Genomic DNA, 133,963 nt, shown 5'->3' with positions numbered 1-133,963 from the left:
TAGTTTTTAGTTTTCTATGTTGTGTCTTCTGTACTAATATTTGTCTGTTTGTCTTTTTATTTTTAGCCATGGCTTTGTCAGTTTATTTTCTATCTATGAGTTTGACTCCTACTCTGGATTCTTTCGTCCCTCTTTTTTAATATTGAAAAATCTGTTTCGATATTTGTAGTGATAATCATACACAAATCTTAAATCCCATTTCTGGTTTGACCATCATCTTGTAATTATTTTTTTTTCAATTCATAGTTTCAGAATGCCTTCTTGACATAAATATTCAAATGGTATATACTTTTGTCTAGCACGAACATTCTTAAAAGAAATCAGTTTCCAAAAATATTTCATCTGATATTAATTGTGAAGACAAAGCTTCATTCTTTATTTGATCATGCCAAACCGAAATAGACTCAATAATTCTTATCGACTGACGAACCCATGTAATACCAACATTTGCATAGTACCGATAATTGTCAATTACTTTAAAGTATATTGACCTCTAGTCAGACAAAAAACACGGACGTGTACTTATGACTACACAAAGTAATGTTGGTAATAAGGATATGAAACTGAAATAACGTCAATGTAATATAATCGTGAGCTTGTTCATTATACTTTAATATTTAAACAGGTATAATGTAAACAGATGATGTTTGAACGTTGAAATCATAGTATTGCCTGTACTTATAGAAAATAACACTACAAAATGTGGTAATGCAGTGAAAATAATTGAAAATTACTATGAATTGAATGGTGTTATTCCTAAGATCTTTGTAGACATTTCATTTCAAGCAGCCATCGGCAGTTAGTATTTTCTAAATGCATGTTTTCAAAATATTTTAGTTAGTTTTTAATTAATACAGTTTCAAATCCAGGGATCCATATCATTTATAGCAATTGCTTTTGTTAAAACTGATATCTTCAGTAATATACCGTATCAAAACATGTCAAAACAATTTCCGATGAAAGTAAAAATGATACATGAAAGTTATGGGATATCTTATAGTAATCATAAGCGCAAAACACGCTAAACATACACAATGTAATAATCCATTTATGTGCCATATGTTGAACACGATCCGCTAATCTATCTGGGGAACTACAACAATTTTATTTTGTCTTTGTTAGCTTTATTTGTGTGTTTGTTTGAACTTGTTATTCATCTGTGTTGTATAAAGAAAGGCATCAATAGTGTACCGCTGTTCAAAAGTTATAAATCGATTGAGAGAGAAAAAAATCCGGGTTACAAACTAAAACCGAGGATAACAAGAAACAAAATAAATTAGGAATCGTTAACTGCAACAAAAACAAACGATAATGCAACATACAAAGAAAAGAACTATTAGATCACCACAAACAAATTTCTGACTTGGTACGGGATATTTTAAGATAAATATATGTTAGGCTTCTTAAGGTGGTACCCAACACTTTCACTAAAATTAATTTGGCTCGTTTAATTTTCATAAAATTTTGACAAAGTATTTACTTTGACCCTTTTACAAAAATATAAAAAATTTAAAAAATTTGAACCAAGCGTTTTATCAGAAAAATTACACTGGTTATATAGCAGTTTGACAAACACTAATTTGGATCATTGAGAAGCTTTATATTGCCTTCACAACGCAACGTAATTAAAACGTTTAGCTGATATTACAGAGTTATCTCCCTGTAGTGTTAGGAACCACCTTAATACCAAGTCTTTCACATTAACTTATTATGAATATTTGGGTTGCTTACATAATTTATATCACAATACTATTTTGGCCTTATGGATGGCGTTGTCAGTTCATTTTCGACTCAGAAGTTTTAATGTCCCTTTAGTATCTTTCGCTTCTCTTTTTAGTTTGTCAATATTAAATAAAAAGAAAATTAAAATCGTGTCGTTTATTCTTTTTTTAATGTTTATAAATCCTATCTTCCATTGTGTTATTTCTGTAATTTGTGCAAAGTTTGACGTGACATAGTGTTTATTCAATTGTGATCCATTTAAAGCAGTGTTTGTTTAGTACAACATTAAACAGAATTTTTGAATAAGCTTACATCGTCGATATTGCAAAGGAATTTGGAAATGAATTCAACTGTCATTTAACTAATTAAATATTACGCCAAATGATTAAATATATGACCAAACATGCACATAACATGTTTTCAAAAATTTGTGTGCATCATTTCAGTAGAAATATTAACCATACGTAGAACTATCAAATGAAGATAATCAAGATAATTAAAAACATATTTGTACAAATAGACAGTTGAAAACCTTTCTATAATAACCCACATTTCAATCAGTGCTTGCATCTCATATATTCCAGAGAAATTGACAGTATTATTGTCTATATTGTTTGATGCAGACATTTTTCTACAAGCTGATACGACTTACTTTCGAATATTAGAGCATTTGCATTATTCGCGTACCAGGATACGGATACGTGCACGGATCGACGTATTCGTAGCGGAAAGCTTTGTATAGATTAACGATTTAGCCCTTATCTGAGTGAAAACTAAATCAAAATTAAATGCATTGTAAAATGTCTTCATCGAAACCGACTTGACTTAATTTATCTTTTCCTCGTATACGTGCTATATGATACGTCGATACGAGAATAATGCAAATGCTCTAACTCAGATCCTTGACCAACATAATGATTTTCGTTTTTCATTGTCAACTTCCCACTTCTCAGTAAGTCCATACTCTGTTTACCATTGTTTGCGTTTTACGTGTCTCAGTAGATACGTGGAGAGCATACTTATATTAAAAGGATTTCATATTTTTATAGTGGTGAGTTCCTAATGCATGAGGGCGATCGTTTTATATCGGCTCTTCACAAGTTTCACGGACACTTTTCGAAGTATGTTGACTCATGCCACGTTAACGTATCTCCCCTTAAGCTAAACATAATTCCACGTTTTACGTTTTTCCATTTCTATGGTATATACTCGCATGGTGAATGGTGCATGAATATCAATAGACATGTGTTTCTGATGTTGAAACATACAGATTATATCCTTCTTTTAATTGATGCATTGTTATTCTGTCTTGAATCTCTGGGTAGATGATTCATGCATAGAACTGACACTACCCTTTTTTCACTTAAATGTCATTTTTTTTTATTGTTGGTATATTCAAAATTAATCTACGAAGCTTACCATTGCCTTTTAAGTAGTCAAGCTTGTGGTAAGCTGTTTCTTTTTATTTAAATATAATTGTATTGATACCTTATTTCAAGCTATATAAACTAAATGATTTTTTTTCGCTGAAAGGGACGTGCGTAACATCATACATAAAAGCTAAAACGTGTCCAGTTCAGAAGACAATTATTATTCATTCATTTCTTTCAATGTTTAAACACCTAATATGTTGACGTATGATCCTAAAATATTTACTCAACATTTGACAGAAAGTGTAGGTGGCACAAAAACTAGACTTAAACCATTCCGGTAACAGGTGCATGATGAAAGATCATACAAGCTATTTTCAAATATTTTGTACGATAAAAACTCTTTTTCACAACACTATCAACCTCACTTTAATGACAGCTAATGAACAACATTATTAATATCTTAATTGAAAGCCGAATTCGGTTTAGTTTAAACAGTACTTATTAAAAACAAATTATAACAATGAATTAGTACGTTGTTACATGAAATTGTAATATGCAATTCGGAAATAAGTTTGTAAATCCGTTTACATAACTGCGATTTATGTTATTCGCAGGGTACTTATGTTTGTTGATTTCGTGGGTAAAGGTAAACCACGGATTAAAATAATCACCGAAATACATATTTGCATGGGCTTGGTATGTAGTATTCAAACTACCAAAATCTATTATCAACGAAAATACCATGTTTCCTTAATCCACTAATATTGCGTCAAAATGATTGAATCGAGCATATATAATTCAGTATACGACTGGCATACAAGTGAGAGGTTAAGCTAGGTATAAAACCAGGATTTATTCACCTTTTTCTACATTAGAAAATGTCTGTAAGGAATTCGAATATGACAGTTGTTATTCATTTGGTTGATGTTTTTCAGCTTTTGAATTTGCCATTTAATTAAGGACTTTCCGCTGTACATTTCCTTCAGAGTTCGGTATTTGCCAATATAGACTTAAACCTTAACATCTGATATCAGTCTTCATTTTTAATGAAAATGTAAAATCTAAACAAATTAATACGAAAAGCGAACATTATCAAACCTTTTTATTTACTCTTTGAAAGGCATTTTTTAATTATTGTTAATATTAATAGTATTTCGTGGGCATATGACGAATAGACATGACTGCATCTCAAAAGAAAAAGATTTCCATATTTGAGAAATGAGATAACATCATGCATGTCATGAGTGTCGGAGTAATAGTCATCTTAAAGACAGGTTCATACAGAAATAAATAAATACTTTGCCCATACTGATATAGGTATCAGACCTAGATATACTGTTCTATGCATGACCTATTTCGCGTGCTCGGAATAGGCCTTTAAAGAAGGATTCTATAGAAGTCAAGACCGAAATTGTAAATGTTTATTTAATCGTGCAGAACAGTATGTATATATAAGACACAGTCAGCGAAGAACGCCTCTATGTAATGTTTCTTACAAAATTGTTGTATTCATCCACTTTCAATTGCTTTTGATTTAAGAGGCAATTTATGTAAACTTTGTATATATAAATGGAAATTGGTATCTTTTAAATATATGAAAACCATTTGAAGTTTTAAATAACTTTTAAATGGTATCACGCGTTTGTTATCATGAAAGAGTTATTAAGATCCAGTTTGTTGAGTAAGTTTTGGCTTTGTTTATTTTTGTCCTTTCATCATTAGTTATCTAAAAAAAAAGTGCTTAATGATCGACATGGGTATATTGTTGACAGTTGAAAATCGACCATTCAGGGTTTTGAAAACTTTTTTTCGTTACGAAAGAATTAAATATGTGTTATAGCTATACCGATGGGGATAAAAAAAATTAATACATGAAAGGAATTCTATGAAAAGAATGAAAGGAGGAGTTTGGTAGTGGATCAAATTGGGCGAATCGAGTTCAATTTTGGACGAAGTTTGATGTAACACAAATTACTAGTGATGACAAAAGTCACAAAATGTAGCTAATGTAAGATTCGGAACGCCTAGAAATATGTACAAAATCGTTTAAAATACCCGAGAGCCAGTGGTTGTAACGTGATTGTGATTTACAAAATTATAAACATGTAAATATTGAAAAGTTTATACAAGGTTCGGTGCCGCTGTATAAAAATGTGTTGTCACCATAGTATCGCCAGTCCGTTGACATGAAAACTCAATGATTGATACGGTCAAATATGTTTAAATTGATAATTTGAACTATTTGAAACACCTGGTTTTCTTTAACCACAATCATCGAGCACCACTTGGGGAGATTTAAAGGGTTTTCGATGCTCTTTAAACTCATTTAAATAAAGCCGAAACGCGCATTTTGTGTCCACATTATTAGCCTGAAATCTTTATAAATAAGCTAGCCGCATTCGGCACAACTTCTTTTGAAATTCTTACTTCTTTCGTTCATTTTTTGCCTTCCAAATGATTTCATTCGATTGCCATTGATGAGTTTAATTATGCAGACGAAACTCACGTCAAGTGTACTATATTATAAGCCTGGTATCATTTACGAATTTCTACATGTTACAATCTTGTACATAGTTTGTCTTTGATCAACGCGTTTTTCTTTGAAATTTTCATATTTAGTTAAAGAATTAGGATTGAAGAACTTACAAAAAGCGACGGTTCCTGAATTTGTGCTGTCATAAAATAATCCTTTAGTCAACGATATACAGAGTCAACTTACATGAATTATCAAAGATATTTAGCTGGGGAAACATGGCGGGGTCACAAAAGAACCGAAGTACCTTAGGTCACCCCGGTCTTACAGTAGGGTTCATTTTGAAAAATCGTCTGTTTTCTGTTATGTGATTGGAAGACTTGTTTTTTCTTCGTCTTGTTACTTTGTATAAATATGTTGTCTATTTTTGTTATACATTTTAAAAGTTGAAATATTCGCTTTCTGTTAACTTTTTTTAATCACTTAAGTACAAACTGGTTATGATTTTGTGAGTAGTATATTTACTTTTGTTTGACTTCTCAATTTCCTAATGGTCACAGTACTATGTCATGGTTCAGATAAGGACAATTATACCCTTCTTTGTATCCATTTATCAAGGTTTTACTTGGTATTAAGAATGATATGATGAATATGAAATAAGTGCATTCTGAATCATTTCTTTAAGTTGATGGTCGATATTTATGTTAATCTATTTTCATTTTTGCCTCAATGAATAAGTGGCAAGAAATAAATTAAAAATAAAATTTCATTAAAAGCAACACCAAAAATCAACTTCCGCAGAAAATTAGAAATATTCCATCTTTCACATTCAAAACCGACAATTTAATACCGACAATTTAATACTCAGTTTTGTAAATATATTTCCATAAAACGTAAAATTTATGTTTTTTTTTGTTAATTTATTTTAATATCAACACTATAATGTCGTAATGTGTCGCAAAAGAATCTAACGTTTTGTCTTTTGGTATGTATGATGTGGAAGGTTAATGTTTGTTCTATTGTCATATTGGTGGCTCGGGATAATTTTTTCCAGCATTTCCAGCATAGACAATTTGTATGTTTGTGGTTGTGTTCTTCTTTCGTCAGAGTGTGACTGAAAACATTATTGTATGCAGTATGTAGCTGATGCTTTTTTGCCAGTGTGTTAATACGAATATGTTTGGTTATTTTTCGAAGTTTGTGGTTGTTTTAATGTGCTGCAGGTTATTGGTTATATGTTATAGGTGTTTGGTTGCCTATGTCAATTTCAATCGTAATGTTTTTCAATTCCCCTGTTTTATGTTCATAGATATTTAAGATTCTACAGATTTTATTGCTTTACGTGGTTTCGTTTCTAATGTGGATGCAATATTCTCCATTCGATGTTTTAAAATCAATTATTAATCACTAGTGTAGTTAAGTTATAGTACAACAATGAAAGACTTATGGTTAGTTTAACAATAAGAAGTGGAATAAAAAATTATGAGTTAATGATGTAAACTTGCTAATGTAACTGTGCATAATGAAATGTGGTATGCTATGAACTGCATATCTTTTGTGGCTTCTTTGAAATCTGTGAAGACAAGTTTCACTTGTTATTCATACAACAGGAAATGTATACCCTTTTAATCCTCATCCTCGTGAAGTATTGTCAAAAGTTGACGTTTTTCTCGGGGCACTCTAGCTTCTTTCACCAAAACAATACAGGTTGCAATGCCTAGGACAATGGGGCTGCAAAAAGCGGTTAACACAAACATTGAAATATCAATCATTGTGAACTTCAAGTAAACCCGAACGTCGTTTCTTCATGTTTGAATTGAAAAAAAAGACACTAAAAAAATGTTTTGAGTTCAAAGCACTTTTTCTGGATTTACCTTCACCAGGAACGCTCAAAACCAAATGTTTGAAAGCAAATGATGTTAAAGAACCGAAACATGTGAAAGGTACAGTACTAAAAAAAGACATGAAAGTAATAAAAAAAATCACTAGAAACTGAAATACTAAACTTTCAGTTTGACGCACGAATAATACGTAAATATAAGGAATATGGTTTTTTTTTAATTTTTAGTTATAGCTATTTTTTGTTTGTTTATTTTTTTAATAGAAATTTTGAATAAGACCAGTCTAGTATCATAAAACAACAATTTGAAAGTACCATAAAAATTCATAATATTCAGTAAGAGCTCTATGCATAATAAAAAGTTAAACCCCTACCCTACAAATCTACCACGACAAAAATAAAACTAATGAAATGTATTGCTGAAAGTGATCATACAAATAAGAACTAGAGTTTAGTTCATTCATTCAATGAGTATGTTCCATTTTTGTAACTTATCTTGATAACTAAACTACAAACATAAATTGTTGAATATTCCATGAGAGCCAAGACTCTGTGTTGAAGGCCGTACTTTGTCCTACAAGTGTTAACTTTATACACATTGTGACTTGAATGGAGAGTTGTCTCATTCGCACTCATACCACATTTTCATATTTTTATCTATCAACATTAATTATTTAATATATATTTCTATAAAGTGTTCAGTCCTTTATTCTATCAAAAGTTAAGTTTTTGGCATTGCATTAGACTTGGTTTTTTTTCTCTCATGGCAGTTTATGGCGTATTTACTAAATCCATTTGATTTGTACTGATTTACATTGAAGCTTTTTGTACATTTGAAGGCAAACCTTTTAAAACTAATTTGTACAGTTCAGTTTATTATCGTTGCGTCGCAAAAAGAGTGTTGTTAGATGAATAATATGTTCTACCCGCCATATGCTGTATAAGAGTCGGTTCCGAATAAGAAGCCTGTAATTCAGTGGTTTTCGATTATTTCTATCCGTCTGATTTGTTTTTCTTTTATTGTTATCAAATCTGTGGACTTCACCCGTCCGGCAGTAAAAAATTTCCTAAGTGGAGCTACCATCAAAGAGGGGCGGAAGATAGCAGAGGAATAGTCAAACTCATAGATCGAAAATACACTGACAACGCCATGGCAACATACCTTCATTTTCCAGTGGCGTTTAATTTTTTGATATCATGTCCTTCATCGCTCCTGGTCGATCTCTTTTCCAGAACCGGGTTGGTGTTTTAATTGTTAATATGCTCTACTTTTAATTTGTAGTCATCTGTTCGTTCCCTATTTACAGTGAAAGTGAGCTGGGTTGTATTGAAATCAAATTTTCAGTTCAAAGTAATCAAAGATAACCTGTTTAGTCTTGGCGAGTATTCTCAGCACAATATATTATCACATTTTAAGCCCAGTCAACTCTGTTGTATTAGATGAAGACATCAACGTATTAAGACAAACCAAATTAAAGGGATAAATTGTATAAAGGGAAGTGTGACTGCCACTGAAAAATGAAGTTACTGTTATTTTGCCGACGCTACCTGTTTGCATTTTTGAAGTACATGCAATATGCATTATATAAGTCATCTTATAAAGGATGAATTAACGATATTTGGTGCATTAAAAAGGAATAAAATAGAAGTTTCTTCATAAACAAAGTTTAACAAAGAAAACTACATTCTGGAAAAATATTTCAAATGAAACAAATATAACAGTATTTGTTCTTCCTTACAGAAAAAGGTTATGATACATCTGTTCCAACAGGAACACATGTTATGGCATTGTTTATAACATAGTTTCATTTGAACTTCTATTAGGCGTTACAAATATAAGTTGACATATGTAATACGGGTTATCATAGGTCACCTCTTCCGGAAGTGCATTATAATAAAAATTGTCCATGTCATAATTGTCAGCAGTATTTTAATGACGTGTTTATGCCTTTTTAACTTCCACATTAAAGGTAATGGAAACCGCAAGCATCAAAATGGACGTATTGTTTGGGGTAGGTCTCTATTGGCACAATAAGGTGTCTGTCGTATATAAGATTATAAAAGTGCATCTTTATGAATTCCGTTGACAATTATTTAACTCATTATATATTTTACATTATTGTATATTGTATTATCTAGTGTAGGCAGATAGTTATGACTATTTAAATACCTTTATTAATCAGTTTTGAGATTTAGATTTAAACGTATACCCACATATAACACCCTCTTAAAGTATTCCATTTAAAAACAAATTAGAATGCCTATAAAAAGCATAGTACCCTTGAGGTGAGTGGTACCAAACTTTCATTTAGAACGCTTATCATTGATGAATAATACGTTTGCCCGACCATCAAATAGACAAAGGAAGGTACAACACGAATTAAAATCCAAGCCACATTTACCATTAGTCTCGCGCAGTATTATTGAACTCATGAGGGTATCATTTTAAAATGAATATAAAACCCGCAATGACTAGAAGCAGGTACAGTAACCAAATTCAATATATATTAAACGTCATTCACCGTGAATTGAACGCAATCTATTGCAGCCGTCCATGCTTGTACATCATACATTGACGCAATCTATTGCAGCAGTCCATGCTTGTACATTATACATTGACGCAATCTATTGCAGCCGTCCATGCTTGTACATTATACATTGACGCAATCTATTGCAGCCGTCCATGCTTGTACATTATACATTGACGCAATCTATTGCAGCCGTTCATGCTTTTACATTATACATTGACGCAATCTATTGCAGCAGTCTATGCTTGTACATTATACATTGACGCAATCTATTGCAGCAGTCCATGCTTGTACATTATACATTGACGCAATCTATTGCAGCAGTCCATGCTTGTACATTATACATTGACGCAATCTATTGCAGCCGTCCATGCTTGTACATTATACATTGACGCAATCTATTGCAGCCGTCCATGCTTGTACATTATACATTGACGCAATCTATTGCAGCCGTCCATGCTTGTACATTATACATTGACGCAATCTATTGCAGCCGTCCATGCTTGTACATTATACATTGACGCAATCTATTGCAGCCGTCCATGCTTGTACATTTTACATTGACGCAATCTATTGCAGCCGTCCATGCTTTTACATTATACATTGACGCAATCTATTGTAGCCGTCCATGCTTGTACATTATACATTGACGCAATGTAGCTAGTGTCTGCCAAAATGGCATTTCCTTCATTTTTCAGTGGCAGTCACAATTTCATTTATCCGATTTGTCCTTTGCATTGGTTTTGCGTTATATGTTAATGTCTTCAACTGATAAACCAGAGTTGACTTGGTATAAAATATGAACATTACTTTTTTGTATTTCTACGTTCCGAGAGTACGATGAATGCTACACTAGTTAAGACAATTAGGAATAAAAAAACGTCCAATGAAAGTCTATCATGAACAACCACAGATTAAATGTACAAGGGGTTAAGCTCTGTATGACGTATTGCACTGTCACAATTAAGTTTAAACAGATTTGATTAAAAGTAATAGTAATACTATCTTCTACGAACGTCAAACAGAGTGCATTTTCTAAAGAAGTGCATAACGATATGCTTTCCTTAATTTGTGTGGTTAATTTGTTTATCAACTTCTGCACTTTAAATATATTGAAACTTCAATTTACAAAATAATTATATTATTTAAGGGGGGTCTCATTCACACCACAAAAGTGCATATTTGTTGATAGAAGGACAGTTTTTAACATTGTTTGTAACTCTATATATGTTTTATCATTATTGATATGGTTCAGCGTGGGCGGAAAGTTATTAAATCTAATTTCAAAGGCCTTTATGAATATGTTTTAAATTTAAATCTAGACTTCTACCCACACAAAACACCCTCTTATAGCATTCCATTAAAAACAAAATTTGATTTAGAGTGGATATAAAAGCATAGTACATTAGTACCGACCAATAGCGTAACGTTCATTGAACTTGAAAATACTTGACAGCAAACCCAGATGCAACTGTCAACACCCAAGTTAAAAAAGTATAAAACACCAAGCTTGTAAGCTTGTAACTAAATTCAACAAGAGGTTTATGGAGAAAACCAATCGACAATCTTCAAATATCAAATGGAAACCTGTTGAAAATATTTTGAAACTACAGTATTCTTAGTGGATATGCATCTCAAAGAGAAAACATTTCGTTAAAGGTTTAGCTTTAACATTGTCTGGCCTCGAAAACTAAGAAGAAAGTGGAATTGAGAGTATTTTTTTGCCATTCGCGGCAATTGCGTCGTCAACAGCAGTATTATTTCGTTTGTGATTATAAGGTTTATTTAACGGTGACCACTAATTGTTTGTCGTTGGTGTCTGGTAAACATTTGTATTACCATGGGAACATTCCATTCCAAACATGACTCAACCCTCATTTGTGGTCCCTTGATACTGAAACTGTTTCATATGTTAAGTGCTACAATGGAGAGCTGTGTCGACCAACAGTTTATGATATGTAGCCATCGTTCGAAACATCTTTTTTCTACGCCTTGCTCCGTGTTTATGTTTCCGTTTTGAACACTGTCGCGTTCATATTCTAAAAAAATCCAAACGTTGGCTGGGTAAGATTTTGTCGTCGGAAAGCCAGTACAAAGTTCTCATACGGAACGTTTAAGGTCAGTATTTTTTTTCAGCGTAACCGATGACTGAATTTGACATGAACTGTCATCTCAGTTCTAGAATCTATGGCAAACGAGACCATTTTAATTTTGAAATTATAAGTTTCTCCAACCTGAGCAGCAAGACAACAACTTCACCTTCATATGTGATATACATTTTCAAACTCATTCGGTATGCAAGAGCTTGCAGTTGCTACTCATTATAGACCGTCATCAGTGTCTGAGTAGAAAGTTGATGAACCAGGCTATAAACGGCTCGTTCTTTTTCGAAACCAAGGGGAGATACCAAAACCTTGCTGATAAATATTCTATTTAAACTTGACATATATAACATAAAAGTCTTGAATTATAGATTTTAGGTACTAACGTTGTTAATCGTCATCTGTATAACTAGTTAAAATGTGTTTGTGTGGGTTTTTTTTAACATTTACTGTTTAGTCCATTATTTGTAATATCCTTTGGCGTTGCGCGGTATTGATTCATACCCTCATTGGGTGATTATGCTATGGTCATTTCCTACATTCTTGTCATGCATTTTTGCTCATGTGCTTTTTATAGAGTGCCTTTATGTCATTTTCTTTTTCTTTCTTGACATAATTGTTTGTTTCCAGGTGAATAAGATTATAACACAATGTTGACTACTGTACCTCGATTTTAAACATGTTTACCTATTTCTTTGGTGGTTTTGCTTGCGCTTTGCTGTCAATATAATGGAATTATGTGCAACTGTCGAGCAAGTCCGAGGTATATTTAGCAACAAAACCTTGTTTAATCCCCCATTTTCTACATAAGGAAATGCCTGTATCAAGTCAGGAATATGACAGTTGTTATTCATTGGTTTGATGTGTTTGAGGTTTTGCCATGCATTTGATAAGGTACTTTTCGTGTTAAATTATCCTTAGAGTTTGGTATTTTTGTTATTTCACTTTTTTCACAAATTGAGTTGAACCAAAGTCCGCGTTAATACTGTTATTTAATTATTTACACTAATCGTAAAATCCGTGATCAATTATAAATACTGTTGTTAAATGTATTCATTTTCATGTAAATATCCATGAAGTATATGCCACTGGACGTTTAATCAATGGAAATCAATCATATATTGAAGTGCATTTTATTTAAGGCTTCACAATGAGTAACACAAAATGCAAGGCTTTTTTATGTATTGGTTCAGTAATAGTTATTTATCAGTATAACATGACTTGTATCTCAGAAATGTACATGGTTCCAACCTATATGTACAAGCACCTTATACATGTCAGACCTCATATACACAAATAAAAAAATCCTCACTCAATACAAACAACACAGGCTACCCCAGGCAAAAACACATGACTCTTGAAATCAATCAAAACATAAACCTCAAGTATTCTGTATTAAATTCAAAGAACTAAGCTTGTCCTTATAAATAACCATATTAAAAGTACGAGTAGCTTTATATGTGTGGTGAAAATGATACGTCTAGACATAACACAATGGAGAACATTTCCTTCTTGTTTATGGTGTTAAAAGTATCTATATAAGCAATAATTGGAAAATAAATATTCCTAACCAAAAAATTAATCAAAATTTAAACAGTAATATGAGCTACAACCGCTTTTAAAGGGTAACAATCACTATTCACTACGACTTGATTGTATGACGAATAATTTAAAGTTCCTCGTGTTAGCAAGGTCTCACCAAATGGAAGTACAAATTAAAAATAAAAATATTTGCGCATGACCTAAAAAAAAACCGATGGTATCGCACAAAAAAATTTAAAATGCAAATGCAGTGCTTTGCATGTGTCACGCGAAATTGTAAAACATTAAACAGAAAAAAAAATTGAAAAGTCGGAGACATTAAACCTACATTGTAATATGTTTAACTCTACTTTTCATAACCTCACATATACAAGCAACTAGTTTTTGTTGTTTGTATTCATTTGTAACAATGATGATGGAATATTTGTATAGCATAATGTCCAGTTGCACATATTTTATGATATTAAGGGGGTTCGCGGGTCTAAATCATTTATATAGGATTTCTCTATATTTTTCTATAAATGAACTTTATCTTATAGTTAATAGAAAAATAAAATAAAAAAGTGAGGTCACTGTTCATTTGCGCTCACAATCTGCCTTCGAAAGAAGCATACATTTTTGTAAAGGTGGTTTTTTTCTGTTGAAGTAATAGGAGAAATAAAGGTAATATCGAAATAAAAAAAGAAATTTATTTCAGAAATCGCTCAAATTTTACAATAATTTAGTTTAAGTACAGCTTATATGGAAATTATATTAAAAAATATAGGTCACCGATGAGTTAAACAAGATATTTCAATTTTAAAGCCAAAAAATGGCATTTTTACACCAAAGGGAGATAATTTGGAACTTTTTCAATGATGTATACATTTTAAAAGTCAACTGGGGCCAACACGAATTGATTGTTTTGAATGATTTTTGTACCATATGATAAAGTAACAACTACAAAAGGTAACAAATAAAATTTGTAATAAAAAACAAATGTTTAATTTTTTTCTGAAATTTTTATACCCTCGAGCCTCCTTAAATTAATGATAATGCAAATACTACTACTATAGAAATATAGTGAATAATATTAGATGATGAGAAAAGAATAACATTGTCAGCTGAACCAAACTCTCTGATCCCGAATTCAATAACAGCAAAGTGGTGTAGACTTATCAGATTTATTGCAAGCAGCTCCTTTTTCTGAATAGATTTGTACGTTACGCTATTTACACCAATAATAAACAGTTTAGTAGATATAAATAGTGATATGGTCATTTCAACTGCGCCAGAAGGTTAATTAAACGTCCCCCTCCCCAGTCGGAAAACACATCAGTGACTTGTACACCCAAAGAGTTGAAGGACAGTAAGGTCCGTGCTAAAGCGTCTGTTAGACTATGCTGGATGTAACATATGCAGCACGGGATTCGGCCGGTAAGTCTAATTCCATACAATGTAAATTAAACTCTCTGCGATCTACTGAATCTATAAAATAACTCCTGAAGGTGACAAGGTGATCTTTTAATCATTCTCATTCTTGTCTATACAAGTATTCGATTGTCGCTGTTCAATATAAAAGATGTTCACTTCTTAATTGGAAGGCATTACTTAAAACCATTCAGGTCATTTACCTTGAAAATTATTGAACAGTTAATTTTAAAGAAATTAGCCCGTTATTACATTAATTTTTTTAACATGTTCATAATATATTAACTATAACAATCAGTATTTAAATATGGATTCTAATAGATGTTAAATTTAAATGAAAAGGGTCCTTTACAATTCATTCTTTTTTTTATATAAATATCGTCTAACAATTATGGTGTTATATTTCAAACGATTAATCTTTTTGATTATAAAGATAAAAAGTATATTAAGTTATTTAAAGACCATATCAAAGTGGCCATCACACACAGTCTCAAGTGAAATGAACATACCAGAAATTGCAGCTTTATAATATCTGTGTTCCTCTATATTGAAAGAAACTGTACACCTTTATTTTAACTCTGCTTGTAGCCCACAAGGCTCAATAGATACCTAGATATATAACTTAAAGCAATTCACATGTGTTTTCCTGATTTCTTATAAAAATGAAGAAATGTGGTATGATTACCAACAACCATGGTTCAACTGAAGTGATATATATATAGCAATTACTGACCACAATACGACCAAGCTTCAACAACGAAATAAATACATACTGAAAAGTGTGAAAAATTAATACGGGATAACTAAAGGCTTATTTTCATCAAAACAATTTACGACAAACAAATATGACATACATATGATAACAGATTTAGAAAAAGTGAACTTGTTAAATATGTAACCCCTGATATCAAATCAAATGTTGCTTACACTTGACCAACATTCTTTATTAGACTACATACTATCGAAATAACTATACATGTTAAAACTCACTATCCATGTGACATACCAAGGAAAGGTAGAAAACACACATATGTGCTAATTTGCCTATCAAAGGTCATTCTAGATTGTATCTCACTGGAATTGTTTGAATAGTGAATATATGCTTTCTCTGCACGACTAAATCTTTAGTTATATAACCTACTTATAAAGCTTTGATGTCATTAAGATTAATATATTTAGCTTTAACTAGTGATTTAATGACTTAATTACTCTTTTCTGTAAGGAAAAAATGCTGTAATATTTTTTAGTGAAAATATTATTCCAAAATATTTCTTCCATTTGGAACTAATTTTACAAAGACGCGTATTTTGTTCTAATATTGTAATACCATTAGTTTTCATAGGACAACAACAATGACCAACGAGGCTTTTGAAGAATATTAAATTAATATCCTGCTTCTGATTTACTTCAACGAATATTTGAACACTTTCACAGTTCAGTGAGTGGTCAAGGCTAACTTGTAAAGAAAACTTTTCATTGAACGCATTAATGGTTTTATCACCCACTTTAAAAATGTGTTCCTAATTTTGAACTTAATGCACTTCGATAAATGACCATTATTTCCCCTCTGTAATGGCTTAAACTCTAATTTCCTTTACCCATCACACAATTCTTAATAACACTATTTGTAAAAAAAAAAAGTATTACCAAAGCAACTATACAACGCATCTCTGAATGTTATTGATAAAAATTAATCACTGCACCATATTCCCTTTGAAATTCTCAGTCAAATCAATATTATCAGATAGCCCACATTGTAAAGATGACCGTGTATTTGGTTTAGTTACTTTAGGTTCATACAATAAATATAAGTAATGTTTCCAGCTTCAGTTGTCTTTATTAAGCGAAGTATACACATTTTGAAGCATTTGTTGTTTTTGTCTAGATAACTTGATTAAGGTTTTTGTTGTACCCTTTAGGTTTTGACACTATTTATAATGTACATTCTTTGGTTTTGATCACGACTGATTGTTAAGAAATAATTAAAAAGGTAAGATATTTTAGTTTCCCTTGTTTCGCCAATAGGTCAAAAACTTTTATGTCGTCAAATCATACTGGAAATTGAAGATTTAAGGTTAAAAGATGCTTTAACATAACTTTAAAATATTGTTTTACAATTGAACACATCTTTATAAATTTTTTTTTTTTTTACATTTCAAATTTTACATTATTTAGGGGCGCTGCGTTCTTAAACGAATCATTTTGTACTAAAAGGACAACATATTTTACTTCCAATCGAATTTTGTATTACACGATGGTCTTCGTATACATGTGTAAGATGAAAACTCAGAATTTGCCAATATCTTTTAAATATTTGTTTTTACTATTTTCAGGCATTTATCATTTTGAGACCTGTTAGCAAAAACGTAAATCACAAAAATACCGAACCCTGAGAAAGATTCAAAATGGATAGCCCCTAATCACATGTGAAAATCGAATGTTCAAACACATCAAACAACTGGTATATTTCTGACCTGGTACAGACATAATAGATAAATATGTCACAAATATCCTATTACATATTTACATAAATATTAATAAATGAAATTTGATAAATACTGTAAAAATGTCAAAAAAGGGATACAACAGTCAACATTAAGTAAGCCATAATTTTGTTCAACCATGAAATTGATCCTACATGAATCTCTGTTATAATAGCACATAATACAAACTGTTTTTGGTATTTTAAAATTCTGTTTCAAGCGAATATTACAAGTCCAGTGTTACAAATTCTATTACGCTAACTTTTTGTTTAAGAACAAACACAACTCGCTGACACTCTATCTAATTTACGCTCTAAAACCTATAAAACTGACACATTTTTGTCCCAATACCTGCGATCATTTACCAAACATATTGATAACGATCAGTAACATGTCACGAACATATAGTTACGACAACTATTTAGTGTTTTGTAACAACTTTAGTTAAACAGGTCAATTAAAATTATAGAATTATTTTCAAATCAAGAATAAACTTTCGTTGATATGGTTTTTTTAACTTAAAAAGAACATAACAGGGAATAAAAAAACGGCCGAATGTATAAGACAGTAAAACAGACAACACCAAACACCAACTCTTCCTAGACAGAAAAAGACGTGCAAAATCAAATCAAGTCAAATATTTTATTGAATACAGCACATGTATAGGATGAATATGATATTGTGTAATCCAATTATGAAACAAACAAAATATATTTAGCATGACAAATATTGTTGATAATTCACAATGCATAACAAGTTGATAATATACTATAACTAAACATCTATATTTGATACAGTACATACTATAAAAAGAAGAAAAACAAAAATACCGAACTCAATCGAAAATTCAAAACAGAAAGACCTATATCAAAAGCTTAACACATTAAACGAATATAAAACGACTGTCATGTTCTGATTTGATACATGCGTTTCTTTGTGTAGAAAATGGTGGAATAAGCCTGGTGTTATAGCTAGCTACACCTTTCATTTATGTGTATTTAACGTGTGTAACTTAAAGAAGACCAACAGACACTAGATAAAGGAAACAGTAGTATACCGATATTCAAAGTCATAAATCGATTGATAGAAAACAAATCTGGTTTTCAAAAGTAAAACCGAGGGAATCACATCATGCAACTATAAAAGGAATACAAAGGAACAACAGGAACACTGAAGTGCAACAAAAACAAACGTCAACATCTATAAAAACGAACTATTTGATAACAACTGTCATATTGCCGTTTTGGTACAGGGAAAAGACAAAATGGTGGGGTTAACCTGGTTTATGGCTAGCCCAACCTCCCGCTTATATTGCAATAATCAAACGTTATTATGAACTTCAAACGCTTGACTCAGATAATTGCATATTTGTGTGGCATTAACCACATTATTTGGAATCAGTAAATATGTTACTGATATACTTCTCTCGTAGGCTTTTATAGAGGAAACAATATAAAACTAAGTGTAAATCCTCGACTACTCTGTCCAAGGATTAAATCCTTGCTTTGTCTCCAAAATTTCTCAGTTACTCAATTATTTAGTCTTCTGTATCTCACCGTGTGAATTGCCACTGAGTGTGTGTGCACTAACTCTAAATTTTGTGAGAAGTGATCTCTATAGCAAAAACAAGTTAGATTACTTACTGATATGTGTATAGTTGTAGTATAGCAAATTTACAATTCATATTTCCATAATATTAAAAATTAAAACATATGCATCAATATGACGATAATCATTATCTTTAAGACAAAATGGTGATTTATACTATATTTTTTCTCCATTTCTGTGGCCTTTGTGGGGTAACGGCTTATATATACTGATATTTTCACCACACCCTTATATAATAAGAATAAATGATTCTTTGTTTTATTAATAAAAAAGTAGATTGAAGGCTTTCAGAATATATCTTTTACAATTTTCTTAAATTACATCTATTGGATGTTTTATTTATTATACATTCCACGTCATAAATTGAATGTAGAAATTATGGATGCAGAATGATTACAAATGAGGCAAATCTCAACCAGAGACCAAATTACGTAGAAGAGATTTTACCAACTATAAGGAATCGTACGGCCTTCAACAACGAGCAAACTCAGCACAGCATAGCAACTTTAAAAGGCCCCGAAATGAAAAGTGCAGAAACATTCAAACGAGAAAACTAGCGGTCCGATGTGTACATAAAACAATATAGAATACAGCAATAAACGACCATCACTGATAGGACTTTGGACAGGAACATACTTACAAATTAAACGTAATCTAAAGGAGTTGAAAATGTCTGTTGGCTCCCTTCTATCCCATATCCTTAGCATTGAAGTAACAGAACAACTTAAGAATAAACTATGATAATAAGTTGATAAGGGCTAAATCATCTGAGCAATGCAAAGCACTAAAACAACCAATGCAAACACTAAATAAGCTTATTCTAAACGAATTTCTTAGCAATTTATAGGGAACCCAGTCTGACATGTATGTGCTGTCAGTTGACTCTCTCAATATTCAGATAATGATTAAATATGTTATTCTAATTGTGTAATGATAACAATTCTAGTAAAAAGATATTTATATGTCACCATCATATCATATTCGTACATAAGTGGTGAAGCCACTATTGTTCTCTAAGATGGATAGATATGTGTTGCTATTCATTTGGCAGACATAAGAAACTGTTTAAAGCGATGTAATGAAAGTATAATAGTCTTTTAACGACAAGAATGTATATGCAATTTAAACATAATAAGATTTTTTGTATTCCACTAAAATGAAATAAGCAAATTTAAAAAAGTGCTTTCATGCAGTTATTCGTGTCACATTGCACATGATTTATGATTTATAACACTTAGTAAAAAAGTCTGGCGTCGTTTCACTTTTTTCTTGTATTTTCAGGCATAGTAATGAATACCCTTCGACACGATTACTTTTCGTTTTTACACAAGTATTTCCCATTACAAACTTATAGATAAATTAAAAGAGTTGTTCTTGCTTTGTTTCACATAAAATAATACCCAACGTAGACACAAGCTTAAGTGTCTTGACTTTGGGAGGTATAAATCCTATTTTGTAATATAAAAATACTCTGATTCAAACAAATTTTCTCCGAAACTGACCTTGATTATCAAGCTTCTGATTTATTGATTGGTAACATATTTGTTACGTTTGTAGGACGTGTTTCATGTTTTCAACAAACAATCAGCATTCCAAACTCTTTTTTGCCCACTTGTAGCTTCATTAATATGAGGCTGGCTTCATACAGGAACTTCTTAGGAGGAAAGAAAGAAATTATCAATATCCTTTAACTCTACTTTCTACTATAAAGATGATGTTTTGTCGCCACATAATTCAAAATCTGATGACTTTGTTGAACACATCTATCCCTTCGAAATTGTGCTAAAGGATACAGAAAAGGCAACAGATGTATACCGCTGTTAAACAGTGATAAATCGATTGAGAAATCCGGGTTGCAAAATAAATCTGAGGTAAACACATCAACTATAAGAGGAAATCAACGGAACAGCAAAAACACTGAAGTGCAACTAAATTTTTATATGAATAAGGCCGTTAGTTTTCTCGTTTGAATTGTTTTACAGTGTCAATTTGGGGCCTTTTATAGCTGATTATACGGTTTAGGCTTTGCTCATTGTTGAAGGCCGTACGGTGACCTATAGTTCTCAATGTCTGTGTCATTTTGGTCTCTTGTGGATAGTTGTATCATTGGCAAGCATACCATATCTTCTTTTTTATAAAATCAAAAACCAACATACATATAAACGGACTATTCGATAACAACTGCCATATTCCTAGACATTTTAAGATAAAAAAAAATCCTTTCGCTTATATGGTTATGTAAAAAAAATATGCTGTTATGACAACACTTCATGACAGGAATACAGTACAAACAAACGCAGGAAAACTCAGCAGAGAGAAATACATAATATATAAAAGTTCATTCCAACTTATAAACCGCAGAATTACAACGGAAATCTTCCGTTAACGACAGCTCGGACACTTCAAACAGTAACGTATTTTTGTGACATATATTAAATCTTTAAATTCATACAATTAAATGGGACGCGATCCTAAATTTCACAATTATTTTCTCAATACTAGTCCAAAAACAGGAGATACAGTTAAATTCGTCTCATATCTTGACTAACATCTAGAAATGGACTATGAGGGTCATTGAAAACAAATATCGACATGAAAAGATGATTTCAGCTTCCCATTTGTGACAATTTCGTTAATTTCTATGTAGCGACATTACAGCAGTGCCATCAAATGAAATATACGATATTGTATGGCTTTTGTGTCCTATTATTATTTCCTTGATAGAGGGTTGCTTATCACACAAGGAAGGTAATAAATAAAGGAATCCAATTGGTGAAGTTGAACTCAACCCTGTACAATGTTCAAGGTTGACATGGGCGTTAAGGAATATCTGTTTCACAGATGATAGCGGATATATTCATAATGTCGTAACAACAATCCCATCCCCTTTTTTTCCAAAATGTGAGCTATAGAATTAGACTTTATTAGAATTAACCGAGCAACACAACGGGTGCAACATGTGTATCAGGAAAAGGTTATCCTTCCGGAGCACCTGATCTGAGATTACCCCCAGTATTTAGTTTTCAATGTTGTGTTTTGTATACTGTTATCTGTTTGTTAGTTTTTGATTTGGAATTTCGTAGTCAGATTGTTTTCTACTTATGAGTTTGAATGTCCCTCTGGTATCTTTCGCTTCCTTTTTAAAGATTATTCTTTGTTTAGAATTATGGTTAATACATATTCTTTTTAGTCCATATCCTAACGTTATCTTTTTTGTGCCTGCCCCTTCCAAAATCCTTGATCGGCATCTCTCTCTTTTTTTGTAAGGTTTTTATTTATTAGTTCAATATGTTTTAAGGTTTTTAAAATTATATAGTTTGGCTTTACGTTTGATTCTAAATGGATTTATCCGCTCAACTTTGTTATTTATCCGTTTTGAATTTATATATATTTTGACCTTGTGCATCACTGAAGAAACATTAATCACAACGCGCATTCGGTGCAGTAAAATAGTAACCTTTATTGGAATTATAATCTTACATTATTTATTAGCAAAATATTCAGATTTGGACAATTGAACGAGATTTTTTTTTATGGTAGAGCGATCCATATTGCCTTACTAAAACAGTGATAGAGTATCAATTTTATGACCAAAAAATGACGCAATAAGATATAACTAAAAACTATCCTAAAGTGTAACTGCTCCTGGGCAATTTGAGATAAGGACACTGTTCCTATTTTATCAAAACTATTTGATTTTTTTAACAAGAGAAAGATACAATATGTATTTTACTTTGTAAATCAGATATAATAGTCTCATATCTATGATGCGGACGTTTGAAAAACTACCATGTATAAGTAATTCAAAACATTTGTAAGGTCTACATGTCTATATTATATTAAGATGGGCCATGAGCGATTGAAACGCATGTCCATACATCAGTGCGGATTCACATTGTACGTTAGATTCAGTACATGTACATGTAATATATTTATAATAGTGTTCAATTCACACAAAAAGTAAATAAACAAAACACCCGAACTTCAAGAAAAATTCAAATTGAAAGGACCCTTATAAAAAGCAAAAGCTCAAACAACAAATCAAACGAAAGGTAAACAACTGTCATAATCCTGGCTTGGTCATATTCCAAGTCAGTAGTAGTGCAGTTACTATCAAATAGTCCTTTTATGGGTATGCTTGTGTTTGTTTTGTTTGCACTTCAGTATTTCTGTTGTTCTGTTGTTTTATTTTTATTGTTCATGTGTTTCCCTCGGTTTAAGTTTGTTGCCCGGTTTCGTTTCCTGTCAATCTATTTATGACTTTTGAACAGCGGTATAAATTAGTGTGTCCTCTTTTGTAGAAAATAGTGGATTATTGATTAGTAATAAACAGTGTTTACAGCTGGATAAACCTCTCACTTTGTTGTTTTCTTGTCTTTCATTTTAGCTGATGTGATTTGTCTATATGTCTTTTTATGTTTATTTGATACATATGACGTGGCTCTGTACTTATACATCACGTCATTGTTTTATTTTACTATGGTTAATGTTTGTATTCTTGACCTTTATTGTTTCTAATGTGCGTGTCTATAGACATTTTAGTGTTTCCTTGCTATATATGAAAAACTCTGTACTTGTTACATATCGCAGTCGCATAAAATTCAATTATATTGACAACAAAGCGTGATCAAGGTAAGCAAATATAAAAGTTAGAAATGTAAAAAATCTGGGTATAGCAATCAACAATTGTGGTATTATCTTGATCACTTCAAAAAATATGTCAACAAATAAAACTAAAATGACATAAATACAAATCACATACTCAAAAATGAAAGAGAATAATAAAATAATGAACATAGCACAACAGAATGGCGGGATGTATACAAACCGCACCATGTCAAAAGGATATTACAAAAATAGACTAAACCGTGAAGGCTGATAATTTATACAGACAAATAATAGAACCCTAACTTGTAATTAAAATGTTAAAAACGTCAGTAACTAGATTCTGTAATTCAAGACCATCATGTATAAAATGTGAAGTTGGTACGAAATGTTAATCTGTAAAGTCTTGTCATCTGCCGATGAACTTCTTTTTTTTAGAAAATTGAATAGACGTTCTTTGACATAACCCTGGTTCATCAAGTTGTTGTCCAGGCACTAGGGACGCAAAAAAGCAGTAGAATAAGAGAAGAATGTCTATGAGATGAATAGATCTGTGAAACGGTCTATGACGACCGACGTCAAATTATGACAAAGCTCACATTGCTCATTTGACGCCAGGTCGATTGAGATTAACAAATCAAGTTTACAATTGTAATGCAATGAACCTGAGTGTCATTCAAAGAAGGAAAATAGCAATAGTCAAATTGTAGTTATTGAGATATATCATGCATCTTTCCGGATATATCATTCTGTCAGCAGTTGTAAAGTTCCAAATTAGGCAGGACTTTAGATTTAATTTTATGAATATTGTAGAAAAAAAGTTCAAATTGATGTAGGTGACAACTATGTGTATATGTCCCAGTAGTAGGTTTTATGATCATGAATATCATCGAGCAACGAACCGTGGTCGTTCATATCATATGTTCACGTCTTTGCTGAGGGTTTAAAGATTTATTGTTTCGGAAGGTCACAGGTTACGACCTCTACGGAAGGAGTATCAGAAAGTAAGCTATTTCCGCCTATAAATCGCAATCTCATTTAAACTTGAAATGCGATATTTTCCCCTCATTCAGGTGAAATCAAAATGACTGAAGGCAGTCAACAACAACACACCTAGGTGTTCTTTGAAGAATATGCTTATTCAAAATTGAACATTTTCACAAGTATATTTTCAAAATAAAGACAACATTTTCATATTTCTGCTACAAAAGGGATTTCACAAATGACCTTTTTTATACCCCGTGAAGCTTTAGAAACTTGAGATTTATTTATTTCCGATTTAAAGTCATTTCCACTCCAGTGCAATTTCTAATATATTATCTTCAGAAGTCTAAATACCAACCAGGTGTGACGGCCATTATTTAGATCCCATTTTGACCCTGAGAAATAATTCGTTATTTGATACGCTGTTGTACTGAAATTCAATTCTTTTGTAAAGTTGTAAAACTATGATATTTAAAAGTTCACATTACTATTTAACCAATGTCATATATTATATTCAATTATTTGGATCCTTAATTTTCTGCAGACATAAAATATTTTCACTAAAAAAACATGCTTTCAAATGTTCAAAGTGAATTACATTCTTTATACAGTTATTAATTAGGAATAGCTGTTACAGCATTATAACAATCGGAATACAGTAGGAAAAATAAAATTACTGAATCATGTACTCTAAACGGTTTGAGACCAAATGTGTCGACATGGTGTGTGGTCATTTTCACTCATATTCTTCCAGCCATCTTTCATTCGAAATCGACATCAACGATAAAAATTGAAATATAAGTGCATGTTTTATGTGACCATTAAAATATTTCTGTAGTAGCTATAATTCATTTTCAAATGAATACATATGCCGGCGATTAACTCGTACCCTAGTATAATTTGTTCCGCTCCTGGCCAAGCAGATATTATTTTAAATAATACAGAATTTTATCAGTTACCCAAATTGAATTACACAGCAAGTTGTACCTTTACGAAACAAGTCTAATCTATATTCGATGATAACATACCACTGAACCCCAAAAGATGTCTTGGTGTTAGAATTTGTAACTTTGTCCCATCCGTTTAACAGTAAGATTGGTGATAGTTAAAACGTAAAATCACAAAAATACTGAACTCCGAGGAAAATTCAAGAGGGAAAGTCCCTAATCAAATGGCAAAATCAAAAGCTCAAACACATCAAACGAATGGATCTAACAACAAATGGATACCTAATAATAATAATGGTTTTAATTGCAATTGGTATTACGCTAATAGGACTTAAAGTGATGGTAAATGATTCTTAGTGATAGATTGATGTATAAATACTATAAAAGTACCTCAGTCGGACGGAATGTGACGTTACATCTGTTTTCCTGGGTTGGTATTGTGCTATTTTTGCAGACAACCATTTCCGTCCCTTTCAAAAACTCTTTCCTGGTTATAAAATTGATGTTTTACATTAAAGATTTCCATCCGTAACTAAAATAAAGAATGTATAGTAGTACCATCAAATAAGTCGAAAGTGGGAGAGAATATACCAAGGGCAAACATCATAAATCCACTTAAAAACAGACCGTCATCATGGCCGGCCAAAAGGTAAAACTAAGAAAAGACGGACAACAATAACAAAACATTCATCAGAAAACTAAAGGCTGAGCAGCAAAAAACCTCAAACAACTGTGGATAAACTCAGGTGTTCCGTAAGGGTAAGCAGTTCCTGCCAGTGTGGACTAGACCAGACAACGTCATGGTTAGATTTTGAGATGATAATAAAATTATATAGATAATCAAGAGTACAAAAAAGATTGAACAAAAACTAAAACCAGATGTTCCAAGAAGGTAAGGAGTGTTTGCATGCTAAACATATTCATGATACCTTTTCGTCCGTAATGGTTGTCCAGGTCATAGTTTTGGCATCACCTCCGAGAAGTAAACTTAAGTATCATCATTAAAAGGTCAGCTGGTCCTATTAGAATTTTAAATTGCACCTCTCTTTCTGGTCAAGTCATTTTGCTGGACCATCTTATTCGCTTTGTAATATTATTGTCATGATATGCTTGAAATGTTTGCAATTGAATGTTTAAGAAGCCGAAATGAATTGATGGTACTAGGTTTTATTGATACAGCTGAAAAATTGACCACTTGACATGTGTTCACGCATGACCTGTTAAAGTGTCAGTTTTATATTCTTTTCCTTCACGCTTTTTATGTTAATTTGACTGCGGTAGGTTGAACAAACAAGTTTTTTCTTGTCTTCTGTAATTTTTTCCTCCTTCAACGCTGACACGTTAAAAAAAAACACCACTGCATTAACTAACAATAATGGTTTTAATTACAATTGGTATTTAACAATTACGATTTAAAAAACTGGACAGGTAGAGTAAATGCAATTTGATTATGTTTGTATGTCTTTTTTGCTTATATTTCCACTTCAGTTGTTATGACAAAAGGACTTGGCGTCGCTGAAATCTCAACTAGGTGTGTCACGCTCATTTGCCACCATTTCAAGCCTGAGAAATTCAGATATTTGTATGACATCGTTTTATTAAATACCATTAGTTCCACCAGACTATTCTACTCCTATGATCTTTACTTGTTATTTCCAAATAAGCTCCTTTACCTAAAATATAAGGGAATTTATCAATATTACATACCAGTAGATCTATAAATTGAAAGGCAAAAGAAAATGCATAAATAATATTTAAAATTGATTCAAGATTTCTAGACTTTCGTTAATTACTTAACTGACTGCCCTTTTGATCTGGATTTAAGCTGACAGAACCACCAGGATAACAGCGTACTGCGTTGTGGTTTCATAAAGTTTTAGAACAGTTACTGGCGTTAAAAATGTGTTCCTTTTCTATGGCTTTCTTGGAAATACTCTTTATAATATATGTGCCATCGTATCACGATAACATACGTTGAACCACAAACGTCAAAATCATTCAATCGCGTAGTGGAATTAACTATTTTGGATTCTTATAAATTCTATATATAACTTTTGGACTAGTTGAAATCTCGGTCTATTTCTGAAATTTATTCTTACATACTTTTGATTTTTTAACCCTGTATGCTAACATTCCTATGTAAATTTTATAATTGTTTGTATGCACATTGAACGACAAATTTATGTGACGTATAGAATTTTCTGACGTCAGACACTCAAATCAATGAATGTGTTCGTAGATAGTAGATGTGTTTTGTTAGATTGTTCCTTTTAAAATTGTCATATGATTGATGACTGATGTACCCATAGTTTGACTATTATATTTATTGCATCTGTTTATTTAACGCATCAATGTAAATATGTCGTAAATTGATGATACTGTCATTAAAGTGAGAGGGTTAGCGCTATAGAACCAGGTTTAATCCACCATTTTCTACATTTGAAAATGCCTGTACCAAGTCAGGAATATGACCGTTCTTGTCCATTCGTTTTTGATGCGTTTTGTTGTTTGATTTTGCCATGTGATTATGGACTTTCCGAATTGATTTTCCTCTAAGTTCAGTATTTTTTGTGATTTTACTTTTTATACATAATTGAATGGTTGCACTTTAGCTTGTATTTGGTCATTACTCATTGTTGATAGAGACAGTTCTATGACCATATCATTATATGTTTATTGTGTCTTTTGTTTTCTTTGACTCATAGTAAGTCCACCGGCTTTGTGATCTTTTTTGACCGATAGTAAGTCGGTCTTCATTTATAACATCTTTGACTCTTGGTAAACACTTCTATGGGATATGTTTGAAAGGTAACTTTTGTAAAGTAACTTTGAACACCGGTATACTACTGTTGCCTTAAATTACGAAAAGGAAAACCTATTTCATGTTAGGTTTTTGTCATTCATTCAAAGTAATATTTTTTTAAAGTGGCAAGTGGAATAAGGCTATTAATTTTAATGTGCGTATTGTTATGCGTTTACTTTTCTACATTGGTTAGAGGTATAGGGGGAGGGTTGAGATCTCACAAACATGTTTAACCCCGCCAGCATTTTTGCGCCTGTCCCAAGTCAGAAGCCTCTAGCCTTTGTTAGTCTTGTATTATTTTAATTTTAGTTTCTTGTGTACAATTTGGAAATTAGTATGGCGTTCATTATCACTGGACTAGTATATATTTGTTTAGGGGCCAGCTGAGGGACGCCTCCGGGTGCGGGAGTTTCTCGCTACATTGAAGACCTGTTGGTGACCCTCTGCTGTTGTTTTTTATTTGGTCGGGTTGTTGTCTCTTTGACACATTCCCCATTTCCATTCTCAATTTTATTTCATTAATAGTGATTGTAGAAGCAGCACCATGTACACTAGTAGACAAATATCAAATAAAACATCTTGTAGCAACGAGTTTGGTCATCTGGTTGTGTCCGACTAAAACAAATAGTGAAAATATATTTCAACGTAAAGATTTATTTATTTTTTTTAAAGTTTAACTAATTCTGCAACTTTTAACACCAGTTTTTGATACCGTGATTTCTGTCTGCATGCTAGTACTCATACTTGTATTAGTTAATGTGTTTAATATTGTTTTCTATAAATGTACAATATTTTGTCCAATTTATTTAATTTAAGATATTAAACGGCCTTCATCAAGATTATTGAAAGGCGACACGCTACCTTAAGCTATCTATACCAATCTTGCATAACAACGATGAATGAGATTCTTAGAAGTTTGTTGTTTGTCCAGATGTTGTGTGGGTAATATCAATCTCAATAAATATTTGCACATAAAGTAAAATGCATAACAATGCTGCGTGACTTGCATTGCTGTTTAAAGTTATTTTATTAGTTGGACAATATGCATAACTATAAATATCTCAAGCAGACAAAATTCGTTTAAAAAAACTTGAATGTCTTATGCTATAAATCTAAACAAAACCAACAGTGTACATGTTGTACTGCATCACTTCCATACAAAAGGAAATGTCATGGACTCGCATAAATGTATATTAAATTTGTAGAAAGTTTTGTCTGAAAAGTTAAAAAGGGTCGCATATTTATCCCTGTCATGTATCGGGTTCTTATAGATTTCTTAATAGTTGACTTATCCTTTATGAGCAGTATACATAACTGTATAGTTACTGTCAGTGCATTCGTATTGTCTTAAAAATTTGCAGGAAAAAAAACTACAGTAATATAACAATGTAGTTCTATAAAAACAGTTAAGCCTTGATAAATAATATAAGTCTTTTATTAAGGATAAGCATTACCTTAAACTTTTACTGAACTTTAATTCATAATAACAAATGTATGTAATAGGATTAAAGGTATGGTATATCAAAGCTCATACTATTGTTTTTATATTGCCTAATAGTTAGTATACAAGTTAACCATATTTAAAGCCTCTTTGGACCTTTAGTCACTGAAGCACCTGTTTACAAAGAACAATTTATCAGATCAATTCAAACCAATAGGTTAAATGTCTCTATTATATGATGTGTGTGCATTTATGATTTATAAAAGAATGTAATCAAATAAACCTGTTTTATTAGTGCAAATATTTCTGTTAGGATTCCATGCGATTAAGCGACGGCTAAATCGTCCCTATGTTTTGGATCGTTTCCACGCCTTAACAATTAGTTCTTTATTTGCACTCTATTGAACACACCTATATCGATTCATGTTTTTGTTCATACAGCAATTTTCAAAAAGCAATCAAGTGTGCATTTTTTTCGTGGTACATTGTAGTAGGAGTTAATAAATGATCTCAGGGAAAACGTTTTTTAAAGGTAGGTTTGTAGTAGATACGAAATTATTCCTCCTAGCAACTATTCATAAAAGATTCGTTTTTTTAAAACATTAGTTTAAATTTAGTTTTAATTATGCAACTGATAGATTTTGCCTATGATATATCATTCATTGAGTTTGAACGGTTGCCTAGACTTTTTGAAGAATATCCTTCGGGAAGATTTGATATTTCAATACAATACACATTTACATAATAAGTAACTCATCTGTACTTTATCAGGCAATAAGGTTGAACACTTGCCTCAACTATCAAATATCCTTTGGAAGATGGAATATTAAAATCAAAATGTTGGTACTTAGAAATCAGTCTGTACTATATCTAGCTAGAAGGTTGATAACTTGTCTTAACTTAGTATCACATCCTTCAGAAAATTGAGCATTAAAATATGGGTACTTGTTAAGATGTAGGAAAAAAACTAACTAAAATACCGAACTCCATGGAAACTTCAAAATGGGAAAGGATAACTCGTCTGTTCTATTTCAAGCAATCGGCTAAACACTTCCCCTTATCTTCGTTTTTATTCTAAGAATACTCTAAGGGAAGCTTGAATATCCAAATACAGACACTTAAAGAGGTTACTCTTCTATACTAAATAAATTATTCAGTTTGAACAATTACCTGGACGTGTTATTGAGTATCCTAAAGATGGGTTATACACATAGACACTTAATTATAGGAGAAAACGATAAGATTGTCCTGTAAATTTAAAATTCCGATGGCATATTTATCTGTAAAATGAGAGTTAAAAAGAGACAACAGCCACCATTGTAGTGAACGTTAATATAGTAATACAAGTAGTTACGTCTCTAGATAACTTGTACCTTAGCTATGCAACTGGTAAAAGTTAATCTTGGTTGAATTTGACTACTCTGCTTCAGCCTTTTTGGTTATATGACTTCTAATGGGTTATATTTACACATCTCTTGCATCTACATGTTTAGGTCACAAGTTGAGAAATCCTGATGATAATAAATCCAGAAAATGTTTTCGGACCCACTTAATTTATGAAGTGTGTATTTCATTTAATGAATAACTTGAAGCGAATTATAGTTACTGGTATGTTATTCACAAAGTTTTTCTTGAAGCTCCAAAATATGCCTTCTTAGAATTTCTAAAGGGTAATTGAATTTAAAAGCTCATTATATTGATTATGATTGATGATTTCAGTGTGTAGGAGGGTATTTTCAGTTTTATTTTTAAATCTATATGTAAATCTATATCCAAATACAGCCACTTTAAAGAGGTTACTCTTCTATACTAAATGAATTATTCAGTTTGAACAATTACCTGGACGTGTTATTGAGTATCATAAAGATGGGTTATACACATACAGACACTTAATTATAGGAGAAAACGATTTGTCCTGTAAATGTAAAATTCCGATGGCATATTTATCTGTAAAATGAGAGTTAAAAAGAGACAATATGGTAATACAAGTAGTTACGTCTCTAGATAACTTGTACCTTAGCTATGAACTGGTAAAAGTTAATCTTGGTTGAATTTGACTACTCTGCTTCAGTCTTTTTGGTTATATGACTTCTAATGGGTTATATTTACACATATCTTGCATCTACATGTTTAGGTCACAAGTTGAGAAATCCTGATGATAATAAATCCAGAAAATGTTTTCGGACCCACTAAATTTATGAAGTGTGTATTTCATTTAATGAATAACTTGAAGCGAATTATAGTTACTGGTATGTTATTCACAAAGTTTTTCTTGAAGCTCCAAATATGCCTTCTTAGAATTTCTAAAGGGTAATTGAATTTAAAAGCTCATTATATTGATTATGATTGATGGTTTCAGTGTGTAGGAGGGGGTCTTCAGTTTTATTTTTAAATCTATATGTAAATCTATATCCAAATACAGCCACTTTAAAGAGGTTACTCTTCTATACTAAATGAATTATTCAGTTTGAACAATTACCTGGACGTGTTATTGAGTATCCTAAAGATGGGTTATACACATACAGACACTTAATTATGGGAGAAAACGATAAGATTGTCCTGTAAATGTAAAATTCCGATGGCATATTTATCTGTAAAATGAGAGTTAAAAAGAGACAACAGCCACCATTGTAGTGAACGTTAATATAGTAATACAAGTAGTTACGTCTCTAGATAACTTGTACCTTAGCTATGCAACTAGTAAAAGTTAATCTTGGTTGAATTTGACTACTCTGCTTCAGTCTTTTTGGTAATATGACTTCTAATGGGTTATATTTACACATCTCTTGCATCTACATGTTTAGGTCACAAGTTGAGAAATCCTGATGATAATAAATCCTGAAAATGTTTTCGGACCCACGAAATTTATGAAGTGTGTATTTCATTTAATGAATAACTTGAAGCGAATTATAGTTACTGGTATGTTATTCACAAAGTTTTTCTTGAAGCTCCAAAATATGCCTTCTTAGAATTTCTAAAGGGTAATTGAATTTAAAAGCTCATTATATTGATTATGATTGATGGTTTCAGTGTGTAGGAGGGGGTCTTCAGTTTTATTTTTAAATCTATATGTTCATTTTCTCTTTTTACTATATAATCTTGACATATTTATCCACCATTACATTCTATTCTGTATTTTAGCCTATTTTTTTTTATTTCATTCAGTTTTCCCCATTAATCTCTTTTCTGTAAACCTCATTCAGATCCTCAATAATTGTAAGACCAAAATATTTATTGATCAATACTACATGTAGAAATAAATTATTCAAAGTCCGGAATAATTAATTGTTTTGTTGTTTTAATCAATGGATGATACTGTATGGACACAAAAGTACCGGTATATGCTTGTAATGTTAGTTAGTTAGTTACTACAATACATGATTCCCTTTGATTAAATGATTGTTGTTTGTTTAAAATCCAATACCCTTTACGATGACACATTTCATAGAGCAGTCTGTCAGTTTGGTTCAGACTTGAAATGTGCGACACGGTAGATACTCAATTTTTTCGGTTTTTCTATGTAGATTTTTGAAAATTTGTGTTACTGATATATTGGTTGTCTTTTTCGATGGTGTTTTATATCTGTTTTTGGCTTTCGTTTTTGGATTGATTTTAAAAATTTCGTATCTTCACCCCTTTTTACAATCAATACAACAATGTATAAACTTTCAAATGGTGCTATGCAAAAATGTACTCGTTGCATAGAAACAAGATTAATCATAAGAAGTCCCAAATATAGTAAATGCATGCTTAAACATTTGTTTTGACAAATATATAGTAAATGCATTCTTACACATTTTGTTTTGACAAATCTAATCAATAAAGTACTCAAAGTGAACTTTATTGTACTTTTACCTTGTGATATATATCTTTGTATCTATTGTTAAATTGTCCATGAAGACTAACAACTCTTTGTTATATTGTTGCTCGTAGAAAATTACTTAATCAATATCTATACGTTTCCAATATTATTATTGTTTCAAGTGGTTACGATGTACATGTATTTATAATTATTGTATTCATTCAAGTCGTATGTAGATGGAAACCATAAATATGATAAAAATCGAAATTAATCAAATAAGTTGATGCATATTTCATTGAATCGATTCTCATATAGGCAATACCCGTGATCGAAAGGTACAATCTACAAAATATACCTGTAAAATAATGATATGAAAACAATACAATTGTTTTCAATAAATAGTTTGAGAAGATACAATGAGGCATTAAAAAACCAAAGTTTGAGGAAACAGACAACACTCTTTCGTTTAATTTGATGTGTCCTAAAAGTTAAAAGTTTTGTTTTTGGGTCATATCATGCGTTTGTTGTTTAAAAATTATATTATCATGTTGTTTCAAACTCAGCATCTTGGACCCTCTGTACTCTACCTATGGTAGGTAGTTCATGTATAACAGCAATACATAAAGATATGCTTTAAAAAAAAAAATACACTCATGTAAACTGTCGACTTTCTCAATATCGTTGTCTGTGGTCATCTTGACCTCCCAAGGCGAGTGAGAGTGAGGGTTTGTGTAACTTTCCGGGATGTATAACTACGTAGCCACAAGGTCGGTCGGAATGAGAATGTTTAATCTGTAGCCTCGTGTTGATCACGACCGACCCACTTACAGAACCCTACCTATTGTGTTTATTTCTGTTATAGTCCCGTTCTGTTCTGTTGTAGTACATCTAATATTATACTGACCCTTAAACAAACAAAAATCAATCAACTATTCTCTTCCTGAATACACAAAAAATATTTTACGTTAAACAGACAACATTTAATCAATAGTATAAGTTTTGGACCTCAATTGGTACACAATTACATAATGTCGGATTGTGCTATGTGATGCCATTTTTTAACTTTGAGGTTAGGGTACATGGTTGTTATATTTCGCTGGACGAAGAAACGCATAACAAGCATATGATAAGGCGAAGAAGGCATACAATACAATTTTGGAAAAAAAATAATTTGCATCTATAAATTAAAACGGGATTAAAAACTCCGATAAAAGCTTAACTTGAACACATATTGGACACAATTTGTCCATGAAATCGAATTTAAATGTATGTATCGCTTGCAATATTGTTCTCTTACTAGTATTCAAGCATAAGCATATACAGCTTGAAGGCATGAAATTCAGAAACCAGTCCCCATCTTTTTGGTACATTAAAATAAATATATATATATAGCAATTATTCATTTATAATTTAAAAAGTCAATAAATTTAAATTGATCGAATCATTCATTAAGGTCACGTTTAAAAAACTAACCAACAACCCCGCCCTATCTTACATGACTAATGGACAATCACTTTGATAATGAACTGCTTCATTGTGTATATGTATTTGTAGGCGTACTTTCATCTATATTTGCTACTGTACGTAGTCTTTATATTTTCCTTCAGGTGAAAATACCTACACTTATAATCCCATTTGTTAGGCTATTAAAATGTTAACATTGATGGCAGTTTGTGATTACACTTCGTACTAACTGGAGGTTAACACATAAATGTCGTCTATAGAGTTTTACATGCATTGGTGTGTGCTCAGATAATATCATATAAGAGAAAGTTAAAGTGACTTCATTATTTTATTTATGGATGTCATTTAAGGAATATTATGGCCATATTTCATATGTATCTAACAACATGTCCGATTATCCCATGTGAATTACTTCCTACCATTCCAGAACTATTCGTTTTAGGTCGATGGTCGTATCTCTTTTTATGAAGCTATTTTTTTTTAAATGGCCAAATTGAAAGCAATTATTTAGGGGGATAAATTATATACTTCATGCATCAGTGCATAGTGTCAACGTTACTACCAGGAATAAATTATGGCTGTGTTAATATTTGCAAGCAATTATGGGGATAGTGACCGAACTTTCAAAAAAATGTGATTAAGTTCTGAACTTGAAGGTGAAATTAACGGCCGTGAAAATGCTTTAGATCTAATATCTTGAAACATGATTTAAGAAACAGAGTATAATTGTGAGAATTACTTCTAAGTAATCAAGGGTATAAAATTTGGTTATCCAGAAAATTACCTCCCGGAATTTAACCTATGGCCATTTGGTAAGGATGCGTAATTACAAAACTGCGTTCGATGCTAAATTCAATGCTCCATGTTTGCAGAGCGCAGCACTTCCTGTACGATAACCAATTCTGACAGTTTTATTTGCATTTCATATTTCCCGTATGCATCATTTTAGTGTATGTTCAACAGGACTTTTTCACTTAAGTCTGTGACTATATTATACTAACAATAGTCCCAGCTCAAGTGTATCACTTTCTGTTGACTTTAAATCTCGCTGCCCAGGTCTCAATTTATAAGGATTTAAACACTAAAGCTCGACCTTCTATCCTATTATTATAAAAATAAATATAAATAAAGATTAACAAATATACAGAGGGTTTATAGAGTCAATCACCAGTCTCCATTGGATTTATAATATGCTTGTGTAATTCAAAAAGTAAACACCTATATTAAATGTTTCGGTCAAGCGTATTAAACTTGACACGACTGGACAAACAAACATAAAATTGTCAATGATAGGGATATATGCATTGTGTGTAATCCTAAATAAAAAAGTAAATCGTATGTAATTGTCAATAAGACCCCAACCAAACGACAGATAAAAACAAAAAGATATCTATAGGTCAACAGATTGTCTTCAAATTTCAGACTAGGACTTAAATAAAGATCTGTCATTCAATAACAATAAAGACTTGGAACAGACACATACATATAGAATGTGGCGGGGTTAAACATGTTAGCGGGTTCACAACCCCGCCCCCCCCCCTAACCTGGGACAGTGGTGTAACAGTACAACATAAGAACGAACTATAAAAATCCGTTGCAAAAGGATTAAATATTCAAATGGATACAAACAGAAATACTACACAGAGTGGACGTGGCCGGGTACTTTTATATCCCAAAACAAAAAGACACTAAGTACAGATCTGAGAGTACTCGCAGTTACTGACATCTAGTTCAAAGCCACTATCAACTTATTAAAAAAAAAATCCTGCATGTATTCATTGTATGTACTATAGGCATGTTCAAATAAATCAAGGAGGGAAATTCGTTCAAATAAAAAAAAATGTTTTAATTTGGTGAAGCTTGACCACAAATAAGTCATATTCAAACCAAAAACCCTTTTCTTTTATTGAAACTCAATGTTAACAATGTTCTGAAATTGTTGAGTAAGGGAAGTAAGAGACCATAAACTCTTAAGACTAGCACGATGTCATTATGCTTGTGAAGTATATCACTGAACGGTACCTGCATTTTACCTACGATTCTTTCTATCTTGTGACTAGGAAATAGGTGTGTGTATATTACATTGCGAAAAGTAAATTCATCATTCGGTTCAACAATGTTTGATCATACAAATATACTTTTAAAATACTTGTCAAACAGGTTTTCTTTAACTTATTATATATGCAAATCGTAGTAGAGTCACGTTAAAAGTCACTGTCGATTACTATAAAATCTCAGCTATGATACATCATTATAATTGACTATTAGACTGTTTCATAAGGAGTAATATAATATATTTTTAAGAATGTTGAAAAATTTTAAAGAATAAAAGCATGTAAATTTGTAGGCGAGATATAACTTTCACGTTGTAATTATTTTCAAACGTGAATTAGACTAGTCAATTACAGCACTTTTATGATTTCGAGTTAATTATCTCCTTGTGTATTAGGTATCGCAGTTCGTAATGTTATTCTCATGGTAACTGCCTATGAAATGTTTTGGCAATTTTACCCTGATAATTACCGAACTCCGAGGAAAGTCTCTAAGCAAATGACAAAATCAAAAGCCCAAACACATCAAACGAATGGATAACAACTGTCATATTCCAGTCTTGGTACTACGTGCATTTTATAATATTTAGGAGAAAGCTTGCTATAATCAGAATAATATTTCCAATATCGATGACTGCCAATGTTTTCGAAAAGATTGAATCGGGATAGTTCCAATATGTATAACGTGCGATAACAATGACATCGGATTCAGCTTCCTCTTTTCAATTGGGTATCCTCCACCCTGGCCAGTAATGTACATTGTGTTACTGTTAACTGTTAAATCTGGAAGGAGGCAACTTATAGTTTGAAGGTCAAAGCTACTGTTTGAGTCAAACTTTAATATGCCCAAAAACACTGTCCTTGGCATTTTCCCCTCAGATATTTCACTCGCAAATCGTGGAATTTAATTAAATGTTCGACAATATGTATGTAATAATCCTGTTTTTTTCTCTGTGACTTGAGGTTCCTGCTGATAGAGTTTATATTTTTATATATTTAAGTTTCATTACTTTTGTAATAACAATGCCTACTTAATATAAATTATTTATTCGATATTTTCAGGTTGCCGAAGGTATCTTATTTCATTACAAAATCTTGTTGGTAGCCACATTTTCAAGTTCAATGACCAAAGTATCAATTTGAGGATACGCAAAGTCTATTATTATAATTCCATTTAAATACATGAAGCTTTAACCCATTCATTATTTTGTCGTGTCTCCGTCTATTAAATCATTTATTGAAAACCCTTACACACAAAAGAAGCTTCTGAATAAATGTCCAATAACACTGATAATATGATATCCTTATAAAAAATTGAGAATGGAAATGGGGAATATGTCAAAGAGACAACAACCCGACCGAACAGCAGAAAATAGTGGAAGGCCACCAATGGGTCTTCAACACAACGAGAAAATCCTGCACCCGGAGGTGTGCTTCAGGTGGCCCTTAAACACATATGTTAGTATAGTATACATGGAAATGACATAAAGTAAATGTTCAACTGCACATGTTTTAATTATTCCGTTCTATCCTCCTAGTGTCCTTTTCAGTCCAATACTTACGTTTTCGCTTTTTTTATATATAGCCGGACTTTCAATTTGACAAATGTTTTGGTTTGAGCGTTCCTGGTAAGATCAATTTAGGAAAGGGCTTCGGACGCACGAAATTAATAAAGTGTAACACTTTTTTTCATTTACAACTGTTTAGAAACTAGTCATAAAATAATGCAACAAATTAAGCCTTGTTATGAAATACGGTGTGACAAAGTTATGTCAATAACCTAATTCTTCTGGAATGTGATTACCATTTTTAGAAATTTCGGACAGACTAGGATTTTTTTCAGGTCAGTTTCCTTCTGTTGACAGTTATGTTAAATCTATTCCCTTTATACACAATTTTACATGCAAATAATTAGTAAAATCATTGCTTGTTTACTTGATAATATCTATGTTCGTCAAAATTTTTAGACATGTTTGTTCACTATTTTTGTCTGTATAGTTTGTTAGGGGTATTGAACTATAACGTGTTTTTCTGTACTGTTTGTGACATCGTAACGTAAAATCCTTTTGGAAGTACAGCTACTGATATAATGTGCAGAACGGTATTATATCTTATTAGCAACTAGAATTTTGAAAAAAAGGAGGGTTGAAATATAAAGCTGGTTTTATTGGGTATGTTCCATGCCTGAAACCTCATCTGTCTTGTGTCTTATCTTAATGTTTTGTTTAATTGGAGAATACTGTTTTAATGGCAGATCTTTCATGTAGCCCGCTTAATTCCTACGCAACTTATATGGATTCGGGACGATTCAGAGTATAGACACCAATTGTACAAGAGTGGATGTATGTATGTCTATAATAGATATATTTTGGTTACTTTTGTCGTTGGATTTCTGTTTACTGTATACCCCACATTCCCTTGAACTCATATCTATGTTTATATTATAATAACTGGAATACTTAAAGCAGAGACATATAATACAATTATTGTATTATATGTCTCTGCTTAAAGTAACATTTACAATATTCAGAAACTTTTTAATTTATGAATTTCTTTAAATTTATGGTGTAATATGACTATCAATGTAAATTTCATTGCTCCGAAATTTGCTTTTAATATATTTTAAGTGTTATCCCAGTAACATTCAAAGTATAGATTTCTCCTTGGTGTCAATGAATCTATATATATAATATACAAAGCAAACAAAATGCCGCAGTAGATTTAAGGTGGTTAGCAAATTCAAATATAATAATAAAACAAGAATGTGTCCAAAGTACACGAATGCCCCACTCGCACTATCATTTTCCATGTTCAATAGACGTGAAATTGGATAAAAAATATAATTAGGCACTAAAATTAGAAAGATAATATCATAGGGAACATGTGTACTTAGTTTCAAGTTGATTGGACTTCAACTTCATCAAAAACTACCTTGACCAAAAACTTTAACCTGAAACATGCACTTTCATTTTCTATGTTCAGTGGACCGTGAAATTGGGGTCAAAAGTTTAATTTGGCTTTAAAATTAGAAAGATCATATCATAAGGAACATGTGTACTAAGTTTCAAGTTGATTGGACTTCAACTTCATCAAAAACTACCTTGACCAAAAACTTTAACCTGAAGCGGGACAGACGGACGAACAGACGGACGAACGAACGGACGGAACGACAGACAGACGGACGAACAGATCAGAAAACATAATGCCCCTCTACTATTGTAGATGGGGCATAAAAATAACAATATGGAGTCATTGTAAAAATTGAAAAAAGGGATTTGTCATACAATTTCAAGGCATTTATAAAACAACATTTCAGTATTCCTGTTTTATGTAACGAAATATATCGATATCGCTATATTGACCATGTTAACATGCTACGAGCAGTACATGTGTCATTGATAACGTGTTGTTAATGTCACTGATAAAAGTTAAGAAGATATCCTGAAGGCCATTCAAACCATTGCACTCTTGGTCGCATTGCCTGTAAAAAGTGAAATCCAAAATATCCAAACAAAAACAAAAAAAGAATTATTAACACACAAAAAAAGAAGAAATTTATAAGATTTCCTTCCGAAAAAGCATCTTATAATTATGGGACGAAAATATTTCCACTTGTTCTTGGAGAGATATTCGGCCGGTAGCGCTCTAATGGTGCATACATAGTCTTTTTATATGAAGCGGTTGGTACACATACATCACATTGGTCACATGATTATTTTGAATGGTTGGTCGATAAACACAAGTTGTGGACTTACCATACCCCCTTTTTCATAGACTTAGTTTCCAATTCAAAATGTAAATGGCATAAGAATAAGAATTAATTTGTGTTAGTGTTAAAAGTTTCGGTGATAATACCAACTACTATGATTCGAATTCTGTACGTTAAAGAACTACTGAACACCTCTTTGTCAAACAAACTCTCATTTTTTGTGGAAGTCTGCATTTCAGTAAGTTCCACCCGACATCCCAGTCTTCATTCGTCTCAACTCGGTCGATTCCGTACCCTCATCTAGAAGGGGAGTAGTGTATTCTACCGAGGATTGCCGAATGCCCAGTCTTTCAATTTTGGTTTAACTTGCCTTGTGGATTATTTGTTTTGACTTATTCTCATTCTTAATAAACATGAAATATTTGCCACTAGACATTAAACAATATAATGTTTATGGATGTTTACACTCAGCAGCATGTCCAAAAAATGAAATAGTTATGCGTCATTGTTTACTTTAAGAAATGCCAACATGCCATTATGAACCAGTTCTTCAACATTCATACACAATGTATGCATTGTTTTGTGAAACATTTGATATAAAGATAATGTAGTGATTATATAAATGATATCATTTGACTTGATTCATGAACTTACCATTGAAATTTCGTAAAATTGACGGCAAATTTATGATGCAATATGAACATTTATTAGTTGGATTTTTATGCATTTAACATGCAACTCGTTTAACCTTCTTTGTTACTTTATTGTTCATTACATTTTATAATAAAAACGTCAAGTGAAATACCCTAGTTTTAAATAGTATGATACATGTTGATATACGTAACAATGCATCAAAGTAGTAGGTAATGATTTCACTGTCGCGTGCTTTACGGTGTTTGTAATTTGACTCTCTGGGATATTCAGAATCTTAATTACATATTAAACGAATCATTATGTAATTGTAAAGCAAAAAGAGAGGCGAGAGATATCAAAAATTGAATGGACATTCAAACTCAAAAGTCAAAAAGAAACTGACAACGCTATGACAAAAAAAAACTAACAACATTGGCAAATCACAACATAGACTGAGCAACACGAACACTAGCTTCAAGACTAGTACACGAACCCCACCTAAAACCTGGTTGATCAAAGGTGCTCCGGAAGGGTAAGCGGCTGCGTCAGGCATTGAACAGAGACTTTCTACACAAAATTTTAGATTTGTCAACAGGTAGAAGGAAGGCCTATCGCAAAATATTGTTACAAACAGAACTCCAGTCACTCTAAACACTTCGAAAGAACTTCTCGTAAATTTGTACTTTGCAATATAAATGAAATGATAAAGATGAAATAGTCCAAGATTCGTAAATACTCCGCTGCTTACCAATTTTAAAAAAACTTGTCGTTGTTTCTTTTAGGAATCTGAATAATTATTGTTTCGATTGGTGGAAATATTTTTTTTTAAAATGATAAAAATCAACCACGCAAATTCGTATTGACTGTAAACTGGTTTGCATGTTTATAGATTCGTTACGGTTGAATAAATCCCAAACTACATTGAATTATTCAGATTTTTGTAGTATATTGACTTTCTTTAAATGGTCACACTGTCTAGTTTTTCTTCTATACGTGAATTGTTTGGATTCAATATACTTTTACTGTTACCTGTATTTACCTGACATCCTAACTTTGTATAAGATATTCATGTTGATCTTTCTTTATAACTAAACCATACATTTATAGTCCATGGTTATATCATTTCCATTACAACTATCCACATGCAACTAATTCAAATCATTTACTTACATGCACATAAAAAAAGGGGGGACTGTGAATGATCTATAAATACTCATGCACGTCTGGCACGATTTGACAAGTAAAAGCGACGGCTGGGGGGCAAGACTGATTCGACACACTGTGTAAGTTACCACCCCCCTTTTTCCAATGTTCCGCTCACACCCCAAATCTACGTAATTACCACCAGAAGACTTTCGTATTCTAGTTGTTGATATATTGGTCATTTCTTCACCCGAAAATGAGTATGGAACATCATCAATCGGATGTTAAAATCAGCAACAAACTATGACATAACACAAATATTTGCTTTATATATATACATGAATATTAAAATAAGGATATAATTGAAAATAAACAAACTGTCATAAACCTTTCCCTCTTTTGAAATTAGATTTTAACATTTTTAAGACTGCCTCCAGGATACACATCACTGATAAATCAATTTGTTTTTATCCTGTTCATCTACCTGTTCCATCAGTTAAAGATGTTTCCATGTTATACCCCAAGGAAAAGTAACTTGTTATGGTTTACAATTAAAAATGATAAAAGAACTACTTGTGGCTGAGGAATTTGTCAGATAACTTAGTTCGTTTTATTTAACACTGTCACAGCTTTGTATGGCGTCACAAGGCAAATATTTCCTTATGTTTTGAAATTCAATGGAAAACAAACATGAATATAATTTTGTTTGTTGTCATTTTCTTATTTATGTTACAGAAAGCATGATATAATATACAATATGAAAAAAACAATATAATATACAAAACATTTGAAAAATATTCTTCGCCCAAAACTTTATTGAAACAATTTTTATTTTTCAAATGATATATTTTATATGTTTTAATTCAACTACATAAAATAAACAACTAGAAAAATAAATAACCTAGTGAAATATTAACTCAATGTAAACAGAAAGTTTAAAAAAATAAATATTTAAATTACTAATGATATCACCAAGAACTTTAATTTACAAACATCTTAGTGTCTTACAAAAATATTTTATTTTGCTAAATACATATTTATAGTATTTCATTCCACTCCAATAAATAAATACAGCTAATTTATGAAGCAGCCAATTCATAATTATAATTGTTCATAACCATAAACTTCAAAATCAGACAAATCAGATAATATCTACAACTCAAATTGTGTATTTTTGACGATGTTTTAACTTCAATACACACATTAGGGTCTAGCCTAACACATTATCAATTTGATCAAATACTTCTTTTAATTCAAAAGTCAATTGAACCGGTTTTGCAAATAAATCTATTCATAGAAGCAATTTTCATTCGGGTATAGCGGCGGATGGTTCGATCCATTTGTAAAAACGGGTAGAATCAAGATCAAAATCGATTTTATGTTTAACTTATAGAAATGTTGTTCGTCAACTTCCACCCTTTCAGTTAATGTGGGAGGACCTTGTTAGGGTGGATAATTATATAATTTGCTTAAAGATAGTTTGAGTTCTATGAGGTGTGTCATTCAAAAACTGACAGTAGTAAGAGCAAGGATTAACTCCTAAAAGATCACGGTAAGAAAAATGCACAAGGATAAACTGCTTTATCTCAAATTATAACTCATTTGCTTTAAATTTATATAATAAATTTCTACGACAATCTTGAAATGTAAATCCCCCAAAATATATATACATATAAAACGCCGGTATGAAAAATGATTATATGCATCAATGTTTTCAGTAGCAACTTAGGTATATGGCAAAATTAAAGACAAATAAAACTTTATTGATCGTATTGATTAGCATCACCAAGGTATAAGTAATAAATACAATAAAAAGCAGGAGAAATTCATAAGAAAAACTATATAGTTCATGCTTTAAAAATTTTGGAAAACAAAAATATATATATATACTTAAACAAAAGAAAAAAACTTCCAGGAGGAAACAAAAGTGATCCAAGTTTTCACTGCTAAAAAGAATAGTGTGATTATTTAGTGTTTTCCGTTTCTTTCTCTGAGGAATATTGTGTTTTACCATCAATGTGTGCGTCTTGTTGATTACTATCCTGGGACGTTTATCTTTTTCCTTTAAAGGATTCAGCTGCTGTTTATTATTTTAAATTTGTGCAACTTTTGTCCAGCATCTTATCTGATTCTTTATATATTTCAATTTTTTACAATTTTCGACTTTTTCCGGTATCGAAGTTGAATTGGGTGTTGGTGATATGCTTGGCTAACCACTTAGTACGATCATCCTCCGCTATCATGTGAGGTCATAGATTATGTATGTGCTTGTTAAATCTAATTTACATATTTACCATACATGTTATGGAAGTATTGATCGTGCTTAAAATACTCGAGTACAAACAAACCAAAACAGAAACGGTGCCATTTATGTAAATGTTGATTCAGTGTAGTTACACCTGCATGGGAAGGATTATCTTTTCTTGGTCTGTTAAGTAATATGCAGCAAGCATAATAATTGTTAGTTATACGTCCTTGTATGCAGTTAGTCTTTTTTACCATCAAACTAAATATTTTCGTGGAGATAAATGAAATACAGATAAATTCCATATATACAAATGTGATTTGAAACGTGGAATGTCTCAAAGAGACAACAACCCGACCAAAGAGTAGAAAACAGACTATGTCTACCAATGGATCTTCAACACAACGAGAACATCCAGCACAATGAGGCAGGTTCTTAGGAAAAAATACACTTTAAAACGAAAACAGAACTGGAAGAAATTTTAATTAACTTGATGTCTTTTTCAGTTTTCGGCAGTCAAAACTAGGTTCATTTTTTTTGGTGTATCAACTCATCGAAGCAAGGGAGTTAAACACAATCTTCCAATGATTCACTGTTTCCTTCTTCTTCTATTTATACAGCCGATCGTGCAAGACCCTCATGGCCGGTATTCATGGTCGTTAAAAAACACACTGACTCGCATTATTCATGATCATTCATATGTCAGTGTATGATAAGAAAGATACTGATAATTTATACAAAAGGGAAATCCAAATCTAATAAGTCTTAGAAAAACTGACAACGCCAATGGGAAAAAAACAAAAAACGAGGAAAACACGGAGTAGTCCACAAAACACAACATAAAAGAGCTATCGTGACACCCTTTATTTTTTTTCTTCTTCTCACAAAAAGTAACAAGAATTACTGAAGCGGCCCTCAATGATAGACAAGTGGTATATTGATATTGGCACCACGATTCTGGACAAGTTATGGACGATTTACAATGCTCTACTTAAAAGTCCTGTCATGGGCAATGATTTCATGCAATTTCGAGAAGAATTTGTAAATCAATGAAGCAAAACAGTAGCGTATTCACTCCAACATGTCCCGAATACATATGATTATTTGATAGGATCCGCACCCTCCCACATTGTCATTTTGAATAAATAGTTCTTTTTTTTTAATTCAGGGAAAGTTAATCGTGAGACTAAAAGCTGCCTCCTCAGTTGCAGCAGAGGCTGCAGTATCATCCAGTTTTGTAGACCTATTAAAAGGTCCTAAATATTCATATTAAAGTACTATAAATTCGACTATTTAGAAAAGGTTGAATGGGATGACGTGGTGATTCTTTAAAAACTTTATTCGGTATCTGTCAGGGACTCAGTTGAACAATACTGAATTCTTTCTAAGAAATATTTTTTCTTGGTATCGGCGGTATTCATATTTCGGAATTTCCGCGCCAATTTTATCGATATGAACATCTCCATATCTTTCCCCTGATCATATGGTCGCTTTTAGTAAAATCCAAATCTTTCACAGTGTGCTTGTTTCTTCTGTCTTGAATACCACTAGTAACCACTGAGAATGTTTAAAAAGAGGTCAAGAAAAATATGGTGATTTGAATATGGAAATAATATTAGTTCGGCCCATATAATTTGAATGCCCACATAGTTTTTGCCGTTTTTACACAAAACTCAAAAGTCACACAAGTATACTTGACTCTTGTTTTGAGGCTGATTACGACACAAACAAAAATGTGCAACTTGACTCTTGAGAAGTTTTAATTTGTTCAGACTAAGATTTTAAAAAGTTCAAATTTTATTTTTGGTGTGAATGAATTAAAACCTCTATATGATTTGAATGTTATTGAATGTGATATGTTCTTTGCTAACAGAATTTGACAAAACATTATTGTTGTGGCATACACCCAGGACTAATAATGTCATTAATACTAAAGTATAATCAAGTCCCAGAATACACCAATATTGTGTTGTTTTTATGAATAAGCATGATAAGTACGCACTGAGGGGGGGGGGGGGGGGGGAGGGGGGGGGGGGGGGTAGGACCTTTATCAGGACTCCAGGAAGGATCGGGTGTTTTTATATATAATTAAACTCGGGATTTCAGGATTGACCCTTTCGTGATCCTGGAATTCTTTTTTCGAATCTTGAGACGTCAGGATTTAAATTTATTTTAAATTGGGACCTCAGGATTTCGTGTCTTTAAGCCCAGGTTTCGGGATCAGGATCACCTATAAAAAAAATTGAAAAGTATGTGCCTAATTCAGTAAAAGCACATGTACAGACCATTCATCTTTTGCAAGAGCATATATAGACTTTTTTTTACCCTGGGACATAAGTGATCTTTTCTATCCTTTACAAAGTGTTATTTTTAAGGAAAAAAATCAAATGTGTGATCAAGACAAAATCTTAAACAAACAGAAATATGATAGTCCTAATAAAACAGCTTATTGTTGACTAAAATGGTCTGAAATGTATTTTGTTTAATTTTAGCAACTTGTTTGCATTTCTGCACAAAATGCACAATGAGTCATTGATTTGGTTGTTAAAGCAATACCAATCAAAACATATTGTCATATATATATTCTTTTCAAAAGAAATACAAACTACATGGTTTTAACTACAGGATTTGAGTTAATTTGAAAGGAACCAGATTGGAGTCAAAATAAAAGTGTTTGCATGATGTGTATTTATTAGTATTTTTATTCAGGGTCATAGCTATGATAATGTACTAGTTAGTTTTTCAATATAATGACATAATATGTATATATTTTTCTTTTAGGAAATACACCAAACATCTAGGTCCTTGTAAAAATAATACCTGCCTGAAGTGCCACCTTGACCTCAAGGATGGGTTGGTCAAAAGCCACCAAACCACCATCAGGGATCTCCTACTTTTTCGTTCTAGTTTTTGTAATTGTACCTGTATTATCTCAGAGTAAGTTATTTGATGTATAATATTCATGTCTTTTCCAAAATACTTCATGTACTTAGTAATAAATTTGAAAAATGTTGTTTTTTCCCTAAGAATTCAAATTAACTCTCCATCATCATCATTACTTAATTGTTGTTTCTTTTGAAAACGTTTAGATAAAATACTACACCTCACAGCTATCCTTTTACATTTATACATTAAAAGAAAAAAAATTGTTTACATTATTTGTAGATACATATATATATATATATATAAGAAGTGAAAATTGCTGCCTTATTTAGTTTATATAAAAAATCTAAAAAAGTAAATTGAAATGAAAGAAATAAAATGTTAAAACTCATTTAAATGGATTCCACCCCCCACCCCCGCTAAAAGGTTTAATCAGAGTTTGTCAATTTTGAAATACCAAGATGGAGATAATGGAAACAAGCTCATTGGAGCTTTGAGTTGTTCTAAGCAGTCAAATAGTGACACATGTTATCCAACTTACAGGAAAAATATTCACTTTCACATTTTTTCTCTTTTATCAGTTCCTCCTGGATCACCAGTCATCGACGGACCTCAAGTCATAGTTCTAAATAACCAGATAACATTAACATGTACTTCCTCACGTGGTAATCCAGCACCAACAGTCAAATGGTTCAAAGATGACACAGAAATAACAAATGGTATTTCTACAACAACTGCTGGTACAGCAGTGACATCATCTTTAACATTTACTGCTACTTTAGATGATCATTTGGAGGTGTATGAGTGCCAGGCAGAAAATGGCGTACTACAAAACCCTCTAACTACAACTAAATATATTGAAGTTCACTGTAAGTAGAAAACACAGATATGTTAATTGATTTGCAGCGTTATAGTTTAACTTATCATATTCCCTCTATGTAAAAATTTGACAGCACCATCTTTTAAACAATATTTTATTGAAAAAAATTGAATTTGATAAGAAGCTATTGTTTGGTTTGAAATGCCACAGTATTAGTTCAGCATGTTCAGCAATAACCATGTTGATTAAAAACTCGCATTTTAAATTCTGACCTGAAGATTTGTATACATAATTTATTTAAATTGTGTTAATCAAACTTGTATGTATTCCAACAACCTCAATAATACAAGTATACAATTTATTAATATACAGAATTTACAAAAGGACAAGATAGGTTTTGAGCATCTATTTGAGTATTTTATAGGGTAGATTCAGTGTTCATTTGTATCATAGTAAATCTTGATTTAATAATTTTGTCTTATAGTTTCACCAGTAGCACCAGTTTTGACGGGACCAACTACTTTGACACCTGGTCAACAAGGCATATGGACATGTGTTTCGGCCAATGGTTATCCAGCTGGTGTTATGTCCATGAGAAATCAAAATAAAAATACTCAGTTTACTACTGAATTTACATCTAACAGTGTGTTGGATCAAAAATCCTATGATGTTACTGGTACCCTTACCTGGAGCCCAGTGATTGTTAACAATGGGGATAACATTTGCTGTGATGTTACACATACAACCACACTTGGTAGTACCCCACAGACAGTCTGCAGACAAATTACAGTTGCTCGTGAGTAATTTTCAATTTGAAAATTTTACAGCTTGTGTATTTGAGAACCATGAATTTAACAATTCAACCATGTACAAATTTTCCATAGGCATGATAGCCAACAGCAGGCATAGGATGTAAAACAGCAAAATAAAATATTTATGAAAATACTAATTTTCCCTAATCCATGAAAATTTCTTTCCACTAAAATAAAGGATTCTATAGAAATTGAACAAGTAACAAATTAAACAGATACAGAAACTCTGACTGGAGTCTAGGTTAAACAGTTCTTTATTATAGATTTTTATCTTCTTTAATTATTTAATTTATATTTCAATTTGAGAATAACACAGGATATAATTTGGTTTGAAAGAATAACATGGTTGAATTTAATGTTTATTATTGTAGAACCTATTGCAATTAATGCTCCTGTGACCCAGTACAATCCAATTCTACAGTCAACAGTTACTCTTGTGTGTGATGTTACTCAAGGAACTGCAAATCAAATCATATGGATTAAAGATGACGCTCAACTGAATATAAACACTAATTCTCGACTTTCTGGTGGCACTGTCGCTACAGAATCTCTTACAATTGCCAATGTACAACAGTCTGATGGTGGAAACTATGTCTGTCGGGGCATTGATGCTGTCACAGGAAACATAGTTAATACAGATACCATTAATGTTGCCCCTGTGGGTAAGTATATACATAACATATGTATCATTTCATTTGTTCAAACTTAATGGAAAAGCTTATCAGATACGGTTCAAGGATTTCAAAAAAATACTTATAAAAGTTTGCATTATTTTCAAAGCGAAAAAAAAAACAAACAAAAAAACAGAATTTTTAAAATTTTAATTTATTCTTTTTTAAGGAACTCCACCTGTTACAAGTATTCCACAGCCATCATACACTCAAATTACGGGACAACAAATTATTCTGGGGTGTACAGTCCAATCGCCAAACAGTGCTCTACAGGAAGTTCAGTGGACCTTTACCAATAATCAAGGACAAACAACAGACCCTATCTCTGTTTCAACCTCAAATGGAAAGTATTCAGGCTCATCAGTTAATAGTCCATCTTTGACCATCAACACTGTGGCATCAACTGACCAAGGAACATACAGCTGTAAGGCCCGAAATCTGGTCGGGACCAGCACAAATAATCCAACAACAACTCTAACTGTAACAGGAAGTAGGTTTATTCTATATTTTTTTAGTGTTAATTGTTAATATAAAAATAAGAAGATGTGTTATGATTACGAATGATAAAAATATTCATTAAATAGTTACGTACAAGGTGGGAAGCACTGCTGTTAAAGTTCTGACATCAAATTAAATCCATGCTGTAAAATATAATTCAGCTTAAAAACAAAATCGGGATGACTAAGGGAAAATCTTTGAAAGAGTTTAACTACTCATGTTAGTACTAAGCACAAACAAAAGACATAATGTACAGATGTAAGAGTATTCAAAGGAATTTTTCTTGATGACCAATTTAAGTAATTTAAATGGACCATATGCAATTCTGAAGTTAAAAAAGGGAAGGATTTTGTAAAATCTGTGTTTATTGGATACTGTTATTTTTTACATTTCACATTTTTTATTCAAGGTTTGCCTGTAGTCCAGATTAGTCCTTCAACCTACACAGCAACCTATGGTAGTCAAGTGGTAATTAATTGTAATATCGTATCTGCTAGTCCTGCAGCAACTCAGGTCTACTGGCAGAGAAGTTCAAATAATCAAATTCTACGAATTGACAATGGAGACCAGGGATATCAAGGCAGTACAACATCTACACCTTCATTAACCATTAATTTTGCTACAACAGCTAATGCTGGAGTATACACATGTTTTGCTACCAATGCTGTAGGCACTGGTACCAGTAATCAAGGAACAGTCACAATTACTGGAGGTAAGTACTTATATCTTAACACTACATGGAGATAACTGTGTAAAAATCAGCTTAATGTTTTAATCAGGTTGCTTTGTTAAGGAAATATTAAGCTTCTCGATGATCAGATAAGTGTTTGCCAAACTGCTGTTTATCCATTGAAAATTTTCTGTTTCAAGTTCTTTGAAATTTTTATATTTTTGTCAAAGGTTGAAAGTAAATATTTAGTCAAAGTTTTATGAAATTTAAATGAGCAAAATTAATTTAAGTTGAAGTGTTTGGTGCCACCTTAAGAAGAATTTTCAGTTCCGATACAAAGTAAAATAAATTCTTATCTAAGTTGAATGAGACAGTTGTAAAACTCTTTGTTTCCAAATTACAGTATGTGTGTGCAAAAAAAAAGATAGGAGAGTCTGATAATGTGCACTAATAAAAACATTACATGACTCATAGTTTGTTCATTGTAGTATACTAACCAATATTATCATTATTTTTTTTAGGACTTCTGTCTGTTTTTGTCACTCCACAAAATCAAAATGTTGTCCAAGGTGCTCAGCAGAGAATTACATGCACTGTGAGTGGAACTCCTTCTGCTCAAAACATTGCCTGGCTGTTTACAGCAGCTGGTAGCAATCAGCAAACTCAACTCAATACAGGAAACAGTCAGAAATATTCACTTGGTACAACCCAGGACCCATTTTTGACTGTCCTTAACTTCCAACCAAGTGATGCTGGTACTTACGTATGTAGAGCAACAAACGCTGCTGGATCAACATCTAGCAACCCTGGGGCAACTTTAACCTATATCAGTAAGTACATTAATAACATTTATTTGGCACACCATACTTTTGTTTGTCAATAATGCTTTTCTGTTTATGTTAATCCTATGTTTATACATTGAATCTGAATAGCTGGTGTAGATTTAAAACCCCTACTTCAAGGGAGGGGCTTACAAAGGAATACTTTGCCTCTCCCTTCGTATGCGTCCATTAATCTGTCCTATAAACTTTGTCACTTTTTTACAAGATTTAAAAGTCAGATCTTCCTGAAATTTGGTAGCAAGCTTTATGTAAGCATATATTACTGTGTAATATGTTTTCAGATTCATTGATCACCAACTGCCAGTTAACCTAATACTTGTATATATCCTTGTACATATAATGCCCAAATAAATTAATAATTACTATTTATGAAATTTTTGTCAGGTTTTTCTTGGGAAACTGCACTCAGAGCTTCCTGAAATTTATAATCAAGCTTCATCATGTTTTCTTGTGAGAAAATGTATCCATGTAGGACGAAATGTCCTTTTGAACACATTAAAAACCTGGCTCAGTGTGTAAATCTAGTACAAAGCAGAGATTTTTTTCATATCATTTTATCATGATCTCGTCCTCAATATGCATTTATGATTTGATTTGCCACAGGACATTAAACAGCAATTTATCTATTATCTTTATCATATTTCAGCTGTACCTACTACAAATGTTGAACCAAGACAATATACAGCAACAGTAGGTGATGCTAGTTTCCAGATTCAGTGTCTGGTCACTGCAACACCAGGAGCAACATCTTGGTACTGGACATTCCAACCTGTAGGTGGCAGTCAACAGACCATAGCCCAAGGAACAAATAACAATCAGTATACTGTTGATAATTCTGGCACAAACCCTCACTTGACCATAAAAAGTATTGCTTTGGATGAGGCTGGAATCTACACTTGCTATGCCACTAATGCTGCTGGTACCAGTGACAGTTCCAATAATCCTAGTTCTAGACACACTTTGACAGTCACAGGAGGTTTGTTCTTAAATACTGCTCATTAAGTTTTATATAAACAAGGAAATTCTACCGAAGGAGAATAAAGCTTTTATAAATTTCTTGTTAGGAGTTCATGTTTAAAAGTGGTTTCGTTTAGACATTTGAAAATGTTGCAATATTCCTAAAGAATAGCAGTGTCCCATAGTAAAACTGCTTATTTCATGTCATCTTGGAGTAGATTAAACATATCAATCCTTCAAGATCTTTTTGATTGCTTCATCAAAATCATTGTTTATTTGAATGACAAAAAGTGAAAACATGTAGTCAAAAAAGTGTTGAAACAATTTGCATGTCTATCATATTTTTGATATGAATGGTTATTACTTTATATTTCTTTGTATTTATAGATTGAATAACAAGTACAAGTACCACACAACCAATATACTCTCTTTCTTTTTTCAATCAGAGGTTATAAAATATATGATTATATTTTACAGCAATTTTGACTGTGACTATTTCTCCTGCAACTGCTAATGTTATCAGAGGAAACACCCAAACAATAGATTGTAATCCCCAGGGAAACCCAGCCGCTACACAAATCACCTGGTATTTTACACCATCGGGTAGTAATGCTCAGCAGTTGCTAAATATAGTCAATAGTGGTGGGAAATACAATGGTGGAACCCCAGGAAACCCTGATCTAACCATTACAGACTTCCAGACAAATAATGCTGGTTCTTATCGCTGTGCAGCAACCAATGCTGCTGGTACTGGAACTAGTAGTAATTCAGTATTGACATATGTTGGTATGTATTTACATATGTTACATGCGGTCCCAAAAATGAATGGTCATGTTACATGTACATATTTTAATAATGCATATTTTCAGGCATGAAGGTATGTACCGGTAATTAAAACTTAAATTTTTACGATTTTTTCTGTCTTCCACGATCAGGTTGATTATTATGTCTACCTAATTCGTTCAGGATGTTGATGAAATCGCCATTGTTTTTTCATCGATTGGGGTCTTCAGATGTTCATCCGAATGAGATTCATCTTGCAGGATATGATTTGAAGACATATTGAATTCATGTGTTTTGATTCAATATAAACTGAAGTAAAGGTTCATTGTAGTTGTTATAAATGTGCAGAATATGAAATAGTGTGTTTGTGCATTTTCCACCTTGTTTCCAACGGAACAAATTTTTTTTACGATTCCAATGGAAATTTTGTTAATTTCAATGAACGACATTGTTCATTATTTTAAATCAATATTTTTAACAATTTTGATATATCATTATCATATCAAAGATCTTTATTATAACTAAGCTTAAAACTTTTTATTGAGCTTATAGTTTTATAAGCATCATTTGCACTAAACTTTCAGATATATGCGTTAACATTTTGAATTTTCTCTGCTTTTCGTCAATTTGTCGTTGTTCACTAATGCATACGTTTCTTGTTTTGAACTGTTATGTATGATAAGTAATGAGGTATTGTAGGCCAGGCGTAAGTAAAAACTCTGTAAATGTTACTAATTGCATGTAATATCGTAGGTATATCCAATGTGGTACATGTATTAATTCTGTAAACAGAGAGAGAAAAACGCATGTGAACTAGATTAGCAGTATTTTGTAGCTTTCTCAAAGTATATCATCTGATTTAAAGATGAGGACTTTTTCATAGAATAAATGTTTTAGAAATAGAGGGATTAGGAAAGGTTTTAAACATAGCATAAAAATTTATACATTGCATAAAAGTAATACAGATAAGTACTCAAAACCATGAGACACAGATACAAATTTCTAAATTAAAAAACAATTATTTAAAAATTCTTTTGAGTAATTTCATATTTGTTAAAAAGGATACAAAGTCAAGCATTCCAGCAGGAATTAAATCAATGTGAATTGCTAGAAACAGAAAGGGAGTTACTTACCAATAAAAAAAACTTGTTTAGATGATTAGTTGTAGTAGGAGCCTGCTGCTAATTCACAATTGTTGCACTTAATTGTTTTCTCCACAAAATTGTTTCAGTGTTCACATTGTGAAGTTTAAATAGACAAAATATTGTAATTTTAGTTAAAGATTTTCCAATTAAAGAGTCTTGAATAAAATTTTATATCTTATCAGATATATAAAGTATACAGTAAAATAAATTAAGTAAAAAAAAAGAGAAAATTGCCATCAGTATCTTATCTGTTTGTTTGTTAAACAACTGTAACATGAAAAAGGTTTGAAATAAAAGATTTTAAGTTTAGTGTGAGACTGGCATAAATGGATCGTGTTCATAATAATGGAAGAAATTTGAACGTCATGTAAGGTAAGTATAGTTAATATTTGTATATATATATAATGATGTTTCTAGTGTTTTGTGTAAAATCCCTGGATTTCATTTTTGGAAGGAAATAAATGGCTAATTCAAAAAGCTTTATAGATAATTGTGCTGGCTTTCCATGAATGTCATAGACCAACCCTTTAATGATAAAAAAAGATCAATTACTAGTTTAAGTTTACTGTTAAGCAGGCATCTAGATATTTTTCTGAAGTTTTTAAATGGATAATTTTCTGCGCATTAAAGTACAAATGTATCTTATCATCCCGTTATTATATTGTTTTAATTCCGAGACCATGAATGGTTATTCTGTATATATCGTAGGAATTAAAGACATCATAAATGAATCTTACATCACAAACTTGAACGAGATTAAATGTAAACTTGGTTTTCAGATCCACTATCAATTTCTGTGACTCCTGCTGACGGCACTGCTATATATGGAGATGCCTCATACACCATTCAGTGTACCATAACTGGAACTACACCAACCTCATCCTCTTGGTCAAAAAGACCAGTATCTGGTGGTGTAGTATCGCCAATATCTGCTGGCGGCAAATATCTCATTGCTAACTCTGCAAATGCTCCACATTTAACTATTAACAATGTCGTGGAGGATGATGAGCAAGATTATTTCTGTCAAGCAACAAACGCAGCTGGAACAGTAACCAGTTCACGTGCAAGGCTGATCGTCAATGGAGGTTAGTTCACTTGTCAATACATTCTGATTCATTTCATGAAAATTTTTCTAGTTTTAAACCACAGGTTAACATCTTCTATATAAACAAATTATGTTGAATCGATTAGCTTTTGCTGAGGATTATTACATTGTTATAGTTTGTTTTGTAAAGCTGTATTCAAACATACTTATAAAATGTTAATTAAACATGAAAAGTAAACATTTTAAAAGGGGCATGCGAGTATACAGTCTCTAGTGTGTAATCAAAACAATAAAATTTCTCCATTTTAAGTTTTGTTTGAAAAATGAAGCAAATTTGTCTCAACAAACCTGGAATTCACTCAAACTTCACCAAGTTACCGATGTTGAACAGTGAATTTTACACCTGAAAATGTATAACATCCAATAAAAAAATCACTGTGACCAACATTTTGCCTTAACATTTTCTTGATGGTGTGTTGAAAGTCGTATTTTTTATGTGTGTGCAACATTCAAATTATTGAATTGCAAAAACTTGTCATAAAACTTCCAAATTATTTACCTCAAACCAAATAAGAGAGTATTAACCCTGTGAGTCCCTCAGATGGTCCCATATCATGGCTATTTAATTTCGTGATTATCTGATTTACTTGATGTAGTTTAATAAGGAAAAATCCCAGTTTTACATATTCACGTTATTTTTCTACTCGGAAAAGTTGCCAAAAATATATCTCTCTCGAAAAAAAGTTGGTTTACAGTAGTTTTACTATAGTTTCCACATAAAAAAATATGTTCAATATATTTTCAGGTCTACTAAGTGTTGCTATTTCACCATCTAATGCTGATGTCCTCCAGGGACAATCACAGTTGATCTCATGCACTGTAACAGGAACACCATCTGCAACAGCCATTTCATGGCGTTTCACACCAAGTGGATCTAGTCAACAACAAACAATAAGCTTAGGCAATACTGCCAAATATTCTGGTGGTACTACCCAGAATCCTTCATTAACAGTACTGAACTTCCAGTCATCTGATGGTGGTTCCTACGTATGTTCTGCTACAAATGCTGTTGGGACCAGTTCGAGTACAACTTCTGTACTAAGATATATCCGTAAGTTATTTAAACACAAATATTTGGTTGGATCTTGTAATGCTTCACCATAGAAATGTACCAACTTTAAGATTCTATTCATAACTAAAGAATGTATGCCTTACAAGAAGGGGCTCAAACAAAACAGCCAAAACTGAATATTACCTTCACCTTTGACAGTTGATACCAAAGATTAATCATAATACTGTAGTTTTAAGAAGACATAATTTATCTCTTGAATCTTCAAATCATTATTTTCCAATACGAAGATTTGCATTTAATAAAGTGCCATAGCAGAACTTTGTTAGGAAGTTGACATTGTTTTTTTATGAATTAAATGAAAAATTAAGATTTCAATCCTCTGTTTTATGGTGAACTGCTCATACAATTATGATTATGCAAACAAATTATCAGAAAACCTTATTTAATTGAAGCTGGAGTAATTTTTGATTTTATGATATATTTCAAGAAAATGTTTTATCTTTCAGAACAACTTACAATATCTGTGAGTCCCTCAGATGGAACTGCTATTTATGGAGATTCCTCTTACACCATACAGTGTTCTATAACAGGAACACCCCAGGCTACATCATGGTCTTGGGTAAGGATGCCCATCTCTGGAGGTGGAGAAACACCAATATCTGCTGGAACCAAATACTCCATTGTTAATTCAGCCACTGCTCCACATTTAACTATTAACAATGTTGTTGAGGACGATGAACAAGATTATTACTGTCGAGCCACAAATGTAGCAGGAACACAAACCAGTACACGTGCAAGGCTTATTGTCAATGGAGGTGAGCTCTTTGTTATTTAGTTACTGTATTCAGCCATGTATAGTATGCATTTATGTCATTTATGTAAAGTACATATTTTGGGTTAAAAAGTGCAGACTATACGCAACCAGATACAGTAATAAAAAAAAAACTATGTAGTAAATTATAAGAACTGTTTTGTGGTGACATTTAATATAATTTAACTGATATAATAAAACATTAAATATTTGCCTAATCAACTATTCACACAATGAAAAGTTTCCTTTCCTTTTCAGGGCTTTTAAGTGTAACTATTTCACCAGCTAATGCGGATGTTCTCCAAGGACAATCACAGTTGATCTCATGCACTGTAACAGGAACACCATCTGCAACAGCCATTTCATGGCGTTTCACACCAAGTGGATCTAACCAACAACAAACATTAAGCTTAGGCAATACTGCCAAATATTCTGGTGGTACTACCCAGAATCCTTCATTAACAGTACTGAACTTCCAGTCATCTGATGGTGGTTCCTATGTATGTTCTGCTACAAATGCTGTTGGGACCAGTACAAGCTCAACTTCTGTACTAAGATATATCCGTAAGTATATAAAACATATATTTTTCCTGATTTTTTTTCTAATGCTTTATCCTCAATTTATTTATAATTTTATACAATTTTTTTCATGATTATCTAGTAAAAGCAGTTACCTTGGCCTAGTGAAAAAGATTTCCATATAGTCTCTGTTCTAAACTTTTAAAGATATATTTTAAATAAATGATATGCACATTTGCTGTCACTTTGTCTATATTAAACTGATTATGAATATGGATTTTAGCAACAATTACTGCCTATTGTAAGTTTGACATTTTAATGTGACCATAGATGATGTATTTCAAGTAGATGTTTTATCTTTCAGAGCAACTAACAATATCTGTGAGCCCTTCAGATGGTACTGCTGTATATGGAACAGCATCTTACACTATACAGTGTTCCATAACAGGGACACCTCAGGCTACGTCTTGGACTTGGCAAAGGAGACCACAGGCTGGTGGATCATTGACGACAATATCTTCAGGAAACAAATACTCCATTGTTAATTCTGCCACTGCTCCACATTTAACTATCAACAATATTGTGGAAGACGATGAGCAAGATTATTTCTGTGGTGCCACAAATGTGGCAGGATCACAAACCAGTTCACGAGCTAGACTCACTGTCACAGGAGGTAAGGCATTATAGTTTTAGCAAAATAAGTGAACAAGACTAGAGTATTTACATATGATGAATAACTGATTATTCTTTGAAGTTAATTGTAAACTATATATTACAACACTTATCAATATGACACATCATTTATGATTTTGTAAGCCTTTAGTTACAAAAATTTATTTCATCCTATGTAATTTTTTATCACTGACATTTTAGCTAGACTCGAAAGAGCCTTTTGTGCCAGGCACTTTTTAATGGTCCTGCATTGACTATCTGCCAGAATTTCTGCATAGCTATGCTGTAAGCCCTGACATTACCATAAAGACACTGTTTTTATTAGGACTGTTATAAGATTTTATCATGTTTGAGGAATTGAAGGCACTAAAATTAATTATTGGTTGATAATTTTCTCTGAAAATTTTATATGATGGATGCTTGGGGTCTAAAAAAGTGCATCCACTTCCCTCATGCATGAGCCTTATTTACACTATCCCCAGGCAGGGATTGCCATAGCCGTATTTGACACAACCTTTCCAAATTTTTGGTTATAAAAGCTCTTCAACCTCATATACAAACTAATGAGTTTTATGTATAAGAAACATTGATCTGGCCTACCATATTAAAAGCCTGGGAAATGATGAGTTTTTAATCCATTTCTATTGAGTAAAATTGAAACATTGAATTATACATTGTATTTTTATTTTTTCAGATCTTCTTAGTGTATCTATTTCACCAGCCAATGCTGATGTACTCCAGGGACAATCTCAGTTAGTTACATGTATTGTTAGTGGAAATCCAGCAGCCACATCCATATCATGGCGTTTCACACCAAGTGGATCTAACCAACAACAAACATTAAGCTTAGGCAATACTGCTAAATATTCTGGTGGCAATACCCAGAATCCTTCATTAACAGTACTTAACTTCCAGTCATCTGATGGTGGTACCTATGTATGTTCTGCTACAAATGCTGTTGGAACACAATCCAGTACAACTTCTGTACTAAGATATATCCGTAAGTATATAAATATGTTTTGATTTCATGCCATGTATGAAATTCCCACTTGAAACATGAAATAGGAAATTTTTATAAAATATTACAATTAACATCCTTATAGGATATTCTGATAAAATATTACAATAAACATCCCATAGGATATTCCAATTAAATAATACAATAAAAAAATCTTCTTTACTTGATATGAGAATTCAAAGATTCAAAGATTATTTTAACTTTGATATCAGAAATACATTATAATCATTTTATCTTGCAGAGCAACTAACAATATCCGTGAGTCCCTCAGATGGTACTGCTATTTATGGAGATTCGTCTTACACCATACAGTGTTCTATAACAGGAACACCCCAGGCTACATCATGGTCTTGGGTAAGGATGCCCATCTCTGGAGGTGGAGAAACACCAATATCTGCTGGAACCAAATACTCCATTGTTAATTCAGCCACTGCTCCACATTTAACTATTAACAATGTTGTGGAGGCCGATGAACAAGATTATTACTGTCGAGCCACAAACGTAGCAGGAACACAAACCAGTACCCGTGCAAGACTTATCGTCAACGGAGGTAAGTTTTTCATGTTTTAGCTGATTCTATTTTGTAGTGACATCTAATGTTAAAACCTCAGCACTTGTTCATCAAACTTTAATTGGTACTTACAGTACAAATATATGCTCAAAACATCAAATCTCCTTTGGATTAGCTGATTTCTGAGTCTTGAGTATGCTAATCATGCTCCTAATTTGTATGACCACAATGGCCGATCTCATTATTCTCACTATTTAACTTTTGGTTCCATTTTTATAAAAAGCTTTTGAATATTGACCAATATATATTATTGTATGTAGAGTTCTGTAATTAGTGACTCAGATCATCAATTGTGAAATTAACTGCAAATAGCATCCAATCAAAAGTATTGTGTTATTTCATTGCTTCAAAAATTTAATTGATTTCAGATGATAATTACAATTGCTGGAGCCTAATTAAAGTAAAAAATCTGAAGAAAAAGCTGTTAAAAATAATTTGTATTTTTGTTATCTTTCCAGACCTTCTTAGTGTATCTATTTCACCAGCTAATGCTGATGTTCTCCAGGGACAATCTCAATTAATTACATGCACTGTGAGTGGAAATCCAGCAGCCACAGTCATTACATGGTTTTTCACACCAAGTTCATCTAATCAACAACAAACATTAAGCTTAGGCAATACTGCCAAATATTCTGGAGGTACTACCCAAAATCCTTCATTAACAGTACTGAACTTCCAGTCATCTGATGGTGGTACCTATGTATGTTCTGCTACAAATGCTGTTGGATCACAATCTAGTACAACTTCTATTCTTAGATTCATTCGTAAGTATATAAATATATTTTGTTCAAATATTATATTCATACAATTTAGATTTAGATTATATAGGGAAAGTGGGATCTTTGAGAAATTCTGGGAAGATTAGTTTAAGCAAAATTACACACTATTAAAAATATTTGATTTGATTGATTATATTGAGGAAATCATGTGCACCATAATTAGGGCTATTCCATTAAAATGTATGTGGCAGGGTAGGAAAGGACTTTCAAAATATCCATGTTTTAGATAATTTTGCATAATGATAATAGAAACATACTGTAAAAAGACCAATAACCCACCTTCAATAATTTACTTCCCTTGCTACTCTCCCACATTCATTTTAATTTTTTATAAAGGGCACCAAAAATGACTAGTGTAAAACTATTCAGACGGGATTCCAACTGTCTATTCTATATAAAAAATAAGAAACAAGAACCACTTATGAACCACATTGACAAACAACAACTTCTGAACAACAGATTCCTTATGTCTTTATTTTTTTCTCTCTTACAGAGCAACTGACTATAGCAGTGAGTCCTTCAGATGGTACAGCAGTATATGGAACAGCATCATACACCATACAGTGTTCCATAACAGGGACACCTCAGGCTACGTCTTGGACTTGGCAAATGAGACCACAGGCTGGAGGATCATTGACAACTATATCTTCAGGAAACAAATACTCCATTGTTAATTCTGCCACTGCTCCACATTTAACTATTAATAACATCGTGGAGGACGATGAACAGGATTATTTCTGCGGTGCTACAAATGTGGCAGGATCACAAACGAGTTCACGTGCTAGACTGACTGTCACTGGTGGTAAGGCTTATTGTAGTATTAAAAACAGTAAATAAGAACTGTTGTATTTACAAATAATGAATAACTTATGGTATGTTACCATTATTATACTATACTTATGAATGTGACATGTCATCTAAAATTTTGTAACTCTTTAGTTACAAATATATATATTAATTAACCAATCTCATTTTAATCATTGCCATATATATATTAACTCTCCTGACTCAAAGAGGGCACTTTTTAATGGTTGAGTATTTTTTTTTTTATCTTTTCAGATCTTCTTAGTGTATCTATTTCACCAGCCAATGCTGATGTACTCCAGGGACAATCTCAGTTAATTACATGTATTGTTAGTGGAAATCCAGCAGCCACATCCATATCATGGCGCTTCACACCAAGTGGATCTAACCAACAACAAACATTAAGCTTAGGCAATACTGCTAAATATTCTGGTGGTAATACCCAGAATCCTTCATTAACAGTACTAAACTTCCAGTCATCTGATGGTGGTTCTTATGTATGTTCTGCTACAAATGCTGTTGGAACACGTTCTAGCACAACTAGTGTTCTTAGATATATTCGTAAGTATATTGAACAATCGGGTTTTTTTTTGCATTCAAAAGAAACATATATCGGGACCTTTAAAGCTCATTTTATGTTTGGGTTTTTTCTCATTGTTGATGACCTCACTGTGCCCTATAGATCCTTACAGCTAGGTCATTTAGTCTCTGGTTGGTTGCTGTCTTATTGGCAATCATACCACGTCTTCTTATTTTTATAGATATATAATGATTATATGATTTTAAAAAATTAGATTAAGTTAGCTAGGGTGTCTACCTACGTCTTGGATTTTGAAAAAGCAGGTAACAATCTGTCTATATCTTTAATGAAATGTTCAAATTTCTAGAGTAGTATGTAATTCATGTGAAAGACTTCTCATATTGATATAGAAAATAATGTGTTTTATCATATTTACCTATGTATTTTTTGTTTGATTCACTGTTTGTAAATTTTGCTACATAAGGGTAGGTAACTCAAATAAAAGGGGAGATTAATCAGAGATCACAAATCGCTTTTGAATTCTTTTTTACACTATATTTTAAAGTTTGAGATAATTTGATCAATTGCAGTTAGTAAGATAATTTTCTTTTTCTTTTTGCAGAGCAATTATCAGTAACTGTGAGTCCCTCGGATGGAACTGCTGTTTACGGAGATTCGTCTTACACAATACAGTGTTCCATAACTGGCACTCCTCAGGCCACATCATGGACTTGGACAAGGAGACCAACTGCTGGTGGTTCAGAAACAACAATATCTTCTGGAACCAAATACACCATTGTTAATTCTGCCACTGCTCCACATTTAACTATTAACAGTATTGTGGAGGCTGACGAACAAGACTATTTCTGTGCAGCCACAAATGTGGCAGGAACACAAACCAGTACACGTGCAAGGCTAACTGTCACTGGTGGTGAGTTCTCTACACTTTTATCTTCTACTTCAATAGACTTAAGATTAGCAAATACTGTATTATAGTGTGCTGATAGGGGTGGGGAAAGATGGTACATTATTTGTTTTCAACTTCTATAGCTTTCAAGCTAGACCCCTTTAACCTTACCAGAAGATTAATGCACATATAATGAAGTTTTGAATCTGCTATTACGGAATTGTGTGAAGAATCTTTTTCACATTTTCCAGAGTTGGGACTTTATTTAATTTCCAGCAAATGTAACTGAAACTACATTGTAAACAATTTACATTGATTAGTCACAAATATTTAAAACTTTGACCCATTTTCTTTTTAGAATTGTTGACTGTTTCCATTTCTCCAGCCAATGCTGAGGTCATCAGAGGAAACAGCCAAATAATTACATGTACTGTAAGTGGAAATCCATCGGTCACCAACGTAGCATGGACAAAAGATGGTCAATCTGTTAACGTGGCCGGAAACCCAACAAAATATTCTGGCGGTACTCCAGGGAACCCATCACTGACTGTTACCAATTTCGAGACAACTGATGCTGGTTCCTATATCTGTATTGCTACTAATGCTGTGGGAAGCCAGTCTAGCTCGACGTCTGTGTTGACCTATATCGGTAGGTACTACCTATCTACCATGCCTGCAGTAGTGTCCATCCGGCCGATAGAAATATCTGACTTTAGTAACCTACCATTATGGTCAATGATTATTTATTGTTATACCTTTATATATACCACCTTATTCCCTACCAAAGCTAAACATTTAAAATGAGGATTATTTGGAATATTTTCTTTATATTTTTGTGAAGAAATGAAAATTGCACATAAAAACAAATTTTGTTTGTTTATTTTGCATTCCTCCTTTATGTTTGGTTGGAAAATATGCTCACATGCACAAATGCTGTTTTTCTTTAGTTAAAAGGTATAACAAAACAGTTATAGAATGTGTTTTTGACAACACTTTTTTTTGGGTTAAAACCATTAACTTTTACTTACAGTCTTTAGGCTTTAGACAAGAGCATGGTCTTAAGGTTCAAATAAAACAGCTGTTGGCTTTTAACACATTCAATAACTGGTTATTGGTGTCACCAAATACGTTACTGACCTGATTAAATTTGATAGAAGTAGGTTGTATGTGTTATGTTCTTTTGGCGGGGAAGTTAACATAAGATATAAAAAACATTGTTATGACAAGAATAAGTTATGATTTAATACATTATACAGTCAGATTTGGATCAAAAAGTTTCCTAATTATCCAAATGATGATTCCGTCAATGATTCTGAAGAAACAATTTTGACTGTATTTTTTTTTAATCAAAATTCCTTTTAGTAATTATATATAATTAGTAACTGCTGAAACGAGCTTAGATACATTGTTTTATATTTAAGAACAAGCTTTCATGATAGCTGAACAATTCAGCTTACTGCAGCTTGCACAGAACAATGTATTGAACTTTTTACATTAAAAAAATATTATTTTTCTCTCTTCCAGTTGAATCAAAACACATGTGACTTACTACAACAAAATTTCTATATTTGTTTTAAACCAATAATATTTTGATTTTACTAATTTTATGATATATTGTCGTACTTTCTTCCATATTATCTCCATGTCCAAAGTGGACATTATATATATAATTACGGGTTATATTAACTGAATTTGTGACACTAATACACATGTGTTTGTACTGATACTGTTATATACATTACCACTGTAGAAGGTAGTTGCACATATGTATGCAAACATCAAATGTAGTGAAAATTGTAAAAACAGCTTATATCTGACATTCTGCACTTTCAAACATGTATTTCACATTACAGGACATTCCTTTAAAACGCATGATTATTTTGTCTCTTTCAATTAGATAATTCTCCCTAAAAATTAGTATTTTGGGAGGAATTTCTTTTCATACAGTTATTTAGAAACAACAATGTCACATATTCTGTAAAAAACAGTACCTGCATGACAAGTTTGAGGACTCAGTACCGTAGTTTAATATCAGCAAGATGTACCAAAAACACACTTACGGTCATAAAGGGAAAATGGAGGTATCGCCTCACTGGGTCCACCCTTGAATGTGTTATGTATTAATTCACTATCAGTTCATTTGTGAATATCATAAGATACAGTATTTTACAAAGACTGAAGTTGATTTAGAAAATGTCCTTGTGTTATGTCAAGGGGAGATAATTTCCTTTCAGAGTATATTGAGTTGGACATGTTTGTCATGAGAAAAAGCACAGTGTGTCAGATATACTGTTTAATGTAGAAGGTATCTTTTTAAACAAAATAACTTCTCAAAGGGGAAAAGTTTCAATTATTTTATGTAGATGGTTTTCAGTGTTGTAAATGCTTTATATTGCTGTATTAAAGCATACATTTGTGTACAAGAAATAAAACTCCTGGTAAACAAAGACATAAAATAAAATAAAAATTACATTAATACTCTACTAGTGACAGAACTTCACATTAATTGGAGAATGAGTGTAGGGCATAATAATAATAATAATAATAAATTCTTTATTTAAAGAGGGTAAACTCAGTTAGTTACAATAAACTAATCTTCCCTGAGGCCATGATTTAATTATCACTGTTGTTACGTCAACAGTTGAATAACTTTTAAATTCTTGGATTTGCTAGGCTTATTCCTATATGTAACATTTAATAACAATTTAATTTTATCAAATAACTGGACTGGACGGAATATCTCCTAGGATAAATAATATGTGAAAATTTGTAATTAGTGCCTTGTTAAATAGTTGTTGCTAAAATTGAAAAAGAAAAATTTGTTTTTGATCCAAAGTAACAACAAATAGAAAACAATATTTTAGAAAAATTTAACTAAAAACTGGTGAAACTTTTACAATTTTACAATTTTGTTTTGGTCAATTATAAAAGTGATTAATAAAAGCTTTGCTGATGATGCACACCCTGCTACACACTTTATTATATCAGCCTGTCACCGTAATAAAATAGGGAATCACTGCTTTGCTAATAATTGTCTAATTTTAAAATAAATAGTTTCAGCATAATACATTAGAAACTCAATGACTCTTAATGCCACTAAGCTAAATTATATTGACTGTTATTTGAAAATTCTAGAAAAAAAAATAATGATTAGCACTGTTTCATTATAGTTGTTATTCAAATGATGGTCCAAGGAAAAAAGGCTATATAAAATTCTAATCTTTTCAAATTTCCAAATGATAAATGTAAATACAGAAATATAAAACAAAAATTGTCTTCATTAAACAAAATTTCTTTCATCAAGTCTGTCATTCACAATGTTTAATAGTTTTTAATTCGTACTGTAGTTGCAGACATATTTCGGATTACTTAATTTAAATGCAATAGCACATCTAAAAGAGTTATTTTAATTTTTTAAGATCCTTGTAGGCAAAAATTTGACGCAGCAAAACAAAATCAAAGATTTCTGCTACCACCAAAACTAAAAATGATTCTTAGTAACCTTGGTTGTATTTTCCTATAGTGTGTATTTGAAAAAGGTCAACACCTGAAATCATGGTAAAAATATATCAGCTTAAAATGCTATATTTTTTGTGTCAAATATTTTTGTTCTTTTGTAATTTATGTTTCAGGGACTCCATTTTGTCATCAGATCGTGTGTGTATATGCATGATGAAGGTTTTACATTCCTAGTGTTGTAGCAAGCATGTTTTGTAAAGGTTTTTAATTATTGCTTTACTGGTATTCAATGGTTAAAGAATTTTTACAAAGAAAATTTTAGGAACAGATCAAACTAGAGGAGTTTCACACTGTGTGTTAAGTTTGAACACTTGTGTACACCTTTGTTGTAAAGCTTTTCACACCTCTGTTCCAAATCAAGAATAAGTTGCAAAATTCTTACTAGAGAGAGAAATGAATGCCAATAAGAATTTTATGTTAGGACAAGATATTTTCAATCAGCCTCCAAGCTATGTTGCTTACTTGTTTTTTTTTAATTAAAGTAATGACATTTAGCCTTTGGGCCCCTTATGATAAAATCAGTAGAAATTTTTTACATTGCCAAAAGCTTTCTCTGCCAATGTCAATTTTTTGATAGACTTGGTATTTTTACAGTTTTGAGAAAAATCTTTGTTATTTTGAGTGAATCATTAAGGATAATAGGAGACTTGTTGGTATATATGGCAATGAAACAGCAACCCAATAAGACAAAAAAAAATTAAAAAACAACACTTTGCATGCAGCATGTTGAACATTGTATATTACGTTGAAATATAGACGGAAAATCAGGATTTTTCTTGCATTGATTATTTGTATAGATTAACATTTCTGTGTTTGTATGGTATATGTAGTAATAAAATTTCATTTGTATATAATTATATATTTTCCTGAGTATATATATGCTTTCGTGTGCCTCTGTACATATATATTTATTCCTGAACATATATGTTTATTAATTGTCAGCTGAGTTAATACTATATATATTGTAATCACTGTGAATGCTTATAAATGTCTCAGTTTTTAGAGGTTGTGTACTAGAATTGTTGAGAAATGTTGACATCGAAGAAATAAACAAACAGATAAGTTGTCCACTGTCATTCATTAGTAGAACTAGTTAGAGTAGTCACAAACAAAAGCGAATAACAATTTTTGGAAATTTTTATCTTCAAGTTAACATTTAGAAGAATAGGAGTTATTAGATTTAACATTTTTTTTTTTTCAATTTATTCTTCTTTTACAAAACCATTTATAAAAAAAAACCAAAAACATTAAATTTTTTAATTTATTATTGAAATAGGAAATCTCTTCAATTAGCCTTGAAGAACTTTTAGTGGACATACATCACTGCAATGGCCCTACTAATATCACACTACAATGATCCTATGCTTCAGTTTAAGTACTGCAGAATGAATACTTTGTGTATATCTGCAATGATATGTTGTATACTATATATATTACAACAGGATACTTATTGTTTACATGTATTTATTCGAAAAGGATAACGTCATTATTCAAATGAGTTATGCATGAAGTGATTTTAACAGTTGAATTCTTATAACTAAAGCAAAAATTATAAGGCCATATGGAATACAGATGGTTCATTACTGGCTTGAAAACTTTATTTCATCAAACTAGATTTTTTAGTGTTTAGTGATGGTATTATGATTAAAACCATGCTTATAAAAGAAATGGTCAACAAAATCTCGAGTTAACAATTTAATAATAAGGACAAGTTGGATTACCAGAACCACAATTAAAATTTTATTTGACTTGATCATTTTGAGATAATTGGTAAAATTGAGATTTTCAAATCTTGTTTTTAATCAAATAAAGCCATTAATATTTCTAACAATATTAAAAATCAAAAAATGAATTTTCTTATTAAATTGAATTTTTATTTGAGATGATTTATATGTAGTTGAAGAAATATTAAGGGGTGTGTTTGATTCTTTTTTTACAGAATTTTTGTCGCTTACTGTCAGCCCATCATCTGGCAGTGCTGTTCTCGGTGCCCAATCGTATGTGATAGCATGCCAGATTACTGGTAACCCAACAGCCACTAACTGGTATTGGACCAAGACCCCATCCAGTGGTGGACAATCGGAGAACATCAACCGTAACACCAACAATAATAAATATACAGTTCAGGAAAACGCACAGAACCCACAATTGACAATAAAGAATATTCAGCAATCTGATGATGCTAATTATGTGTGTAATGCACAAAATACTGCAGGGCTACGAACAAGTTCAGCTGCAAGACTTATTGTTACTGGACGTATGTATTATTACAATTATCTTGGTTTTTTTTATTACTCAAAAACACTTTAGAAGCTTTTCAGTCATCTTTTATTGACCTTAGATGCAACTGGTAACTGTATGTAAAGTAAATCCATGTAAGGACATCAGAATCCCCTTTGGAAGCCTCTAATTTTGCTGAAAGATGTTCAAAAAATAACTAGAGATCTTGTTCTTTGCTGCAACATTTAGACAGCCTATACCAATTACAAAAAAAATTCAGATAACTTTTTCTGTTGCGTGGATATTTTCATAAATCGTGTTTTGTTCATTTTGTGGCATTAAAATTCATATTCAAATGTATTTGAAAAAATTGTCGTTAACCTGGATTAAGAGTGCTATGAATAATTTTCTTAAACACAGATATTGTGTTACCAATGGACTCAATATATTACCCAATATTGTTTTTGTTTTCAGAATTAGCAAGTATTACAGCAAGTCCATCAACACAGTTTGCCAATTATGGTGCTAATTCAGTAACAATCCAGTGTAGTGTGTCTGCATCACCTGCAGCTACAGCTGTTGGGTGGAGAAAAGTTTCATTAAATGGTCAGACATCTACAGAAATAGATGGACAAAATAGCAATAATAAATATTCTATTGTCAATTCATTGACCGCACCACATTTGACCATCAACAATGTCGACTTCAATGACGATTCTAATTATGTATGTTTTGCTACCAATGCTGTGGGTACAGGCACCAGTAATAATGCTAGAGTTGATGTTATTGGCAGTAAGTATTATTTTCTGATATTTTTATTTTAATATTTTCCTATATTTGTTAACTTAATATTAAAATCTTATTATATTGACATTAACCCTTAGAGAAATAAAAAAAAGTTATTAGCATTTAAAAATTAGAAAAAAAGAAAAAGGGGGAGGAGAAAGATTATAAGAGAATTAGGAAAGAGAAAATAAATATTTATTTTCCTTTTGATCAGTAAAGACAAGTTGTAACATAAGACTTATTGTGGATTCATTAATTTTTCGCTGGATACCAATTTTTGTGGATTTCGGCAGGTTATGGAGAACCAATTTTAATGTTCAACAAATTACAAATTATTTTAAGGAATGTATGCAGACTTTGCCAAAACAACAAAATGAAATATCCACCAAAAAACAAAATTATTCTTACCATGAAAAAAATGAATCCACAGTATCTATTTTCTACTTTTCATCTTATGCAATTTTGTTATCACAGTTGTACAATGTATGTTTTTGATCAAAATGATTTTTTTTTGCAGCTGAATTAAATGATTAATTTATGACCTTTATTATCATGTAAAAAGATTTATTAAAAAAATTCATGAAAATATATTCCTCTGTTTTAGGTGCACCACAAGTCTCAATACCACAGAGTGCTTACAGTGTTATATATGGAAGTGATATAACAATCCCTTGTACCATTCTTAATGCTAACCCAGCTCATTTCAGAGTCACATGGTATTATACCGGCAGTAACAACCAGCAGACTACAATCAATACTGGAGATCCTTCCCAGTACAGTGGTGGTGTCTTAGGAAACCCAGGTCTCACCATTCTCAATGCTAACAACCAAGATGCTGGATTTTATAAATGTGAAGCCGAGAATCAAGTCAACAGTGGTCAGAGTAGTAATACACAGTTGAATGTCATCGGAGGTAAGTTGGTTTATACTTATTTGTCATTCCATATTTTTTTTACCTTCAAGCATACTAATTAGAAGACGTTGTATAATATACATGCAGAAAATATGTTTTATGTAACAAAGTTAAAATACTTGTATGTCAGTATTCTTTTTTCAAACGGGAAGTATGAGATGAAAAAATAGATAAAAGGTAGTCGTTTCTAAAGGTCTTAGCTGAGAAAAATTCTTTACGAAGTAACATTAGGCTTTAAAGCATTGTGTTTCAGATTTTTTAGAAAATAATTTTTCGTAAATATTTGTTTGATTTTACCATTTAATGTTGTTTTTTTTTTTTTATTTTTTTTTTTTTTATAAATAATTGCTTTGACTTCAGTTACATTTTATCCATAGATTTATTAAGAATTATCTTGTTGGGATATTTTCATCAAATTTGGTGTAATTCTTGTTGATTGAGGTATAAATAACTAGGAAAATGAGTGACATAAGAAATATCATAAATTTAAGATAAATTTAAGTTATTGAGCTTTAGGCTCCTGAAGTATCCGCTTTTTGCATTTTTCTTTGAGATTTACCAGCAAACATTGACAATTATGTAGAGTTTAAAGGGTTAACAGTTATAAAAACTGGACGCATGTTTAAAAAATAATGTTTCAGGGGAAATCTTTGCTATTTGAAACATAACAATCTCATTCCAGCTTATTGCTATGTTCATAACATGCTTATTTAAAGACCATAATAATTCATTTTTTGTGTCCAATTTTGATTTTGATTTTCATTTATAGCAATTTTTATTGAAGAGTTGCATGCAGATCTCTCTGAAGTTTTCTTCTTATTTTCCCATAATTTTAGATTAAAGTATAATTTACTGATTTTGAATACTTGTTCAAAACACATATACATGAAGAGTATATTGTTCTTAAAAATAGATATACCAGTTGTACAACTGAGCAAGACTACAGAAGTTGTTGTTTTTGATGCATCTGTTACCCTAGTCTGTTCAATCAGGTCACAAAATCCTGTTGTGACTGAAATCGTTTGGCAGTTTACAAACAGCAATCAGATTACTACACAAATAGTCATTTCCACCAGTGCCGGGAAATACAGTGGTTCCACTGTAAATAACCCATCTTTGACAATAAACAATGCCGTATTCCAAGATGCTGGAACGTATCAATGTTTTGCCCGAAACGCAGTTGGTACCGGACAAAGTTCCACCCTTGCTTTGGGTATCGCTGGCGGTAGGTGACGAGGTGAAAGTGGCGTTGCTTTGTTAACACTAACACGGTCATTTAAATCAAAAAAATATAAACATCTTTCTAAAATGATACATAAGAACTAAGTCTGGCTTTTAACAGTTTGAGGAATAACACAAATATATATATGTTAATTGCCTTTAAAAAAATAAAAAAATAATAACTTAATGTATAATATTTAACAATAAACCTTTATTTTAAGTTTCTTTTTCTCTTTTGAAAAAAAAGCTACCGTTTATAATTTGGCAAATTGAGATTAAAATAAAAAAAGACTCAAAATTTCATGTTAAGAAAATCACGAAGCAAAACAATAAATTGATGTCAAATTATTTAATAGATGTGCCAGTTGTATGGCTCAGTAGAAGTGATGACTTTGTTCTATACGGAACCAGAAATTTAAATATAGATTGCTGGATATCAACACCAGACTATCCACTTTTATCTGTTGTCTGGCAAAAAACTAGATATGGTGTCACCACACAATTAAATGTGGCCATCAGTAATGGCAAATATAGTGGCTCATCTTTAGTTCATCCTGGTCTGACAATTAACAACGCAGAATTTACAGATTCTGGCAGCTACGTATGCATCGCGACTAATCTCCTTGGTAACGGCTATAGTCCTGCCTATGACTTAAACATATATGCCAGTAAGTCATTCAGTGTGGTATGACTTGCTTACAAAGTAACCCTTGTTGCTACATGTTCAGATATAAATTTGTGAAAAACACGGATTTAAGAAACAATATAACATGTAAAGCCATCTCCATCGATATCAAATCACTTTTTAACGTGTGTTTAAAAACATCAATGCCAATGGGAATCAGTGTGTTTTGTGGAATACACATATATATATATTTATATTATACATATTGTTTGATTTGTATGATTTGTATGATGTTTTTTGGGATTGGATTTCATCATAAATTATGAGTTCAGACATTTCATTTTAACGTTTTAATAAATTGCTAAAGATATGAACAGAACCTAGCGCATTTACCAATTTGTGTATGTTTGCCTTTTTTTTCACCCATAAACTTTAAAATAAGCTATCACACAGTTAAGCATACGGTAGTTATGTGATACACACCATCGTCATGGTTTCTTGGCAACAGTTAAAGTATTTTCTTTCAGTACCTCTGGTGAATTAATTTTTTCGGCCACAGGCTGATGCCAATCAGTTAAGTCATCGACATAACCAATATGCTGCAGGACTAATATCAAGTGTGCCAAAACATTGGGAACAAAGTGAGCTCATATGGCAACGTGTGTTAGGATATTTGGAAAGTTAGTTGAAACTAAACAATAATGCCTTAACAAAGATATTCTTATGAAATTAACCAGTATGCAATATCAGCATTGTCAAGTATTGTAACATGGTCCAATTTTTTTTAATAAATTGATTTTTGTTATGCTTTTAATTAAATGTTTTCAAAATTAAAATACAGGTCTGATATCTTTTCTTGAAGAACATTTTTGTTTAGAAAATGCACTTCTGAATTAACCGCTGAGCTCACTTTGAAGGTAATGCTTAATATTGATGTATAAACTTCAATGGTTTGAAGTTTCACTGGTTTGTGGACAGTTATATCCTGTGTGACTGTTGCTGCTGATTTATAAGGCCCTAACTTGCTGATATATAAACTCCAAGAGCAATAACCCGTAATAAGTCTGAAAATACATTTATGGTGAATTTACACAGTTTAATCATTACATATATTCTTATGTAACAATCGCTAATTAATAAAAATTTACAATATTGTCAATGACATTATAACTCTTACCACTCTAAGATATTATACTATTTCATTAAACAAGTTAAAACCACTATTTTATACATGTATAACCAGAAGTTATCATAAGTAAAATATAACAAAACTATTGATAGTATTCTTAAATGTTGCAGAATTCTTCCAGTATAAATATAAATGGTTTTTTTTTAAATTTTCAGTCAGAAATCAATATATATTTTATATTGGTTTGTATTGTGATATGATACAAGATTTTTGTATCGTGCATTTATTAAATTATATTATATATATTAAGTAATATACATGATATATGTAAAATACTACCTAGAAATAAGATTTATAGATGATTAAATAAGTGTTTAATGATGCTGCGATATTCTTTAGCAATTTTCTAAAAGACGTTTCTTTTTTCTATTTAAATAGGTTTATTGACTGTTACCATCCCATCATCCACATATTCCGTTTTACTTGGGAACCAGATCAGTATCACTTGTACTGTGTCAGGGTCACCTTCAGCCACCAATGTTTACTGGATGAAACAACAAACTAATGGCGGATCATTCTCCAACGTGGACATAACCGGAAACAATAGATACAGTGGTGGTACCTTAAGCAGTCCAACATTGGTAATCAACTCTGCTCAATTTAGTGACGAAGGAAACTATAGGTGTCATGGCGTCAATGCTGCAGGAGATGCTAACAGCATCGTGACAAATCTTGATGTCACTGGCAGTGAGTATAACATCATGCAGCATGGATCATGCTCCTTGTATATCTAAAAATAGATTATTTGATATGATATGTTAGAACGGTATTATTTGTAGCAAGCTGGTAGATCTAGGTTCCAACATTATTTTTTTAAGTTATTTATAGGAATATTTATTACGACAGGACCAGATTACTGAGTTTTAATTATATTTTACATGTTTGTATCACAATACCAATTTCATTTAGGACTCATTTGTGAATTGTAACATTTAATTTATTTTGTTACAGAATTGTAGTTTGGAAAAGACACAAATAAAACGACAGTTTCTATGATCACATTGGAAATTCAGATCAATAAATACTGATATTATATTTAATATTACAAGTGTAGTAAATGAGTCCAACATGAATAAGGGTGTTGATGAAAGCCTTTTACACATAATTTGAAATTTTAAGAATAGTTAAACTGTTTCTTAAGATTCCAAATCACATATATTATATTAATTTAGATATTATAATTCAATTGCTACCCTATTATTTAGCTCTGTTATGAAATTATAAATGGAAAATTGATAGTAAAGAGAATAGCAGCTTTGCAATGCACTATCAATTAGCACATGTTCCCAACATTGAAGAGGTAATATTGACACTGGCTGTACAAACGCTTAAATGAGTGTAAAAATTCATTCTTAAGCTATATCCATATTTGGATGTTGTATTCTTCCATTAAATGTATATATATAGTACACACAATGCTTCAACAGAGAAAAAAAATTATCTATACTTTCTTTTTTGAAGCAGTGTCTATTTCTTAATATTTATTTGCTTTTTTTTTCTTAGATAGATCGCTCAAATCTGCTTCTACACGATTCAGAATCACATGCAATGAATCCAAAGTGCTTACGACAATTTTGCTTTCAGATATTTTATCGTAAAACCTTTAGTTTGTTATGTATATTTTAGCAATTTTCAGGTACAAATGAAAGAAATATTATTACACAAGCATGCTTTGTATATAGGCAGCTGCAAGGTTGCAAGTCATATTTTTCTACATTTTTTTTCTTATCCTCTTTATTTTGCTTTGGGTTGAGACTTTGTTTGTTCCATTAACTTTAAAACAATAACATTGTTTCTTGTTATTAATATTTGTACTAGCATGAGTTTAGAATATAATTTTAGTCAATGTACACTTATTATTGCAAAACAATCTGTAAACTTAGTTGATACATTGAATTATATATGACATTGTTTAGATGATACTGTACAATTATAATAATTGAACACTTATATATTATATAGCATGGTATATGTATATGAATGATAATTTTAGTGAAGTTTTTAGTAGGCTTTTACCACAGTATACAGTTGATCCCTCAGTGTAACAATGTTATGGAAATAAATTACAATTGGTAAGAGTTTTATTTGTTGCTTTTTATGACGTGCTTGCATGTTTGTTCTTAACTTTCAACTGCATAAACTTTAGCTGTTGAGTATAATTCATGCATCTTTAATTAATTCTGAATGCTTTTAATTTTATTTCTGGAATTAACAACTTTATGGTCATATCATGATTTTCCTCATAATTTTCATTTGCATGGCTTATTTTCTTTCTTTTTTTTTGTGTAGAAATGACTTTTCCTTTAAAATTGAGAAAGCATTTTCTATAGAGGAGTTTATAATTATTCATAATATTAAACTGCTTATGTCTTCTTGGACTTTCTTTCTGTCTGTCTGTCTTTCCTTTTTAATTTTCTTTCCGATTTTATTAGAACTAATGTTTTATCTTTATTGTTATTAAATGGTTTAGAATTTCTTAACTTTTTTTTCATATATTAAATAAAGTTAATTTCTTTTCCTTGAATAACAACATCTTTGTAAGATTATTCTACCATATTAACATCTTCTTAAGGAGTAAAAGTGGGTTAAGTCTTTATTAAAGTAATTTTCATCAGTTAGTTTTTAGCCCTATCTAATACTTTGAATTTTGAGTGGGGATGTGCTTTGAAATTTGTATCCTTTTCTGTACTATAATATCATAAAACATATCTCTTGCTTTGGTGTCTATACTTATACCTCTTGTTGCTTAACAATAAATGTATTTGGAAAGGTATATAAAAATGCAATACAAATAATAGTCTATGCTACTTTCCTGTTATAGTGTTGTCTTATGCTGGATAGATTATTGTTGCAAATGTTTCAGATTTAAGTACAGTCAAAGAATTACTTTTACTCTGTTAAATTGTATTATAAAGAACTTGTGTTCCATTTGTTAAGAAACTTTTTTAAAGAAAAGAAAGAGATTTATTAACAATTTGTTTTAGTAAAATAAATTAAGTTACTTTTTATCATATATCATTGAGCTTAAATATGAAAAGTATAGTTTTTACTCAAAGATCGTAATTTGATTGGTTAATTTGAAATTTTCATGTATTTTGATATGTTGATATGAATTTTTCATGTATTTTGATTGGTTGATTTGAATTTTTCAGGTAAGCCAGTTGTTACGATTGGTGCACCAAGCTATAGTGTTGACTATGGCAGCTCTATAACATTGGTATGTACAGTAGTGGCTAATCCTGTATACATCATGGTCAGTTGGACTAAAACAAAAGCAGGTGGCAGCACAGAAAATGTTGATCTGTCTAACACTGCAAAATATTCTGGATCCCGAATAGGTTCACCGTCACTAACGATAAGATCAGCTGTTGATAGTGATGAAGCTACATATGTTTGTAGTGCTACCAATAGCATTGGACAGGGATCCAGTTCGGGAACTGTTTTAAATGTAGTTGGAGGTAAAGAAACTTATATGTTAAATTATAATTTTTTTAATTAGTGTTTCCATTTTATTTCAATTACAGCAAATTAAGAATTGGTATGCTTAAAAACAGATAGATGCAATTGATATAAAAAAGAACATGTGGTATAATTGCCAATGAGAAAACACTCCACAAGAAACCAAATGACACAGAAATTAACAGCTATAGGTCAATGTACAACCTTAAACAAAGGGCAAAGCCCATACCGCATAGTCAACTTTAAAAAGGCCGAACTTTTTTTTAAAGATCTTTTAAAGCCATTCAGTTGGATATAAAAAAAATTAAGAAAATAAGATTGTCAATAAAAAAACTTTGATCTTAACCATACACAACAATGAACAGAAATTTAGGAAGGAAATAATTTGTTTTTTCCAGGTCTGTTAACTGTGACTGTTCATCAGACGTCTTACTCTGTTCTCCTTGGTAACACAGCCACATTAGGTTGTTCATGGTCTGGTATCCCATCGGCCAGTTTTATCACATGGCAGAAAGTTGCCAATAATGTACCGAGAGCAACCAATAATGTGGCAGCAGATATCAATGTTGGTGCAAGCAACGGAAAATATGTTGGTGCAACTGTTTCCAGCCCTTCACTAATAATCACAAATATTGACAATGATGACAAAGCTCAGTATATTTGTACAGCGACCAATACTGCTGGAAGGGCATACAGTGATAGAACATCTCTAGATGTGACAGGAAGTAAGAACCTTTTTTTATTTTTTTTATTGATAAAACCAAATACTGTAAAAATGATACTGTTATCGTTGATGGCATATGATATGTGCCTAGAATTTATTTAATCGCAGAATACAGCTTAATTACTAAAATCTAGCATGAAAATATAAAGGTATTCTTAGAACTGGTATTGCTAGATTATACCATTGCAATAAAGCTTAAACAAATATTGTTTCTTTTTTATCTAACTTTCGGATAAAGTTTTAATGAAGAGATCTTTTGGTTAAAAAGACACTTAACATTTTTTTTGTTTTTTTTAAAGATTTGCATTTTATATAACAACAATGATATATATACCTGTTTGTTAAAAAATTTTAATAGAGGAATCTATTTACTGTATAGATATTATATTGTGATATTTCATTTACTTTTAGCAATTCCTCAGGTACAGATATTACAAGATTCATACTCTGCAAATTATGGTACCTCCATCACTCTAGATTGTATCGTAACGGCAGTACCACTTCATACTGTCGTGACATGGAGAAAAACTAAAAGTGGAACAGCAACTAATATCAACGTTGCAGCCTCTTCAGGGAAATATAGTGGTGGCACAGTTAGTTCTCCATCATTAGTCATTAACAGTGCTAATCTAGACGATGAGGCCAGTTACGTGTGTAGTGCTGAAAACAGTATTGGCATAGGGAACAGTTCATCTACAGTACTGGATATAGTTGGAGGTAAAGAAATAATAAATGTTTTTATTTATCACAATTATGTATTCATAAAGGTTTGTGTATATTCAAATACTTCTTTAAAACATAACTTTGACAATTTGAATATAATGAACCAACTGAAAAAAAGCTATAAAATATGTTAAGGTCATAAATCATTTATTTGAAAAAAAAATAGAATCATGCAAAATAAAAACTGAACAAGAACAAATATTAAACACTTTCAAAGACTAATAGTAATAATATATAGAAAGATACTACAGGGAAATTCCTAAAACTGAAAAAAAGAAGGATTTTTAGGTTGGTTATAAGAATTTCTAGGTTGCATTGACAAACGGTTATTTACCATGTCTTAAATTGCTTAACAACCTTGAATCTTTCATTTAATTATAGATAAAAGACTTATTTGTTGTGATTACAGGTTTACTGACAGTGACCATACCAACAGGTCCATACAGTGTTCAGGTGGGCAACTCTATAACCATTCCATGTATATTATCTGGACTTCCTGCTGCCACGCAAGTTCGCTGGAAAATGATTCAGAATACCATTACTACTGATATCAACATAGCAAGTGGCGGAGGAAAGTATGCGGGGTCTTTAACATCTACACCTGCTTTAACCATTCATAATGCAGTGAAATCAGACTCAGCCAATTATCAGTGCACAGCTACAAATGTGGTGGGAACCTCGTCCAGCCAAGAAACTTTTCTCAGTGTGTTTGGAAGTAAGTTAAACTGCTGTTATCTTTTTTGTTAGCTTTGACTGTACAGATGAAGATTAATTTCAAATTGGGTTTTTTTTCTCAAGAGAAGTTCAGTGCTTACTCTTTTATTTAAATTTTTCAGTTAGATTTGTGTCAAAGCACAATTAATGCATACATTTTACAGTAAAATTAAAGTTCAAACCTCAGAAGTAAATTTCATATATGGGTTTCCTCTATATTTTTATTTTGTTCTTTTATAACATGGAAAACAGTGTTTAGTAAATAAATATTTTTCTTTAACCTTAGATGTTCCAGTTGTGCAGATTCCAGCCAGGACATACTCAGTTAATTTTGGCGGGAATGTTATAATCCCATGTAGTATACAAGCTAATCCACTGCATACTTCTGTCCAATGGAAAAGATTTACACAAGGAACCCTACAAGATATAGATATAACAAACTCTGGTGGGAAATTTTCTGGTTCAACTTTGAACTCTCCTGATTTGGTCATTAACAATGCTGTTGCTGCTGATGAAACAAACTATATATGTACAGCTACCAATGCTATTGGGACAGGCCAAAGTTTTTCAAGTTTCTTAGATGTAATTGGTGGTAAGTTGATTTATAATATTTTTAATTGACCTTTTTCATTTATTTATTTGAATTTGTATCGATAATATCATTGTTGCTCAAATATCTCGAATCGTAACTTTTTTTACAGATAATTTTGTATGTCTAGCTTACTGTCTTAGACTAGATAGAGCTCAAACATGAATGATTTATAATCCCTTCAAAATCTTTTAAAAAAAAACCAACTTTTTATAAAGGCTCAATATAAGATCTTATTTTTTAATGGTGAATGTAGGGGTCAAATACATATTGATGATTAGAACAATAATTTAAATTTAGTCCCAAAATTGAAAAACACATTGTATGTTATTTTTTGGTTGTTTGATTGTAGGACTACTGACTGTTACTATTCCATCAAACCAGTACTCTGTACCTGCCGGTCAGGACATACAGCTCGTCTGTAAAGTAACTGGTACCCCAGCTGCCTTTTCTGTTCAATGGAAGAAGATAACAGTTGGAAGAAGTGTAACACAGGATATAAACATTGCCACCAGTAATGGTCATTACTCTGGATCCACAGTGGACACACCTTCACTGACCATACATAATGCTGGGGAGACAGACAGTGCTAATTATATTTGTACTGCTACCAATGCTGCAGGTGTGGCCCAGAGTCAAACTACTAATCTAAATGTTATAGGAGGTATGTGTGCAAATTTAGATACATCATACTTTTTGTAAACTGTGAAATTTATTTCCAAAGTCTGCATAGTAAATTTTGTTTGTTGGTGAAATTCTTCATTTTAGGACAACAGACGAGTTAGGAAATAGGTTTATCAATTTGTGTACTAAATATTCTCTTGAACTGACATGATTGTAATAGACCAGAAATTAAAAAAGACATAAATATAACATTGAGTTATAAGTATATTCTAATAATAGTATCTAAGTAAACTCTATCTTTTTGGACTTTTTAAGTTTTGTAGATTGTTGAAATCATACAAAAAAAAACAGCTTTGCAAACAGTTTTACTTTTGTTTATTTGTAGATGAACTTAAAAGTGTTGATTTCTAGCTATTCCACAAATTTGTTTGGAACTAATTAAAAAATGTTTGCTTTTACCAGTATGAATATGAATGTGTAACAAAACTAATAAAACTTGTATATTTCAGATATCCCGACAGTAGTGATATTAAACCCTCCCTATACTGTATCTTATGGACAGACAATCACCATTCTGTGTCAGGTCACTGCTACACCTTCAGCCAACAACATTATCTGGACAAAAACCATCAATGGAGTGGATACACTGATAAATGTGGCCAGCTCTAATGGGAAATACTCTGGTTCTACTGTAGATACTCCATCTCTGACCATAACAAATACCAATATAAAGAATGACGAAGGAAACTATGTCTGTTCAGCTACCAATAGTCTGGGAACTGGTCAAAGTGCTTCTGTTTTCCTGGACGTCATTGGAGGTAAGGGATAATAAAGTCAGAATTTCTTTTACTGCCACCACGCTATTTTCACACACAATTTGTATTTATGTATGTATAATTGTGATATGCAGTCACTGACAAGATAAAGCCATGTTTTGAACATTATCAGTACATTCTGTCAAATTCTTTATTAAAATTATGTAAAATCATGTAATAAACGAATACAGATTCACAGAATTTATATTGAAATAAGAAGATTTGGTATGAGTGCCAAATGAGACAACTTTATATCCAAGTCACAATGTGTTAGAAGTTAACAATTATAGGTCAAAGTAGGACCTTCAACACATATTGTCTGCCTTAATATTCATAGTTCAAAATTGTTGTTCCCATGTTTTAAGGTTTGCTGACTGTCAATGTACCACAAGCTAAATACACAGTTCAGCAGGGGAGCAGTATACAGATGGTCTGTTCCTGGAGTGGTACACCGAGCGCTATAGCTGTAGTATGGAAGAAGTATATCCTTGGTGTACCTACAGATATCAGTGTAACTAATGGCAATGGGAAGTATGGAGGGTCTACTGTGACATCACCTTCTCTCACAATTAGTAACGCTGATCAAAGTGACAAGGCTACTTATGTTTGTACTGCCACAAATGCTGAAGGAACTTCTAATAGTCAGCCAGTAAATCTGGAAGTCACTGGAGGTATGTAAATTTTAATGCATATTGTATGCAAATTACTGATGTATATTAGTGCTATTATTTTTGGAGTATTTATTTACTTGTAAATTATGAAACAAAAGTGAAAAATTATGACTTGATGCATAATTTGTTTTACTGATTATATTTTTCAGCATCATGTACAGAAATGACATCAATTTATCTCGTATTATTATTATTAGATATCAACGGTTTGAAATGATAAATGCAGGCATACATTTCTGAGAGTTAAAAACTTTATCTGTAAGTGGACCATTTATCTGGTCTGTTTACTATTGACAGAATGACATGATGTAACTTTAAGACCCTTAGTATGCTCTCTTCATATTTAATTAATTATCAATGTCTCAACAAAACTTAATTACCGAATACTGTTTAACAGGTGTTCCTGTTGTGAGAGTCAAGCAGTCAGTCTACACGGTAAACCATGGAAGTTTTGTTATTTTGGAGTGTACAGTAACTGCCAATCCAACTCATACAACAGTACAATGGTATAGAATCGTTAACGGTAACCCTGTAAATGTGGATATATCCAAAACTGATAAGTATAGTGGATCTACTGTCAGCAACCCATCACTTACAGTTCTCAGTGCTTCTAATGCTGATGAAGGAAATTATGTCTGCTCAGCAACTAATTCTGTGGGAACATCTCAAAGTTCACAAACATTTTTGGATGTGCTGGGAGGTATGTCTCAAAAGATAAAAGAGTTCTTTGACAAAAGCATGCTGTTTAAAAATTTGAATTTGATCTAGACCTGCAAGTTTTTAATAATCTAACATTTTTATTTCTCAATTTAAAATATAATTGTCTTAGTTCAGGGAATTTCAATAGAAAAGTTTACTATATGAATGATCAGTATGCATGGCTGATACTTTTTACTAGTTATATAATTTAAGCATGAACTTGGATTTTTGGGGGTTCAAATTTAAAGGATCTATTTAGAAATGTTAAATTTCCTTTGTGAATATATATTTGACCCTTCATACAGTTAAAAGTTACCATTAAAGTTCTACTGAGGTAATGCTTTGATGATTGCTTCACCCTACAAATGATTCTGTAAAATATAAGACCCATTATTATGATAATTTACAAATATAAAAATTAAATAAAGATATTAGAGATTTTACTGCATGTTTCTAACCATTTCTTAAATTATTAGTAATATTTGTAAACGAATGCAGCTTTTTTTTTTATTTCTTTGAAAGCTTACTGTGATTGTTGCCTTTTGTTTATGTCACACAGTCAAGATGATACAATTATTGCCTTTTGTAACTTCTCCAAAATTAGAAAAAATTATTGTAAGTCTTCAAAAATCTGTCCTGATTATACTATTTGGATAATGCCTTTAATACTGATAGAAAATTCTATTTAAGAATTCTGTCCAATAATTTTTGGGACAAATTGCAGCTAGGTCTTGACATATCAAAATACTCTAAATTACTCCTAACAAAATAATTATTTACTTACACACAGATATATTGACTGTCAATATTCCCCAAAGTCAGTACCAGAACAACTTTGGCACCAATGCCACCCTTACATGTCTTGTGACGGGAAGTCCTCCTGCCACTAATGTATACTGGACAAAAAGCCATGCTGGCGGCACCTCAGCAAATATTGATATGACAAATACAAACAAATATGGCGGATCATCAGTTAATAATCCTTCCCTGTTTATATCAAAAGTTGATACAAATGACGAGGGGGATTACGTCTGCTGGGCTACGAATGCCGTAGGAACAGCTCAAAGTAGTTCAACTAATTTAAAAATCAGTGGTAGTAAGTAAATCGTCCAATGTAGATGATACCCCTGTTAGAACCTCCTAATATCACTTCAGTGTGTAGTTATTATCACAACAGTAGCCATGTTTAAACACACGGGAATTCTGATATATGTCACACCCAAATCTAAATCTTAACAGACTTGTAGTCAATGTTACTCTTAAGTTACTTGTGTCTCTTGATAACAATTTTCATGGATTATAATTATATTATTGGATGTTAATTAAACATGCTCATAATAATTTTTTGGCAGATACATTTTATTTTGGTATTTACGAAAGAAAATTAAAAATCAGTTTAGTAAAAACTATGAATTAACATAAATTCATTATAATCCTTGAAAATGTACATTACTCTGTGATATATTTCTATATAAGGTCCTTCCATTAGACTTTCTCATTTCTGTTAAGACTCTGAGACTGAAAATCTGTTTTGAATGTGAAATATATAAATACTTTCACAAGAGGCGAGAGACTGATCTGCTCTGATAAATATTCCCTTTATAAATATTTGTGTACTCTGAAATTTATAGGACGATTTAAAAACATCTGCATTGTATTGATTTAATTATTCTGCTGTTTTAGATGGTTTATAACTTATGAATCTCATGCATAAGATTCAAACTATAAAAAGATACCTTCAATATAAAAAAAAATATGTTTATTTTACAACAAATTACATTTTAAGTCTTTAAAACTTTCACATGAATACTAAATACTGTGGATTCATATATTTTCATCTGTGCCATTTTATGTGAATTAAAAAAATGATTATTTTTTTCGGTGGATTCGTAATGTCATTCCTTAAAAAATCTATGTATTGTAAAAGAATTAATTTGGGTGTAACTTGAACCACAAAATTCTTAAAAATTAGTACAAATTGAATATTCATGAAACCACAGTAAATATTGATTGTAAAATTGATTACTGTGTACAATGATATGTATCATCTAAGTTTTTGATAGTATATGTGTATGTATTGCTTATTCTTTGTAAATGATTATTTGTATTCTTTCTATAGCTTAATGCTATTTGAAAGGTAGTATATATATTTCTATATGCTTTTTCTGCCTTACTTAAGGATTCAAGATACATGCTTTTAGCTGTGAACATTTTTATAAAATTTTAATGCCTTTTCAAATTTAACTATATTGTAACCATCCTCATAAATGTGTTCTCTAATTTTATGGAACAATAGTGATGGAACAAAAAGCATGTTTCTTGAAGCTGTCCACAATGCTTGAGGTTTTGATATTAAATTGATATTTAATGATTTAAAAAAGCGCTAAAGATTATCTGGATAACAAAACAATAGTTCAGTTCATCATTTTCTGTATAAATTAAACATACCTGCCAACTGTCACTATTTGCGGGGGATTTCCCCCATGAAAGGTCCCACATGGAAATTTTGAAAGAGCAATTTGTCCACATTTTAACAAAACAGTTAATTTTACAACATCTATAAGCTTTAAAAAGGTATGAAGAAGCCTAAAAACAACAATAAGTTACATCTGCAGGCCCCCTGGAAGGTTTTGTAGGACTGTAAGAGCCAACTTGCACGTGAAACCCCCATAAGCATTTTGCAAAGTTGGCAGTTTTAATTTAAAACATGCAGAAATAATATTATTTTTAATGCTGGTAATTCTAGTTAATATTAAAACCTCATGTATGTACTTAAAGCACTTTATTTTTAATGGCTATTAATATTTGTCATACTTGACATTGGTGTAAGACTTATCCTTCTTGTTAACTTACACACAGTAATTTGTAATGGAAAAATCTTGTTTTTGTGAAGTTTTTGTTTTTGAAAGCGATCTTTTTATGTAACTGGAAAAAGTCATTTAAAACTTTTAGATTTTATGGAATTCTGATTTGCTGATACTTTTGTTCGTCTGGGTTAAAAGATGGCTGATTTAAAGATGTCTTCTAGGTTTAGTTGATGGATTTTTGTGTTTTGATGATAGCTCAGTTTTCATATTATTGAATAGTTTATTATTTTAATACATGAAGATTATGTCTAAAGTATAAGAAACAGGAAGGTCTCAACAGTTGTTCCTTTGAAAGGGACAGTTTTTGTTCAGAAACTATTCAACTATTAAGCAGACTCTGCTTTAAACATTGATTTTAACCATTATTATGTATCTAAAGGGCCAACGCTATATTTACTAAATACAGTAACAATAATAAATTTGGAAAAAAGATATGTTTCTGCTTATTGTTTTTAACATAATTCAAGCTGTTGGATTTCCCTTTGGATTGTTTTACAATTGGTTATCTATAGAGTCCTTTTATAGCTTAATACATGGTATAGATTTTCTCATTGTTGAAGCCAATATGTTGAACTGCAGTTGTTCATATCTTTGCCTTTGGCCTATTTTGGATAGTTGTCCCATTAGCAATCCCTAGTTTAAAAATTACTTAAGTATTTAAAATCTGAATTATATAATAGATAAATAATAATTGCAAATGCCATTGACCAAAGTGCTTTAATTGCTTAATTGTGGCTGATTTACTAGGCTTTAATGCATGCTTTATGTATAACTCAGTAGATTAGTAGAAACTTATATATAATCATTAAGGGGTAAATGAACTTAATAATTATATTTGTGATTTTCAGCGCACTTTTTTATGAAGTAGATTTTAACATGTGTTTGGTTTTTTGTCATTTGATTTTAAAACTGTTTACTGAGATTTGATGTGTGAAAGCACAATGGAAAATAACAGTCTTATTCACCAAAGAAAATCATATGTCATATTGAAAGGCTGTTGTCGACTTTATTTTCCATTTGATTGTATTGAGTGCCTACCAGCTTGCACAAGTTTTATTGAAACAATTTTGTACTAAACAACTAATTGTATTTTTTATTTTATTTCAGCTTTCAATAAATAATAACAATCTAATTTAAATGTTTAACTTTTAAAGGTTTTACTTATTTTGTCTTAATATTTAATTTAATTGTTAATTTTAGTGTAAACGAATACACATTTTTTTTTTTTTTTTTAAATGTGTTTGCAATGAAGTATCAATGATAATTATTAACAGTCAAACTTTTACATGAATATTTAAAAGTCTTTGAATCTTAAATTTTACATGAATATTTAAATGTCTTCAAAAAAGATGAGGCAAAATTCTAATGTAAATATTTTCTTTTACTTTAGATGTACCAACTGTTACCCTGACTACAACTCTGTTCCCAGTACTAGTAGGTAATGACATTACGATTGGTTGTAATGTCATATCCAATCCAGGTGCAACTAATGTATACTGGAGATTTGAGAACAGTGGTAGTCAAATAACCACTATTAGTCCAAACTCAAACACGGCTAAATATGGTGGATCAACCACCACTTCTCCATCACTTGTGATAAAGAATGTTGATTTCAGTGACGCTGGAAAGTACACTTGTTACGCTACTAACAGTATAGGAACAGGGAACAGTCAAGAAGGAACTCTACAAGTATCTGGCCGTAAGTTTTCTAAATATACATGTATTTATTGTTTAAATTTGTAATATTGGGTTACTTATATACATAGCTTGAATAGTACAAACCATGTGTCCATAATCAGAGGCAGAGGGGAGGCTACTCTGTTTATTTAATACCGACTGTGCAAGGGCTGTATAGCCAGTCAAGCTTGTTAAAAACTCCCATATATATTTATTTAACAAAATATATGGTTAATGCATTGTCTTTTTTACAAATGTGCTCCTAGCATGACAGTAATAAAAAAACAGGTTTCATATCTAATAAATTACAATTTTTATGCAATTACTTTTTTTTTGAAAGGTTTTGAGAGTTTTTAGAAGAGAAAATTATTTTTCCTATACATTAAAAATACAGATTGCAATATTTACCCTATTAGGATGCTACCTTGATAAGAAAATCAAGTAACAATGGGAAGTAAATATATAAATATCTTACTCCATACTAAGAATTACATCCTATCAAATATAAACAAAAAAAGCAAAATTACAGAATTTAATAAACTTATTGTTCATTTTCAAATTTGTTTTCAGAGCCTCCAAATGTTGTGGTTACTCTACCAAACTACAGTGTTGATTTCGGTCAGCAAGTGACTCTTGGGTGTACAGTTACTGCTAATCCAGCCCATACCAGTGTATATTGGACCAAAAATAAGAATGGTATCGTCACTAATATCAATGTGGCAAACAGTGGTGGAAAATACAGCGGGTCTACAGTTGGCAGCCCATCACTTACAATAACCAATTCTAACCTGGACGATCAAGCCAGTTATATCTGTAATGCACAGAACAGTGTTGGACTGGGATCCAGTTCTAGTACAGTTTTAACAGTCTCTGGAAGTAAGTTTTGTAATGTGTAATGAGAAATACTTGAATTATTTTTATTAGTTCAACAAAATACATTTTTTATCTGAGTTTTTGTGAGTTAGGTCAATTATATTTGTAAAATAATCAGTATGAAATTATGCATGTATATATTATTGATTTAACATTAGTTGAGGTCATTATTGACTTGTTACACAAAAACATTTTACAAAAAAAAATCCATTTAAATAATGCATATTCAGCATAACTTACAGTAAATTTTAATTTCATCATATTTTGTTAAAAGTGCCAAAGATTTTATTATGTTTTCAAATTATATGAATATGATTGCTATATTTTATTTTTATTTTTTTTTTCATTTTGACCAATAATTGAAATGTTGAACAGATTTTACGGTTAGAGAAGCAGAAAAATGTAACCAGAGAAACTGTTCCAAAACAAAATATGTAAATACATTTTTGCATCAAAGCATAAACTAACTCATTCTTCAATTAAATTGAAATCAGATCTTTCTAACTTTTAAATACCTACATATTTTTTTTACAGATATCCCAATTGTAACTGTCACACAGAACCAATACAACGTTGATTATGGAAATACCGTAACTTTAGGCTGTACCGTCACAGCTAATCCAACACACAGTGTTGTATACTGGCAAAAAATAAAAGGAGGAGTCACATCTACAATTGATGCCAGCGCCATCTCTAACAATGCCAGATTAACCGGCTCTACTGTCAACAGTCCAAGTTTAGTCATCACAAATGTTAATTTAGATGATATTGCATCCTATATTTGTTTTGCTCAGAATAGTGTGGGAACTGGACAGAGTCAGCAAACTAACCTGGCTGTTTCAGGAGGTAGGATATAACTGTAGAAGTTAAATTTATCTATGTGATGTTCTCTGTTGATGTAATGTCGCGATAACAAAATGTATGTCTTTCTGACATTCCATGTTGATCTAACTTTTTTTGGTTGTTTTTTTCTTTTGATAAAACAGATTTATTTAAGAGATGTCTAATAAAAAGTACTTATTCCTGTAATTAGAAGTGATATAGTGATATAGTTCTGGCCGCTCAAGAACCTCATAGGTAGTTGTTAACACTGCTGTAACTTAACAATTACATAATTTTTATGCCCCACCTACGATAGTAGAGGGGCATTATGTTTTCTGGTCTGTGCGTCCGTTCGTTCGTTCGTCCGTTCGTTCGTTCGTTCGTTCGTCCGTCTGTCCCGCTTCAGGTTAAAGTTTTTGGTCGAGGTAGTTTTTGATGAAGTTGAAGTCAAATCGACTTCAAACTTGGTACACTTGTTCCCTATGATATGATCTTTCTAATTTTAATGCCAAATTAGAGATTTTACCCCAATTTCACGGTCCACTGAACATAGAAAATGATAGTGCGTGTGGGGCATTCGTGTACTGAGGACACATTCTTGTTTACTTCTATTGTTATATTGACAGATTAGATAATCTTAATAATTTTTCTGACAAGTTCTTCTATTTTTTTCACCCTGAAGGTATAAATAGTTGAAAAAATTACATAGATATTGATATGAATTTAATAGCAATAGGAACTTATTGATATTTAGTCACAAACATATTTGTTTTATAGTTTATATTTATTGGTATGTTTAAAACTAGTAAATTTAAATGCTTTACAATTTGAATTACAGCCCTTCCAACTGTTGTTGTACTGTCCAATAGCTACCCAGTAACTGTAGGAGGTACAGTCACCCTACAATGTGTGGTCAACGCTAACCCAGGTCATACTGTAGTCCAGTGGAAGAGAATTGTTAATGGTCAAACTCAGGATGTCACAGGTGTGGGTGCTCCTGGTAGTGGAAGCAGATTATCAGGTTCAGCAGTAACTTCTCCAAGCTTGACAGTCAGCCAGGCTAGCTTCGCTGATGAAGGATCATACATTTGTACAGCTACTAATGCCATTGGTCAGGGATCAAGTAGTCAAACATTCTTAGACGTCACTGGAAGTAAGTTATTACAGTGGACACATTTATTTATATATTTTTATTTTATGTTAAAATTTTAGTCCAAGAAGTTAATGTTGTGCCATTTCAAAAGTTAAATTGAGTAGTGTTATATGTCACCAAACTTTTTTATGACTAACAGATTTTGCCAAATGCCATTAACATGAAAAGAAAGAATGTAGCAATATTTTTATAACTTTAGATATAATTTTAGAAAAATTTCTTGTCTTCAGTATTTTTAGTATAAATGAAAAAGGTACAAAAAAATAGGTTTTAGCTCTGAAATATTTATTAAATGTCTAGCATTCATCTTTAATAGAAATTAGAAAGAAAAAGTATTCCTGTGGATTTAACTTAGTACGTAAATTGTAACCCATTTAACATGTTTAATAAGCTAATGCTATTTTATTGCAGATGTCCCGACTGTACAAGTTACCCAGTCAGAATTCCAGGGAGATTTTGGACAGTCAGTAACATTAGGATGCACAGTAACAGCCAACCCATCAGAAACCAGAGTATACTGGAAAGTACTGGATAGTAATGGAGCTTTACAAAATATTGATACAGCTGTATCCCGGTACAGTGGGTCTGTTGTTGGGTCACCATCTCTAATGATATCTGGACTCAATAAAGCTGATCAAGCATTTTATCAATGTTTTGCTGATAATGATGTTGGAACAGGACAGAGCAGTCAAACTTTCCTCAGAGTTCTTGGAGGTATTAATTTTATGACTTCTTGTTAAAGTATTCTTGATCATGACTGTTTTGGATTTATAATTCAAAATTTAAAAAAAAAGTAATAGCAAAAATACATATAAGAAATCTATACCTGTCACCAATCCCTTTTAGTTATCCTCTTTAATGTAGACTTTACTTTGATATTATTAATTCCACACAAATATTTACATTATGCAATTGGTATAATTTTTCCATTTGACTAAAATTTTCTTTGTTTAATGCTGTTTAACAGAGGTCCCAGCTGTGACTACACCAGCAACACACCAGTTTACCCTTGGAACAACTGCTACACTTTCCTGTACAGTAAACGCTAACCCAGCAGCAACATCAGTTTCCTGGTCCAAATACAATAATCAGAATCAGTTAGTGGCCATCGATATGGGAACTAATAACAACCAGAAATATCAAGGATCAACTGTAGGAAACCCATCCTTGACCATATTGAACACAGTGTCAGGTGATGCAGGAAGATATGTATGCTCAGCTTCAAATGCTGTGGGTACTGGTAACTCTGGCACATCAACATTAGATATCACTGGAGGTTAGTTAAATATATAATTAAGTAACTCGTTAAAGATACCATGCTAAAAACATTTCAAGACGTGCATTTTGTTTAGAAAGGAGAATTAGTGAGGCTTGAATAAATCGAAGGCCGAATAAAGTATGAACAAAGTTCTGAAACCTTTTGCCTAATACAGATAAGATTATCTACTCGTTACATTTATGCCTTTATAATTAACAAAATTTTAGCATTTTTACCTATTTCTCTTCTTGAAATACCATAAAATATTTAAAGGCTATCATAAACAAGTTAATTTTTGTTTCCATTTTCAGCTCTCCCGATTGTCAACATACCACAAAGTACCTATGCTATTAGCATTGGTAACCAGATAACTTTAGGATGTACAGTTTCTGCAACACCAAAAGAAACCGCTGTCTTCTGGACCAGACAATATCCAAACGCTGGTGAAATAACCGTATCAAAGGTCAATTCTGCCAAGTACCAAGGCCAGACAGTCAGCTCACCATCTTTAATCATCCTGAATACTGACTTTAATGATATAGCTACTTACCGGTGCTATGCTACAAATACAGTCGGAACTGGTTCAAGTAACCCGACCAGTCTCACAGTCTCAGGAAGTAAGTATTACTGTCATGTGATCTGAGGTATTTTTTAATAAGGGCTATTCCATTAAAATGTATGTGTGAGGGTAAGAAGGGACTTTCAAAATATCCTTACAAACAACGGATTATTTTTTAGATAGTTTTGCATTATGCCACATAATGGTAATAGAAGCATACTGAAAAAAGTCACATTCAATGATTAAACATCCCTTCCTACCCTCCTTCATACATAATGATTTAGCCCTTATAAAATGTATTATGATTGCTTAGGTCACATACATAGCGGCAATAATGAAGCCACATAATACTTTCCCAATGAGCCAATATTGGAAAAGTCAGAAACTTCATCTTCCAAGCATAAGCTGAACATGGAATGAACACAGGGCAGGTCTTTTTAATTGAAAAATAAATTATTTCATTTTAAGAAACTTAAGAACAGTGCCTGCTAACTCAAGTTGGATGAAATATTTGCCACTGGATGTTAAGCAACCAACAATGAATCATTTTAATCAGAATTGGTTTGCTTGATGGTACATGTATTCTTGAATTTGTAAATATTTGTACAAAATAATTATATACATTAACAACCTCCTGTTCATATGAAATGCTTTAAAATATATTTTACTGCTTTGGTTGTTAATTGTGAATACATAGTAGCAATGCAATGAAAAAAATTGAAGATTTTTCTAAAATTATTTAATTTTAATCTTTTTTTGTTCTTTTTTCCAGATGTACCAAGCGTTGTGATACCACTTAGTCAGTATTCTGTAAATTTTGGCAGTTCAGCAACTATACCATGTACTGTCACAGCCAATCCAACTCATACCAGCATTCAGTGGAAAATAATCTTAAACGGACAGGAACAAAATGTTGATATGCAAAATAATAAATATTCTGGTGGAACTGTGAATTCACCAGCTCTGGTTATTGCTAATGCTCAACAGGGAGATGAAACGTTTTACATTTGTACTGCAGCCAACAGTGTTGGAGCAGGACGAAGTATACAGACCTTTTTGAGGGTTGCTGGAGGTAAGGTTTTTTTTGCTTAAGAAGGGGGAGGGCAGACATACAAAGGGATAAGTTTATCTATTTTTACTTAAGAAGGGGATGGGCAGACATGCTAAGGAATAAGTTTATCTATTTTTACTTAAGAAGAGGATGGGCAGATATGCTTAGGAATACATGTAAGTCATAATAAGAGGTGTAAAGTTTTACAGACCTCTTCAAATATTTTTGAAATAACATTTTATGTAAAGAGAGAGAATGATAGAATAGAAGAAAGTGTAGAAAGAAGAAAGGGATGGGAAAAAAGGGGATAGAATCTAGAAGAAAAGCTATAATGTCGTTGTCTTCAATGTAACTTTTACATGTATGGTCTAACATGCTTAAAAAATTTCAGAAAATTTGTAAAATATTTGGATTTAGATGTTTTAGATTTCCTGACATAACATCAGACCACAACAACCACTTAAAAACCTTACTGCATATGCTGCATATGTTATCTTGCTAAAATGCTTTTCATCATTTGGTCTCTGAGGGAGAGTTCTATAAATGCCAATCATACCACATCTTCTTACCTTATATTTATGGTGAAATATTTGACTTTTTCTTCTTCTTTTATTTGCATTTCCAATTTACCAAATTTAAACATAAAAAACCTGCAAAAATGTCTTAAAATATGTAATAATTTTTATTTTTTTTAAAGAAGTGTTAATAACAGTAATTTTCTTTGTATTTCAGATAGACCACAGGTAGCAATTGGATCCAGTACTTACCAGGTTCAGAAGTATGGCACAGTAGAATTAGTCTGCACCATTACAGCCAATCCTGCTGCCAACACCGTACAATGGTACAGATACGATGGTGGAGTTCAAACCAGCTTACGTAATGTAGCTGGAAAATACAACACCCCCACCGTCAACAGTCCAAATCTTCAAATAATCAACGCTGATCTAAGCGATAGAGGATATTACATCTGTACAGCAGCAAATATTGTTGGAACTGGAACCTCATCCTCTACATTTGTTGATGTTACTGGCAGTAAGTAACTATAAATATGTAGACCATGGCCAGCTAAGGTCCGCCTCCAAGTGCTTGATTTTCAGGCTGCTTTGAAGACCCATTCATGGCCTTCAGCTGTTTTCTGCTCTTTGATGGGGTTGTTGTCTCTTTGACATATTCCCCATTTCCATTCTCAATTTTACTATAGGTACTGGTATATTGTAGTAATTAAAGGGTGCACTTGAAAGTAAACACATGTTTATCTTTTACTTTTTGTGTAAACTTACAATATAATAAAGAATTGTGACAAAATGTGAAAAAATGTTACTCTAGTTAAGAAAATGGATTTGGAACCTGTTTTGCAATCCATGGTACATTGTATTATCATGTTATGAACATTACTGTAAATTCAGAAATTATTGTGTGCATTTATTATTGAGATTTTGTACTTTTAGACTGAAATGTGATTTTTATTTTTGCGATATGGAGAAAAATCCTGTTTAATTCCTATTAAACAAATCAAATTGCGAGTTTAAATTATTGCGATTATAACCCTGTCTCATAATTCAATAATAAAAACTTTGCAATAATTTCTGAATTTACAGAATCTCCTTTGGGGATCTGCCAGGAATTTAGCAATTATTTAAAAAAAAAACCACAAAAAAGCAAAGATTTAAATGATGACAAGCTTTGACAAGTTCCTCACTTGGGAAAAGCCCATACATAGATTTCTTCCCTTCCTTTATTTAAATTTGAGGATAATAAAAGGAACATGCATCATCAAAAACTAAGGATACCAGTAATGTTCTAAATAAAGTCAAAGTCTCAGTAAATTATCACATTTTGATATTGAAACCCTTCCATGAACAAAAAACAACTCAAAACTTTCAAATAAGAAAAAGACCCAAGTAAAAGATTTTTGGGTGAAAAAAATACTTTATTGAAAAATTGAATACAAAGGGAGCTTTCCATTTCTTAAATTTGATAATTTTTTTACAGATGAGCCAATTGTTACAATTCCTCTGCCTAACTACAACGGTCAGTTTGGAGGTAATGTTGAGTTGACCTGCAATGTAGTAGCCAATCCTAGTGCAACAGTGGTATACTGGACAAAAACAGTAGGTGGTCAAACAACAACAATCGGTCAATCTACTGGAAAATACAGCTTTTCAGTCAACAGTCCATCTCTTATGATCTCTAATCTAGATGCCAGTGATAAAGCCAGCTATACATGTTATGCTACTAATAGCATTGGCAGTGGTAACAGTCAGCCCACAACTCTGGATGTTATTGGAAGTAAGTTCATTGGTGTAATTTGCCTATTTTTTTTAACTTAAAAATAAAAATGAAATAATTTTTCACTTTCAATGTTATAACTTTTACAAACAATAAATATGTCATCAGTAGATAGATCTTTTACAGTGAAACCTGTATTGTAAACTGTATAATTGCATCAAGAAATACCAAGGATATTGTTTATCATTTTAACCTTTCTATACCAGTCCCATGCCTATGCAAGCAGGATCTTCATTACTGAAGAAATTCTGTTCAGACAGATTTCATAGCACAATGAATTTAGATTTAACAATTTCAAGTTTAAAGTATTAAAACTTGTAATGGAGAAAAAAAAATTTGTTCAAAAAGCCTGTTGTTTTAAATTACTATATGTTTGTATTACAGGTATTCCACAAGTTACCGTTCCTGCCACAGTCAGTGTCAACATTGGAAGTACAGCTACTTTAACTTGTTCCATTCAGGCAAATCCTACCCATAACTCTATTAGCTGGCAGAGAATTGATGGCAATAACCAAGCTACAACCATCACTATTGACAACAATAAATACTCTGGTGCTACAGTAAATAACCCAACACTGACCATCACTAATGTCCAGATGAGTGACCGTGTCAACTATGTTTGCTTTGCCACCAACAGTGTTGGAACTGGACAGAGTGGTTCACTTTTCTTGAATGTCCAAGGCAGTAAGTAAAATTTCTTGTTCAAGTGTCATTTTTTTTTTTATTGAAATGGTTAAATTTTGAATGGATGTTATTTTTGCTTATTTTGAAATCTTTTGCCAATATGATACCTACAATCAACAATATTGATGTGAAACATGCATTCATCTAAATTTAACCCTATCACAAAATATTATAACTTTTCTGCATGTAGAGTGATAATTGGAATCTGTTTTGGCAAGCTAGGAAAGTAAACAAGCTCTAAAGATTCAAGATTAATCCAACAATTGTTTAACAAAATATTTATATGTTGAAAAAGTAAAAATCAGTAAGTCATATTGATTTGAGTGTCAAATAATAAAAAAATTAAACTTTTTCTACTATTTTGAATTAACAGATCCACCAGTAGTCAGCATTGCTTCTAACACTTACCAAGCTCCATGGGGTGATTCTGTGACACTTGTCTGCACTGTCACTGCCAATCCAACACATACTAGCGTCAGCTGGAAAAAGATACAAAATGGTGTCGTGACTAACATTGTCCCATCAAATAATCCATCCAAATATGAAGGTAGTACCGTATCTTCTCCATCACTGATAATCAAGAATGCAGATAGAAACTCGGATCAGGCTTTCTATGAATGTGCAGCTACAAACACCATTGGAACAGGAACCAGTTCAAGAACTTTCCTAACTGTTACCGGAGGTATGTATGAGTCTCTTTTATTTTGTCACCTAGAACCAGTTCAAGGGCAATCCTTTTTGTTACAGGAGGGCTAATTGGAATAGACCTTCCATTTGGTCACTTAGAACAAGTTTAAGAACTTTCCTTACTGTAACTGCGGGTAGGTTTTAGTCTCTTCTATTTGGTCACTTACAACCAGTTCAAGGGCATTCCTTGTAGTGACAGGAAAGGGTATAAGGGTCTTCAATTAGATCCCCTGGAACCTGCACTACATTAGACTTTCATCATTGTTCATCTTATGGAAGTGAAGTGTTATTACTTGTTTTAATGCAAAGATTTTTCTGTTATGTATGTACAGGAATGATTTTCTGTTGATTTTTCACTCTAAATTAAAATATCTTGTACATTGTAATAATCATTGGGAAAATACTGGTTGCTAAATTAATTTCTTGAAATTTTGACAATTGAAAATGTGTGTATATCTTTCCTCTTTAAAAGGATAATTTATGTATTATTCCTCTTTTATTGCAGATATACCAGTTGTTCAGATCCCAGACAATTACCAAGTAGAAATCGGCCAGAGTGTTGTAGTTGTATGTACAGTCACTTCCAACCCTGCCCATACAACTGTCCAATGGAAAAGAGTGAATAATAACCAGGAAACTAACCTTGATATTAGTGATTCCTCTCAGTACCAGAACGGTAACTTACAGAATCCATCTCTTACCATACTGAATGCTGCCACTGATGATGAGGGCTACTACAGATGTACTGCTACAAATTCTGTGGGAACTGGTACCAGTGCTCTTAGTTATGTTGATGTAACAGGAAGTAAGTATTGGAAGGCCATTTAGATAAGTCTGTCATTTTTTTATTTTTAGACCATAAAAAGCTAAATTTAATTGGGAGGGCAAATTTACAAACTGATAGGGGTGTTAAAATTATAGTTACTGTTTAGATACTTTACATTTTATGCATAAAACATTTCCATTTATAGCTGCTAATTCAATTGTATCCTGTAGTCACCCTTCTGTTACGTTTATTCAAATTCTTGAAAGGATATTTACAGGTGCAAAATTAGGTCACCACAAATTTTCTTTCACAATCCTTTTTTACTTGAATATATTAGACTTGAATAACCAAAACATAAAAAAAAGAAGGCTTAGAGATGGTGTAATTTATGTTAAATTATTTCAGATATCCTTCAAGTCACAGTTCCACAAAACATCTACAATGTCAACTATGGACAAAGTGTACAACTTGTCTGTACCGTCACTGGTTCCCCAGCAGTTACAGATGTCTACTGGGTCAAGGTCAGAAACAGTGCATCAACAACTATCAGAGCCACAACTATGGATAATTCCAAATACTCAGGTGTTTCCCTCAACAATCCATCATTGACCATTCTTAACGCCAATCAGGACGACATCGCCGTGTACAAATGTTACGGAAGGAATGTCGTAGGACTTGGTGAAAGTCAACAGACACAACTCAATGTCATTGGAAGTAAGGGACTTTTAATTATAAATTTGCACACTTTCCAGTAAAATTCATATGTTCACAATGCTTATATTAAAATGGCACAAAATATAAAATTAGACCAATTGTTTAATGACGTCTTGGGTGTCACAGTGTAACTGATTCATAAAAATTGTTAAAATTATTTGTCACTTTCCTTTAAGTCAAGTTTAAGATTGTTTTGACAAAAGGAATGTGATCTCTTGCAATTTCTTTATTTCAATTGTCTTCAATAGTCCATCATCATTAGTCATATTTACTTGAAATAAATCTAGAAATGCCTAATGGTTATGAGAAGTTCTCTTTTTGTTGATGAAATAAGCAAGGGCATTCAATGGGTAGGCAAGCCAATGAAATCTTATTTGATAGAATTATTCTCTAGCACAACTTTATAAAGTTTTGTCTCATTTGTCATATTAGATAGCAAGAACTGTATACAATGAAATGTACATAAAAATCCACAGTTAAATAAGCTTTTTTCCCCATTTTTTAGGTAAACCAGCAGTTAATGTTGATACAAGTGTTTCTGTGACATTAGGAAATTCTGTCACACTTCAGTGCACAGTCATTGCAACACCTTCTGCTACCATGGTACGCTGGAACAAAGTAAGCTCTAGCGGCACCTCAACACCAGTAGATGTAACAAACAACCCCACAAAGTATGCAGGTGGCAGTCTTAGTGTACCATCATTGACCATTTATAATGCCCAGAGTACAGACGAGTCTACCTATACTTGTCAAGCTACAAATGCTGTCGGCACTACAGTCAGTTCACAGGTCAACTTAGATGTTGTTGGAAGTGAGTAAACAATCATATACAACAACAACACCAACAATTTTTATTTGTTAATCAAGATCTTGTTGGGTATACATCATTTAGGGATCAGCCTAACTACACTAAACTAAAACAAATGATAAAATAGAGGTACATGTAAACCCTCAGTTTTCAATTATTTGGTTTACAATCATAGGTCAAAGACCAGTAAATATATTTGAGATGAATATTATACATAGAACTAATTATAAACATTTATTTCTGAAACTCACATTTCAAAAAACTTTTCGGTACATACACTAAACGGAATAAAAAATTAATTGGAACTCACAATTTTTAAATAACTTTTTGATAAATATATAACTAATTAACTTTTCTTGATATTTAGATAAGTTTTTGATAAATACATGACTAATTAATTCTCTCTTGATATTTTTCAGCCATACCTCAGGTCAACATTGGTCAGAGCCAGTACAGTGTTACCATTGGTCAAACAATCACCTTGATCTGTACTGTCACAGCTAATCCCGCCCACACAATCGTGTACTGGAGAAGGAATGTCAATGGTGTATTTACTGACCTCCAATCAAGCAATAGATACACAGGATCTTCAGTATCTAACCCGTCTCTAACAATCACTAACACTGTAGCCGGAGATATCGGAGACTATAAGTGTTATGCCACAAATAGTGTTGGTACTGGGGAGAGTGCACAAACTTTATTAAATGTGGTTGGCAGTAAGTCAAATGCTAGCATACTAAGTCATGGTGTTTTTACTGTGTTTTGCTTTCACTTTTAATGTTAATAGCAGGGTGTGAAAGATTTGGTCACCTACCTAAGATTTTAACACCTTTTCTATGATGTGGTTTTGTTATCTCTAATTTCCTAGTAGATTGTTTCCTATTTTTCTGTTTTCGCAGAAGAATTAAGAAAATTGGTTTTTAACTTTTAATACGCTTGGTCAATTCATTTGAACATCTGAAATATTTCTAATTCTTGATAGTAAGGTGAAAAATAAGATATAGCTTGTTTTTTTCCCCTTTGTGGGATAAAAGATATATTTCCAAATGGGAGACAATCTATGTTAGAATGGAAGGGGAGACAACCATTGGTTTGAGTTGTGAACTAACTGTTCTATTGACAAGAACGACATATGTTAAACCTTGCAGCCCTATACACAGTATGGTATGGCCTGAAAATTTCACTAATTGAACATTTTGTTTCAGAAATAATTCCAACTTTTTATTTGAATTCCTTTGTAGGTTTAGCTTGCAGAAAGAAAATAGTCATAGCTTTATTTAATTTTCAGAAAACTGGAACTGTGATAGAAGGATATTTGTTGAACCGAAAGGTTTAAAAAATGTAACTTTCTGTTTAGAGATATAGTTTTAATAAATTAAGTAAATATAACTTAGTTAGTTTCACCTGATCAGCTAAAACAGCTACTCAATTTAGGGCATTTTATTTATTATAAGATACACACAATTTTATACACACATGAATTTAAGAAAACACTTTCTGTTGTGAAGTAGAACATCCTTCAATTACCTAACTGTTTTATCTCTACCTGATCAGGTAAAAATAGCGATTTATTTTATTTTAGAATGACCCCTTGAAAGCTGAAAAGAAGGACAACCTGTATACAAGACTTATTTTATACTTCACTTATTATTAGTGGAATCAGGGGGTTATGTTTAAAGCAATTATAGTTCAAAACAATGATTACTCTTGTATTCAATACAATTCTCTCAAACCATTATTAACAAAAAAGTCTGTCAATTTTCATTATTTGATGAATTTTGGTTTTCAATGTGCAGTATGTCATTTATTACAAAAACAGCAAGTTTTGTGCTGACTGTTAACAAACAATATTTTGGCTTGGACTAAAATTTGTACCAAATTTAAGAAGAATAATGTGTTTGACTGCAAGTAGTAATTTTTGTGAGACCTGAAGTTTGAAAATTTGAACATGATATAAATATCTAATTAATACTGTTTTGTTTAGGTGCTCCTGTGGTCAATGTTGCATCAAATGCTTACTCGGTCAACATCGGTAACTCAATTACATTACAATGTAACGTCCAAGCCAATCCCTTCCATACATCGGTGAAATGGCAGAGAGTTGATGTCAATGGTAATGCTGTAGATATCGATATGACAAACAGTCGATACACTGGTAGTGAAGTAAACTCACCATCACTGGTCATTAGCCAGACCATGAAATCTGATGAAGGCCGATATGTGTGTTTGGCCACAAATGCTGTCGGAACTGGACAAAGCCAGCAGACATACTTGACAGTTGTAGGAAGTAAGTCTAAACCTCTTTTAGATTTTAATCAATATATTTGTTTACAGTTCGTTGATTTATAACTTTTACTTCTAACCTAGTTCATATTATAATTTAGATTATTCATTGTAAGAAAGACTTTTGATGTTAAATTCAAACGTATTTCACATGAACTTTCCTGCTTACACAATTTCACCCAAAACTTGATGTAACTTGTTGTTTTGTATTTGTTTTTTGCGTCTTTTTCCCCTGGTATAGGTGATTGGTGTGGTTTCATTGTCTGATTGTCTGTCCTATATTTTGATGATTGTTGTTACCCTTTTAATGTATAATAAAAAAAAAATCAAAAAAAAACTTTTTCTATTTTGAACTTAGGTACTCCAACCGTAACTGTAGACCAGCTACAATACTCAGCCAACAAAGGCTCCGACATCACACTACAGTGTTCATACACTGCCAATCCTGCTGCCACCATGGTCAGATGGGAGAGAGCTAATGGAAACAATGTCGTAGAGATCGGAGATACCACCAATAATAATAAATATGGTGGCTCTACAGTCAGTTCACCATCACTTATTATTTATAACGCTGAAGAGAGTGACGAAGGAAATTACAAATGTAAAGTTACAAACAGTGTCGGAACAGGAATTAGTACAACAACCAATCTCGATGTCGTTGGAAGTAAGTTGCAAAGTTAATTTATGTGCTTTCATTTATTTTCCGGGATTCCATTTTTTTTGCAGATTGTGGGGAACATGTCTTTTTTGTGGAATCTCAATTTCAGGGTTTTAACAAACAAGCCTTCAGAAAATATGTTCTTTGTTGAGCATTTAACTTCATGGTTCACCTGCTCCCATCACAAAAATGGTATCCCAGAAATTAAAATGAATCCACAATATGGTGTTATTAAAAAAGTCTCTGTCCTTGTAGTATTGACCTTACTAGAAGGTCTTTTCAAAGTTTCTTAATTTGATTCTGTAATTATATTCAACACAAGTAATAGTCTTTACTGGGAAGAGGTCATAGTTCACTGCAATGACAAAAATTTATTTATCAAATTGTCAATTTATGAAATGATTTTGTTTCATTCATTAATTTGGTGAAAAATTATTAAAAGTTGTATTTGAATTCTTGTATAGAGTTTCCTTTCAGAAATTGTCATTGACTTAGAGCATAGTTTTATAAAAAAAAGTATACACTTAATATTAATTTTCTTAAACTTGTATAGAATACACTGTTAAATTTGATGTTTATAAATGTTTCAGATATACCAATTGTCACTGTACCAACCTCAGCATACACTGTCAATGTTGACGGCTCTATCACTCTAGCTTGTCAAGTTACTGCTGACCCAACCCACACTCAGGTCTATTGGCAGAAGGTTACAGGAGGCAATACACAAACAATTACTATAAATGGAGGAAAATATACTGGATCTTCAGTTACCGTTCCTGCTCTTACCATTTCTAACGCTCAGTTTGCTGATGCAGGAACATACTACTGTTTTGCCAGAAACAGCGTCGGTACAGGATCAAGTACTCAGGTTGTCTTAGCTGTCTCCGGCAGTAAGTATTGCGTAATTTTCACGTTCCAGCATTCATCCAATTAACTTGTGTTTTATACGATAATAATAATTGCTGATTGTACATGTATCTCCATTATGTAGTTGATAGTTTTAACAGCATTTCATATAGACCCGACGAGATCCTGCTGGATTCACTTGCTTATTTATGTAAGTTAGCGTGCTTTGTAGATGGAATGTAATGTAGTGTAGATATAGCATTTTAGGTATTTAAGGTTAAAATTTGCCCTTTAAGTAAAATAATTATCATTGTATTCAATAACTTTTATGTATTATAAAGTATAAAAAAGATAAAGATTGTGGTAAAAGGCCTTGTGATCTTTATTTGGTTTGGAAAAGAAAAATGAAGGTTTCAGTACATCATGAATTTGAGTTATATATAAGGCAACTGTATGAAAAGTTTTGAAATTCATGTATTGATAAAATTTATTTAACATTGAAATTGTTCTATTACAGCAGTTTCCTTGATTATAAGAAAAATTTATGTTAAATGTTTAATTAAAATTTTTACTTTAAATATAATTTCAAATTTTATTATCATAATTTAATATAAAAACATGACCAGTTATTATGTCTGGATCACCATTTGGTATATGAATAAAATTTATTTTTATCCAACCTTGATTAATAAATTGTTGATAAATGAATAAATTTGAAAATACATTGATTAAATGGAAAAGTAAGAAAATTCATACTGATAAAATCATTAATATTTATTGAACTATGAACATACAGAAATGTAAAAAAAAAAATTGAAAGAACTTTGTTATAATTCTGTTAGTAGAAATTTATTTATAACAATATTCTCTTCAGTAAATAAATATTTTCTGTCTCTGGCTTTTATTCATTAGTATATTGCTGTGCTTTGCATGCTTTAGACCTGTTTTGAGTAGTTTGTATTGCATGTGCTTTGGATTGCTGTTTTTAAACAAGAGAAAGCTTCCTTTTATTCCATATATTCTGCTTTTAGGTTAAACAGAATTATTGACAATAAAAAAGGTGGAAAATGCACAACCACTATTATTATTATTATGTATTGTAGATTGTAATATTTTGTTTTAGCATGTTATACTATTACAATAGAAATGCTAAAAAAAAGTGGAACTTTGCAATTAGGTTTTAAAAAAATGACTTATAAAATACTAGTTCTAGAAAGTATACATACTTAGATATGACAGACTGAGACACATATCAATGTTGATAAGACATTCACAACGACCCAACAACAAAATCAAACCAATAAGAGGAGGGTGAATGATAAGGGTATTTATGTATCTTGGATATTTTTATTTGTTGCTTTTTTAGTTAGCAGTAGACGAAAAAGCACCTGATGACTCAATACAAAAGAGATGTTGGGAATAACAGTAATTCATGTTGAAACAAAAGAATACTTAGATAAGCATATACATACGAAACATAAAAAAAAACTATACATGAATGATGAATTTCTGTAGAATTATTTAAAGCTTTTAAGAGAGCTTTCAAAACAGTATTTTATTTACTACACAAAATTCCTATATATCATGTTTATCCATTAATTTTCAGACACCCCAAGTGTCAGTTTGACCCAGAATGCCATGACTGTCAACTACGGAAATAACGTTACTATTGGATGTGTTGTCTCAGCTAATCCATCTCACACGTCTGTATATTGGCAGAAGATTTCAGGAGGAAATACAGTTACTATTGACATGTCAAACACAAACAAATATGGGGGAGGAACCGTGGCATCACCATCACTTAATATAATCAGAGCTGATACAAGCGATGCTGCTAATTATGTCTGTTTTGCTGCCAACTCTGTTGGAACTGGTCAAAGTAGTCAAGGAACTCTTACAGTTGCAGGAAGTAAGTTATTCTAGATGTTGTAAGAAGTTTTATCTGTGTAATATTTTGTCAGAGATTGAGGGTAGTCATGTACTCTTACTGTAGCAGGAAGTAAGTTATTCTAAATGTGGTAGGGAGTTAATAGCTTTATAAGACTTTTTCAGACCAGGAGTAGTCAAGGAAATCAAATTGTTGCATGAAATAAATTACTCTTACTTTCCTGATTTTTGCTACAACAATGACTCTAAAAAAAATGGCAGTTCTTGAAAATGTCATTTAGTAAGAACATGATCTTTTAGAGAACCATTGAAAAAAACATAAAGTTTACGAAATTGTCTAAAGTTATAACAGTTTCATATTCCACCCACATATCTTTTATAATAAGACTCAGAATAGTTAGATTTGTAATACGGTATATATTAAATGATCAGCAAACCTTACATTTTAAATTTTAAATTTTTTTCCGTGTCAAGTGAAGAAATATCATTTCCCTCACAATACAATAGAAGAATCTGTATGTCTAACTACATATAGTTGTACCAATATATTTTATGCACTTAAACAATATTTTGTGTACATATTTTCATATAAAGCCAGTATCAATTTTCTAACAATTTTGACATATTTATTTGCAGGTGTACCCGTCGTTACCATTCCTCAGAATCAATACACTATCAATGTTGGCACTGATATGACTATCCCATGTAATATCCAATCCAATCCACAACACACACAAGTATACTGGACCAAGAAAGTTGGAAATAGCGCTGCACAAAATATACCACAGGGAACCAGTGATTATGGTGGTGGTAACGTAAATTCCCCATCGCTCATCATCTACAATGTGGAGGAGGCAGATGAAGCCCAGTACAATTGTTTCGCTGTTAATATCGTTGGAACCGGATCAGCTTCATCACCTACATTCTTGAATGTTATTGGAAGTATGTGTTTTTTTATTGTTAGAAAATGAAAAACTGCTCTACAGTTTTTTTGGTTTCTTTACAGGCACAATTTGCACACAGCAAATGAACATAGTGTTAACTATACATTTAAATTTATATGGGGAATAGGAAGATGTAATATTTCATTTGATTTTTGTATAACTAATCATTTTATTTAATGATTTAGAGAAATTTTACCAGAAAAGTGCTTCAGATTCTCATAATATTCAAAAAAAATATTTTTACTTCATATTGAACCTTTATTCCACTTTATTATATTTTTTGGTCTAAAAAGGATAAGACACAAGTTCAACAAATAAGATTGTCTTCTCCTTTTATTTCAGATCCACCAGTAGTTACTGCTAGTATTCCTAATTCAGTAAGATTAGGCGACCCTGTAACTATCACCTGTGTTGTAACAGCCAATCCTGGTGCTACCCAGATCAGATGGAAGTTCATCACTAATAATGCTGAGAGTGTTATTGATATAAATAACAATAACCGATACACTGGGGGCACTGTCCAAACACCAAGTCTGACCATTAGTCCAGTTGAAGAAGTAGACCGTGGAAGTTACAAATGTGAGGCTACAAATGCTGAAGGAACAGCTTCAAGCAGTCCAGTCTTTTTGAACACAGTTGGAGGTAAAAATGAATTACAATAGAGACAGATATTGTTTGCATAATTTTAATATGAAGTGCTTCCACACTGCAAATTGAATTAGAAAAATGATAGTTTGCCTAATACATTTTCCCTTAATCTACTTTTCACACAACAAAATCAAATTGGAAACAGTCATGTATGTCTGTTAGCTAATTTGAATAATTAATGCATTGTAATTTAACAATAATCTCTTTTGATTTCAGACCCTCCAACCAATCTGGCCATCAACCCAAGTCCAATAACTGTGGAGGAAGGGGAGGTAATCACTGCCACATGTTCTGCCACAGGAAACCCAAATCCTACATTCGAATGGAGAAAACTTGGATCTGATAATGTTATTTCCAATTCTCCTGTACTGACAATAAACAATGCACAGGAGAGTCACAAAGGCACATATATCTGTAAAGCTATTAATACAATGGGTTCTGGAGAGGTTCAGACCACTGTAACTGTACACTGTAAGTAGTAATCAGTAGTAAAGAAGTTTTTCTTTTTTTAATTTCTTTATTTGTTTTTCAATAGTCAGAATTTTACATATCCCTACACTACCACATAGTTTTGAAGATGAATATTTCCTTTGTAGTCTTTATTTAGTCTTTATTTTACAACTGGTGAAAAACAAGCTGATTATTTGTCAATTTTTTAATCAAGATTTTAGAAATTTTTATAGAGACGAAAACCTTCCATTTTAGTGCCAAAGTCTTACTTTGTGAGAATTAAACAAATCGAAGTAACTAGATGTATATAATGTTCTTAACATACTGTGGATTCATTTATTTTCGAGGGTACTAATTTTCGTGGATATCTATCGTGAACAAAACAACTCAGGATAAAAGTTAGCTCAGCTTACAATAATTAAATCATCTTCAATTTTTTATTTTAGTTAAACCCAAGGTGACGATTACAACTACACCCGTTCAAGGAAAGAAGGGCCAGTCTGTTGAAATTCCATGTGAATTCACATCTAATCCATTCGCAACAAGTGTTATTTGGACCAAAATAGTTGGCGGACAATCCAGTCAACTTAATCTGAACGGCAACAAATATCAAGGAGCTACTGTCACTCATCCAAGTCTGACCATCTTAGATTTACAAGCCTCTGATATTGCTGATTACAGATGCTCAGTCCTGAACAATGTTGGTGTTGGAAATTCTAACATTGGAAGGGTTGATGTAGACTTGACCGGTAGGTTTGATGATTCATTTTACTGCTGTCTGTTACCTATATTATGCTTGGTGTTCAAAGTTGGACAATTTGGATTACGTATACATTGTATAGTTAATAGTGAATATTCAGAGTTGGACAATTCAGTTTACATATTCTAAAAATTTGGAATATTTTGATGTTTTTATTATTGCAAAAAATGCTATATGATCATGATGATATAGGTTTTTGAATGATAAAAAATTCCATTTTTGATTTTGATAACATTTTTTGTACCAAGCATTTCCTTTTTATTGTTAAACAATCACAAAAATGAACCACCCTAAAAAATTCTGAATTTATATAACCATTATTTACCTTTTTTTTCGCATGCTTGTCTGACAATCGAAATTTTAAAATCATTTAGGTTCAAAATCAAGTAATTTAAATTAACCTTTGAATGTTCCTGAAGGAGCTAAAGCATGGCATATACAAGGATGACATTTAAATCTTGAATTACTACTTTATTTATTTCAGTTGCACCTTTCGGTATCATGATAACACCCAATGGTATTACTGTCCTGGAAGGAAACGCCTTTTCCATGTTCTGTAACGCTACAGCAAATCCTTCTCCTCAGTATGAATGGTATCACAAGGATACTAAAGTAGGAGATGGACAGACATACACTGTACAAAACTCAATATGGACTCCTCATGATGGACTGTATACCTGTAAGGCTTACAACAGTGCAGGGGAACAGCAGGCAACAATTGATGTTGATGTTAAATGTAAGTATTGATAGGTCAATATTTATAGATTTATTTACCGATGATTCTGTATTTCTCTATTCTATTTGAATATTCATTATAAAACATTGTGTTATTATTCTGTTAGGTGTAAAATACCAGATATGTGCCGAAGTAGTATGAAACAGTTGTTGAATTTTAACATATTTAGAGCTAAGAACAAAATTGTAATTACGTTTATTAATTGGTTATTCTAAATACAGTTTGTATTAAATACAAAGATCATAACCATAAAGCCCCCCCCCCCCCCTCTAAAAAAGGCAAAGATGTATGCAAAATGAGTTTGCCATCTTTCTCTGATTTTACAGGTAACATTTATAACAATCTTTTCCTTTATAACTTTTTTTGTACACATGTAAATTCTGAGAATTTTTTTTACAGATATACCCGTCAGTGCTGTTACCACCAATTCATTCAGCAAACGTCTGAATTCTCCAATTACTTTGTCATGTGACACTGATGCCAATCCGTCTGCTATCAGTTGGCAGTGGAAATACAATAAATTCATTTTGGACGGACAGACTGAGAAATTGTACACTGTTGACATGAATAATGAACAAGATGCCGGACAATACACGTGTATTGCCTACAATGAAGTTGGACACTCCGCAGACATTCATTTCAGTGTTACTGTGGATTCTGGACGTGAGTGCACATATATCAGTATAACATCAGCATAGTTTTTTCAATGGAGATTCTCCACATCAATAAAGTGGCAGCTGTTAAAGTATGCTTTACAATTCTTTTAGAATGTTAGAATTTTTAATGCCCCACGTAGGCGCACTATGTTTTTCAGTCTGTCTGTTTGTTTGTTGGTTTGATTGTTTGTCAGTCTGTCCCGTTTCAGTTTAAGTTTTTAGTCAAGGTAGTTTTTGATGAAGTTGAAGTCTAATCTACTTGACACTTAGTTTACATATTCCCTATGTTATGATCTTTCTAATTTTAATGCCAAATTAGAGTTTTGACCCCAATTTCATGGTCTACTGAACATAGAAAATGATAGTACAAGTGGGGCATCTGTGTACTATGGACACATTCTTGTTTTATTATGGAGTACACTTATAAAGCCCATAAATGATTATTCATAAGACAATGTGTCAGCCCTAAAGGGTGGATAGGGTACTACTTTGATGTAAGCCATCTGGCAAAAACAATGTACCTACAATGATGGGTTTTTTAAAACAGATGTTGGTGAAAAAGATTTCAAATTGAAATGAAGAAATAATACTTAAGTTTGCTTCATACATATTTCCCTACCTCTATTTTGAACACACACAAAAAAATCATTGTCAAAATGAAGCATACAAATAGATAAAACAAAAATTTAAGGCAAAACAATAATTTAATTGAAGATGACACTTTCAGCTTGTTTCATGTTGGTTTTTTATATTGACAATCGCATTATTCAGAAAAATGGCATGATTCTTATTTTAATTATATTTTTTTTTAATTTTTTTTTCAGTAACAACTCCTGGTACTGGAGCATCAGTGGCTTCAGCAGGATTGACTGGAGGAGAAATAGCAGCTATATGTCTAGGAATCCTGTTCTTCATCCTGCTGCTCATTGTTCTGTGTGTTTGCTGTATACTTCAAGGTAAAATTATCTTATAATTTTTTTGAAATTTAAAACTGCTGTAATAAAGGATCTTAGAAATAAATAGAAGAGTTAATTAGGTCAGATGATTCAAAAATCTTTGTTCAATATTTATAGGACAATAAAATATTTCAATTTTAAGGAAAAAAATACTTGCAAGAATTTTCCTGGTATTATATAGGTAAAATGGTGAATGATAAAATAATAGATTTTATATTTATTTTAAAGGTTGTTGTGCAATGTGCTTTGGCGCTGGAGCAGGTAAAGACAAAGAGAGACGTATTACACCTGACCATGAGAAACTGGATATTCCAAGATTCTATGAAGTACCTACTGTTGTCACTAGGTAGGATTCTGACTTCTCAAATATTAATTTAAAATAACTACAACATGGCTGTAAATTAACAGTTTTCTGTTATATGTTTTTGACTGCATGAGTACTTGCAAGAGTGTCTATTATTTATTGTTGTAATTATTAATACTAAAACTGAGTACAGTGGATATAAACCTATCAGTTTTATCAAAGAATTCTATTACTTATTAAGAAAAATCAAGCAGATAGAATATATTTATTGATTGTTGTTTTCAGGGAGCCATCAATGATTTCCAAGAGAGATGTATATGTAGATACTGTTCCAATGGCCTATGGTGCTGCTAGGTAAGAAATTAAAATATATATACACTTGGATGGGAAAATATTTCTGCCAAAAAATGTTTTACTTTTAAAACCCAGTAATTTTAAAACATATATTTTATGGACAAAATAATATCTCTTTACTGTGGATTTATAAATGTTTTCATTGATTGAGGAAATTTTGCATTTTCCTGGAAATTTGATTTCTAAGTTGTGCCAAAGCTCAAAGTCTGGATTTTTGTACATGGTTCTACTATACACAAGAAAGGTACGAAAATTGGTATCCCAAATATAATGATGAATCCACAGTAAATATTTTGTCAAACTTATTGATTGTACTTTCCCCAGTCCTTTATAATTGCAGCTTACATTATGATTACTGCTTTGGGATTGAATGACAGAGAAAAAAATCAACCTTTTACTGATAAACAAAGATTGATACCAGATTTTTATGCCATTTTTGTTCTAGTTAATCACATACTTAAGGTAGTGTGTTCTGCGGGAAACAAGCGTTGAATTTGTTATAAAGGCACCTGATTCTTTTAATTTATTTTTTAAAACAGTCTCATTGACAAATAGACCATGTCTCCTCTTGTCTTAACTTGTGTTAGTATTTACTTTTTGATTTTAATTCCAAAGCAGTAATCTAATGACTGATATTCATTCCAAAAATGTTTATAACATAAACAATATATATATAATATACATTTTGTACTATATAATATGTAAAAAAAACTTATGGCTTTTATATTATTATTTATATCATGGGATTTTATTTATTAATATCATACTTATAATCAGAGGCAGATTTAGTGGGGGTGGGCTTCCAGGGTGCCGTCCTTCCTTTTTGTATAAAAAAAATTGTTGATTAATTAGGGAATCACTGAACCATGACTGGAGGGGGTCCTCTTTGGCAGTCAAGGGGGCCCCTTATGAAAAATTCCTGGATCTGCCACTGACCATTGCTTAAGAATTTGAATCAGTCTTTATGTTTTTACACTTGAAGGTCTTATACATAAGTTTTGTACTTTCACCATGGTACCTGTAAACATGACCCTTTTTTTGGTATGCAGTTGAATAAAACTTAATCATAGATAAATGTGTGTTTCATTCTAGTTGATCTACTATTGACTGTGCCCTTACACAAAAATGCCCTTACACAAAAAACTACCAAAAAATGTACTGGCTAAAAAATTTTAGTCATTGATCAAATATTTGGTATATTATTGTATAACAAAGAGTTAAAAATTAGCTTTGTTTTTTTGTTCTGGTTTAGAAATATAGTCTTTGTTCACATCTTTTATTAGTGTCTAGGGGTTCCTATCATATCACAAATTTGTTTGTTCTTCTTAAAGCAAGAACATGCCATGCTTTAGACTTTTGTCTGAATTTTGAAGGAAAAAAAAATCTAGAGTTTTCAGCCCATGAATGACTGAATGCTTAAAATGCTTTTTATTCAGTTTATACTAAATCCATACTAAAGCTTACAAGGTATAATTTCAAGGTTTAGCTTTGCTTTTTAATATTCCTATTTAACATGTTTTTATTGCAGACCTCAGAATGATTATGAGATTACTAAGTACCGAGTCGTAAGACCTGAATATGATGTGTAAGTAATAGATATATCTCTCTGTTTTCTGTATAGGAAGTCTTTGATTTGATACTGTGATAAATATCACTAAAAATTATTCCCAAACATTAAGTATGGATCTGCAATAGGTAAAAACGTGTCTGTAAAGACTCAGAGATTTTGTGAATATGTCATTCTTATTGTTGTTTTGAAAGAGGGTGATTGAAAATGATTAAAGACGATTACCCTTGTGTATACATAGGTAATGCAAGAAAGAATCCCCAAAATCTCCAGTACTCCATGTGAAAATTGTTCTTAAAACCAAGAGAGAATTTCAATTGACCATACTGAACCGGACAGTACTGAAGGTTTATTAGAGAAAATATCTTCAACAAACCAATATATTTTCTTCCAAATGGTCTCAATCTAATTTATAAAAAAACAATGAAAAGTTATATAATAAATAACTGGTCATCAAATTATTTGCTATGGTAGCAACAAAAATTATAAGATGTTTTTATATATTCTTTGCCAAAATATAGTTTATTTATCTCTATTCCCAACATATACCATTATATAGTACCTATAGATTTTCTCAAAATATAAAATTTAATATCAGGTTAAATGTGATGCTCCAAGCATTTCTATTCAGAAAACTATACAGGGATAAAGGATCAGCCTGTTTGGGTGTCAAGACTTGACTTATTTAAAAATCCTTTATATTTTTTTTTTTACAAAATGTTGGCTTTACAATTAAGCTTATACTAAAAAACATATATTTTTAAAAGCACAGATTTATAAGGGATAATAATTTTGCAAGGTATAATTTGCTTGACTTATTTAGCCTTTGCTTTATACTTTATTATATTTCTAGAGAAAGTCGTAATGGGTGATGTAAGGTCATTTATAAATTGATCAGTCACATTACAGAAATTTGTTGTGGTCTGAATTGTGTCAATATAAAGATAAGAAGATGTGGTATGATAGCCAATGAGACAACTACCCATCAAAGTAATGGATATAAGCAAAAATAGCAACTAAAGAATAGATATTTAAAGGAATATAAATCCTGAGTATAAATACTGTTAATAATATGACGGTAGAGGTGACATCAAAGTTTAGCAAAGTGTCTAATATTTGAAGAATTCACTGAGCATGATATCATTTAATTGAATCTTTATCTTTTTTAGGGGAGAAAGATATGTATCACATTCTGCTGCATCCCGTCCATATTATCTACCAGCTATTGAATATACTTATGATGAAGAGGAACGTAGACGTCGCCGCAGGAAGAAGAAGAAGAGCAGGCACCATCAGGACGAACTCCGTGGGGATGAGCAGATTGTGCTAGAAGAGAGAGTAGTATCAAATGGAGGCGGAGATATCTATCGTACTACCTCCTCTAGAACTGGTAATGACGTTGAGGTTATTGCTGGACCTGAGTACTACTTTGAAGCCGAGTAATAAACTGTTGATCATTAAACTTTAACAATTCAAATGCTTTCACATAATAATTTTCTTGCTAAAAAAATAATCAAGTTAATCTTGCTCAATTTATGAATTAGAATCAACATTTTGTAGTTTAAAAGTAGGAATTTTTTCTGATACATACTTTTTTTTCGTTTTTCGTTAAATGTTTTCATGAAGTAGTATTATAGCAATGCTACATTTGTATCTTAAATTTTATTGAAAATTTAATATTTGTTATTTTTAAGAACTGTTATTTGAACGTGATATTTGCTGAAAGAATCAAAACATTCCACTGTTAAGATTTATTGTTGTTTTCTGAAATGCAAGTTAGTGATTTAATTGTTTTTTATCATTTTGTTAATAAATTTTGTACAATTTTTAAGAATTCTCATAGTGAATGTTGCATAATAGTGCTCCATGACAGTTTGTTAAGTATGTATCTAGGTTTTTATTAATTTCATTTTATACAGGGTATATGCACAAAGAAATCCAGGATGTAATCTGTTCTATGTTTTAATATTACAAGCTTTTGATATTTTATTTTACATAAAAATAATTCCACGTTATACATATCCTCAATTTTATATCAAAATTTTGTACATTGTTTTATATAGATATTTTTCTAGACCAATAGATTTTTTTATTATATATATGTATACATCATTTGTAACTATGTCACCTTATAAGATCAAATAAAAGATAGAAAATCCATAACATTTCATGTTTTACTCCGCATACCAAGTTGGTCTATGAATTATCATAGGCAGATCCAGGGGGCCTTTCCTGGGAAAAATTGGTTGATTATATAAGGAATCATTGAAGCATGACTGGAGCGGGGCCCCTTTAGGAAAAGTTCTGGATCCGCCACTGATTAATAATTATATGCTCTACTGCAATGTCAAAAGTGTGAACTGCCTGAAGTGTAAAAAAAACGTCATTGCTTTGAGGATACCTGAAAATATATTTGAATATAGTAACACTGTGTACCTCCAGCTGTTTAGTGAGAGCCAAAGGATCAGTAACCCTTACCAGAGAAATCAGAGCTGAAAATCAGTGGCAATTTATCATATATCATAGCCATATTAGTATATGTTTAAAACAGAAACAAATTTATGTTTAAAAGCTAGTTCTACCTTCCCCATGAAAAATAAATTTGCTGCTAGTTAACAACAATATTTGAAATAAAGAGATACAAATTAAGATGGCATACACTCTTGGAAAAAATATTTATGTTCACAAACATATGTCAGTATCATTTTTCTAGTATATGCCTCATTGTGATACCTAAAAGGATAAAAACGGTAATTTTCAAAATATTACACAGAACACCAGACCACTTCAACAACAGACTGTTATGAATAAAAAAAACCTGACATAAAAGTTAACCTTCAAAGAAATATACATGGTCCTGATAGTCATACTTAGCACAAACCAATGGTGACCAGGGGTTGAACCAGTTATAGAAGAAGAAGAATTATTTATTATAGTGCAGCCTGAATATTTGAATACAAACAATGTTTTAAAATACAAAATAATCAGCCAGCCAAATAGGCTTATGATGTTATAAACCATGTGATAAACTAGAATGTGCTATTCAGCTACCAACAGGAGAAATCTAACTGAATAAAGGAATACAAAAGAAGCACATCATTCAAAATGATATGAAAACAACACATGTTTAATTTTATGCTCCCAAGCGCTTTCTAAAATTACCGTCATCAGGGAAGCAGGGTCAAAATTTGCCCCAATACTTGAGGAAGCTAGCTCAGATGGATACTATCACTCAGGAATTTTTTTTTAGAAACTACACTCCTTACGAGCATCATAAAGTTCAAATGTGATCAGTATCACTTTTTGATGTACAGGGATACTTAGGGGGTGAACTATTAGAGTGTTGACAAAAAAAAAATGTATCATGGATTAGGTCTTTGGTTCAGTCTGTGCGTACCCACATGTGGGTACGAATAGTCAAATTGCCGTTCTAGGCTGCACGTACCCACATCCGGTTTTCTATTAAAATGCCATCGGATCGGGAATGAAACGTGAAATATATACCGAAATTATCGATAATATGGGGATTTCGTGGTAGAAAGAGTGAAGAGTATGAAAAATAATATTTTCAAATTGTATTTATTAAATAATGATACATAATAAACATTGCAAAATTAAACGCACAATGATGTAAAATGAAACTGTACAGTCCCTGTAAAAGAAAAAGATGATAGAAATTAATAATATTATTAAATTTAAATGAAAATTTAAAGAATAACATTTTAATAATTTAACAATATACCCATATGATATTTTAAAATAATCTTTTAGTAAAATGTAAAACAGAAACTGAAATTTTAAAATATATAAAACTACTAAAAGCTTGAGTTTATAAAAAGTTAAAGAAGCAAGTAATAAATCAATTTAAACCAATTATAAAAGATTCATGTCACTTGTTAAGATTTCGAACAAATTTTACATATCCAATATGATTGTTTTGGCACAGATTTCAACCCTGCACATTTCAAATGTTGCCAGTCTAAACATTTGGAAAGTACTGAAATTAGACATATCCTTAATATCAAGAACGATTTACACTACAAAAACTAGAAATAATCGACATAAAAAAAAAAACTGAAAAGAAACGCGGCAAATTCGATTAAAAACTACAATTTAAAACAAATACCTTGTATTCGGCCTTTTTTCTGTCGAATTTGTTTGGAATTTTTTCCCACCATGAATGCAGGAAAAATTTATTCTGTTATACTTTAAATCTTCTTTAATTTTTGTGCTCCCGGTTCTTCTTTTCTCTGCGGCTGCTATAGACTGCGAATTTTTTTTATACAATTGTATGAAATTTGACGCCTGATAGTTCTGTACAAATCTTTCTAATTCATTATAAGTCTGAAATGTCTTCCCCACAGTTATAATATCACTCTCTTCCATTTTTTAAAAGAATATTTACTAACTGAGAAAAAACTGTTCACTTGCCTATATATATATGTGCATATTTATAAAAATTCTGAGTAGTTTTAATCAATTTATTCACTAATTGCAACAAATTCCGTATATATTTCACGTTTCATTCCCGATCCGACGGCATTTTATTATAAAACCGGATGTGGGTACGTGCAGCCTAGAAAGGCAATTTGACTATTCGTGGCCTCCGTTAGGAATACAAAGTACTAAATAGTTTTCCATTGCCGACAATGTTAGCCTTTTGTTTAATTACTTCTAAATAAAAGAAATTTTGTGGTTGAAAGTGGTATCAAAAGAAAGAACAATTTATTGTCATCAAAATACAACACAAAAAACTATATGGTCCCATGGCTTTTACGGGTGAATTTTGGGGTTGTCAAGAACGCATGACAATCCCGCAGAAAAAAGTCACTGATTTTTAGCACTTCACCTCAACTAGTAAAAAAAATTCTAATAATTCAGATGTAAATAATTTTACAAGAAAACTATGCTTGACTGTAGTCATACTAAAGAGGCTTTCCAGAAAAAAAATATCCATTAAATATAACAACCAATCACAAAGACTTACCATTTTTCTTCTCTATGTCATGTTCCCTTCATCAAGATGGCTGCGCCCATGAATTTTCATTTGGTACATTGATACCTATACAATTTCAAAATAAAATCAGAATCTAGCAAATTTACTTATTTATAAACAATAAACCTAGTCCGCAATATGATGTGAAATATCAGAGTTATCTGTCCATGTATACCCAAGTTACCAACAATATAATATGCATACCCCTTTCATGGACACGGGCAGGTTTTCGATTTCTTTTGAAAAAATCAGCATGGAAAAACTGTTGTTTTTCTTAAAGTTTCTAGTTTTCTTTAAAGTTACATATGAATATAGGTGGAGGAAGGTCAGTGATACTGTATATGAGGTTGGCTTCATCAAATATTTAATAGGGGTAGATTCTACCCAGAAATTTGTAAGCATAGGGAAATTTTCAATTATTTACTATTTTTTCATAAATACAAGTGACCTCTGGAGGTATGATTGTACTGAAAGACCAGTAAAGCTGCCTTATCTTGTTGACTGAGAACCAGTGATGATGTATAAAAATATAAATCATTTCTGTCATGGGTGAGAATGTGCAGAAAAATTAATGTGATTTTTCCTAATTATTTCTGTTTTTTGAAAAATTTATGGGTGACCATGTTACAACTGTCATTCTTCATTACTAAATGCACTAAAAACCAACAAAACAGTATAAAAGTATAGACACCATAACAAAATTCACATTTAAAATAAAAATTGATACAACAATTCATTATATAACCAAAAAAATCAGCAATATACAATGGGAAAATTCAAAAAAGGACATAATGTTGGTTTTAAAGTTGGACTTGTGCCACATAACAGAATGAGAAAAGGTGTTTCTTCCAAAGAAAGTGACAGTGAACAAACACATTATGTTAGACTTACCCGTGAAATGACAAATCTTGTAAAAAATGTACCATATAAGGAGGATAAGAGTCTATCCAACACTGGGATCAAACCTGCCACTTTGTTGCGATCAAAATCTAGTGACACAAAAAAGGCTAAACCTATTAAATCTGCAAAAGAAAAGCAAAGGTAAGACTATTTTATACATAAATATAACATATTCAATCAATCTACACACAAATTAAACATCTAAAGATGATCACAGTTGAATATCTGAAAGAAATCATGTACAAGGGTCACTTTTTACATCATATTACTAAGTTTGGAAAAATCTTATTCAAATATTCAAAAATATGCAAGTAAATATATAAATTATGAAGATTATATATTTTTTAAGATATTGAGACAAAGACAAATAAATCTGATGTACAGGAGGATTTTTTAGAGCCATTTATAAAATTAACAGTTTTAAGGGGAGGTAACTAGCAATTTACATTTCATCTACTTTTCCACTATATATCAGAATGTATGAAAAATACATATTTACCTGGTTTTTTTTGTTTTTTTAACAGAGTTGAGTCTAAAACCAACAGGACTATCAACATAAAATTAAATGCAGTCATGTGGAATGCTGTCTTTCATGAACATTCAGAACTAAGTCCACATTGTAAGGGGTTTCTGGAATGGGACATGTCCAAAGAAGAAAGATGGGGCCTTGGGAACTCTGAATGTGCTATATGTGACACATGTAGTTACCAGTCTAAGAAATATAAACTTTATGAAGAGGTCCAGACAGGAAAAAGGGGTAGAAAGCCTGCTAAAATGAATATAGGTGCCCAAGCCGCATTAGCTCAAACTCCTATTTCAACCACAAGCTTTAGAAAAATCTTGCTAGGAACTAATTCTGTTGCTCCATCTGCAAAGGGACTACAAAAGAGAGCCAATGCTGTACTGCCTAAAATAAAAGAAATCAATGAGAGTGACATGAAAAGACTGCGTAAACGACTAATTAATATAAAAAAGTTACGTGGTGCGGAAAATCCATATGCCGTAAGTCTTCAAGGTGACGGTGCATACAACAACCCACTGTATTCTGGGGTCGGTCGTACACCATTCCAGCCTGCGACCCAAATGGTATACACTGTTGCTGAAAATGAGACACAGGACAAGAGCATACTGACAGTTGTTGCAAAAAATAAACTGTGCTCCATACACCCAGTTAATCCAAACAGTGGAAAATTTGAACAGTGTACTGAAAACTGCAGCTCAACTTTGACCTTTCTCAAAAGCATCGGAGATGAATATTCCTGGGCCAAGGAGGCCCTGACAGATTTAAATGCAGATGAAATCGAGGCAAAACATTTTACAACTGACCCCGACAGCTCTGCATTTAAAGCTGCGGAAGATTTATTTCATGAGAACATCACACAAACTGAGCCTGAACATTTCCTGGACACCCGACATCTGGGGGATAATCACAGGAAAAATGTAAAGAAAAATCCCCAAATTCTCAATATGATGCCTGGAAGAACTAAAAAAGAAAAAGAAAATCTCCAAAACAATTTTTCATTAGATTTATCAGCAAGATGCACTGCTGAATTTACAGAGGCAATGGAGAAATATGGTGGCAACTTCCAAAAAATGAAAAACAAAATTTCCTTCATATGTGATGCAATCCCAATGTGTTATACAGGAAATCATGAGCTATGCCGGCGTCATTCTTTTGTGTGTAAAGGTGGCAAGAAATTCTGGCTGAAAAGTAGTAGCTTTTTAACTCCCATGTTTAAAATTTTGAACAGCATTGAAAACATTAGTGAAATAAGAAAGTGTATATTGTACCGTCTTGGCCCAGATGCCTTAAATAAAACTAAACTTAACCTTAATACGCAAAAAGTTGAAGGATTTAACCGAAGCTTACGACGGTCACTTCCAAAAAATGTTACCTTCACCAAAAACTTTGAAGGCAGGGTCCATGCAGCAGTCCACAGTGTAAATCTTGGTCCTGGAGAATCCTTGATGCTAATTTGTGATCAGCTCGGTGCACCAGTGACTGCAGGTTCCTCTGTCGAAAAATCTCTGAAATTAATACAAAGAACTGATAAACTTCAAAAGGAGCATAAAAAGTCTCTGAAATATAAAAAATCTATGTCTGACAAAAGAAAGTATCTCTATAAAGCATACGCAACAGCGAAAGAGAATCGAGACTATGAAAAAAACAAACTTTTATCTGACGCGAATAAGAAAATTGCTGGAAAAAAACAAGAACATGGTTACGCGAAGGTGAAAAGGATACACAGAAGTAGCAAAAAATAAAAATGTACAAAGTAAACAGTGTGGTTCATGGCTTTTAGAGCAAAATCCCTGTCCCTTGCAGTGTATTCGGTCTTGGTTGGTAGCATGGGTCTCTAGAATGATGTGATCTGCATTAACACATAGCTTATTCTGACAGAGGTGGCTACACTCAATTGTATTGCTATTTTCATCTAGCTTTGGCATATCATTTCGACTGAGTTTATGTCTAATCATATATGCCACCCTGTGGGCCCTTTCTTTTTTTAAACCCTCAGTGGGCCATTTTACATTCTTCACCCCATAGCCATATTTGTCAACATAGCCCTCCCATACAACACATGCATATTCATTGCCCAATTTCCTTGTTTTCAATGAAAAAATTCTCTCTAAATGCTGGAAAAAGTCTCCCATGATGAGTTTATCAAAAAAACGCTTGCATCAGTAATCTGACTCCACAGACCGTTTTCAAAAGTTAAAATGAAAGTGAAAGTACCCCCAGTTTACAATTTCAAAATAAAATCAGAATCTAGCAAATTTACTTATTTATAAACAATAAACCTAGTCCGCAATATGATGTGAAATATCAGAGTTATCTGTCCATGTATACCCAAGTTACCAACAATATAATATGCATACCCCTTTCATGGACACGGGCAGGTTTTCGATTTCTTTTGAAAAAATCAGCATGGAAAAACTGTTGTTTTTCTTAAAGTTTCTAGTTTTCTTTAAAGTTACATATGAATATAGGTGGAGGAAGGTCAGTGATACTGTATATGAGGTTGGCTTCATCAAATATTTAATAGGGGTAGATTCTACCCAGAAATTTGTAAGCATAGGGAAATTTTCAATTATTTACTATTTTTTCATAAATACAAGTGACCTCTGGAGGTATGATTGTACTGAAAGACCAGTAAAGCTGCCTTATCTTGTTGACTGAGAACCAGTGATGATGTATAAAAATATAAATCATTTCTGTCATGGGTGAGAATGTGCAGAAAAATTAATGTGATTTTTCCTAATTATTTCTGTTTTTTGAAAAATTTATGGGTGACCATGTTACAACTGTCATTCTTCATTACTAAATGCACTAAAAACCAACAAAACAGTATAAAAGTATAGACACCATAACAAAATTCACATTTAAAATAAAAATTGATACAACAATTCATTATATAACCAAAAAAATCAGCAATATACAATGGGAAAATTCAAAAAAGGACATAATGTTGGTTTTAAAGTTGGACTTGTGCCACATAACAGAATGAGAAAAGGTGTTTCTTCCAAAGAAAGTGACAGTGAACAAACACATTATGTTAGACTTACCCGTGAAATGACAAATCTTGTAAAAAATGTACCATATAAGGAGGATAAGAGTCTATCCAACACTGGGATCAAACCTGCCACTTTGTTGCGATCAAAATCTAGTGACACAAAAAAGGCTAAACCTATTAAATCTGCAAAAGAAAAGCAAAGGTAAGACTATTTTATACATAAATATAACATATTCAATCAATCTACACACAAATTAAACATCTAAAGATGATCACAGTTGAATATCTGAAAGAAATCATGTACAAGGGTCACTTTTTACATCATATTACTAAGTTTGGAAAAATCTTATTCAAATATTCAAAAATATGCAAGTAAATATATAAATTATGAAGATTATATATTTTTTAAGATATTGAGACAAAGACAAATAAATCTGATGTACAGGAGGATTTTTTAGAGCCATTTATAAAATTAACAGTTTTAAGGGGAGGTAACTAGCAATTTACATTTCATCTACTTTTCCACTATATATCAGAATGTATGAAAAATACATATTTACCTGGTTTTTTTTGTTTTTTTAACAGAGTTGAGTCTAAAACCAACAGGACTATCAACATAAAATTAAATGCAGTCATGTGGAATGCTGTCTTTCATGAACATTCAGAACTAAGTCCACATTGTAAGGGGTTTCTGGAATGGGACATGTCCAAAGAAGAAAGATGGGGCCTTGGGAACTCTGAATGTGCTATATGTGACACATGTAGTTACCAGTCTAAGAAATATAAACTTTATGAAGAGGTCCAGACAGGAAAAAGGGGTAGAAAGCCTGCTAAAATGAATATAGGTGCCCAAGCCGCATTAGCTCAAACTCCTATTTCAACCACAAGCTTTAGAAAAATCTTGCTAGGAACTAATTCTGTTGCTCCATCTGCAAAGGGACTACAAAAGAGAGCCAATGCTGTACTGCCTAAAATAAAAGAAATCAATGAGAGTGACATGAAAAGACTGCGTAAACGACTAATTAATATAAAAAAGTTACGTGGTGCGGAAAATCCATATGCCGTAAGTCTTCAAGGTGACGGTGCATACAACAACCCACTGTATTCTGGGGTCGGTCGTACACCATTCCAGCCTGCGACCCAAATGGTATACACTGTTGCTGAAAATGAGACACAGGACAAGAGCATACTGACAGTTGTTGCAAAAAATAAACTGTGCTCCATACACCCAGTTAATCCAAACAGTGGAAAATTTGAACAGTGTACTGAAAACTGCAGCTCAACTTTGACCTTTCTCAAAAGCATCGGAGATGAATATTCCTGGGCCAAGGAGGCCCTGACAGATTTAAATGCAGATGAAATCGAGGCAAAACATTTTACAACTGACCCCGACAGCTCTGCATTTAAAGCTGCGGAAGATTTATTTCATGAGAACATCACACAAACTGAGCCTGAACATTTCCTGGACACCCGACATCTGGGGGATAATCACAGGAAAAATGTAAAGAAAAATCCCCAAATTCTCAATATGATGCCTGGAAGAACTAAAAAAGAAAAAGAAAATCTCCAAAACAATTTTTCATTAGATTTATCAGCAAGATGCACTGCTGAATTTACAGAGGCAATGGAGAAATATGGTGGCAACTTCCAAAAAATGAAAAACAAAATTTCCTTCATATGTGATGCAATCCCAATGTGTTATACAGGAAATCATGAGCTATGCCGGCGTCATTCTTTTGTGTGTAAAGGTGGCAAGAAATTCTGGCTGAAAAGTAGTAGCTTTTTAACTCCCATGTTTAAAATTTTGAACAGCATTGAAAACATTAGTGAAATAAGAAAGTGTATATTGTACCGTCTTGGCCCAGATGCCTTAAATAAAACTAAACTTAACCTTAATACGCAAAAAGTTGAAGGATTTAACCGAAGCTTACGACGGTCACTTCCAAAAAATGTTACCTTCACCAAAAACTTTGAAGGCAGGGTCCATGCAGCAGTCCACAGTGTAAATCTTGGTCCTGGAGAATCCTTGATGCTAATTTGTGATCAGCTCGGTGCACCAGTGACTGCAGGTTCCTCTGTCGAAAAATCTCTGAAATTAATACAAAGAACTGATAAACTTCAAAAGGAGCATAAAAAGTCTCTGAAATATAAAAAATCTATGTCTGACAAAAGAAAGTATCTCTATAAAGCATACGCAACAGCGAAAGAGAATCGAGACTATGAAAAAAACAAACTTTTATCTGACGCGAATAAGAAAATTGCTGGAAAAAAACAAGAACATGGTTACGCGAAGGTGAAAAGGATACACAGAAGTAGCAAAAAATAAAAATGTACAAAGTAAACAGTGTGGTTCATGGCTTTTAGAGCAAAATCCCTGTCCCTTGCAGTGTATTCGGTCTTGGTTGGTAGCATGGGTCTCTAGAATGATGTGATCTGCATTAACACATAGCTTATTCTGACAGAGGTGGCTACACTCAATTGTATTGCTATTTTCATCTAGCTTTGGCATATCATTTCGACTGAGTTTATGTCTAATCATATATGCCACCCTGTGGGCCCTTTCTTTTTTTAAACCCTCAGTGGGCCATTTTACATTCTTCACCCCATAGCCATATTTGTCAACATAGCCCTCCCATACAACACATGCATATTCATTGCCCAATTTCCTTGTTTTCAATGAAAAAATTCTCTCTAAATGCTGGAAAAAGTCTCCCATGATGAGTTTATCAAAAAAACGCTTGCATCAGTAATCTGACTCCACAGACCGTTTTCAAAAGTTAAAATGAAAGTGAAAGTACCCCCAGTTTACAATTTCAAAATAAAATCAGAATCTAGCAAATTTACTTATTTATAAACAATAAACCTAGTCCGCAATATGATGTGAAATATCAGAGTTATCTGTCCATGTATACCCAAGTTACCAACAATATAATATGCATACCCCTTTCATGGACACGGGCAGGTTTTCGATTTCTTTTGAAAAAATCAGCATGGAAAAACTGTTGTTTTTCTTAAAGTTTCTAGTTTTCTTTAAAGTTACATATGAATATAGGTGGAGGAAGGTCAGTGATACTGTATATGAGGTTGGCTTCATCAAATATTTAATAGGGGTAGATTCTACCCAGAAATTTGTAAGCATAGGGAAATTTTCAATTATTTACTATTTTTTCATAAATACAAGTGACCTCTGGAGGTATGATTGTACTGAAAGACCAGTAAAGCTGCCTTATCTTGTTGACTGAGAACCAGTGATGATGTATAAAAATATAAATCATTTCTGTCATGGGTGAGAATGTGCAGAAAAATTAATGTGATTTTTCCTAATTATTTCTGTTTTTTGAAAAATTTATGGGTGACCATGTTACAACTGTCATTCTTCATTACTAAATGCACTAAAAACCAACAAAACAGTATAAAAGTATAGACACCATAACAAAATTCACATTTAAAATAAAAATTGATACAACAATTCATTATATAACCAAAAAAATCAGCAATATACAATGGGAAAATTCAAAAAAGGACATAATGTTGGTTTTAAAGTTGGACTTGTGCCACATAACAGAATGAGAAAAGGTGTTTCTTCCAAAGAAAGTGACAGTGAACAAACACATTATGTTAGACTTACCCGTGAAATGACAAATCTTGTAAAAAATGTACCATATAAGGAGGATAAGAGTCTATCCAACACTGGGATCAAACCTGCCACTTTGTTGCGATCAAAATCTAGTGACACAAAAAAGGCTAAACCTATTAAATCTGCAAAAGAAAAGCAAAGGTAAGACTATTTTATACATAAATATAACATATTCAATCAATCTACACACAAATTAAACATCTAAAGATGATCACAGTTGAATATCTGAAAGAAATCATGTACAAGGGTCACTTTTTACATCATATTACTAAGTTTGGAAAAATCTTATTCAAATATTCAAAAATATGCAAGTAAATATATAAATTATGAAGATTATATATTTTTTAAGATATTGAGACAAAGACAAATAAATCTGATGTACAGGAGGATTTTTTAGAGCCATTTATAAAATTAACAGTTTTAAGGGGAGGTAACTAGCAATTTACATTTCATCTACTTTTCCACTATATATCAGAATGTATGAAAAATACATATTTACCTGGTTTTTTTTGTTTTTTTAACAGAGTTGAGTCTAAAACCAACAGGACTATCAACATAAAATTAAATGCAGTCATGTGGAATGCTGTCTTTCATGAACATTCAGAACTAAGTCCACATTGTAAGGGGTTTCTGGAATGGGACATGTCCAAAGAAGAAAGATGGGGCCTTGGGAACTCTGAATGTGCTATATGTGACACATGTAGTTACCAGTCTAAGAAATATAAACTTTATGAAGAGGTCCAGACAGGAAAAAGGGGTAGAAAGCCTGCTAAAATGAATATAGGTGCCCAAGCCGCATTAGCTCAAACTCCTATTTCAACCACAAGCTTTAGAAAAATCTTGCTAGGAACTAATTCTGTTGCTCCATCTGCAAAGGGACTACAAAAGAGAGCCAATGCTGTACTGCCTAAAATAAAAGAAATCAATGAGAGTGACATGAAAAGACTGCGTAAACGACTAATTAATATAAAAAAGTTACGTGGTGCGGAAAATCCATATGCCGTAAGTCTTCAAGGTGACGGTGCATACAACAACCCACTGTATTCTGGGGTCGGTCGTACACCATTCCAGCCTGCGACCCAAATGGTATACACTGTTGCTGAAAATGAGACACAGGACAAGAGCATACTGACAGTTGTTGCAAAAAATAAACTGTGCTCCATACACCCAGTTAATCCAAACAGTGGAAAATTTGAACAGTGTACTGAAAACTGCAGCTCAACTTTGACCTTTCTCAAAAGCATCGGAGATGAATATTCCTGGGCCAAGGAGGCCCTGACAGATTTAAATGCAGATGAAATCGAGGCAAAACATTTTACAACTGACCCCGACAGCTCTGCATTTAAAGCTGCGGAAGATTTATTTCATGAGAACATCACACAAACTGAGCCTGAACATTTCCTGGACACCCGACATCTGGGGGATAATCACAGGAAAAATGTAAAGAAAAATCCCCAAATTCTCAATATGATGCCTGGAAGAACTAAAAAAGAAAAAGAAAATCTCCAAAACAATTTTTCATTAGATTTATCAGCAAGATGCACTGCTGAATTTACAGAGGCAATGGAGAAATATGGTGGCAACTTCCAAAAAATGAAAAACAAAATTTCCTTCATATGTGATGCAATCCCAATGTGTTATACAGGAAATCATGAGCTATGCCGGCGTCATTCTTTTGTGTGTAAAGGTGGCAAGAAATTCTGGCTGAAAAGTAGTAGCTTTTTAACTCCCATGTTTAAAATTTTGAACAGCATTGAAAACATTAGTGAAATAAGAAAGTGTATATTGTACCGTCTTGGCCCAGATGCCTTAAATAAAACTAAACTTAACCTTAATACGCAAAAAGTTGAAGGATTTAACCGAAGCTTACGACGGTCACTTCCAAAAAATGTTACCTTCACCAAAAACTTTGAAGGCAGGGTCCATGCAGCAGTCCACAGTGTAAATCTTGGTCCTGGAGAATCCTTGATGCTAATTTGTGATCAGCTCGGTGCACCAGTGACTGCAGGTTCCTCTGTCGAAAAATCTCTGAAATTAATACAAAGAACTGATAAACTTCAAAAGGAGCATAAAAAGTCTCTGAAATATAAAAAATCTATGTCTGACAAAAGAAAGTATCTCTATAAAGCATACGCAACAGCGAAAGAGAATCGAGACTATGAAAAAAACAAACTTTTATCTGACGCGAATAAGAAAATTGCTGGAAAAAAACAAGAACATGGTTACGCGAAGGTGAAAAGGATACACAGAAGTAGCAAAAAATAAAAATGTACAAAGTAAACAGTGTGGTTCATGGCTTTTAGAGCAAAATCCCTGTCCCTTGCAGTGTATTCGGTCTTGGTTGGTAGCATGGGTCTCTAGAATGATGTGATCTGCATTAACACATAGCTTATTCTGACAGAGGTGGCTACACTCAATTGTATTGCTATTTTCATCTAGCTTTGGCATATCATTTCGACTGAGTTTATGTCTAATCATATATGCCACCCTGTGGGCCCTTTCTTTTTTTAAACCCTCAGTGGGCCATTTTACATTCTTCACCCCATAGCCATATTTGTCAACATAGCCCTCCCATACAACACATGCATATTCATTGCCCAATTTCCTTGTTTTCAATGAAAAAATTCTCTCTAAATGCTGGAAAAAGTCTCCCATGATGAGTTTATCAAAAAAACGCTTGCATCAGTAATCTGACTCCACAGACCGTTTTCAAAAGTTAAAATGAAAGTGAAAGTACCCCCAGTTTAGAATACAAAGTACTAAATAGTTTTCCATTGCCGACAATGTTAGCCTTTTGTTTAATTACTTCTAAATAAAAGAAATTTTGTGGTTGAAAGTGGTATCAAAAGAAAGAACAATTTATTGTCATCAAAATACAACACAAAAAACTATATGGTCCCATGGCTTTTACGGGTGAATTTTGGGGTTGTCAAGAACGCATGACAATCCCGCAGAAAAAAGTCACTGATTTTTAGCACTTCACCTCAACTAGTAAAAAAAATTCTAATAATTCAGATGTAAATAATTTTACAAGAAAACTATGCTTGACTGTAGTCATACTAAAGAGGCTTTCCAGAAAAAAAATATCCATTAAATATAACAACCAATCACAAAGACTTACCATTTTTCTTCTCTATGTCATGTTCCCTTCATCAAGATGGCTGCGCCCATGAATTTTCATTTGGTACATTGATACCTATACAATTTCAAAATAAAATCAGAATCTAGCAAATTTACTTATTTATAAACAATAAACCTAGTCCGCAATATGATGTGAAATATCAGAGTTATCTGTCCATGTATACCCAAGTTACCAACAATATAATATGCATACCCCTTTCATGGACACGGGCAGGTTTTCGATTTCTTTTGAAAAAATCAGCATGGAAAAACTGTTGTTTTTCTTAAAGTTTCTAGTTTTCTTTAAAGTTACATATGAATATAGGTGGAGGAAGGTCAGTGATACTGTATATGAGGTTGGCTTCATCAAATATTTAATAGGGGTAGATTCTACCCAGAAATTTGTAAGCATAGGGAAATTTTCAATTATTTACTATTTTTTCATAAATACAAGTGACCTCTGGAGGTATGATTGTACTGAAAGACCAGTAAAGCTGCCTTATCTTGTTGACTGAGAACCAGTGATGATGTATAAAAATATAAATCATTTCTGTCATGGGTGAGAATGTGCAGAAAAATTAATGTGATTTTTCCTAATTATTTCTGTTTTTTGAAAAATTTATGGGTGACCATGTTACAACTGTCATTCTTCATTACTAAATGCACTAAAAACCAACAAAACAGTATAAAAGTATAGACACCATAACAAAATTCACATTTAAAATAAAAATTGATACAACAATTCATTATATAACCAAAAAAATCAGCAATATACAATGGGAAAATTCAAAAAAGGACATAATGTTGGTTTTAAAGTTGGACTTGTGCCACATAACAGAATGAGAAAAGGTGTTTCTTCCAAAGAAAGTGACAGTGAACAAACACATTATGTTAGACTTACCCGTGAAATGACAAATCTTGTAAAAAATGTACCATATAAGGAGGATAAGAGTCTATCCAACACTGGGATCAAACCTGCCACTTTGTTGCGATCAAAATCTAGTGACACAAAAAAGGCTAAACCTATTAAATCTGCAAAAGAAAAGCAAAGGTAAGACTATTTTATACATAAATATAACATATTCAATCAATCTACACACAAATTAAACATCTAAAGATGATCACAGTTGAATATCTGAAAGAAATCATGTACAAGGGTCACTTTTTACATCATATTACTAAGTTTGGAAAAATCTTATTCAAATATTCAAAAATATGCAAGTAAATATATAAATTATGAAGATTATATATTTTTTAAGATATTGAGACAAAGACAAATAAATCTGATGTACAGGAGGATTTTTTAGAGCCATTTATAAAATTAACAGTTTTAAGGGGAGGTAACTAGCAATTTACATTTCATCTACTTTTCCACTATATATCAGAATGTATGAAAAATACATATTTACCTGGTTTTTTTTGTTTTTTTAACAGAGTTGAGTCTAAAACCAACAGGACTATCAACATAAAATTAAATGCAGTCATGTGGAATGCTGTCTTTCATGAACATTCAGAACTAAGTCCACATTGTAAGGGGTTTCTGGAATGGGACATGTCCAAAGAAGAAAGATGGGGCCTTGGGAACTCTGAATGTGCTATATGTGACACATGTAGTTACCAGTCTAAGAAATATAAACTTTATGAAGAGGTCCAGACAGGAAAAAGGGGTAGAAAGCCTGCTAAAATGAATATAGGTGCCCAAGCCGCATTAGCTCAAACTCCTATTTCAACCACAAGCTTTAGAAAAATCTTGCTAGGAACTAATTCTGTTGCTCCATCTGCAAAGGGACTACAAAAGAGAGCCAATGCTGTACTGCCTAAAATAAAAGAAATCAATGAGAGTGACATGAAAAGACTGCGTAAACGACTAATTAATATAAAAAAGTTACGTGGTGCGGAAAATCCATATGCCGTAAGTCTTCAAGGTGACGGTGCATACAACAACCCACTGTATTCTGGGGTCGGTCGTACACCATTCCAGCCTGCGACCCAAATGGTATACACTGTTGCTGAAAATGAGACACAGGACAAGAGCATACTGACAGTTGTTGCAAAAAATAAACTGTGCTCCATACACCCAGTTAATCCAAACAGTGGAAAATTTGAACAGTGTACTGAAAACTGCAGCTCAACTTTGACCTTTCTCAAAAGCATCGGAGATGAATATTCCTGGGCCAAGGAGGCCCTGACAGATTTAAATGCAGATGAAATCGAGGCAAAACATTTTACAACTGACCCCGACAGCTCTGCATTTAAAGCTGCGGAAGATTTATTTCATGAGAACATCACACAAACTGAGCCTGAACATTTCCTGGACACCCGACATCTGGGGGATAATCACAGGAAAAATGTAAAGAAAAATCCCCAAATTCTCAATATGATGCCTGGAAGAACTAAAAAAGAAAAAGAAAATCTCCAAAACAATTTTTCATTAGATTTATCAGCAAGATGCACTGCTGAATTTACAGAGGCAATGGAGAAATATGGTGGCAACTTCCAAAAAATGAAAAACAAAATTTCCTTCATATGTGATGCAATCCCAATGTGTTATACAGGAAATCATGAGCTATGCCGGCGTCATTCTTTTGTGTGTAAAGGTGGCAAGAAATTCTGGCTGAAAAGTAGTAGCTTTTTAACTCCCATGTTTAAAATTTTGAACAGCATTGAAAACATTAGTGAAATAAGAAAGTGTATATTGTACCGTCTTGGCCCAGATGCCTTAAATAAAACTAAACTTAACCTTAATACGCAAAAAGTTGAAGGATTTAACCGAAGCTTACGACGGTCACTTCCAAAAAATGTTACCTTCACCAAAAACTTTGAAGGCAGGGTCCATGCAGCAGTCCACAGTGTAAATCTTGGTCCTGGAGAATCCTTGATGCTAATTTGTGATCAGCTCGGTGCACCAGTGACTGCAGGTTCCTCTGTCGAAAAATCTCTGAAATTAATACAAAGAACTGATAAACTTCAAAAGGAGCATAAAAAGTCTCTGAAATATAAAAAATCTATGTCTGACAAAAGAAAGTATCTCTATAAAGCATACGCAACAGCGAAAGAGAATCGAGACTATGAAAAAAACAAACTTTTATCTGACGCGAATAAGAAAATTGCTGGAAAAAAACAAGAACATGGTTACGCGAAGGTGAAAAGGATACACAGAAGTAGCAAAAAATAAAAATGTACAAAGTAAACAGTGTGGTTCATGGCTTTTAGAGCAAAATCCCTGTCCCTTGCAGTGTATTCGGTCTTGGTTGGTAGCATGGGTCTCTAGAATGATGTGATCTGCATTAACACATAGCTTATTCTGACAGAGGTGGCTACACTCAATTGTATTGCTATTTTCATCTAGCTTTGGCATATCATTTCGACTGAGTTTATGTCTAATCATATATGCCACCCTGTGGGCCCTTTCTTTTTTTAAACCCTCAGTGGGCCATTTTACATTCTTCACCCCATAGCCATATTTGTCAACATAGCCCTCCCATACAACACATGCATATTCATTGCCCAATTTCCTTGTTTTCAATGAAAAAATTCTCTCTAAATGCTGGAAAAAGTCTCCCATGATGAGTTTATCAAAAAAACGCTTGCATCAGTAATCTGACTCCACAGACCGTTTTCAAAAGTTAAAATGAAAGTGAAAGTACCCCCAGTTTAGAATACAAAGTACTAAATAGTTTTCCATTGCCGACAATGTTAGCCTTTTGTTTAATTACTTCTAAATAAAAGAAATTTTGTGGTTGAAAGTGGTATCAAAAGAAAGAACAATTTATTGTCATCAAAATACAACACAAAAAACTATATGGTCCCATGGCTTTTACGGGTGAATTTTGGGGTTGTCAAGAACGCATGACAATCCCGCAGAAAAAAGTCACTGATTTTTAGCACTTCACCTCAACTAGTAAAAAAAATTCTAATAATTCAGATGTAAATAATTTTACAAGAAAACTATGCTTGACTGTAGTCATACTAAAGAGGCTTTCCAGAAAAAAAATATCCATTAAATATAACAACCAATCACAAAGACTTACCATTTTTCTTCTCTATGTCATGTTCCCTTCATCAAGATGGCTGCGCCCATGAATTTTCATTTGGTACATTGATACCTATACAATTTCAAAATAAAATCAGAATCTAGCAAATTTACTTATTTATAAACAATAAACCTAGTCCGCAATATGATGTGAAATATCAGAGTTATCTGTCCATGTATACCCAAGTTACCAACAATATAATATGCATACCCCTTTCATGGACACGGGCAGGTTTTCGATTTCTTTTGAAAAAATCAGCATGGAAAAACTGTTGTTTTTCTTAAAGTTTCTAGTTTTCTTTAAAGTTACATATGAATATAGGTGGAGGAAGGTCAGTGATACTGTATATGAGGTTGGCTTCATCAAATATTTAATAGGGGTAGATTCTACCCAGAAATTTGTAAGCATAGGGAAATTTTCAATTATTTACTATTTTTTCATAAATACAAGTGACCTCTGGAGGTATGATTGTACTGAAAGACCAGTAAAGCTGCCTTATCTTGTTGACTGAGAACCAGTGATGATGTATAAAAATATAAATCATTTCTGTCATGGGTGAGAATGTGCAGAAAAATTAATGTGATTTTTCCTAATTATTTCTGTTTTTTGAAAAATTTATGGGTGACCATGTTACAACTGTCATTCTTCATTACTAAATGCACTAAAAACCAACAAAACAGTATAAAAGTATAGACACCATAACAAAATTCACATTTAAAATAAAAATTGATACAACAATTCATTATATAACCAAAAAAATCAGCAATATACAATGGGAAAATTCAAAAAAGGACATAATGTTGGTTTTAAAGTTGGACTTGTGCCACATAACAGAATGAGAAAAGGTGTTTCTTCCAAAGAAAGTGACAGTGAACAAACACATTATGTTAGACTTACCCGTGAAATGACAAATCTTGTAAAAAATGTACCATATAAGGAGGATAAGAGTCTATCCAACACTGGGATCAAACCTGCCACTTTGTTGCGATCAAAATCTAGTGACACAAAAAAGGCTAAACCTATTAAATCTGCAAAAGAAAAGCAAAGGTAAGACTATTTTATACATAAATATAACATATTCAATCAATCTACACACAAATTAAACATCTAAAGATGATCACAGTTGAATATCTGAAAGAAATCATGTACAAGGGTCACTTTTTACATCATATTACTAAGTTTGGAAAAATCTTATTCAAATATTCAAAAATATGCAAGTAAATATATAAATTATGAAGATTATATATTTTTTAAGATATTGAGACAAAGACAAATAAATCTGATGTACAGGAGGATTTTTTAGAGC

The 133,963-nt window shown here is 32.1% G+C and overlaps 2 protein-coding genes across 3 annotated transcripts; both read left to right on the top strand.

Moving 5' to 3' along the window:
• Positions 1–44,075: 44,075 nt before the first annotated feature.
• Positions 44,076–114,615, top strand: LOC139523335 (hemicentin-1-like). Of its 2 annotated transcripts, XM_071317214.1 has the most exons (58): positions 44,076–44,215; positions 47,690–47,845; positions 48,373–48,660; positions 49,096–49,407; positions 49,795–50,085; positions 50,264–50,584; positions 51,002–51,304; positions 51,784–52,092; positions 52,751–53,080; positions 53,539–53,847; positions 55,769–56,074; positions 56,840–57,145; positions 57,613–57,921; positions 58,176–58,481; positions 58,801–59,109; positions 59,803–60,108; positions 60,368–60,676; positions 61,156–61,461; positions 61,970–62,278; positions 62,536–62,841; positions 63,423–63,731; positions 64,066–64,356; positions 69,166–69,483; positions 69,921–70,238; positions 70,837–71,145; positions 72,059–72,370; positions 74,559–74,867; positions 87,456–87,764; positions 88,313–88,618; positions 89,150–89,461; positions 90,276–90,590; positions 91,002–91,304; positions 91,558–91,866; positions 92,160–92,465; positions 93,180–93,479; positions 94,191–94,490; positions 95,451–95,747; positions 96,132–96,431; positions 96,805–97,113; positions 97,624–97,923; positions 98,290–98,598; positions 99,104–99,409; positions 99,826–100,122; positions 101,391–101,693; positions 102,048–102,353; positions 102,938–103,237; positions 104,800–105,102; positions 105,717–106,022; positions 106,367–106,666; positions 106,889–107,143; positions 107,569–107,871; positions 108,367–108,618; positions 109,018–109,281; positions 110,099–110,230; positions 110,459–110,576; positions 110,820–110,888; positions 112,417–112,473; positions 113,625–114,615. In XM_071317214.1, exons 2-58 carry the CDS (start codon positions 47,758–47,760, stop codon positions 113,896–113,898), a joined length of 16,209 nt encoding a protein of 5,402 aa, XP_071173315.1. In that variant the 5' UTR covers positions 44,076–44,215; positions 47,690–47,757; the 3' UTR covers positions 113,899–114,615. The 2 variants fall into 2 exon arrangements, with proteins under 2 accessions (XP_071173315.1, XP_071173316.1); XM_071317215.1 differs by lacking the exon at positions 112,417–112,473.
• Positions 74,889–84,413, top strand: LOC139522583 (basement membrane-specific heparan sulfate proteoglycan core protein-like). The gene is made up of 11 exons (XM_071316049.1): positions 74,889–74,937; positions 77,333–77,638; positions 78,038–78,364; positions 78,775–79,080; positions 79,496–79,801; positions 80,087–80,392; positions 80,742–81,053; positions 81,523–81,831; positions 82,194–82,499; positions 82,897–83,199; positions 83,989–84,413. The coding sequence occupies exons 1-11, from the start codon at positions 74,889–74,891 to the stop codon at positions 84,300–84,302; spliced, it is 3,144 nt and encodes a 1,047-aa protein (XP_071172150.1). The 3' UTR covers positions 84,303–84,413.
• Positions 114,616–133,963: the final 19,348 nt, after the last annotated feature.

Source organism: Mytilus edulis, chromosome 5 (assembly GCF_963676685.1).
Source record: "Mytilus edulis chromosome 5, xbMytEdul2.2, whole genome shotgun sequence".
Taxonomy (NCBI): Eukaryota; Metazoa; Mollusca; class Bivalvia; order Mytilida; family Mytilidae; genus Mytilus; species Mytilus edulis.
The sequence above is the reverse complement of the archived record's forward strand: the minus strand, read 5'-3'. Positions and strand labels throughout refer to the sequence as shown.

What these genes read in the sequence shown, in the direction of transcription:
- LOC139523335 (XM_071317214.1), top strand. Translation starts at nt 47,758, where the DNA reads ATGGGTTGGTCAAAAGCCACCAAACCACCATCAGGGATCTCCTACTTT. An exon ending in TAGAGTTGATGTTATTGGCA is followed by an intron (nt 70,239 to 70,836) that starts GTAAGTATTATT and finishes CCTCTGTTTTAG; the next exon opens with GTGCACCACAAGTCTCAATA. An exon ending in AAATCTTGATGTCACTGGCA is followed by an intron (nt 74,868 to 87,455) that starts GTGAGTATAACA and finishes CTTTTACTTTAG; the next exon opens with ATGTACCAACTGTTACCCTG.
- LOC139522583 (XM_071316049.1), top strand. Translation starts at nt 74,889, where the DNA reads ATGGATCATGCTCCTTGTATATCTAAAAATAGATTATTTGATATGATA. An exon ending in TTTTCTCAGTGTGTTTGGAA is followed by an intron (nt 79,802 to 80,086) that starts GTAAGTTAAACT and finishes CTTTAACCTTAG; the next exon opens with ATGTTCCAGTTGTGCAGATT. An exon ending in TAATCTAAATGTTATAGGAG is followed by an intron (nt 81,054 to 81,522) that starts GTATGTGTGCAA and finishes TGTATATTTCAG; the next exon opens with ATATCCCGACAGTAGTGATA.